Here is a 139546-nt window from a genome sequence, read left to right as displayed (position 1 = left end):
TCTCAGCTACTCGGGAGGCTGAGGCAGGAGAATCACTTGAACCCGGGAGGCAGAAGTTGCAGTGAGCCAAGTTCACACCACTGCACTCCAGCCTGGGTGACAGACTGAGACTTCATCTCAAAAAAAAAAAAAGTCAAAAATTAATAAAAACACAAAGCTTTCCATTTAATAAGCACTCAAAGCTCTTTACTGGTTTAAAGCAAACACAAGGCCTATTTTTCTAGAATCACCTGGCCTCTCTAGGCCTTGCAAATGAAACTGAATTTCTCACTTGATACTTGGCTATGACTTGCAATCATGAAAACCAAGAATTGTGTTATGTCACTGTGTATTGCTTGTTACCCGAATTCCACACTAGGCTGGGATCAAGGGTTGAATCTTTCATGATTTGCTCCATAACCTGTGAGTTTCTTTTCCTACACCAAACTAAGCTTTGTTCTAGAGTTCTGCAATTTACAGTTAGTAGACAAGAGTGGTTCTCAAAAATGTAGTCTCTGGACTAGCAGCACCAGCAGAACCTGAGAACTTTTTATAAGTGCAAATTCTCAGGCCCCACCCTGGACATGGTGAATCAGAAACTCTGGAGCAGGGCTCAGCAATCTGTGCTGCAGTCATCCCTCCAGGTGTTCAAGGACCTCTGGCATACAGCAGGTAGAAAAATGTATTTCCTTCTGTAGGTCAAAGCCAGGGATACCATATGTTCTGTCTTGATATGAAACAATGACATGCAATTAAAAGACATAAATCTCCTTCCTGCTCCCACCCTCCATCCAAGGTGTTTTATTTTCATGAGTTAAATAAGAAAACAAATGGCAATCAGAGATTCAGCCTAAAAGGTATGTTTACAAGTGTCACTTCTCATCCAGCCTGATCTCATACAATACCATTTACACCCTCTTACCTCTCAAGTTTTTTAAAAAGTGTCTTCACAATGTAAGTCTCAGGCACACTAGCAGTTCTATAATAAAATACCAAGTAGATCAGAATGTCCAAACTTACTAGAGAAGAAAAGTGGAATCACTGGCTGTATTTTCAAATTGCATTCAACAGGAAATGTAAGTTTTGAATTCTTTTCACCTTCACACTTCCAAGTTAACAGCATTAAATCAGAATACTCCATTCTTCCAAAGCCTCTAGCCAGGCAAAGTTTTACTGTATTACTTCTTGCTTTCAATGGATATAAAGCAGAGTCCTGCTAGGCACATTTTATATACCTGCAAAGATGCAGAACTAAACAGTTCCATCTGTTCAATATTACAACAAAAGTCCTGCAAACCTCGGATGGCGAGTGTAATACTTCAGCACTAGCACCAAAGCCTCAAATATAAAAAGATACCAAGATCGCCACTAGCAAACAAAATGAGCTCTCGGCCGGGAGCAGTAGTTCACGCCTGTAATCCCGACACTTTGGCAAGCCAAGGTGGGAGGATCACTTGAAGTCAGGAGTTCAAGACCAGCCTGGGCAGCATAGTGAATTCTCATCTCTACAAAAAATTTTAAAAATTAGCTGGGCGTGGTGGCACACACCTGTAGTCCTAGCTACTTGGGAGGCTGAGGTACGAAAATTGCTTCAGCTCAGGAGTACAAGGCTGTGGTAGCTATGATCATGCCACTGCACTCCAGCCTGGGTGACAGAGCAAGATCTCGATAATTATAGTCTGTCCTGCTCCTGTTTATGTTAAAATGCTTTCAATCAGCAGGATAAAAATTAAGTGAAATGTGACTTGGGAGCTTGGCCAGAAAATAGGCAATGGAGAAACAGGCACTTCCCACCAGAATAAAAATGGCCAATAAGCATATAAAAAAGATTCAAGGCCGGGGCTGTGGCTCACACCTGTAATCCCAGCACTTTAGGAGGCCAAGGTGGGTGGATCACCTGAGGTCAGGAGTTTGAGATGAGCCTGACCAACATGGCGAAATCCCATCTCTACTAAAAAATACAAAAATTAGCCAGGCATGGTGGTGAGCACCTGTAATCCCAGCTACTCAGGAAGCTGAGGCAGGAGAATCACTTGAACCCAGGAGGCAGAGGTTGCAGTTAGCCGAGATTGCACTGTTGCATGCCAGCCTGGGCCATACAGCAAGACTCCATCTCAAAAAAAAAAAAAAAATTTCAAAAGCACTAGAAACCAAAGAAATGTAATGAAAACAATGAGATTTTCTCCTTAAATATCAGCAAAGAGGACAAATGGAAGGGGGACACTGGAGCTCTGCCCTTGTTGGGAGTAGAAACTGAACCAATTTTTCTGCAGGATAATTTGAAAATTTCTATTAAAAATCTTAAAACTATTTTATGTTATTTTCCTCCAGAAATTCTCCTTCTGTGAATTCAGCCCCAAAATGCTTGCTTGCATCCATTAAAATATATATATAAGAAAATTTACTTCTGGAGTGGCAATGATTAACTTAATATACATCAAACTTTTAAAAAGATGACACCAAGGATATAGTTACTGCCATGGAAATATGCCCAAAACATAGTGACAAAAGACTATATATTATGATTCTACTTTTTAAAATGTTCATATGCATAAAAAAGTATGAAAAGCAACCAACCAGAATGCTTTCAGTGGCAAAATTAAAGACTTTTCTTCATATTTTGTCTTCCAAATTATTACTAAAAGAATGCAATTTACTTTATAATCGGGGGAAATATTATTTTCATTTATTTACATATAAATTTCTTTTCTTTTCCTTATTTTTTCTCACGGATGTATCACATGTACCCTAGAGAGCTTGAATCCCTACCTCTTGAGGTAAATCAGACCAGTTCTGTCTCTATCAACTTGCCTTTTTTGGACATTTCAAATCAATGGAATTATACAATATGTGGTCTCGTGTCTGGCTTTTTTACTTAGCTAATGTTTTTGAGGTTGGTCCATGACATATAACAGGTGTTGGTAGTTTGTTCCTTTCATTACTGAGTAGAAGTCCATTGATGGATATACCACATTTTGTCAGTAGAGAACATTTAAACTTTGCTTTCAACTTCCTATGGTCTAAATGAAACCCTTGGAACATAGGACTTACAGCGAAAGCTGCTGTGAATGTCAAAAGAACTGCTTATCAGAACCAGCTTTGTCATCAGGAGCCTGAACTGCTGCAGAAATTTTTGCCATTTTGCAACTTCCTTTTTACCAGCAACTTTTGTGCTACTACACATCAGGACTTTTGAAGCATCTGATACATCCATCTAATAAGTATGAGCATGTGTCTGAGTGGACAAGTAAAACCATCTATGCTACACTGCATATTTTTTCCTCCCCCAGACTGGACCAGGGAATCTCTCAACTTTCTAGAGTATCCTGTCTCCGTTGACAAAGCTGAACAGTATTAAAGATCCTGCTGCCTTCATTCGGCAGATTTGGAGGGGAAGCCCAACAGCAAGGGTGGAGAGGAAAAAGAGAGGGGAGTTTGTGGAACAGGAAGCCCCCCAGAGTCTGCGCATGGCTCCCAGCTGTTGAGGATGTTGTGGATGGGAAAGTGCCGATGGTGTCCCCAGGCAAGCCTAGCACCTCCATTGGGCCCAGAAGGTCTTGACTTCGGACCCTTATCCATGTTCCAAAAGTGTTTACAAGCTGTTTTTGCTTTTGTTATTTTCCTAAATAATCATTTCTTGGTAGTTAGTCATTAATCTTTCTTTGGGAGTGAGACAGAGTTTTAAAACTGAAGAACATAATTTTCATTAAAATATCAAAAATGGAAAAAAGTTACTTTGTAAACAATTTGCTATACAAACCAAATGGCAGCTGTTGAGAATCTCAATAACGTGTTAAATGCATTTGCTGCTGTTAGAAGAAACACAGTAAAAAAAAATTAAAATAAAGAAAAAAAAGCATTTGCTGGCAGTGGTACCATTTGCCCAAGGTTGGGTTGCTGTGTCATCATACTGTGGTGGGGGGTATATGTGGTGTATATGTGTGAAACTTTTCATCTCAGGATGGATTGTAGGGACCAGCCCCACAGGGTCAGTGGGTCTCTCCCTGTGTGCAGCGACGAGAGTGCAGAAATAAAGACACAAGACAAAGAGGTAAGAGAAAAGGCAGCTGGGCCCGGGGGACCACTACCACCAATGCGCAGAGACTGGTAGCAACCCCGAATGTCTGGCTGCGCTGTTATTTATTGGCTACAAGGCAGAAGGGGCAGGGTAAAGAATGTGAGTCACCTCCAATGATAGGTGAGGTCACGTGGGTCATGTGTCTACTGGACAGGAGGCCCTTCCCTGCCGGGCAGCCGAGGCAGAGAGGGAGAGGAGACAGACAGAAAGACAGCTTATGCCATTATTTCTGCATATCAGGGACTATGAATACTTTCACTAATTTGCTACTGCTATCTAGAAGGCAGAGCCAGGTGTACAGGATGGAACATGAAGGCGGACTAGGAGTGTGACCACTGAAGCCCAGCATCACAGGGAGACAGTTAGGCCTCCAGATAACTGCGGGCAAGCCTGACTAATGTCAGGCCCTCCACAAGAGGTGGAGGAGCAGAGTCTTCTCTAAACTCCCCTGGGGAAAGGGAGACCCCCCCCCCCACCCCGCCTTTCCAGGTCTGCTAAGTAGCGGATGTTTTCCCTTGACACTTACGTTACCGCTGGACCACAGTCCGCCTGGCAACAGGTGTCTTCCCAGATGCTGGCATCACCACTAGACCAAGGAGCCCTCTGGCGGCCCTGTCCGGGCATAACAGAAGGCTCGCACTCTTGTCTTCTGGTCACACCTCACTATGTCCCCTCAGCTCCTATCTCTGTATGGCCTGGTTTTTCCTAGGCTATGATTATAGAGCGAGGATTATTATAATATTGGAATAAAAAGTAATTGCTACAAACTAATGATTAATGATATTCATATATAATCATATCTAAAATCTATATCTGCTATAACTATTCTTGTTTTATATTTTATTATACTGGAACAGCTCGTGTCCTCTGTCTCTTGCCTCGGCACCTGGGTGGCTTCCCGCCCACAATGGATCATAATGTGAGCTGCAGTTTTCCTTCCAAATAGGGTTACAAAGTAGTAAAACATGGGCTTGGAAGTGACAGACCTGAGTGAATCAGCCAAGCTTAAAGAAAAACCCAATAAAATTAACTTTTAATAATCCTGAGGTTGGCTTTTGAAATAATAGATACAATGATTTACTCTAAGCATCTGGTTATGATTTTGAATCAGTAACACCTACTGTCTTGACCCTTTTCTTTTTTTTATGGAAACAGAGGTTTCACCCAGAAAACCCCAAAATAGTGACTTTTTTTTTCAAGACAGGGTGTCACTCTGTCACCCAGGCTGCAGTGGAGTAGTGGATCTCAGCTCACTGCAGCCTCGACCTCCCACCTCAGCCTCCCGAGTAGCTGGGACAACAGGCACCACCGTGCCTGGCTAATTCTTGTATTTTTTGTACGGATGGGGTTTTGCCATGTTGCCCAGGGTGGTCTCAAACTTCTAGGCTCCAGCCGTTCACCCACTTCAGCCTCCCAAAGTGCTGTGTCTACAGGTGCCAGCCACTGTGCCCAACCTGCAGTGACTTTTTAAAACATAAGTTCAAGCATCTCTTCTTAACTCCTTTAATTGGAGGTATCTCTTCTCTCATTCTCCTCATCTTTGGTGTTCCCCCAGAGTTCACTGCTGTCTGGATGTACAACATAGATTCAAAGTCAAGGCTGGGCTGGGTGCAGTGGCTCATGCCTATAATCGCAGCACTTTGGGAGTCCAAGGCAGGCAGATCCCTTGAGTTCAGGCAAGGTAAGGCAGAGACTGAGGCTGACCCCACATCCCCCTACTGCAGGGGAGGCACACAGGGATAGGCAAGGGTCTTAACCTAGAAAGCCCCAGCAGTTCCTGGGCCCATCAAGACACCATTGAGTCTTGGTGGTGGTGGAACCCAGGAATGGTCTTTGAACCCACCACCTGGAAGGGGAGCCAAGGATAGTCCTGGCCCAAAGGCTCCCCTACCTGCAGGCAGTGGGGACGCCCAGTGAGCGGACCCCAGGAGCCCAGACCATGAGCTTACCTGGCCAAAGACAGCAGCCAGCACCAAGACACCAAAGAGGGCGTGTAGAAAGATCATCACATAGGGGTTGACTGTGGCTGGCACCAGGTTCCTCTGTACTTCTGGAACACACAGGCCTCTCCTTCCTATCCCTGAAGTGCCCCTGCCCCCACCCCAGCACCCTGAAGACCAGCCTAATATGTGCATTTGTCCTGGGTCAGCCCCACTGTCCACGCAACTGCAATTTCTCACTAGAGAGCCAGGGCAGGGCAGGGTATAGGAGGGGTCCCTGGAAGATGCCCCCCAGAATGCCCTGATGCCTAAAATGTTCCCCAATGGGCCTTCTCAGGGAAGGAGGGTTAAGACAGCCTTGTTCTCTCCAGCTACCTCCATCACCACTGGAGCCCTTACAGGCATCACAGGAGAGAATTGGCTCACTGGAGCCAGGAACAGCATGGACACAGCCCTGGGGCTGAGGCTAAGTGGGCTCTGGGAGACCGCCACTCTCTCTTCAAGCTTTGGTCTCCTGGACCTCTACAAGCCAGGCTGTTTCAGGCTTTGCGTTAGGTCTTGCTCAGAGACAGAGTTCAAACACAGCTGGTGGAAACAGTGGGCTTTAGGGAGGTGGCACATACCTGGGGGTGGGGGCTGGGTAACAGGGAATGGAGGCCGTGGGGTTAGCGTGCCCTGTCTGGTGGTGACACAATGGGACCCGCACCACATGAAGACAGAGGGTCCACCTGGAAGAGTGGACCAGCCAGATGGCCACCAGGCTGGATGGCCACCACCAGAGCCTGCAGGACACCAGAAGGGGCTGGGAAGGGACAGAGGATAGCTGAGGGGCAGGGAATGTGGGTTCCTCCATACAGACACATGAGTCTTCCCTAAGTGGGTCTTCCCCATGGGGGTGAAGGGGCATTCAAGACACACCTCCAGCCCACCTCAAACCATCTCAGGAGGCCACCACCAACTCACACAGGCCAGTTGCATTGTCACAGTGACCCCAGAACAGCACAGCCCTGTCCTTCAGATAAACAAATGGAGAGAGTGATGCATACCACAGCCAGGAGCTGGGACTCAGACCCAGGTCCAGCTGCAGTGCTGCCTCGATGGCTCCACCTGCACCTCCTCCGGGACTCAGTTCCTGCTCACAAATGAACACTTGAGTATGGGTGAAATAGGTGCTATTATCTCTTCTGGCTGCTGGAGAAAGGGAAGCAAGGCACAGAGGACTTGCCCAAGGCCAACATATCATGGCTGGTTCAACCCCAGCTGTCTCAGCCAGCACATCCCCATGGCAGAGGCTTTACTGTGATCCAAGCCTTGAAGGTGGAACTCCTTCCAGTGTCCCACCCAGGGCACAGAGCATGCAGCCCCATGTTTGGGGAGGTGACAGTGTGGGGAGGTGACAGTGTGGGAAACAATCCGGCTAGGCCAAGGCCTCATACAGCCCAGGGTTCCCTAGGCCAGAAGAGCTCTGGAGCCCACCCCGACACCCACAGGAAACCTGGAATCCGCACCTGCAGGAGATCAGGAGAGGAGTTCGGCCTCCCATGCACCTGCAGCAAAGTGAGACAGGCACAGATGGACGCCCTGCTTCCAACCTGCGTCAGGTGGGCAGGAAGCAGATCTCCTGCCTGACCTTCCTCTCCTGCCTCCCCCAAGCAGAGGAGAAGGGGCAGCCACCCATCAGGCCATTGCCCAGATTGAAGCCGGTGAAGCCAGGTCCCAACAGGTAAGTGTGACACCTGACTATTCCAGGCCCGGCCCAAGGCAGTCCTGTCTCTGGTGAGGACCTGGTAGACAGATGTGATGTCCCCAAGTGGCTCTATAAACCTCTTGAGGATAATCAAGGAAATGAGCAAGACCTTCATGCTCAGACAAGAACCTGACAGGCACGAGGGGGACCAGGGGCAGGTAAAAGTCAGTTTGGGTTCAGGCCTGGCCCCTGGAAGGATGGTGGATGAAGGGCTAGCCATGGTGAAGGGGAATGGATGGCCACGGGCTGGGTGGTCAGGACTGTCAGCTCCTGCAGCCCCTGCAGAATGTCCACCCAGGCCTGGCTCTGCACTCAGCCTTCTGCCTGGAGCCACAGGTGCCTGGACACCGGCCTCAAGTAGGGATGGTGGTAGGAAAGGCACTTGTGGCCACATGTGGGCACATAAGCATGGGACAGAGGGGTATCATGCCCCAAAGAGACCACAGAGGCCAAGAACTTAAGCATATGTGACACCATCAATAAATCCCCTTGTCCTGGGTCACATCAATTAAGTCAGAGCCTACCCTGACCCTGAAGCTGCAGCTCAGTCTGGTTGAGACTCACAAAGAAATGTTAGTGCTGGGCAGGGGGCCTGGCCCATCCTGCGATGTCCAGCAAAGCTGTGGGCTGGACAAGAATCTCTGAAGATTAGTCCAGGACAAGGAGAGCTATGTCTGGGCAGGGAGTGGTGGCAATGCCCAGGGGGCAGGAGACCTGAGGACCTTTAGGTAGGGTGCCAAGTCAGGACGTGCAGAAGAGAAGGTGGCATGGCAGCATCCTGCCCGAGGCCAGGCTATAAACCTAGGGGCCACCCTGTCTAGCCTAAACCATGCTGCCACCCAGATGCTATCCTTCAAATGTGAGGCAGGGCTGGGAGAGCCTCCAGACCCCTCATCCCTTCCACCCCAAGCTGGTTCCCATCCCTCACCAGAAGGAAAGTGAACTCTTCTATGATGCACAGCCTGCCAGGTTCTCTATCTCCTGGGGGAAGGGGCTGCGGGGAGGGGGAGCTGCAGCTGGGTGGGAAAGAACCCAAGTCCCACTCTGTCCCTACCTGACAGGTGACCTCAGGCAAGATGCTTTCTCTGCCTGGGGCCAAGGAGAGTCACAGGGGAAGGGCCAGGTTAAGAGGGCTCCACCCTGGAGCCCAGAGCTACCCACAGAGAAAACCCCCCATCCTCCCAATTCTGCTTCCAGCTCAGGCTGCTGGGATAACATCCTCCCCATCAGAGAGGCTGTGGAGGGTAGAGGCTGACCCCTGCTCCTTCAGGCACCTCAGCGGGTTTGGGTCTGCTGACTCCATGATAAGGGAGTGGGTCCCTGGGATCACAAAGGTGAGGGGCAGCTTCTTGGGCTCCAGGTGCTCCAAGGTAGACCCTGCAGGGCACCAGAGCTAGAAGGGTGTTAGGGAGGTCAGGTGCAGTGGCTCAGGCCTGTAATCTCAACACTTTGAAAGGCTGAGGTGGGCGGATCATGAGGACAGGAGATCAAGACCATCCTGGCTAACACAGTGAAACCCCATCTCTACTAAAACTACAAAAAATTAGCCGGGCATGGTGGCATGCGTCTGTAGTCCCAGCTACTTGGGAGGCTGAGGCAGGAGAATCACTTGAACCCGAGAGGCAGAGGCTGAACAGTGCTAGGACCTGAGCTCTGCCTGGCCATGGTGACTTTGAGCCAGGTAACCCTAGATTAGTCTCAGTCTGTCACTGTGTCTCACGGGGGATGTCAGCATTACCTTTGGAGTCAAAGTAGGTAAGCCAGGGTAACCAGAGTTCCCAGCAGGGACCAAGACCAAAGGATGCAGGGGTCGGGCCTGTCCCAGAAGGTCAGGTTGGATGAGCGGCTCCATGAAGTTGGGGCAGCTCAGGGCCTGCCCTTCAGGTTACAGGCATCTGGATCCTGATCTAGACCCTCATATGCCATCCAGAGACCCAACCCTAGGGACCCTACCCAGGCTGGTAGCAGAGAGTCAATCCTTGTACTCACCCCACCAAAAGCTCTGAAATGAGGAGGCCTATGGGTGGGGGAAAGACTCTTCAGAAAAAGGTTCTCAGGGTCAGAGAAGGTTTGAGCTGGGCCTTAGGGCAGCCAGAGAGGTAGGTGACAGGTCCCCTCACAAAGCCTACCAGAGAATGCAGGAGGAACACAAGTGTAGTGGTGGGAATGTTCTGGAAGACAGCAGGAAGCCTCCCACTCACTGATGGGGCCGAGTGAGGTCAGGTCCACACACCAGGAGAAGCTGACATCCACACACTGGTACACTTTGTTTCTTGTTTTAGAGACAGGGTCTTGCTCTGTTGCCCAGGCTGGAGTGTGGTGGTGCAATCATAGCTCACTGCAGCCTTGATCTCCTGGGTTCATGCAATCTTCCCACCTCAGCCTCCTGAGGAGCTGGGACTACAGGTGCACACCACCATGCCTAATTTTATTTTTTCCAAGACAGGGTCTGACTATGTTGCCCAGGCTGGTCTCAAGCGATCTTTCCACCTCAGCCTCCCAAAACACTGAGACTACAGGGACAGGCCAGTGCTCCTGGCCATGCTGGTGCATTTTGGCTGCCAAGGTGCACAGGAGGTATGAGCTGGGGGGCAGAATCTGCTCCTGGACCTCTACCCAGGCCTGCACCCAGACTGACCCCTGGGCTGCAGGGAGCAGGTGTGGAGAGAATGCAGCAAGCAGAGCGGGCTAGCCAGTGATGGAGACCCAGGCTGGGACTAGGAGAGATAGGGCTCCAACCCTCAGCCTAGTGGCCCTGCCCAACCCCTTGGGGCCAAGATGACTTCCTAGGAGCCGGGCATGGAGGCCAGCATGCACCTGAACTGAGGACAGAAGACTCTGATGAGAGGGAGGGGGAGGCCTCTCACATAGTTTGGATACTTGTCCCATCCACATCTCATGTTGAAATGTGATCCCCAATGCTGGAGGTGGGGCCTATAGTGTGAGGTGTTTGGGTCATGGTGGGGGATCCCTCATGAATGGCTTAGTGCCCTCCCCATGGTAATGAGTGAGTTTTCTTATTTTTTATTTTTTATTTTTATTTTTTGAGGCAGAGTCTTGCTCATAGCCCAGGCTGGAGTGCAGTGGCATGATCTTGGCTCACTGCAACCTCCACCTCCCGGGTTCAAGTGATTCAATGAGGGAGTTTTCTATTAGTTCACAGGAGAGCTTGATGCCTCCTCTCTCTTGCTTCTTCTCTCACCACGCAACACGTCTCCTCCCTCTTTGCCTCCCACCAGAAGTAAAAGCTTCCTGAGGCTTCACTAGAAGCCTAGCAGATGCTTGTACAGCCTGCAGAACTGTGAGGCAAATAAACCTCTTTTATAAATTACCCCGTCTCAGTGCCAGGAGCGGTGGCTCACACCTGTAATCCCAATATTTTGGGAGGCCGAGGTGGGTGAATCACTTTGAGGTCAGGAGTTCAAGACCAGCCTGGCCAACCTGGTGAAACCCTGTCTACTAAAAATAGAAAATGAGGCGGCATGGTGGTGCATGCCCGTAATCCAAGCTACTTGGGAGGCTGAAGCATGAAAATTGCTTGAACTGGGAGGCAGAGGTTGCAATGAGTTGAGATCACACCATTGCACTCTAGCCTGGGCCACAACAGCAAAACTCCATCTCAAAACCCTGTCTCTACTAAAGATACAAAAAATTAGCCAGGCATGGTGGTGCATGGCTATAATTCCAGCTACTCAGGAGGCTGAGGCAGGAGAGTAGCCTGAACCCAGGAGGTGGAGGTTGCAGTGTCCTGAGATTGTGCCATTGTACTCCAGCCTGGGCGACAGAGCTAGACTTCATCTCAAAAATAAATAAATAAATAACCCAGTCTCAGGTATTCCTCTAGAGCAAGGCAAAGTGAACTAATACAGTGTCCACTGGACCTGACACTCAAGGAAGGGCTGGTCTTGACTCTGCCATTAACAGTCAGGCTATGACAGAGTTGTTCCCCTGCTCTGCCTCAGTTTGTCCTCTCTCAACTGAGCAGAGCAGGGATAATTGCTTCTCATATGGGCCACAGGACAAAACAAAGCCCTGAGTCCCACAGGAAGGTAAGTGGGCTATGTCCAAAGGAAGACAGACCTGGGGCAGTATTTTATGTCCCCGGAGTGGCAGAGGGACATGGAGAAGATGCCCCCTTTATGGGCAAAGGAGAAGGGAAGATAAGCAGAGAGGCGCCAGACACCTGCCTCACCCCCACCTCCCCCCCCACACACCAGGCCCATTCCCACTTAGCCCCCAACTCAGGCTGCACCATTCCACTTTGGTCAGCGTGACTTCCCGGCCAAGCTGACAGAAGCTGACAGCTTGGATTCATCAGAGACAGCACGTAGTGTAGGTGATGTGCAGGACGGAAGTGGAGAGGGGACACGGGAGCCGTGGTGTCAGGTCTGGGGCTGCCAACATGGTACCTGCCCTGGCCATGGGCAGACCATGCTGGTCCACCCTGCCAGATGTGGCCTCTAACACTAAGGTGTCTGAGTTCCAGGCCAGGACTGGAGCCAGACGCCCCTTGGGGACAGGGGACACAGTCCACATAGACATCACCTGTGCTTTGGGCAAAGCCAGCTGGACAAATGAATGAAAGGGGCCCTGCTGGAGGGTAGAACTGGGCCTGGACTACTCAGACCTGCCTCTGTGACAGGACGGTCCCATCCTTCCAGTAGACTCCTGAGCTGGAAGCCCACCCAGCCAGGGAGTGAGGAAGGGGTGGCCTGAGTCTCCCTTGAGTCTGTAGCCCCTCCCACCCAAGGGAGCTCCATAAGAAAAGATGCAGAAACACCACGTGCTCCTCCCAGCTGCTGGCTGCTTCCTCACATGGCCCCCAGGACCCTGGATGAGTCAAGATGGGACTGCCAGCAGCTGGGGGCAGGGGGAAAGCTGGGTCCCCAGGGTGGATGCCTAGCAGGAACATGCAGGTGTGGTGAGTGATGGGCCCTCAGGGCTGAGCCCCTTCTGCCCAGGGGACCTTGGTGACACACCGGCTGCTGAGCTCAGCCCAAGGAGTAAGGGCCTGGTGCCAAGTAGCCTCTCTGCTTGCGAAGACAGTCCTGGGATCGTTACCCCTCTGCCCAGGGCTCAAGTATCCAGGCTGGGGAAGGGCCAGCAGTCAGAAAGAAGGAGGCCATGGGTGTGGGTTCCCTAGCAGTCAGGGGCCTTGGTGGACCAAGCCCCTATGAGGGGGATGAGGGGGAAGGGAGACTGAACTGTACCCCCTACCCTGAGATCTGTGGTAGCAGGCTCCAGAAGGGGCCCCGGGGGGAGACCAGCATGACAGGAACCGCTACGATGCCTTTGGGCACCTACTGTGCAGGGCTGGGCCAGCCTGAGGCTGGCAGCAGAGGGGTGGGCCAGGCACCACAAGGAATGAAGCTTCGTTTGGTAGAGCTGTGACCCTCTTCATCCTCTCCTGAACCCAGCTGACCCTCGTCCTCAGACCTCTGCAGAACTTTGACCAAGTGGTGGTGGAGGAATTCTGGTGGGTCCGGGGTGGCCCTGGGTGACCCAGGGCTCAGGCCAGTGTTCTGGGGTTGAGGACAGGAGGCTGGAAGAGATGACCTCCCCTAGTCCCCCAAGGATGCCCAGCCCCCTGATGTCTGTGTTAATCCTCTCAGCAGGCGAGACCCACTGACCGCCAGAGTGGGTGCCACCTTCTTCAGGGTGGTGCCAGCCCAGGCCGTCGTGTGGGACTGTGCACGCCAGGGTCTGCACACCCTGTGGGAGGCAGAGGGCCTCTTGGTAGACACGGTCATCACCTCCTTCCCTCTGCAGGCCCGCCTCCCTCTGTCCCTCTGCCGCCTCCCTTGGGCTCGCTGCCTCCCCTCCTCATGGAGCCCTCCAAAGTGCTCCTAGTCCCAGCTCTCTGGTCCCGCAGCAACTTCTGGGCCCAGATTCTGTCTTCTCAGAAGTCTGGGAGGCAAAGCCCCACCAGGCCATAGCCTTCTTGCTCTGCTCTAGGCACTCCTAGCCCCAAAGCCTCCAGCCTGCTGGATGCCTTTATCTCCAGCTATGCCACGGCTCTCCTCATGCTGGGCCTCCTGCTCGTCACAGTTGCCCTTGTCCTGGTGAGTGTCTGGCTGGGCCAGGTCTCCTTCCTGAGTCACAGGCTGAGCCTTTGACGCCTTGAGTCTTTGAGCCAAGCTGAGGGGTGAGCAGGCCTCTTTACACCCTTGATTCCCCCACCCAAGCCCAGCATCTCCTCATCCTCCAGCTGGGGCCGCGGGATTTGGGGCCAGAGGGTTGAGCCTGATCCCAGTATCCCCGCCTTTCTTGTCAAAGTGCTAAACTTGAGGACGTGCCTTGGCTGCTGTCTTTCCCAGGAACTCACAGCCAGAGAGGGCCAGGCACCAGCCTGAGGTCACACAGCCATGGGCTTCTTCCTTCCTAGACCCCCAAGGATTGGACTTGCAGGGCTGGGACAGAGGTGGGGTAGGGGAAAGCAATGCCTTGTCAACCCACGCAGGGAGCCCCACTCTCATCCCCAAGGTGCATAAAGTTGAGGAACACCCCTGCTCCCATGTCCATGCTCACTCAGGGCCCTGCTCCAAGTGCTTGGCACTCACATCGGCCTCCCGCCCTCCATGCCACAGGGGTCGGTCTTGTTTACAGAAGGGGAAACAGTGGCCAAAAGCCTCCCCCAGCACACACAGCTAGACCACACAGAGGTCTTAGGTGCAGCTGAGGGCTCCACAGTCTCTGCTGTCCCTTCTGCCACTCGTGCTGCCAGAGACCACGCTTTGGAGAGGGAGGAATGAGAGTGAGCTGGGTGCTCACACGTGGGGCACAGGGGACTAAGGAAGGGTCAGCCAGGAGGAAAGGGCAAGGTCTGATCCTGTACGTACACATCACAGAGCCCACGGAGTCAGGAGACCCAGGGCCACGTCCCAGCTCTGCGGCTGCTTAGTATGTGACCATGGTTAAGTCATCTCCCTGGACTCTCCATGCCCTTTGTGTGCTGCATGCACCTTCTAGAATGAGCCCAGACCCTGGCTGGCCTCATACTTACTGCGTAGACTGCAGACCCCAAGTGCTTCTGCAAGGGGCTTTGCTTCTCCTCATAACAGTGGCACAGGCTGGCCGCGTGCTCTGGAGGTAGAATGGAGAAGCTCTGGAGGTAGCAGGTGGGGGCTGGGCTTGGGTTCCTGGCCCAGACAGGGCAGGGTACACCTCAGGGTCACAGGGCCCACACAGGGCAGGGTACACCTCAGGGTCACAGGGCCTGGCCTGCTCTCTAGCAGACCTTGGCCCACAGGCTGCCCAGCTACCCACCCACAACCCGTACCTTTAGGCAGCCCCAGCTGCTGCAGTTCACTGGCCAAGGATTCGCCATTGACACTGTGCTTGGCTGCACCGGAGAGCATGAAACAGCACTGCCACTGTGGCCTTCACATCGCCTGACTCTGAGGGATCCATGGGTGGGACAGGGGGTGTCACTGTGGCCCCAGCCACCTCCCAGTTGCCCTATTAACTTCAGCTCAAGGCCCCATGGCCTCCTGAGGCCTACAGGCACTGCTACTGCTCCACCAGGAGCTGGCAGAGGACAAGAAAGTGGGATTGTCAATGTCTTTCTTTCCCTCATGCTCCTCCACTAGGGAAGGCAGGTTAAGGATGCTGCTGGAGGGGGGGGCCCTCTGTACCAGGCACCAGGCCAAGGTCCCAGGGTTGCCTGGGGCTGTGGACTCAGTGGGGTACTCACCAAACTTAGCGTCAACTGTGAGCTTCAGGATCTTCTCATACTATGGTGAAAGGAGATCTTCAGGGGTGCCAGGCCCCTGCTCACCAGCCCCTCACCTACAGCCTGGATCCTGCAATAAGAATCAGACAGGCTGGAAAGAAGTATGGGAGGTGCCCAGAGAGGTTGTGAGGCTGGGTCACCCGTCTTCCTGGGCCTAGAACAGAGTTTCAGGGCAGTAGGGGTCATAAGGGCATGGGACAATGGGGTGCTGGGTCTTGTACTCATATCATTCCCCTATCCCAGCAGCTCTTTAGTACCTGGCTGCAGAGCAGCTGCAACTTCACAGAGGACTGGAAGGGAAGTCCTTACATCAGCCAGGCTGGCAAACCTCACCCCTCCTTCCTGGGGACTGGCTCAGAGCAGGCCAGCCACTGATCAAGGTCACAAAGCATGGTAGCACAGGCTGAGAGCACTGACGCCCTAACCCCAGAGAAACCTCACCATCGTCTACACCTACTATCCCCACCCCCAGCACCCCTCCTCCACCCAGACTAGACCCTGTGCACTCAATCATCTTGGCCAGCGTGCTGATCTCTGCCAGCACCCAGTCGGGACAGTCCAGATCACCACAGAACCGGAACCTCTGCAAGGGAGGGAGGCAGGTAATCAGGCTGGAGGGAAGGCTGAGGTGTGGCCAGGATCCGTGTGTCTCCCACACTGCTGCCCAGCAAGGACCCCTGGTCCCCATCATACATGGACACCCTCTGGCCACTTGTTCTCCCCTATCACCAGGCTGTTGAGTAAACTCTCTCCCTGACCCACCCTGCCACCAAACTCTGCTCTTTGGTCTACTCCAGGCATTCATCTGCTCAGCAAACATCAATTGAGCGCCTTTCTCTGTGCTAGCTCCCACTCTAAGTGCTGGGGGTACAGCAGGGGATAAAACAAAGTCCTGTGCCTCACACAGATGAGTGACCTCTCTCCCCTCTTCCCCATACCCACACAAGTCCAGCCACTCTGGCTTCCCTGCTGCTGCTTGGACACCAGCCTTGCTTCCGCCTCCATGCCTGCTGCACTCTCTATGTGGCTTGCTATCCTTTATTTCATTCCACTCTCTGCTCAAGTGACACCTCATCACACCAGCCCCTCTTTTTTTTTTTTTTTTTTTTTTAAAGATGGAGTCTCACTCTGTTGCCCAGGCTGGAGTGCAATGGCACAATCTTGGCTCACTGCAACCACCACATCCCAGCTTCAAGCAATTCTCCTGCCTCAGCCTCCCAAGTAGCTGAGACTACAGGCACGTGCCACCACACCCGGCTTTTTTGTATTTTTAGTAGAGACAGGGTTTCACCACGTTGGCCATGCTGGTCTCGAACTCCTGACCTCAGGTCATCGGCACACTTCGGCCTCTCAAAGTGCTGGGATTACAGGCGTGAGCCACTGCACCCAGCCAGGCCCGCCCTTCTTGATCATACTTCCTAAAATAGCCCCTCACACAAGGAAATTTTGGCGGCCGGTGGATATGTTCATTATCTTGATTGTGGTGCTCCAACAGCCACGAAGATTTGGTCTTTACTTATCCAGGCTCATCTTTCCCTAACCTGCAGATGATACTCTCCCAGCTATGGGAAATGCATTCATTCCTGGGGAGCCATGCTCTGTCTCACCTGAAGTGTCTGCACATGCTTGTTCCCTGTCTGAAGACACGAGCCTCCCACCTTTGCCTCCCAACCCCTGGTACACAAACTGTACTTCAGCCAGCCAGCTCCTGCCATCCGCCTTTAAGGTTGAAGGCATCCTCAGGGAGCCCCCTCAGCACTACACACAAGGCACAGTTAGGTCTCTGCCCCGGGAGGCTTAACTATGACTCCAATTCAAGCCTCCCATTTCCCCTTCCCTCAGCAGTTCAAGTCCTCCCAGTGCCTAGTACACTTCACGGTATAGACTAGGCGCTTAGAACGTGCGGATGGATGGATGGATAAGCCTCAACCCCAAAACTACTACTTTCTGGCTCTGGAAAGAGCAGAGGGGCTTCCTAAGAGTGTGGAAGAGTGATCCTGATTCTAAGCGCGTTCTTGTTTAAGTCCCACAGCAGGGCTGGGGAAGGGGGTGTCCTTGGGAGGTCGTCTTGGGGCTGGGGAAGACCAGAAAGGACTCCCAGCTCCAGACAAGCGCTAGTTCCTGCCCCGGGAGGCGGGGGCCCTTCCTTTCCACGGGGAAGCAGGGGGACTGTAAGCCGGCCGGCCTGCGCTGTCTCACCCGCCCCCCACCCCTGCCCCTGTCTCGGGAGCGGGAGAGCGGTGGACTTTCTCAGGCCCGCAGCCCTCACGCCCGCACACACTGTTTGCGGAGAGTCCAGGGCAGACAACCTCCACCCGTTTCCGGAGCCACTGGCGCCCCCTCATTCCCGCTCCAGCAGCCCACGCCTCGCTTCACTCCTGGTGCCTCATCATCGCGCCAGGAAGCCAGGGCCCGGGAATTTCTTTTTCCGGTCCCACCGGGTCAACTGAGTCCACGATCACTTGACTTGGACTAACGGCCTCTGGGAGGGCGGGGCCTGCTCGAGTGAGGCCGGGAGCGGACCGCAGCCCGCTGGAGGTGCCGGGGGCGAAATGTTGGCGTCTCCTCCTCTGTCTCCCGGAATCCTTCCCTGGAAAGAAACAGCGCCCACTGTCAGTTTAACTGAGGACCGAATTAAGGCATTAGGAAAGACAGTGGAAGTTATTTCATTTGTTTAACTTAAGGGGGCAGGATCCCGGGAGCCAGGGAGATTCAGGTCGTTGCCATGTTTTCCACTGTTAAGCGAATGGCATTATACACAGCTGCGGGCTGTGGCAAAAGACATTTTAAAAACTACTGAAATCTACTACACATACAGAAAATTGTACCTATTATAAATATAAAGCTTAATAAGTTTTCATCAACTGTACACCTCACATAACCAGCACCCAGATAAGGAAATAACCAGATAACTTCTTCAAGTGCATGGGTATTTTATTTCATTTTGATGAATCGTCTAGGTGCCTAACAAAAAGGGCTGTCATAATTAACATGCTCAGGAAAACTCCCTACAGCTTCAACATCAATAGATGCTTAATTTTTGCCAATCTGATGGGGAAAAAAATCGGTTGCTTAGATTTGCAGTGGTAGTCTACTTGCTGGTAGCTTTGAGCTAATGGGTTGTCTAGAACGACTAAGTTTCCGACATTGACTTGCAGAGGCAAAAACAAAAAGACAAAACAACAACAAAAATACATCAGAGAATAAACTAATAACCAAAGAAGAAACTGAAGACAGTCATCCCTTAGTAACTTCAGGATATTGGTTCCAGGACCCCAGAGATAGGAAAATTCACCGATGCTCAAGTCCCTGATATAATATGGCATAGTATTTGCATATAACCTATGCACATCCTTCCGTATACTTTAAATCATTTCTAGATTACTATAATACCTAATACAATGTAAGTGCTTTGTAAGTACCTGTTATAAAGTATTTATAACTTTTTGTTTTTTATTGTTTCACTTTTTCCGGAGGCCAAGGCCGGTGGATCGCTTGAGCCCAGGAGTTCTAGACCAGCTTGGGCAACATAGGGAAACCCTGGTCTCTACAAAAAATTAGCTGCTTCTGCTGGTGCACACGTGTCATCGCAGCTACCTAAGAGGCTGAGGTAGGAGGATCTCTTGAGCATGGGAGGTGGAGGCTGCAGTGAGCCATGATGTCGCCACTGTACTCCATCCGGCCTGAGCAACAGAAGGAGACCATCTCAGAAAAAAGAAAAAAAAAATGACTGGGTGCAGTGTCTCACACCTGTAATCCTAGCACTTTGGGAGGCTGAGGCAGGCAGATCATTTGAGGTCAGGAGTTGGAGACCAGCCTGGCCAACATGGCAAAACCGGTCTCTACTAAAAAAGATATATATATATTAGTTGGGCATGGTGGCGGGTGCCTGTAATCCCAGCTACTTGGGAGGCTGAGGCACAAGAATCGCTTGAACCCGGGAGGTGGAGGTTGCAGTGAGCCGAGACTGCACCGCTGCATTTCAGTCAGCTTGTGCAACAGGGTGAGACTCCATCTCAAAAAAAAAAAAAAAAAGTAAGAATGGTTCAACTTTTACTTCATCCTATCAATAGGTTAAAGAAGAGTAAAATGGACAGATTTGGAAAACCATTTTTTATTTAAAAAGAGAAAATTAGGAACAGATGAAAACTGTCTTTAGAGTATTTGAAAGAAACAGCAAATTTAACATCAGACAAAATATCTAAATTGAGAAATAAAGTTAAAAGGTGGATGGTGTGCCCTTTTAATGTCATACCGGAGCATTGTTTCATAGATACTTGTTTTACTATTAAAGATTGATTATTTAGAGCAGTGGTCCTCACACATTAGAGGGCATCATCATCACCTGCAGGGCTTGTGAAACTGGCTGCTGGGCCTCACACCAGAGTTTCTAACTCAGTAGGACTGAAGTGGGGACTGAGCATCGCATGTCTATATTCCCAGGTGATGCTGATGCTTCCAATTTGAGACCATGCTTTGAAAAGCACTAGTGTAGGGAAATATACTACAGAATATGTTATGAATATACTGGAGAATATGTATGTATGTTAACTTACAGATTTCTGTCCAGTAGAAAAGATAACTCCCAAAGATGACATTTTTATTTCCCAATATGATTTTTTTTAAGTCAGAATCTTGCTCTGTCGCCCAGGCTGGAGTGCAGTGGCATGATCTCGGCTCACTGCAGCCTCCACCTCCCAGGTTCAAGTGATTCTCCTGCCTCAGCCTCCCAAGTAGCTGGGACTACAAGCACCCAGCACTGCGCCTGGCTAATTTTTGTATTTTTAGTAGAGACAGGGTTTCACCATGTTGGCCAGGCTGGTCTTGAACTCCTGACGTCAGGTGATCCACCCACCTTGGCCTCCCAAAGTGCTGGGATTACAGGTGTGAGCCACCATGCCCAGCCTCCCTATAGGATATTAACAAGTTTTGTCTCCATCTCAGAATGCATTTCGGAATGCCCTTCCTGGAGCACTACAGACACTGTCTCTCAAAACACTCCTTTAACTAGCTTCACCGTGTTGCTGACTCCCTTGTAAATTAAAGAAAATATCTTATACATATTCCTTCATTATCTGTATGAAAGTCAAGCTTTTCACATTGTGAAAATTATACTTCAGGTTGGGTGAAGTGGCCCATGCCTGTAAGCCCAGCACTTCGGGAGGCCGAAGTGAGGGGATCACTTGAGGCCAGGAGTTTGACACCAGCCTGGCCAACATGTCGAACCCAGTGTGTACTCAAAAAAAAAAATCAAAATTAGCTGGGTGTGGTGGCACACACCTGTAGTTCCAGCTACTTGGGAGGTGGAGGCACAAGAATTGCTTGAACCCAGGAGGCGGAGGTTACCATGGGATGACATCGTGCCACTGCACTCCAGCCAGAGCCAGAGCAAGACTCTCTCTCAAAGGAAAAAAAAGAAAAAAGAAGATTATATTTTGATACAGTATGCTAATATAAAGGATATGATATGGTTTGGCTCTGTGTCCCCATCAGATCTCACCTTGAATTGCAATAATCCCCACGGGTCAAGGGTGGGACCAGGTGGAGATAATTGAATCATGAGGGCAGTTTCTCCCGTGCTGTTCTCGTGATAGTGAGTGAGTTCTCACGAGATCTGAAGGTTTTATTACAGGCTTTTCCCTTTGCTCGGCTCTCCTTCTCTCCTGCTGCCCTGTGAAGAGGTGTCTTCTGCCATAATTGTAAGTTTCCTGAGGCCTCCCCAGCCATGCAGAACTGTGAGTCAATTTAAACCTCTTTTCTTTATAAATTACCCAGTCTTGTGCATTTCTTCATAGCGGAGTGAGAATGGACTAATACAGTGTACTAATAACAGCCCAGACAGTAGTATACAGGTACTACTATACTTTGATGCTAGAGGTATTCCCATTAAGGTCAGGAGCAGTGTGTGCTATCATTAACATGATCTAACATTGTTCCAGAGGTTTTTAGGTCAGCAGTTCTCAACTGGAGATGATTTTGCCTCCCTGGGGGTATTTGACAATATCTGAAATCATTTTGGCTGTCACACTGAGGAGTTCTACTGGCATGTAGCAGGTGGAGGCTGGGGATGCTGCTAAACATCCTGTGAGGCACAAACAGCTCCATAACAGAATTATCCAGCCCAAAACATCAATAATGCTGCTGTTGAGAAACCCTAGTCTAGACAAATAAAACATGGGAAATCCATTAACATAAATGTGGGAAGATAATAAACTGGCATTTGCCAATGGCAGTCTAGCTAGGAGGTCCAAAAGAAGCACCTGAAGAACAGTTAGATTTTGCTGGGGCTGCATGATGGCTCATGCCTGTAACCCCAGTGCATTGTGAGGTCACATTGGAAGGATCTCTTGAGGCCAGAAGTTCAAGACTAGCCTGGGCAACATAGTGAGACCGCATCTCTACCAAAAATTTAAAAATCAGCCAGATGTGGGGGTGCACTCTGATAGTCCCAGCTTCTGAGGTGGGAGTATCACTCGAGCCTGGGAACTGGAGGCTACGGTGAGCTGTGATCAAGCCACTGTACTCAAAAAAAAAATTTTTTTGAGACAGTGTTTTTCTCTGTTGCATACGGGGTCTTGCTGTGTTGCCCAGGCTGGTCTCGAACTCCTGGCCTCAAGCAGTCTTCGTGCCTCAGCCTCCAAGTGTTGAGATTACGTGAGCCATTGCCCTTGGCCTTATGAAATAAAAATTAAAAAAGAAGTTACAGGATGTTATGTGGCCTGTTGAAAGATGTTGGAAAAGAGTTGTGCATGTGACCCAGCTGTAACCAGTTATAAAAGTATCAGGATTAAGAAATGTACTGTATCTGGGCTTTCCCAAGTTTAGGTTCCTGCTGAAAGAATGAGATGGATCTTTTCTTCCTCCACTCCTCACCTCCCTGCAAGAACCAGGACTGTGCATTTTGAAGGGCAGGCTCCTACCTCTGGCAGGGCACAGAGGGCATGCAGAGCCTTTCTGCATGTGTTTTTTGGGCACTCGGATAAAGACCCCCTGTCCAGGCCTTTGTTTAGGATATTTGGCCCGTGGAGGAATGAAGGTGGAATCACCTGGGAGTGGTAGAGGCTTCGACTGGAAGGAGGAGTGACCTGAACTCCAGGTTCTGGGCCTACACTTCGTTCCCGTGCAGCACCCTGTTAGTGGTGACTGGGGCCTGGAAGTCAGGGGCCCTGGTGGCCAGGAGGAGATGAGGAAGGTGAGGGGCATCTCTCCAGCACTGCCCCCCACCCCATCCCCAAATCAATGCCCTCTGACAGCTCAGACACAGCCCCAGACAGCAGCAGTGCAGGTCAGGAAGGGCAAATGCACTCAGCACGGATCTGCTCCATAGTCTCTGCCTCACTTCATCTCGGGTTAAGGGGAGTGAGTCCCCGCAGCACTCATGATATCCTGTCAGCTGAAAACATTCAGCTTGATTTAGAAAGGTAAGGTGGGACATCTCTTGGGTATGGCATGTGGAACAGTGCCATCCCTCTGTGGCAGCGAGTCAAGCAATAAATCAGAATGTGCAAAACCTGCGTCCCAGAATCACCGTTCCTGGAAGAAAAGCTTATATTGTCAAGATGCCTGCAACTAAATTAACCCAAACTTTCCACCCAGCCTCGAAAAACCAGTAGAACTTTGACATTAATATACTAACCCTCAGTTCTATACAGAAATGTGTAAGAATAGCCACATACTGTAACGTGCAGTCATTGAGAGAGAGGAGCCCATCAGAACAAATGGAACCAAGTCCAGAAAAATGTCTGTCTAGGTGCAAGATGCCAGCGTGTGTGTCAGCCAGGGAAGCAGACCAGGAGGAGATATTTATTAAGATTTTAAACCAGGCTCCGTCGCTCAGGCCTATAATTACAATACTTTGTGAGGCTGAGGTGGGAGGATCGCTTGAGCCCAGGAGTTTGAGGCTGCAGTAAGCTATGATCGTGCCACTGAATTGCAGCCTGAATGACAGAGCAAGACCCCATCTCAAAAAGAGTGCTCAGATGTGCCCTTACATGAAGCCACCTTGGGTACAGCTTCCAAGACTGGCAAGGCGTCACTCAGGACAAGGGGGCCCAGCCCTAGCTCAGCTTCCACCACCTGAGCGACACCTGGAGGAGGTGGCCACAGTGTCCTCAGTCCAGTCTCTTTTGGGTCTCAGATCCCCAGATCATCATGCCTTTTTTGCCCAAGCTCTGCCTCATTATGGCCTTCACTGACCGCAGCCTCTTCCACCTCCCCAAAGGGACCCCTGCTCATGCTTCCCGGCGCACAGGAGTGCCTGCTTCTCCAGGAAGCCCATCCTGCTGGCTCTGGGCTCTATGTAGGAAAGCTGCGCAGGCTGGATCCCACCACTGAGTTCAGTCTCGGGGGTCTCCACCCATGCTAGGCTTCCACTGATGGGACATAAGTGGCCAGGGGGGTTCTTTACATCCACACAAGAGCCCCATGGTGACCAGGAGTAGGGTTCTGAGAGGTTAAATGACTTGCCCAGGGCCCCAGAGCTGGCTAGAATTCCTGCACTGCCACATCCAAGGCCACGTTTGGGCCTCCCACTCAGGGGCCCGGACACCCCTCTGCATCTACCAGGCTGGGAAACACATGTCTGCTGCAGCTTCCTCCCAGTGACTTACAGCAGCTGCAGATTTCTGGGGGGACTTCTCCCACCACAGTAGGGAGCTGAGAACTCTTACAGAGCCCTGCGTTTTCTCTCTGTCCATCCCCTTCAGCTCTGAACTCATACTAGTTGCTCTGATGCAACAACAGGCCTTGGTGAGGGTGTTGGGGCTCTGGTCCGTAGCCCAGGCCTTCAGGAATCAGGTGATGTCTATCTGGAGAGGAGGTGCCTGCTGGAGAGACTGGGGGGAGCAAGCATGGCCCAGGGCCCTGGCCTCCTGCTAGGGCATCCCCCTCTTCCTTCCCACGGTCCCCTGAGAATCTGAAGGCATCCAGGGTAAAGTGCAGTGTTCAGCTGTGTCCTGGGGTCCAGGAAAGCCAAGGAGAAGTTGCTCCACCTGCTGTCCACCAGGCACCCTGGCAGAGAACAGCCTCAGCCCACCCCAGCCCAACACCAGATCCCAGGGACTGATCCACCTTTAAGAGGGCAGTATGAGACTGCCCCCATTGTGCCCAGAGAGTCCCCTCAGTCATGGGCTCTGACCAGGGTGCAGGTGGGCCCAGCAGGCTGGCCCAGTGTGGGTGTGGCTGTACATTGGTCCTCTGAAGAGCCTCAGGGGCTTGTAGCAGCTGGTGTATGTCTGGGCTTGGAAGTAGAGGATGTCCCCCAGCCACAGGGCAGGGGACATTTGTTTTGAATTCCAGTCTTCTGCAAGGACAGAGACCCCAGGCTCTGGGCACCCCAGCTCTGCCTGCCCTACCCACAGCCTACCACCATTTGGCCCAGGCAAGTCACCCCAGCTCCCACAGAGGGAGCCACCATCCCACCTCCTGATGTTTGCCCGCACCAGTCAAGTTCCATTCTGGAAAAACCCTCCGCGTCCTTGGGAAGGCACCTCCTCCTTGACTCCTTTCCAGAGCTATCATCCCCACTTTCATTTTCTACCTATCATTCAATGCAGAGACCAGCTTCTTCCCTGGGCCAGGGCTGCTCTGGAGGCAGGGAGGCTTTGGCCAGGCTGTGGGATGTAGCAGAGCACTGGGTATAGACCAGGCTCTCCAGGCACACCTGGGCAGAGAAGTCAGACCCACAGGTGAATGGCCCTCCTTCCGGCCCCACCCACCTCACAGGCAGAAAGAGGGAGGCTTCACAAGGAGGTTGAGGTAAACAGGGGAGCCCAGGTCACCTCTGTCTGATCTCCTGCCCTCCTGGGAGACAGCAAGAGGTTGGAGCTGGGAGGCGTCGAGAGCCCTGGCCCAGTCCTGGTTTCACTGATGAGGCTCAGGGAGGGGCTGGGTCAGCCTAAGTCACTGAGTCCATAAGGGACTCATGTAAGTCCATATGGTTCTGACCATAACCCAGGACCCTAGAGCTAGCCAAGGCCCCATCCCTTTCCCACGTATATCATCCTTTCCCCACGTAGGGGCATGAACTGGCTTCTGGTTTCTAAGGCTGAGGCCCAGCACACCTCTCCCTCCCCTTGCCTGCAGCTGTTGTCACACATCAAAAGTGAGTTTTCCCTGAGGGGCTGGAGGCACAGCTCCCTGGGCTGGACCAGGTGGCCAATCCAAACAAGACCCTGTGCATATCCACCAGCCAGGCCTTCTCACACCACGTAGCAGCTGAGGGCACCAGGATACCGTGGGGGATTCCAAAGACGAGCCCTCCTACAGGCTCCCACAGCAGCACTGCCGACCCCAGACTGCCGCAAGCCCTGTATCCATCCAGCCTTCAAGAACCTGGCCATTCACACATACCTGCCCCACTCCTCACACCTGGCTTTCCTGTGAAAAGTGGAACTGGTTCCACCTGGGCCAGCTGGAGAAGGGCCTCAGGAAATCACCATTTTGGGGACTTGTTCTAATCATTCATTCATTCACCAAATACCCACTGTCCACATTTCTGTACCAGGCCAGGGGTGATGCGTCAAGCAGAACACATGTCCCAAGGAGCTTTCCTCTCTTTAGAGACAGGCAGGCGGACTCTCAGACCATGAGGTGCCCTCTGGGCTAGGGGGTGCCCAGGGCTGGATGCAGGGGAGGGCCTCACCCACAGGAGATGCTCGTGGGTATGGACGTGGAGGCCACCACGGGGTAAGGGTGTGACCTGGGGCAGGTGCGAGGCTGCTCTATCTGGAAGGCTTCCTGACTCTGCCAACGATAGGCCGTGGCTGGATCAGGCTTCATGTCGATTTTTAATATATTTAATACATTTTGATTAACTAAACATTATTGTAATAAAAATTATGAGATATGGGAAAGTTAAAAACACAAAAAACCAGCAAACCCCTTCTCTCCCCAAATAACTGCTTCAACAGTATTTTCTGACTTTTTTTTCCCATGTATCTGCAACTATAAACATAAGCTGCACAAGATAGTATCCTTCCCCATATTCTGTTTTGGAGCTGGATTTTTCACTCAGCAGTGAATAGAGGCAGGCTTTAAACAGGCCAGGCATTGTGAGGGCCCTGGGAAAGGAGACTGACCATGTTGCTGGGTGACCTTGGGCAAGTCTCGCCCTCCCCAGAGCCTGGATTTTCTCAGTCCAGTGAAGGGCAGGAAGGGCTGTAGTAGGACTACATCAGCGCTTCCCAAACTCAGAACCACCACATGGAGCCATGTGAGCTGTCACTGCACAACCCCAGGGGCAGGAGCATTCTTGTCATAGTCTCTGTGAGTGGGGCTCCTGCCCAAAAGTGTGGTGTGCAAACCTGGGACCCACAAGAGGATTTTAGGCAATAAGCAGATGCATTTATTTTTACCATTACCTTCTATTTGTAGCAAAAGGCCAATTCTCACCGGGAGGGCTTGTTAAACCACAGATCACTGAACCCATGCCTCAGAGGTTCTGATCAGGAGGTCTGGGTGGTGCCTGAGAATCTGCATTTCTAACAAGTTCTCAGGTGATGGTGATGCTGATGCTGCTGGCTCAGGGACCATACTTTGAGAACCACTAACCACAAGTTTACTTTTATTCATTTATTTCAGGCAGGGTTTTGCTGTGTCACCCAGGCTGGAGTATAATGGTGCAATCACGGCTCATGGCAGCCTCAACCTCCCAGGCTCAAGCAATCCTCCTGCCTCATTCCCCAAGTAGCTGAAACAATAGGGGCACACCACCACACCTGGATGTTTTTGTATTTTTTGTAGAGATAGAGCTTCACCATGTTGCTCAGGCTGGTCGTGAACTCCTGGGCTTGAGCAATTCACCTGCCTTGGCCTCCTAAAGCAAAAGTTTCCTTTTTAAATACATTTATTTAGGTTTTAAAAATGAGTTGACTTGAAGCACAGGAATAGATCTTCAACACTAACCACTGAGGAAATGCAAATTAAAACCAAAGTAAGATATCACTGTATATCTATTAGAACAGCTCAAATCAAACATAGTGATAGTATCAAATATTGGCGAGGATGCAGACAAAACTAACTCACACATCACTGGTGGGAATATAAAATGATACAGACACTCTAGAAAATAGTTTGGCAGCTTCTTTAATTAAACATACACCTCAATATATGACCTAGCAATTACTTCTGGGCATTTGTACCAGAAAATAAAACTGATGTCTGCACAAAAACTCATAAATGATTGTTCATGGCAGATTTATTTGTAATAGCCCCAAACTGGAAACAACCAAATACTCCCCAATAGGTGAATGGTAAAGCAAACTGCTACATCCATTCTATGGCCTGACAGTTTTGGAGGGGCTTGCATCATTATATATAAATGGCTTCAAGTGTTTTAATTTCATCCACGATCAGACTTTATGCCAGTAGAGAGGTCTGTGCCTTATATTTCGCGTATCCTTCTGGGCCCCAGGAACTCTGCCTGTGCTTAACAAGTTTCAGGCTGGGCGCAGTGGCTCATGCCTGTAATCCCAGCACTTTGGGAGGCGGAGGTGGGCAGATCACCTGAGGTCAGGAGTTCAAGACCAGCCTGGCCAACATGGTGAAACCCTGTCTCTACTAAAAAAAAAAAAAAAAAGTGGCTGGGCGCGGTGGCTCACACCTGTAATCCCAGCACTTTGGGAGGCTGAGGCGGGCAGATCACAGGTCAGGAGAGCGAGACCATCCTGGCTAACATGGTGAAACCCCGTCTCTACTAAAAATACAAAAAAATTAGCCAGGTGTGGTGGAGGGCACCTGTAGTCCCAGCTACTTGGGAGGCTGAGGCAGGAGAATGGTGTGAACCCAGGAGGCAGAGTTTACAGTGAGCCGAGATCGCACCACTGCACTCCAGCCTGGGTGACAGAGCAAGACTCCATCTTAAAAAAAAAAAAAAAAAAGTAGCTTGGTGCTGTGGCAGGTGCCTGTAGTCCCAGCTACTCAGGAGGCTGAGGCAGGAGAATGGCTTGAACCTGGGAGGCGGAGTTTGCAGTGAGCCAAGATCACACCACTGCACTCCAACCTGGGTGACAGAGCGAGACTCCATCTCAAAAAAAAGTTTCAATAAACAACTAATTTATTTAATCTCTCTCCATCCTCTCCTTTCTTCTACCACTACTCTAGGATAATAGCCATTATACCTCTTAAGTGTAATTCATTTTTTTCCTTGTTTTTCTTTTTTTTTTTTTTTGGTTATTTAGTTTTTATTTCATAATCATAAACTCAACTCTGCAATCCAGCTAGACATGGAAGGGAACTGCAGCGAGAGCACAAAGATTCTAGGATACGGTGAGTAAATGGGGTGGAGGGTGCTGTCCTGAGCTACAGAAGGAACAGTCTCGTGGTTTAGATAAAACACAAGTCAAACTTATTAGAGTTGTCCACAGTCAGCAATGGTGATCTTCTTCCTGGTCTTGCCATTCCTGGACCCAAAGCGCTCCATGGCCTCCACAATATTCATACCTTCTTTCACCTTGCCAAACACCACACGCTTGCCATCTACCACTCAGTCTTGGCAGTGCAGATGAAAAACTAGGAACCATTTGTGTTCGATCCAGCCTTTGCCATGGACAAGATGCCAGGACCTGTATGCTTTAGGATGAAGTTCTCATCATCAAATTTCTCCCCATAGATGGACTTGCCACCAGTGCCATTATGGTGAGTGAAGTCACACCCTGACACATAAACTCTGATAATTCTGTCAAAGCAGGAAGCCTTGTAACCAAATCCTTTCTCTCCAGTGCTCAGAGCATGAAAGTTTTCTGCTGTCTTTGGAAACTTGTCTGCAAACAGCTCGAAGGAGACGTGGCCCAAGGGCTTGCCATCGACGGCGATGTCAAAGAACACAGTGGGGTTGACCATGGCTGATAGTAGAGGGCTCCCGATGGTGGCAGTGTCTGCAAAGCCTCCCTTGGTTTTCTTTTCTCAATACGCCTATTTAAAATTATTATTTTTAAATTATATCAGCAAGTCTGCTTATTTTAAAAAGTGAAATATATACATATATATAAGTAATACATTAATAACCTTCTTCCAATCCCTTCCATCCTCACCCCATAAATAAATAATGGTAACAGCTTGATGTACCTTGGTCCACATCCTTATGCTTGTACAGACCTATAAAAATTGGCATATTCATGTATAGTGTGTTTTATGATTGATAAAAAAATCACAAGCAGTGTGATTTTTTTTCATCTCTCTGTCTCAGTAAGTGAGACTCTGGATCAATATTTTTTAAAGCCACATCATATTCCAAGTTATTGGTAAAACCACAAACTATTCCGCTTGCTTATTCCTGAGTTCTAATGACACTGAGTGTATTTTCATAATATTATAAAACACATGTTTCTCTCCTGTGCATTGCATGTTCATATTCTTTGTTCCTTATATTTAAATTTCTAAACTGTCAGAACCTTATTTTTGTGAATGGAATGAGATAGGGATTTGGTTTTGTTTTCTTCTAGATTGATGGCCAGTTTATATTTAAAAAATTAACCTTTTCCCACTGAATTGAAATAGTACCCTGTCCATATTTTATGTTCTTATATATACTTACATTGATTTTGGGATCAATTTCTGATCCACAGATACATTTTTATTCATCTTTTAATGTTGTTTTGAATATAGTGACTTTATAATATAGGTTAATATTTGGTAGGGCAATTCTCCCTGTTTCTATTTTTTATTTTCATAGTTTTCTTGCCTATTCTTGGACACTTATTTATTTTTTCATTTGAACTTTACGTTCATTTCATGTAGTTTTTGTAAAATAACTTGCTATGGTTTGAATGATCGTGCCCTCCCCAAATTCCTGTGTTGAAATCTTAACCCCCAAGGTGACAGTATTAAAAGGTAGAGCTTTTGGGAGGTAACTAGGTCGTGAGGGCAGAGCTCCCATAAACAGGATTAGTCCCCTCAGAAAAGAGGCCCAAGGGAGCTTGTTTGTCCCTTCCCCCATTGAGGGCATAACGAGAAGGCACTGTAAATAAACAATGAAACAGGCTCTCACTGGACACTGACCTGCCTGTGCCTTGATCTTGGACTTCCCAGCCTTCAAAATTAGGAAAAGTCAGTTTATGTTGTTCAGTAGCTATCCAATCTATAGTATTTTGTTACAGCAGCCAAAATGGACCAAGACATAATTCACTGTGATTCTAATGGGAATTGCATCATAGTTATACATTAATTTTTCTAAGAATTAACATTAACACTATCCTTTCTGGAGTACTGGCATGTCTCTCCACTTGCTTAGATCTTGTTTTCTGTCTTTAAAAATGACTTCATATACAAACATTCTTAGCCATTATTGTTGTTGTTTCTGTTTTTTGTTTGTTTGTTTGTATTTTAGTAGAGACGGGGTTTCACCATGTTGCCCAGGCTGGTTTCAAACTCCTGAGCTCAGGCAATCTGCCCGCCTTGGCCTCCCAAAGTGCTAGGATTACAGGTGTGAGCCACTGCGCCCAGCCTATTGTTTTTAATTATGATTTTTATTTTTATTTATTTATTTTTTTTTTTTCTTGAGATGGAGTCTCGCTCTGTCACCCAGGCTGGAGTGTAGTGGCATGATCTCAGCTCACTGCAAGCTCCACCTCCCGGGTTCATGGCCATTCTCCTGCCTCAGCCTCCCGAGTAGCTAGGACTACAGGTGCCCACCACCATGCCTGGCTAATTTTTTTGTATTTTTAGTAGAGACGGGGTTTCACCATGTTAGCCAGGATGGTCTCAATCTCCTGACTTTGTGATCCACCTGCCTAGGCCTCCCAAAGTGCTGGGATTACAGGCATGAGCCACCGCGCCCAGCCGATTTTTTTTTTTTTTTTGAGATGGAGTCTTGCTCTGTCACCCAGGCTGCAGTGCAGTGGTACAATCTCGACTCACTGCAACCTCTGCCTCTCAAGTTCAAGCAATTCTCCTGCCTCAGCCTCCCAAGTAGCTGGGACTGTAGGTGCATGCCACCACACCTGGCTAATTTTTGTAGTTTCAGTAGAGACAGGTTTTACCACATTGGTCAAGCCGGTCTCGAACTTCTGACCTAAGGTGATCCACCCACCTCAGCCTCCCAAAGTGCTGGGATTGCAGGCATGAGCCACCGCGCCCATCCTTATCATGATTTTAGAGAAGATATTTAAAATTTAAAATTGTATTATTAAATATTTCAAATATACAGAGAAATATAAAAAAATAATATTACAGGCAACATGTACCCTCCTCTCATACTTACCAGATTTTAACATTTTGACATATAGAATGTGATGACATTCTTTCATCTTCCCCCTTTCTAGATATATGATTAGTGTCTAGAAGCCAGTGTGTATAATTTCCAGACATTTAAACATTTCTTAAATGTATTTTTGCATTTCTAAATAATAGATAATGGTTTTATATGTATTCCTAAGCAATATATAATGCTTTTATGTGTTATTTAAAAAATAAATTTATATCCATGACTAGTTATTCTTCATATTGAGAAAGGCTAATGATTTTTATGTACCGTATATCTTGATTTGAGATATCTTATTAAATTATTTGTTGTAGTATTTATCTTATTAAAATATTAGATTTTCTCTGTTCTCTATTATATACAAAAAATGCAATTTTACCTTTTTTGTACAATATACATACCAATTGTTTTCATTTTTTTCAGTTTAATTAACTAAACATTTTAAATAATGTTGACTAACATTGGGGAAAGCAGCATGTTTTTCTTATTCTTGATTTCAATGGAAATGACTTTAGAAATTCTAATATAATGCTTCTGTTAATTTTTATAAGCTTGTCATATTAAGCAAGACTTTTAACTTTTTTTTTTAGGATAATGTTTCACTGAATCCTCACAGTGACCTGAGGAGGCATGTATTAGTCCGTTTTCACACTGCTGATAAAAACATACCTGAGACTGAGGAGAAAAAGAGGTTTAATTGGACTTACAGCTCCACATGGCTGCGGAGGCCTCAGGATCATGGCAGGATGTGAAAGGCACTTCTTACATGGTGGTGGCAGGAGAAAATGAGAGAGAAGCAAAAGCTGAAACCCCAATAAACTCATCAGATCTCATGAGACTTATTCACTGTCATGAGAACAGCACAGGAAAGACCAGCCCCCATGATTCAATTACCTCTCCCTGGGTCCCTCCCACAATAAGTGGAATTCTGAGAGATACAATTCAAGTTGAGATTTGGATAGGGACACAGCCAAACCATAACAAGGCAGGAATTATTATTAACCCATCTTCCCCATCAGGAAACTGAGGCTGAAAGGAAGGGATTTGCCCAGAATCACACAGCTGGGAAATGAGCAAGCCAGGACTTGCCTCAGATGTGATGACCCCAAAGTCCAGGCATGCCCTTAACCCCCAGGGAGGGTGGGGCTTTGCCCATCTGCCCTCGCTGACTGCCCTGTCTTGCAGGAATATCTACAAGGATTTCTTTTTTCTTTTTGAGACGGAGTCTCACTCTGTCGCCCAGGCTGGAGTGCAGTGGCGCGATCTCGGCTCACTGCAACCTCCGCCTCCCAGGTTCACACCATTCTCCTGCCTCAGCCTCCCAAGTAGCTGGGACTACAGGCGTCAGCCACCACGCCCGGCTAATTTTTTGTATTTTTAGTAGAGATGGAGTTTCACCGTGTTAGCCAGAATGGTCTCAATCTCCTGACCTCATGATCTGCCTGCCTTGGCCTCCCAAAGTGCTGGGATTACAGGTGTCAGCCACCGAGCCTGGCCTCTACAAGGCTTATTGACAGCTGGAGCTGGCCTGTGAGACACAGGAAGAGGTGAACAGCTGGAAGTCCTACTTTCTGAGGGCTGGCGTGTACCTTGAGTGTGTTGGGGTGAGCGACAGGGCAAGGAGAGGAGGGTCAAGCTGCTGATACTAGGGGCCCTGGGGCACCATCCACAGTGATGCCAAGTCATGCCATGTTTCTGAGCCCTTGTTTGGCTCAGAAATAACCAAGAATCCTCCCCACTACCTACTCTGGGGTGAGATCAGAGTTAAGTCTTCTGGTCCTCCCATCCTTCTCCAGTGGCAGTTAGATCAGAGTTAAGTCTTCTGGTCCTCCCATCCTTCTCCAGTGGCAGTTCTGTGTCTCCGTCTCTGCCACAGATGGCATTTCCTGCATGCCCTTTTGATGATGGTGGTTTCCTGTGACTGCCTTCTCTTTTCTCCCCTGTTTCACTGTGGCAATGTCTAGAGGAGCCTTACAGTTGGGGTGCAGTGTCCCAGGTTCACTCAACCTCTCCCCTTTTCCTCTCTGTGTGTGTCTACTTTGGCTGTGCTCCCTGGTGCCAGCAGTGGTGGCAGTGTTGGTGTGTGGGCCTCCCAGGATAAGAAGAAAGTGAGTGTGACCCTCTCTTCCTTCCTGCCAGGCATCTGCAGGCTGGCACCAGCTCTGGCCAGGTCTTTAAACAAAGGATCTGCAGATGTTCTTTTCTCATTTCTGGTTTGGAAAACTGAGGCAAATTCTGGGCACTAGAGTCAGAACCAAGATGAGGCTGAATCAGGGGAGTCTGGGGTCCTAAGAGATACAGGGATGGGCAGAGACCTGAAACCCTTTAGAGCGTGTGGGGAGCTGGGTGTCTGTTTAGGCCAGTTGCTTCTCTCTGTGCATCAATGTGCCAGGTACCCTTGCAGGGGATGCCTGGAGCCTGGCTACATGGCCTGGCCACCCTGATGCCCTTGTGTTCTTCATGACAGGCCAGCAAGACCAAGGGGAATGGCTCCGACAGCTTCATGCTCTCCATGGACCACAGCTAGAGCGGCAAGTGGAGACCATTCAGAACCTGGTGGACTCGTACATGGTCATTGTCAACAAGAACATGCAGGACCTCACGCCCAAGACCATCAACCACCTCTTGATCAACAACGTGCATGCGCCGCCTCATGGGGGTAGGGAGCTCCTGTAGCACTGGGGACCCAGGTGGCCATGTTGGCCTTGGGGAGATGCCGACCAGCCTTATGGGACCAGCCTCAGAAAGGGGGAGGCACGGTTCAGACCAGAGTTGTCCAATAGAAATATAATGTGGGATTACAATGGCTCATGCCTGTAATCCCAGCACTTTGGGAGGCCAAGGTGGGAGCACGGCTTGAGCCCAGGAGTTCGAGACCAGCCTGGGCAACATAATGAGACCTCATCTCAACACAAAAATTTTAAAAAATAGCTGGGCTTGGTGGTGGCACGTGCATGTAGTCCTAGCTGCTCGACAGGCTGATGTTGGAGGATCACTTTGAGCCCAGGAGGTTGAGGCTTCAGTGAGCAGTGATCTCACCCACTGTACTCCAGCCTGGTGACAAAGCCAGATCCTATCTCCAAAAATCAAAAACTGAGTAGACAGGTGTCCTGGTGGCATGATAGGTCTTCAGTCCCTTTCCATAACTGTGACCTTGGACAGGTGACTTTTCCTCTGGACCTCAGTGTCCTCATCTGAGTGAGAAAAGGGCGGTGGGGAAGCGGATCTTCGAGTCTAAGCGCATCTGAGAAGCCACACTCCGGGCTTCAAGTCCAGCGCACAGTCCCAACAGGGCCCGGCGGGGCAGCCAAGGCGGCCAGGGCGGCACAAGCATCAATCAGGTCCCAGCCTTCTTCCCTCTTTGCCCACTCTCAGACCAAGGAGTTCATCTTCTCGGAGCTGCTGGCCAACTTGTACTCGCGAGGGGACCAGAACACGCTGATGGAGGAGTCCGCAGAGCAGGCACAGAGGCGCAAGGAGAGGTGGCGCATGCACCACGTGCTGAGGGAGGCGCCCAGCATCATCGGTGACATCAAGACGACCACCGTCAGCACGCCCACGGGGGCCCGTGGATGACTCCTGGCTGCAGGTGCAGAGCGTCCCGGCCGGACGCAGGTACAAGGGTCGGCCCCCACCGCCCCAAAGCCCCCCAGCCTGGGCCGCGGGAGAAGTGCCAGGCCAGGCAGGGTGCGCCCCCTCCCCAGGGTGGTGCCCACTTGAAGCGAGAGGCGGAGCTTAGAGAAGGCGGGCCTTGCCGTGGAGCGCTGGCTGCGGGGCGGGGTGGATCTGGGACGTTGGCGCCTCTGGCGGCGGGGCTTAAGCTCCGGTGACCGCTTCCGGCCGGCAGGGAGGGTCTTGCATGCATGGGCGTGGCTGGCACTGGGCTGGGGCGGGGCCTCAGGGTGGGCGGGGCCGCTCATCTCTCCTCTTTCTGTTCCTGGTTCCCTTTCGCCCGCAGGTCGCCCAAGTCCAGCCCCACGACGCAGTGCCGACTCCCCGCCGTGCCCCCAGCCCGGCCCGGGTCGCGGAGCCCTGCTCCTGGGCCTCTGCCTGCTGGGTCCACCCTGGGGGAAGCGCCCGTCGTACCCTCCAGACCGGGGACTTCCCCTGACCCCTTCGGCCCTCCCCCGGCAGGTGCCCTCGCGCCCCTCCCGGGGTCCCCATGTGAGTAGGGGCTGAATATGACGGGAGAGGCCGCCGGACGGGCATGGCCGGGAGGGAAATGGGGCTGGATTCTAGAGCATCGGATCTGGCCGCCAGAACCGGCCGTCTCCATCCCAGGCACTCCGACCGTGGGTACCGGAGCCCTGAGTGGCCGAGAGCTGGCGGAGCCTGCCCGCAAAGGAGCACTGAGTCCCGGAAGTGGTCGTTTTTGGGGAGGGGGCAGTGGGGCCCGTCCCACCTGCCCCTTTCTTTCAAGCACCTGCATGGCGCTTACCTCTATTTTCACTCTTCGCGGCCGCCCCACACGTTGCATTCCTCCTCCTTTCTTCTTCTCACTGTCCTCCATCCTCCATTCCATCCAACTCCTCTCCCAGCCCCTGGGGAGCCTACCTCAGGTCAGAGAGTCTGAACCCCGAGATGCTCTGGGTGTGTGGATTTCCTTCAGCTACGCTGATGTCCCCACTTCCAAGTCCTGACTCCTTTGAGCCATCCCAGGGGATGTCTGGCCACTGGCCCACAGGAGCAGAGGCCAGGCTGTGACTGTGTGAGCATCAAGGTGTGTGATGTGTGTGTGGGCTTGCACACGAGTGTGAGTGTAAGAATGGCACAAGGCCTGGACTAGGACAGGAGCCTGGGGGCCATGGGCAATCTGATTTTTTCCTCCACCCTCACTCCACCCCCACTGCAACCTACTGGGTCCAAACCAATGTAGTAGGGGTGGCTGCAGGGGCAGGGACGGGAGTGTCTGAAGCCTGCTTCACTCCCAAAGATTTCTAAGGAAAAGCGTTCTGCATCCTCTGGCTTGGCCTTATTGACCCATGGCCCTCTTTCAAGGACATTCACTCTGATTCCCAGTGTGCCCTGTTTCCACTGGCCACGTTCTCTAAGGAAGAACAATAGCATCTGTTTTTGTCTCCAAATGACTGTAGGGTAGGGCTGTGAGTCCAGCGCCCATAAACCAAAATGAGGCAGGGATTGGGGCTTGCCCTAAGATGCGCTGATGACCCACGGAGATGGGTAGGGGCAAGCAGCATAGCATTGGGCAAGAGCACTGGACTGGGAATCCAGAGATGCTGCTTCACCCTGGGGCTTTAGGCAAGTCCCTTTCCCTTCCAGAGCCTCAGCATCCTTTCTATCAAATGATGACTTTCTGCCTTTCTCCCAGGGTGGCCGTGGGGATCAAGGGAGACAGTGGCCATAGGGATGCTGTGTTAACTTCAGATGCAGCTGTAGGAGCACTTTGCTAACTGCCAACGTGAGTTCAGACTCTTCAGGGTATTTGGCATCCAGGTCTGTGGTGAGGTGTAACATATGGGATGTAAGGTTTGATGGCTGCTCAGACTCCAGTCTTGCTAACACATGCGAAATATTTGGCAAATCATGACCCTGCCTTGGGGAAAAGAGCAGGCTGGGAGAGCTTCTTCAAGGCAGCCTGGCTTCAACGCAGTCCGGGGCATGACTGAGATAGAACTATGTGGCGAGGAATTGAAGGGTATCTGGGTAAAGAGCTGCAGTGTGGGCAGTGTGGGCAGAGGTGTAGTGGGGGCCGCATCCAGGACAGCCACTGGCGAAAGCAGGGAACAGAGACGGAATGAGGAAGAGCTCTGTGGGGAGGGTGGGGCATAGGGTGGAGAACCTTCCAAGTTCGAAGGGTTTGACTTTTGGGGCTCAATGCTGCAGGCCGTAGGGAGCCATGGAAGGCTCTTAGGTGGGTCAGACTCTCTGACCTGAGGTAGAGAAATGACAGCTGGACATTAGTGAGCAAGCCCTGTCTCCATGAGCAGCACAGGTGGTCCTCTGAACACACCAGGCACAAGCGTGCAGGGAGCTGGTGCAAATGCCTCTGTGTGCAGGCGAGCTTCTGTGTTGTGACTCTGCCCACGTGTGTGGATCAGTGTGCTGAGTGGCTGCACACCCAGATCCGTGCTGCACGTGCTGGCCAGTGAGGGTGCTGGGCACTGCGAGGTGGCGGGGAAGGAGGCATGTTAGGGCACAGTCTCCAAAAGGCCTCTGCGAGTCCACATATGCTTCTGGAGGAAGGGGCCCTGCACACTGCAGACAGGCAGTGTGCTTCCATAAAAGGAGCACTCAGCTGGGAGTCAGGCAGGCTGGCCACTAATCCCAGCGCTGTGCGACCTCAGGCAGGCCCTACACCTCTCTGGACCTTGGTTTCCTTGTCTGTAAAATGGGGGAAGGCTAGAATGGCTGGTAAATGCTCAGCTCCGTGAGCCATCTGAACCTGCTTTGTTTCACCAATAAAGAATCACCCATAATGGGGGAGACTAGAGCTACTCTAAACCTAAAGCAGGATTAGATGGTACATGGAGCTGAGCATTTGCTATTTTAACTTTCTGTTTATGGATATATTTCATGTGTATATTTTCACATATATGTGTATATGTATGTGTCATGGATATATTTCATGTGTATATTTTCACATATATGTGTATATGTATGTGTCTGAGTGTATGTGCACATGTGTATGTGTGTACATGTGTGCAGGTATTTAACTAGTACATCAGACCCTGATTTCACAAATATGGCTAAAGACGAGGCTAAAACACACACTTAAATTTTAAAAGTAAGCTGATTTTTAAAAAACGCTAAGTAAAGAAGAGTTCCGGTGGCATCTGAATGTGGCAAAAGTCCTGATGAAAGGTGACAAATGGCTGCAGCCCTGGTCTGAGTGTCCCTATCCCCTTCCTGTCTAAGGGACAGTGGATTCGGGGCCCCGGCCTTCCTGGAGTGAGAGACGCACAGACTGGGCCCCGATCTCCCACCATGTCCTCACAGGCCCAAGACAGAATGCCATGCGGATTGGCAGGAGACCTCGCTGTGGGGTTCTTGGAGCCGACCCTCCAGGCCATGTAGGGTCCAGCCCTACGGGGCTTAGTGGGTGTTCTCCCCGTGTGCGGAGATGAGAGATTGTAATAAATAAAGACACAAGACAAAGAGATAAAGAGAAAACAGCTGGGCCCAGGGGACAACTACCATCAAGATGCGGAGACCAGTAGTGCCCCCAAACGGCTGGGCCCACTGCTATTTATTACATACAAGACAAGGGGGCAGGGTAAGGAGGGTGAATCTTCTAAGTGATTGACAAGGTGAAGGAAGTCACGTGATCACAGGACAGGGGGCCCTTCCCTCTTAGGTAGCCGAAGCAGAGAGAGAGAAGGCGGCATACGTCAGCATTTTCTTCTATGCACTCATAAGAAAGATCAAAGACTTTAAGACTTTCACTATTCCTTCTACCACTATCTACTACAAACTTCAAAGAGGAACCAGGAGTACGGGAGGAACATGAAAGTGGATAAGGAGCGTGACCATTGAAGCACAGCACCATAGGGAGGGGTTTAGGCCTCCGGATGACTGCGGGCAGGCCTGGATAATATCCAGCCTTCCACAAGAAGCTGGTGGAGCAGAGTGTTCCCTGACTCCTCCAAGGAAAGGAGACTCCCTTTTTCAGTCTGCTAAGTAATGGGTGCCTTCCCAGACACTGGCATTACCGCTTGACCAAGGAGCCCTCAAGCGGCCCTTATGCGGGCGTGACAGAAGGCTCACCTCTTGCCTTCTAGGTCACTTCTCACAATGTCCCTTCAGCACCTGACCCTATACCTGCCGGTTATTTCTAGGTTATATTAGTAATTAAAAGCTAATGATTAATAATGTTTATAGTAATGATAATTGTCCATGATCATCTCTATATCTAATTTGTATTATGACTATTCTTATTCTATTTTCTTTATTATACTGAAACAGTTTGTGCCTTCAGTCTCTTGCCTCGGCACCTGAGTAATCCTCCACCCACAGGGCCACAGGCCCAACAAGATCTCTGAGGCCACACAGCGTGTCCACACACGTGACCTCCAGGGTGATTCGGGCCAGGGCACAGGAATGGCCCAGGCAGAGGTAGCCTGGGCGTGGGCAGAGATGGCTCGGGCTGGGCCTGAGGCATCCAGGGGGCTCAGCATCGCATCTCCTCAGAGAGGCCATCTGAGACTGCTGGGCCCATGAAGAGGCTTCTCCCGGGTACCTACCTGTCCTGTCCAAGAGAGAACAGCCAGCCCCACAGCCCCAAATGTCTCTGTCCTCCAAGAGGCCGGATGTGAATCACAGGAATTTACAGCCCAGCCTGGCATGAGATTTATGAGTCTGCCTCCAGCCAGGGCTGGCGGGGAGTGGCCGCTGTCAGCCCCCCATTGCCACTGATGGATGAGGCTGTTTCCTGTAAGACAAACTCCCCTCTGTGGCAGGCAGTGCAGGGAGACACATCCAGGCCCTAGGGCCAACCCCATACCTGTCCCAGAGCCAGATCCCTCGTGCCCTCACAGTCCACGCCTCCCCTCGATCCCCAGCCGTACACAGTGATACGCAAGCAGGAGGTGCACTCAAGGGGCCCAGCTCTTAGCCAGAGCTCTGCCTCCCACACTGCCATCTGCACCCCCTCCCCATGACCTTTAAAACCTTTCCATCCCAAGGCCCAAATCTTGGGACCTGTCCAAGACGGGACATACCACACTCAAAGCCAAAATGGATCTCTGAGGTAGCCCAGAACACACACACACACACGTGCACACACACATGCATATATACACACACATGCATGCATGCACATACACAGTACACAGATGAGAAACCAGGGTCCAGAGAGGAATGGGCCTTGCCCGAAGTCACCCAGCAGCACAGTGGTGAAGCTGAGACCCCAGCCCACAAGCCCCCTGGACTGGTCATTCCAGTGTCCGGTCACAGTGGACTGTCATATGGCCACAGGGGTAGTTTTCACTTCCAAATGTGGGCACCTCTCCAGAGAACAGACAGACCTGGGTTTGAGTCCCTGCCCCACCACTCTGTGTGTAAAAGTCATAAACTCTGTGCCCGTTCCCTCACCTGAAAAATGGGGATCAAAATAACCCCAACTTACCAAGGTTCTTATGAGGTTCAAGTGAGAGGATGCAGGTAGAGCCGCAGGACAGAGTGGGCCCCTGGCACATGCTCCCCGAGTGGTGACAATGGTTCTCCACCATCTCTCGTGTCTCAAGGGGCCCCGCTGCCTGATTTGCTGCGGGCAGGAGGAGCAAGGAGAGTTCGAGTGTGGGACTGCAGGGCAGGAGTGACGCCACTTCCCACTGGAGGAGACCCTGGAAGTCTCCCTGGACGTGGTGGCATCAAGCAGAGGATGTAGAACTCTGTTTCTCTTGCTCTGAAGCTGACTGGGGGCTTCTTGAGTGCCACAGGGATGGAGGGAAGCATCCTACCCTGAAAGCCCAGCCCAAGCTTCTGCCCTGGATGACCTGAGGAGGAGTCCCTCCTTTCTCTGGGCATCAGCAAAATGGGGCCAGGGAGGACTAGACAACACTCCCTAGAGGCGCCTCTCTGCTCTGGCCCAGTTGCAAGCTGAAGAGGGTCCTCCAGACCCACCCTCTGCAGTATCCAATTATTGCCACTGGGCGGCAGCAGGGAGTAAATCTGCAGTCCGGCCTCCTTTCCCTGGCGGTCAGTCCCTCTCCCAGCACCCGGTGGTCTTTGCTCCTCCACCCGCCAGCCAACTCGCCAGAGAGCCAGAGCTGAGCGTCCTTCACATCCAGACATCTGATGCTCCCCTCAGCCCTGCAGAAAGCCAGCATGCTGGCTGCTTTTCAGATGGGGAAACTGATGGCCAAGAGGTGAGGACTTGCTCGAGGTCACGCAAGAGCCAAGTGTGCCCACAGCGGAAGCGGTGTGAAAGGAGACTGCGGTCACACGGACCTGGCTGGGATCCTGGTCCCCTCACCTCCGGCTGTGTGTCATCGGGCAGGTCACCCACCCTCTCTGAGCCTCAATTGATATAAGTGCTGAACACATGAAGCCACCGCTTTGTTTCCAAGAGTTTATGCCCCAAGAATGCAAAGACATGTCTGTCACTCACCTCAGCAGCCCCAGAGCCTGGCGCAGGGTGGGATTCGGAGAATAGCGCCTGCCTCCTGGGGCCTGCCTGGCACTCAGGAGACGCTGTGTCTCCTCAAACCGCACCCCCCGCCCCGGCCCCAGCCCTGGATCAGCCTCGCCTCGTTCCCCTCCCATCAGTCCTTCCTGCAGGACACCCACCCACCCGGCCTTGAGGGGGACTCCTGCTCACCTCCCCACCCCATCCCTCTCGGCCCCCTTTCTCTGTCCTGGCCTCTCCCTCATGTCCCTCTCTCCTGCCGAGCCCCCACTTGGCTCTATGCTGTTTATAAGACAACGATGACAGTTTTTATTTCTCTCTTTTATCTCCCTTCCTCCCCTGAAGGGAAACGTGCTTCCAATCTTCCAGGAAAAAATGAAGGCTCCGGATGAGAAAAAGCAAACAAAGGACAGTGGGACTGTGGGTGCCCCCCGCCCCCACCCCCACCACCGGCAGGCCCCACACGCAAACCACCGCCCGTGCCCACGCCCGTGCAGCCCTCCTCCGCCAGGCCCCAAGAACAGCTGTTACTTTGGGGGTAATTGAAAATGTCGATCATTATTCTAGAGGATAAGTAGGTCACAGGGACACAGGGAGCGAGCGAGCGATCGAGAGAGAGAGAGAGAGAGAGGAAACCTGGTCATGGGAGAGGATCTGGGGGAGAGAAAGGCCAGCTGGGAGGATGTGGGCGCGGAGAGGAAGAGGGAGCAGAGGGAATGGGAGGGCGGGCACCTCTCCACCAGTGAGCAGGGCCACGGACTCAGGGGGATATGTCCTCCCACCAGCCCCCCACCCCACCCCGAAAGGAGCTGGGTGGCAGGAGCTCCTGTTTAGTCCTCCCGTCCCTGAGCAGCCCCGAGGGTGGGCGTCTCTGAGTGCTGGGAGCAGGAGTGGGGACCTGGCTTGTCTTCATGGGGGTGCCCTCTCACGACCACATGCACAGCGCCCAGAGGCCAGGCCCCAGGCTGGAGGGCTGAGAGCAGCCAGCGGTCCCCTCTCCTGGGGGAATGCAGGGACTCTCCTGACCTCCCTCCCATCAGCCATCCCACTTCTCTCTGCATGTCGCGGCATCTCATCGTTTGTGGATTTACTTCTCCAGGGCAGTGGGGGGCGCCAGTGAGCCTGGGTGGGCGCGTATCTGTGCGTGAGATGAGATGCCTGGGAGAGAGGGATGGGGTGGGGTGTTAGAAGGCAGTGGTAGTACCAGGTGTGTGTGTGTAGAGTAAGGTGTGGGTCTGCACATTTGTGTGTGTGTCTTCCCCACATGTGTGCGGTAAGGGACGTGTGTGTGTGCACAGCCCCTACCTGTGTGCCTCCAGATGGTGTGTCCATGTGTCCCTGCAGGCAGGGCCCCTCTTCTGCTCCTGGCCCAGGGCCACCATCCCCCCAGGTCCTGGGAACCAGAGTGGCGATTGGCCTTGGGGCTCCCTCCAGCAACAATGGAACAACAGAGACCAGCCCCCACCCCAGCCAGTGTCCAGGAGGCTCGTGGGACTGCGATGTCACCACCAAGCCCTGGCTGAGGTAACCCAACACGGAGCCAGGCCTGTCTTGCCCCCTAGAGAGAAGGGAGGAACCTCAGGTGGGCCTCCTGCCAGGCACCGAACCTCATCCACCCTCCAACGTCTGCTCATGGAGGGAGACGGCGAGTTCCCACCCTCTCACTGACACAGCCTCAGACCTCCTGGAGGCCAGGGCTCCAGGTGAAGACCAAGTCTTCGTACCCCTGGACCCAGCCAGAGCCTGGCACAGGGCAGGAGCTTAGCAAATGTTTGTTGAATGAATGGATGGATGGATGAGGGCTTTGTGTGTGATCAAGTGCCAGGTTCTGGAGTCTAGTGACCTAAAGATACGGATTCAAGTCCTACAAGAATCAAACCAAGGCTTCCTGCAAGGTCAAGCGAGAACCCCCTGAGTTGTTCAGAAGGGGCCACGCAGCAGTCGGCCAGACCTGGGAGGCCGTGCCTGACCTTCTGCAGGTCACCTCTCTGAGGGCACTACCACAGGAAAGGCAATGTCAAGCGATGGGACTGCTTCATCCAAAGGTCAATCCCAAGCTAAATGACCCTGTCATTTTGCAGGCCGAGGCACAAGGGGGAGGCCCCTTTCATCTTCCCTGGAGTTGGCATCCCTTTGATGGCGGGGCCATCTCTCATCTGAACATCTTCACCCCCCAGATATTCCTTCTGAACCCTCCATCCTCCTTCTCCCCTTCTCTTGGGACCATAAACCCACCCCAAGAGTGAGTCCTAGCTCCAGGGCCAGCTCCCAATCCTGCCCCTGTCTGGTGGCAGCTGGGGCCAGGCTGAAGGTCTGTCCTAGACTGAGCCATAAAGGCAAAAATAACACTTAGTCCTAATAGAAGTAAAGCACCTCACCCTAGAGGAGCCCTGGTCCTGGTCACACACAGAACCTAGACCTTTATTTAGAGATGGGCCATTAATTTGTCACGTGGGCTAGGCATGGTGGCTCAGACCTGTAATCCCACTTTGGGAGGCCCAAGCAGGAGGATCACTTGAGGCCATGAGTTTGAGACCAGCCTGGGCAACATAGCAAGACCAGTCTCTACCAAAAAATTTAAAAATTAACCAGGTTTGGTGGCATGTGCCTGTAGTCCCAGCTACTGCAGTGAACCAAGATTGTGCCACTGCACTCCAGCCTGGGCAATGGAGCAAGATCCTGTCACAAAAAAAATTATCACGTGGGCAAAGTTATTTCCAGGCTCTGAGCGCCAGCTTCCTCATCTTTCCAACAGAGGGCCTTCGCCTGGGCTAAGTGTTAAATCAGAAAACCCCTATTCAGAGGTTGGCCTGCAGTTCCCTGACCTGGTAACACTGGGGAGCATTGGCTGCTGTCACCTGCCAGCTCCCACCCCCACCCAACACTTACAGACCAAGCATCACTAATTTTTGCAGCTGCCGTGATAAATGGCACTGTCGGCAAAATGACATCTTTCTAATCTGCCACAAGACAGATGGGTCCCCGAGCTCCCGCAGCCTCCCGAGAGCCAGCCCAGGCCAGCCTTGTTGAGAGGACGGGCAGACGCAAAGCCCAGGGCCTGGGGGCGGGTGGGATGGAGAGAGGACCTCAGGGCCCAGAGTCAAGGACATCCCTAGTGGGGTTTACCACAGGCTCTTTTCTAAATATTTAGTTGTATGTGCGCTTTTAAAAATATTCCAAAGAATATTATATCCTCTGTTCCTTTCTGACCAAAGTTAGGTCTTCAATTCAATTTTCTTTTCTTTTCTTTCTTTTTTTTTTTGGGTCTTGCTGTATCGCCCAAGCTGGAGTGCAGTGGCACAATCACAGCTCACTGTAGCCTCGACCTCCTGGGCTCAAGCGATCCCCCCACCTCAGCCTCCTGAGTAGCTGGGACTATAGGCGCCCACTACCATGCCTGGCTAATCTTTGTATTTTTTTGTAGACACAGGATCTCACCATGTTGTCCAGGCTGGTCTTGAACTCCTGACCTCAAACGATCTGCTTGCCTTGGCCTCCCAAAGTGCTGGGATTTCAGGCGTGGGCCACTGCACCCAGCCTCAATTTTCACTTTAAATTAAAACCTGGAAATTGTTCAGGTTTACAAGGATGAGCCATTAGACACTGGTTCTGAGGCGGTGCTCTCTTCCCGTCACCCTCTGCTCTGCGGAACAGCGTGCCTCTGCCTGAGCCATTGGGTCTGGGGGCTCTTCTCACCCCCCTCCTCCCTCCCACTCCCTCCATGCTCCCACCCTCCCTCCCAGCCCCTACGCTGACCTCAGCCGCATCCCCTCCATGCCTCAGGCTGGCCTCGCGCTGCCAGGTCAAGGTAGAACTCCCCTCACACCTTGCTGTGTCCAGGAGTAGAGGTGAATTGGGGCTCTGGATGCCAAGAACAGAGGAAGGACAAATGCCAGCCCGAGACCCTCACCTCCTCAAGACCAACAGGAGCTGGTGCCTGTCCGCCCAGCAGCAGCAAAGCCAGAGCGGGTGCCAGCCAGGGTGGGTGGGCACAGGCCTGGGCTTGAAGATTGAGACAACGCTGCCCCCTCCTGGCTAATTCATGGCTGCTCCTCTGACAGGCACTGCCAGACTAAGCTGTTGAGGTTGGGGACATAGTGACTCCCCAAAAACAGCATGTGACAAGCTGACCTTCCCTGCAGTCTGCCCGGCTGAGAGCTGCCTCCCACTCTGCCCATCCTGTCCGAGCTTCTCCCAAAGCATCTTCTGGCCCTCACACCTTCAGGGCAAAGCCTGAGGCCCCTCCCAGCTGCCCACGATGTGGCCCCAGGTAGCAGCCCCGCCCCCTGCACCCCAGACCCATGCTGCTGTGTGCCTCCCCAGTTCCCTGTCACTGCACCTGCATGCTTTGCTCTCACCTTGACCTCCACCTTCACCCTCCCCAGCAGTTTCTTCTTGTCCTCTTAGGTCCCTCCCCGAGGAAACTCCTCTCCCGACTCCCAACCAGAGGGACCCCGCTTCTCTGCCTGCACCCCCACCTGCCCTGCCCCTGTCTCAGGGACTGCCCACTGTCAGCACAGTCTCACAGTTCTGGAACTTGGGGGAACCTGGACCTCTTCCAGGCCTACCCTATGCACTGTCTAAAGGGCAATCCTGAGTCCAGAGAGGGGCAGGAGCTGCACAAGGCCACACAGCCTGTTAGTGGCAGTTAGGACTGGAACGCAGCTCTCCCGAGTCTCGGCCAGGGGCTCCTTGGAGGACAGACACATGGCTTCCCCACCCGGTGAACCAGAATGGAACCAGTCCCTGTCTGTATCATTCCTTCTAGAGTCCCCAGCCCCTCACCCAGAGCAGGACCCACAGGAAGCAACTGTGAGTAGAAAAGGAAAAAACAAATACATGAAAATATATCTCTAATGCCTTCTGTGTGCCGGACACTCAGCAGGCACCGGCTCTGCTACTAGAAATCTTGGTCAAATTGCTCAATTTGGTGTAGAAAAATAATTTCTGGGGATGAGGGGCAGTAAGTGCCCCAAGAGGGGCCTCAGTCACGAATGTCGATGACCAGTGGACACAGGTAGAGTGAGTGCTTGATGCCCATGGTGAAAGCAGGGATGTGGGGCTTGTGCACAGTGACCTGCTGGACCTCGTGGGTGCCGGGGCCAGGCCGTGGCGTGAGGTCCAGAGGGTAGGTGAAGCGCTTGGCCATGCTGTAAGTAGGGCTGCGGTTCTGATAGATGGATGGCTCAGGTCGGGCGTACGTGGTAGGTCCAGGGCCTCCTGCCACATCCTCCTTGTAGAACCAGTTCTTGTCCCTGGAGGCCAGACTGTAGCAGGGAGCAGCTCGGCTGACAGGGGTGTTGGGCCCCAGCAAGAGTGGCATCTGGTACTGGTTGGGAGCCGGGTTGGGGTCCATCACTCTGTATGGGCGCCGGTAGCCAAACGTGTACTGGGGAGCCCTACGTTCCCCCGGTGGGTGGATCTTCTCAAAGTAGTACTGGCAGGATGCAAGGGTGGGGTTCAGGCCTGAAAGGGAGTGGCGGGAAGGGAGGGCTCTCAGAGCAGGGAACAGACCTCATTCTCTGCTAGCCAACTGATGGTCCTGGTTATCCACTGTGACCTCAGGCTGACCACCTCAGAAGCAGGGCAGGGACATCCAAGTGGTCACTTAGGCCGGACGCGGTGGCCCACACCTGCAATCCCAGCACTTTGGGAGGCTAAGGCAGGCAGATCACAAGATCAGGAGTTCGAGACCAGCCTGACCAACATGGTGAAACCCCATCTCTACTAAAAATACAAAAATGAGCTGGGCGTGGGGGCGTGCACCTGTAATCCCAGCTATTCAGGAGGCTGAGGCAGGAGAATCACTCGAACCCGGGAGGTGGAGGTTGCAGTGAGCCAAGATCACGCCACTGCACTCCAGCCTGGGCAACAGAGCGAGACTCAATTTAAAATAAATAAATAAATAAATAAATAAATAAATAAATAAAAAAGATGGTCACTTAGGCCATCCTGACATCAGATGGCAACACAGTGGTCATCTTGTAAAAAACTATAATGTCATCATAACATCCCCCTTGGATTACCCCCAGATGCTACAGTGTCAGCAACCAGACATTATCACTCTGACAGCGACACAGAAACATCCTGAGATCACTACAGTCTGTGAGCTCGTTCGCATGACGATATTGCACCCACAACAGGAGCTCCATGTCATCAAAACTTCAAGACATGGTGATGTCAGCATTGCAATGTCGGTGTCTTGCAGGGAGATACTGGCATCCAGACATTCCCAAGGAGGAAGTCTTGACCCTTTGCCCCTGCCCAGGTCCTAAGGGTGCACCCCACCCCCCAACCTCCCAACCCCCAACATCTGTCCATAACCCCATCTTACGCAGGTTGGAGATACGCTCCTCCATGGGGACCTGCGGGCAGCTGGACATTCCAAACCGAGTTATTTTGGGATCCAAGAGATAGCAAGGCCCAGGGCTGCTGTGGCACACCATCCCTGCAGGGCAACCAAGGAGAGGGCCTGGTCAGCCCCAAAGGCTGCCCCACTGAGCACCTGGCCTGCCTCCAGGCAAGATCTCCCTCCTACTTCAGATTCTGTGGCTCCTGGGTGTTTGGGGACCCTTGATTTCCTCACCTGTAAAATGGGACTTTTAACACATGACCTGGTATTTTCAAGAACTTGCTCAGAGGAACAGTAAAATAACAGCTGCCCAGCAGCTTGGGCAGCCACCCACCCAATCAGGGGTTGGGGCCAACGGGGAGTAATAGCCCTGTGGCTGCTGTTGACTTTCAGAAAAGGCCCAGCCAGGCCAGGGGCTTCCCCTGCTGAGGTGGGTGTTCTCCCCAGGGAAAGGCCTGGCAGGCGCCCCAGATCTCAGACCCCCGGGTGCACGCCACCACACCCTGCCCAGCAGCCTAAGTCATCTGTGGCCTCTGCTCCTGCCCTTCCAGTGGGTTCTAGGCCACCTGGGGAGCTCTGGGGGCCACCACTTCCCCACTGGCCTCCTAGCTGTTCCTGCCTGGTCACAATGGCAAGTGACCCTAGCAGAGCATGGCGACCGGAGCTGAAGGGCCCCAGCCAAATGCCAGAAAAAGGAGACTCTGCTGTGCCAGCTGGACAGGGCCAGGATCCCCTACAGGCTTCCTTGGGAGAGGCGACTAGGGGATGCCCATGGAGATGCCCCACCCTCAATCCCTGCTGGCTTCCTCTGGACCCAGGGGGCCCCTTGAGTATCTCAGATTCCCAGTGGCTACAGAGAATGGCTCCATGTCTCTCCCCTCAACCTCCAACAACAGCTCCAACCCCAGGGGGATGACTGGGATGGCGACTCTCACCCTTCTCTGAGTGCCGGCTATGCAGGGTATAAGCTGGTGCCTTGAACATGGAGATGTCATGATCTATGTAGCCCGTGCAGGATGGCCGGATGTACTTGGCGGGCCCCGGACCTGTAAGGATGGACAGGACAGCCCTCAGCCTGGGCCCACTGGGTCAGAGGCAGGGGAAGCCCCAATACAGCACACCATGGGAACATTGGGGGTCTTTGTCCTTGCTGCTATAGCACTGCCATAAGCCCAGCATCCATCCAGCTGCTTCGTTTGGGGGAAGGCAGTATTTCCAAATAAAATGCAGTTTCCCTTGGACAGACAATGCGTAATAAGAATCTAATAGTTACAGTTAATTGAGAACTTATTCTGCTCCAGGTTCTCCACTAGGCATCTGATGTGGATTATTTCCGTTAAGCCTCCGAACAATGCTGTAAGGTAAATGCTCTTGTTTTTCCCATTTTACAGAATATTGAGGCTTAGAAATATCTACCCACATACCACAAACTAGTAGTGTGAAGATTCTAAGACAATCATCCAGTAGAACCCAAACCTTTAATCCCTGCACTAAACTACTACCACTTAGAGCACTAGTCAGTCATTACCAACATAGTAAGAATTAGGGTCTGCTGTCCCTTGAGAGTAAAATTGAAGGGAAGCGAGGAAAGCTAAAGCTAGGACAAAGGCTCCTAGTCTTTTTCCAAAGCGGGCCTCACTGCAAGCCCCATGCTCCCCTCCTCCCCCACCCACTTGGACAATCCCAGCAGCCAACACTGCCCGTGAGGGTCACTTGGAGGCTCAGGTCTTCTGTAAGGCTTCAAGGAAGCTGGAAGGGGCTTTGCAGGAGGCAAGCTGGAAGGAGTCCTGGAGAGAGGGGAGGGGGCCCAAGCCCAGGGTGGGGATGGCTCTCACCTTTGATCTTGGCCATGATGACAGGGGTCTGCTTGACCTCCTGCCGCGAGGGCAATGGCTCCTTTTCTGGGTGCTGTGCAAAGTACACAGAGCTCCTGGTCCCCTTGGGCAGTTTCATGGCTGGGGCTGGGGAGGGAGCAGCAGCAACTACAGCAGGGTCTAAACAGCAGGCAAGGGGCTAGAGTAGCCCTGCCTGAGACCCCCCACCCCCGCACCGCAGACACGGAGGAAGCTGGGAAGGAAGACAGTTCTCCGGCTTGAGCAGCTAAGGCTGTCTGGGGCACAGCCAGCACAGGCCCCAGCAGGCTGGAGCTGGAGAAGACGTCACGGCAGAACTTGGACTGTGAAACTCGGAGTGTTTATTTCCCCTGGTTGCCATGGCACCTGAACTGTGGCGTGGAAATTCTATGCTGGGAGCTTAGTTATGGAACCCTGACTATCCCACTGTCCCCCACCACCAACCAGGCCAAGTGGCCTGGGGGTCCCCAGGACCCTGGGCCAGGGAAGGGAAAGGGAGAGATGGTGTTACATATCAGCCAGCGCTTCACTCCCAGTGGGTGCCCTAAGGTTGGGGAAAGGAATGGAAAGGGTGGATGGGTCAAGGGTGAAGGGTTTGTGCAGCACACACAGCCCCCTGGGGGCTCTCTACCCACTGCCTGTCTCACCTATGTCCCAGGCTCTGGACATGCCCGCCCTTCTTTCAAGTCTGTTTTTCCCCTGGCAAAATAACAAGTCAACTATCACTAAGGTGTGACTGTCTGAGAGCTCCTCCCCAGAATCCTAAAGATACCAGGGCGTGGTATCTTTAGAGATCCATGTCTAGCTCAATGGATACAAAAAGGAGTGGGAAGCAAATAAAGGAGGACAGAGGGGTGGTGCTGAGCCCTCAAGGGGCTACTTCCTGTGCCTGTGACCAAGAGCACTCCCTTGGCAGGGGAGCAGTTGCAGTTGGAGGGCGGTATGAGAGGACACATGGAAGGGGAGGGAAGGCAGTCAGCCCCATCGGATGGATGGATGAGCCCCAGGCCTGAACACATGCTGGGAACCTCTTCATTCCTAAGAACCCAGGAGGCTTTTGGGGGCCTGGGGCCTGTCACCTCCACTGGTTCATAACAGACTGGGGATTTGACCTGAACCGGGTCAGTGGTGTCCATCTCAGGAACCAGATGACTGCTGGCTTTAGACAGGGTGTCTGTCACCACCCCAGTATACAGTTAAGAAAACTGAGGCCCGGAAAGGAACAAGGACTTGCCCAAAGTCTCCTATTACATCAAAATAGCAGAGATGGAACCAGGACACAAAACCCAGGGCTCTCCTTGGATCATATTCTCTGATTGAATAGAAACCAAGCCATGCTCTGAACACATTCCAGCCAGCAGGCACAGCGAGGGCTCAGAGCAGCAGGCAGGACAGGCATGCAGGGTGTCCAGAAGCCCCTGAGGGACCACAGGCCTCAGAACAGAGGACGGGGGCCCAGTCCCCCCAGCACCCCAGCAGCAGACCCTCTGTGTGCCCCCGCATGTCCAAGGGGCAAGTGAATCTCTGATTTCTGGGTAAGGGAGGGCTGAGCCAGGCTGGGGGTGACCCAGCCTCAGTGGCCTCTGGCCAGGGCCAATGCTATGTCCTCAGCCCCATCCGCGTCAGCTTTTCCTGTAGGAAGCTGCGAGCCCTAATGGTCCCCCGTGCTGAGAGGGGCCGGATCTGGGGCTGGGACCCCCACCTTCCTGGTGAGCGGACGGTCTCCAAGTATTTCAGGCCCGGGGAGCCTCCTGCCTCCCTCCTTCACTGCTTCTGCCCCATCATCCTGGTGCACAGCTCTTCAGGAAACTAGGCTACCCCGCACCCCAACAGGTCACAAGCCACTCCAATTTGTCCCAAACGCTCCCTTTCCTCCAGCTCTGATGGAGACCCAGCTCACCCCTGGAGGAGGCCCTCGGCCCTCTCCGAAGCTGGCTGCTCCGACATTCACATCCCTCGTGCCTCAGAGTCCACAGTGGTGTGAGTCTCTGGCTGCCTTGGTCCCCAGACTGTGCCCTCCCCATCAAATGCCCCATTCCTCTGGCGCCCTGGCATCCAGGTGTGTCCCCTTTCAGCTCCTCAGGGCTGCCCTGGGTCCCTACTCATAAACCTAGCAGCGGTGGCTCGAGGCCACCTCCACCCCACCCCAACTCCTGCCATTACCCTGATAGCTCAGGCCTCCCCAGGGACCACCACCAATGCCCTGGCCTCCCCGTTCCCAGACCTCCTCATGTGCAAACACCTCCACTCCATTCCCTCACAGGCCGGTCCCCCACTGCAATCCTGGGCTTCCCACCACCTCACGCAGCACTGACCGCCATTCTCCCTGGGAGGCCATCCCCTGCCTCCCATCGCTGAGACCCCAGTGCTGACCCTGCACTCCCTGCACTTCTGCCTCATCCTTCAGGCCCCTCCAGCTTTCACCACCCTCCTCGTCCAGCCCCTTTCCTGGAACATCCCAGCCCGGCGTCCCCCAGGTCTGCGTTGTCCATCTGCATCAGGCAGCTAAAGCTGCCAGGACAGTCTCATGGCCAGAAACTTGGACCTGCCCTCCTCGCCACCTGCCACCCACACCCACCTCTGGGCAGCCTGCCCTCCCCCTCTTCCCCACCCCCAGGGATCATCCCCTGCGTGGCTCACCCTCCTCTGTTTGCCTGGCCATCCTTCCAGCCCCCCCCCATCCACCTGCCCCATCAGGTTGGGCTCTGACAAGTACCCCCCCATCACAGCCTCAGAACTGCCGTGTCTTTTGTCATCGGCTCCCACTTCCCACCTGGGACACTGTGGATTGTACCCCTCTCCTTGGACTTGTGCCTCTCATCTGGCTCCCTCCTGTCACACTCTAGATATCCTAAGTCCCCTCTATCTATTCAAACTGTCCCCCAAGCCCACATGCTTCTCCGTCACTGCCTGTCCCTCTCTGCCCAGCCCACAGACCACCTTCCCCACAGAGGTGTTTTCCAGTTGTCTCCTTTCTCACCTCCCTCTCACACTTGATTTAGCCTGAGTTGGCTCCAGGCCCACTGCTCCACCCAAAAGAGGCTTAACTTGACGCCCGCCGCCTGCAGGTGGCAGCTGCTTCCAAGGGACACTCTTCATCCTCTAATGCACGGCTTCTCGGTGGCACTGGCCACAAATGCCAGCCCCACCTCCCTCATGCTGCCCCTCCTGCCGGCTCCAGGACGCCCTCTTGCTTTCCTTCAGTCTCTCGGCTGCCCCTGCACCGGCTTTCTTCCTGGCTTCCTTCCTTCCTCAACCTGACCTTTCAATGTTGGCGTATGCTTATTCATTGCAAAGGGGAAACAGTAACTTTACAGAAGAGAGGCCTGGCAGGCATCACCTCAACCAAGTGATACGAGTCAACGTCCCAATGATTGCACAATAGATGTGTGCCTCCTGGTTTTGTTTGTTTTTTTTGTGGGGGATTTTTGGGGGAGACACAGTCTTTTGCTCTGTCACCCAGGCTAGAGTGCAGTGGCGTAATCTCAGCTCACTATGACCTCTGCCTCCTGGGTTCAAGCAATTCTCCTGCCTCAGCCTCCTGAATAGCTGGGATTATGGGAGCCTGCTACCATGCCTAGCTAATTTTTGTATTTTTAGGAGAGGCAGGGTTTCACCATGTTGGCCAGGCTGGTCTCGAACTCCTGACCTCAAGTAATCTGCCCTCCTTGGCCTCCCAAAACGCTGGGATTGCAGGTGTGAGCCACCGCGCCCAGCCAGTTATGTGTCTCTTGATAGGCTGCGTGAGAAGGGCACGGTATCACTTCCCAGACATTCCCACCACAATACAGAACCTGAATCTAATCATGAGGAAAACAGACGAACTCAAACCAAAATTCACCTAAAAGAACTGGCCTGTACTTGTCAAAAATGGCAACATCGTGGAAGACAATGAAACACTGAAGAACCATGCCAGATGAATAGACACTCAGAAGAAAGCCGGGGTTTTCTTTTGCTATAAAGGATATTTTTGGGAAAATTGGCAAAGCTGGGGAGAAAAAAGTCTACGGCTTAGTTCAAAGTATTGTACCAATGTTAATTTCCCGGTTTTGATCACTGCAGTCCAGTTATGAAAGAGAAGGTCCTGTTCTAGGAAGTACTCACTGCTTGAGCCCAGGAGATCGAGACCAGCCTGGGCAACACAGTGGGACCCTGTCACTACCAAAAAAGAAAAAAAAAAAAAATAGCCAGGCACGGTAGTGTCTGCCTGTAATCCCATCTACTCAAGCAGGAAGCTCCCTTGAGTCCAGAAGTTTGATGGTGTGGTGAGCTCTGATGGCACCACTGCACTCCAGCCTGGGCAGCAGAGCGAAACCCTGCCTCATTAAAAAAAAAAAAAAAAAAAAAAATTAAAAAAGAGGAAAAACTCACTGAAATATTTAGGAATAAAGGAGCATTATGTCTGCAACTTACTTTCAAATGGTTCAGAAAAATAGAGAGATGGCCGGGTGTGGTGGCTCATGCTTGTAATCCCAGCACTTTGGGAGGCCGAGGCGGGCAAATTACAAGGTCAGGAGATAGAGACCATCGTGGCTAACACAGTGAAACGCCGTCTCTACTAAAAATACAAAAAAATTAGCTGGGCTTGGTGGCATGTGCCTGTGGTCCCAGCTACTCGGGAAGCTGAGGCAGGAGAATCGCTTGAACCTGGGAGGTAGAGGTTGCAGCGAGCTGAGATTGCACCACTGCACTGCAGCCTGGAAACAGAGTGAGACTCCATCTAAAAAAAAAAAAAAAAAAAAAAAGACAGAGAGAAAAGAATTTAAAATGTGGTAAACAATTAACATTTGGGAAATCTAGGTGGAGTATGTGGGAAACATTTGTAATCATCTTGTCACTTTTATCTAAGTCTGAAATTATGTCAAAATAAACATTTTAAGGAAGAGACATTGGTGTCTCAGGGCTCAGTGCTGGGTCTTCTCTCATTTTGCACCACACTCCTCTCTCCCCGGCAGTCTCATCTCCTCTGGTTGCTTTAATTCCTTTATCGATACCCCAGCAATCCTGAAGTATAACTTCCCCTAGCTAGACCTTCTTAGGAGCATTAGGCTCACATATACAGCCGCCTGCACAGTGTCACCTGGGTTTCTCACAAGCACCTCAAAATCAACATGCCCCAAGATTTCCTTATGAGATACCCACCCGGTCCCTGTCCATCTCAATCCATGATACCACCACCCACCCTTCTAAGTGCCCAAGCCAGAAACCTGGGCTTGTCCTGGACACCTCCCTCATCCCGACTCCCACATCCAACCAATCGCCAAGTCACTTTGGGGAGCCTGTAAGTTCCCCAAAACCAGGGTCCTGTTTATTCACCTGTGTCCCCAGCCCTCAGCATCAGCATAGTGCCTGACATATGATCTGTGCTTAAGAAATATTTGTTGAATGAATGAATTTGTTGATCAAGGAATGTCACTTCTTTTCATGGAAGCAGAGTGCTGCTTTCTGAGCCCCAGGCACATGCCGGGTCTGACTCACTGGACTGCCATCTACGGTGTGCTGGCTTCTATCAGTAATCTCTTGCTGCATAACAAATTACTTTCAAAATCTAATTGCTTGAAACAGCAACCTTCTTCTGTTGCACACAGTTGCTGTGGGTCAGGAGTTTAAAAGTGACTTTGCTGGGTGGTTTTGGCTCCAGGTGTCTCAGGAGGTGGCAGTCAAGGTGTCAGTAGAGGTCAGGCACGGTGGCTCATGCCTGTAATCCCAGCACTTTGGGAGGCCGAGGCGGGTGGATCACTTGAGGTTAGTAGTTCAAGACCACCCTGACCAATATGATGAAACCCCGTCTCTACTAAAAATACAAAAATTCGCTGGACATGGTGGTGCGTGCCTGTAATCCCAGCTACTTGGGAGGGTGAGGGACGAGAATCACTTGAACCCGGGAGGCAGAGGTTGCAGTGAACCAAGATCACACCACTGCACTCCAGCCTGGGCAACAAAGCTAGATTCCATCTTAAAAAAAAAAAAAAAAGTGGAGATTGTATTAATCTTAAGGTTTGATTAGGGTTGGCAGATCCACTTCCAAGATGGCTCATTCACATGAGTGGTGAGTTGGTACTGGCTGCTGGCAAGAGGCCTCAGCTCCTCTCCACATTGGCACCTCCACAGTCTACTTAATTATCCTCAGATCATGGTGGCGTGGCTGCAATCAGAAGAGAGCAAGGGAAAAGCTGCCATATCTTTTCTGACCTCATCTTGGATGTCACTTCATCATTTCTGCAACACCCTATTGGCTGCATAGGGTGGCTGTATTCACCATGAGAGGGAACTACCCAAGGGCATGAATGCCAGAAGGTGAGGCTCACCGAGGGCCATCTTGGAGCCTGGATACCACAAGGCTTTTCACTGTGCAAGGACAAGAGCCAATGGGGCCAGTAGGGGCTGAACTCCAAGCTGTGTATTCTTGTGTAGGGTGGCGTCCCCACTAAAGCTCCACACAGGCTAACAGCAGCCCCGCCAGCTTGCTCCAGCTGTCTCTTGGTTGTCAGTCTTGCCTCTCCTCCAAGGGACTCGGGGGAGTCACAGACGGCAGGACACTGGCATAAAAATCATCATAACCACCAGGCACTTCAGAGTTTATAAAGCTCCGGCGCTTCTGTTGGAAGCCATCATCCAAGCACCTCGGTGGCTGTACGGATTTTATAGATGAGGAAAGGGGGACAGAAAGGCGAAGTGACTTGTCTGGGGCCACATAAAAAAAGGCTTGGCAGGACCAGGCTCCTGGCTCCTGACCCCACCTTCTTTCCACTGCCCTGCCCAGTGGCCAGCTCAGACCCACATCCCCTGACATCTACTGCAAGCCTTATTCCCAGCCCTAAGCAGGTATTTCTCACCCTCCTTCTGGGAGCCCCAACCCAGCCCCCGAGCAAATATATTCACAAATTTTTCATCCAGGTGGGGACTGTCCACTCTCCTTCCAAGAGGCTCTGTCTGCAGGCAGCCGGCTGTCCACTGGGGCAGCACAGCAAGGGTTAACAGCAGGAACTAATATTTAGAAACAGCACAATCCCAGAGGAGTCAGCTGTGGCCAGCTGGTCACAACCACTGAAGCCACCAGCCTTTGTGAGTGTGGTATGGAAGACAAGTGCCTGCTCCTGGAGAGCAAAGGCTCTGAGAGGGTCCTTCACTGCCCCCGGCCCTTGTCTTCCCAGCACGGCTTGTGTGTGGCTCAGAGGCCAGGGCAAAGCCCTCCACTGGCCTCCCTTCCACAGCTGGCTCCTGAGGGTGGCAAACATAACTTTTCAGCTCCCGAACTGTGTAATTGTTGGGACTGGCTGCTCCCTCCCCTCCTGAGCCTGGCTGCCTGTACTTGGAGGAGCCCTATGTGTGCCTCTGCCAGAAGCAGGATCAGGACCATTCCTAACAGAGGCCCCAGGTCAAAGGCCCAGGCCCAGGGCCCGCTGGCATGGAGCTCTTGGCCACAAAACTGCAAGGCCACTGAGCCAGCACCTAAAGCCTGCGCCCTGTTGCACAGTAGTGGCCTAGGTTCTGTGACATTCATGGCAGAGGGCCAATTCCCTGAGGGCGGGCCCTGGGCAGCAGGAGCACACCCCTGCTTAGGCACCGCCCCATCTAGGGCACAGGCACACACCATTTCCCAGCAAGCTGGCTTTGGCCACAGGCTCCTTGGGTGGGGCTCAGGCAACGAGGGTGCAAAACACCCTGGCCAAGGATGGGGCCAAACCACAGCCACTGCCCAGAGCGGGGACTCTTAGTCCAAGAAGCACTGGAGGTAGGAGTGACCAGCGGCGCCTGGCCAGCACGCTTGGCTGAACTCTGCTGGCAGGGAGGTGGGTATTACTGGGCCCTCTGTTGTCTTGTTCTCCAAGAACAATTGGAGAAATGGAGGCAGCACATACCACAGGTCACTGTAGCTTCAGAGAAGTTTGAATCTTCTTTCACCCCTGGGTGGGAACACCCTTCTTCCTTCTTATAAGTGTGTTCCAAGCCTCCTTCTTTCCTCATCCCTCCCACCTGTGCCCTGTCCCATGCTTGGCTGGGGAGGAATGGACGCACACCTCCCGACCCAGCTAAGCAGGCCCCAGGTGAAACTAGGAGAGCTACGGAGATCAGGACTCCAGGGAATCTTTTGAAAGAGAAGTCAACGTGCACGAAGGAGAGCTAGGAGGGCTTGTTGGAGGAAGGTGAGGTGTGGCCAGGGAGGTAAAGGCAGTCAAGGATGGCCACCAAGGACTCCTGGCCAAGCAAAGTCATGGCAAAGGTTGGAGGGCAGAAGGGAGAAGGTTTGAGCCAGACCTGAGGATGCCAGAGAGGCCCAGGTCAGCTCTGTTCAGCACTGAGGCTTCAGGGCCTCGGGGGCGTTTGCTGAGGAGCTGGAGAGGGGACAGTTGAGGAGCAGGCACTGCTGGTCCAGCAGCCTTTGTTCCAAGACAGTGGGAGGTGGTCAGGGGTCAGTTCCAAAGGCACACAGTGGCCTCGACTTTCTGCCAGTCTGCCTGGCATGGTGCTGCTCGGCATTGGTCCGGAGTTCCCGCCCTAGGTTACAGCTGAGCAAAGGCCAGGCCTGTGTGCGCTGGAGCCGCAGCATCCCTTTTTCACTGAGAGCCTCAGTTTCCTCATCTGGAAGCAGGGACACTGTCGGCCCACACATATGCTTCCCAAAGTTGTCAAGAGACCAGGTGAATGTTTTTTGTAAAAAAGCCCCAGCAGAGATGCGCCAGCCGGGTTATTACCGCTGTGCTGGTTGCCATTATTTTCCAGGCCTGTGTTTCTCTGCCCAGCTAGCAACAAGGCAGGGGGAGGCTCCTAACTAATCCAGACTTGAATCTCAGCTGTGGGTGGGAGCGCCTCGTCTGGAGGCTCCACAGACATCTGTGTAGGTGGGGAGCAGGGAAGATGGGGAGGGGGAAGGGTGGGGGAGATGGGGCCAGCGGAGATCTTCACCCAAATTTTTGATTCATAGAGCAAAAAGCCTTCTGTCTTCTTTTTTCATTCCTGAAAAGAAAGCTCTTTTCCTCCAAACGTAGTCTTCCAAGCAGACCCCCCCACCCCCAGCCCCATAGCTGGTCAGTAATTAGCCCCTAATGAGGACCAGGTGTCCTACTGACTTGAGGAGAAGGAAAAACAAGGGACAGCCGGGCGTGGTGGCTCACGCCTGTAATCCCAGCACTTTGGGAGGCTGAGGCGGGCAGATCACGAGGTCAGGAGTTCAAGACCAGCCTGGTCAACATGGTGAAACCCCCATCTCTACTAAAAATACAAAAATTAGCCAGGCATGGTGGTGCACACCTGCAATCCCAGCTACTCAGGAGGCTGAGGCAGGAGAATCGCTTGAACCCGGGAGGCAGAGGTTGCAGTGAGCCGAGCTTGCGCCATTACACTCCAGCCTGGGCAACAGAGCAAGAATCTGTCTCAAAAAATAAAAAAAAAAACAACAAGGGACAAATTATGGAATCAATGCCTTTACCGCCACTGAGGCCAGCCTAGCACAGCCTCCATCCCAGGCCTCCTAGGGCACCTGGATGGAAGCTCTTAGGTTTGCCAAAATCCCTACAGAACAGCAGCAATTGGTTTCTTAGTCAACTACAGCAGGCATTTATTGCACACCTACTGTATGCAGCAGTCTCTGGAGGAGAAAGTTCAAGCTTTACAACAAGGGAGGTGATATGTGTAAAGCTGTATGTAAACCATGAATCACAGGGAATGTGCAGGATGACAGAGACAGAAGAGAAAGGATAAGCATTTATTGAGCACCTACTGTACGCCAGGCCCTGGGCTAGGGACTTGAGGTACATTAAAGCATTTAATCCTCATTAACCCAATTTTACAAATGAGGAAACTGCCACAGAGAGGTGAGGGGACTTGTTCAAGGTTTGACAACCAAGTAAGGGAGCTGGGATTTGAACCCAGGTCTCTCTGGTTTCAAGACCAATACTCATAACCCTCACACCAACCAGGCACCATCACACCTGAGCACTGCACTTAGGGTCAAAGACCTGGCCCCACCTCTCAGCAGCTATGTAGACTAGCTCCAGTCCCTTAATCTCTCTCAGCCTCAGTTTCTTCATCTGCAAAACAGGCCTCAGTTTCGTTGCAAAGTATGAAGTGCTGTACACATTGTGGGGCTGTTACTGGTCAAAGGGAAGAGCTGGGAAGAGGGTGCAAGGTGGGGTTGGGCTGGAGATGGGCTGGAGCAGACAGATGGAGGGACCTGGATAGAGGAAGTAAACCAAGGCCCGATAACATTGGGACTGGACAGAGAACAGGCAGAGCCTCTAGGCACCGGAAGCTACGGTAACATTGCCCTTTCTCCTCCTGTTTGGGACTAGGCTGATGTTGCTGCCTGGAAGGGAGCCAGCAGAAGGGCCCCAGCCTGAAGCTGTTAAGTAGGAGCTAAATCCAGGGCCAGATTTCCAGGAGACAGCCTCGGGAAGTTGAAACACCTGGATTCAGGGGTCAGGAGGCCTGGGCTTCTGGCCCCAAACGGCCAGGGACCTGCTTTCCACCTGGAGTCTTGTAAGAGCCACTTTCAGCTTGAGCTGCACTTTCGTCCTCCATGAAATGGGGGAGGGGATGCTCCTCACCCACCTTGCAAGGTTATTTTGAGGCAAATGTCATGGCGGGACTGAGAATTCTTCTGCCCTGCGAGGAAATCCAGACATTTCTCCTTTACAGACAGGGAGACTGAGGTGAGGCCCTTCCAGGCAGAGAAGGTCACTGTTGCAGCCATGGGCAGTGCCCCACAGGACCTCGGGCGGTGCCTCTGGAGTCTGGAGAAGTTCCCAGGGGGCCTCCGAGGCAAAGCAGCCCAAAAGCCGCCTGTGAGGGTGGCGGGTGTCTGTCCTTCCTCCTAAGGCTGGAGTGTGCCTGTGGAGGGGTCTCCTGAACTCCCGCAAAGGCAGAAAGGAGGGAAGTAGGGGTTGGGCCAGCTCATGCCTCCTCCCTGAGGGGGTCTCCCGGGCTCGGCTCTTGGGGCCAGAGTTCAGGGTGTCTGGGCCTCTCTATGACTTTGTTCCAAGTCTTTAGGGTGGGGCTGGGGTCTGGCCCAGCTCTAAGGGCCCCCTCACCCCTGCCCCAGAGAGGAGCAGCCCCGCACGGGCCCTTTAAGAAGGTTGAGGGTGGGGGCAGGTGGGGGAGTCCAAGCCTGAAACCCGAGCGGGCGCGCGGGTCTGCGCCTGCCCCGCCCCCGGAGTTAAGTGCGCGGACACCCGCAGCCGGCCCGCGCCCAGGAGCAGAGCCGCGCTCGCTCCACTCAGCTCCCAGCTCCCAGGACTCCGCTGGCTCCTCGCAAGTCCTGCCGCCCAGCCCGCCGGGATGCAGTCCGGGCCGCGGCCACCACTTCCAGCCCCCTCCCTGGCCTTGGCTTTGACCCTGACTATGTTGGCCAGACTTGCATCCGCGGGTGAGTGAGGGGCCTGAGACCCCGACCCAGCCTGGCGGAACTGGAGGGGTTCCTCCGGGAGGGAAAAGGGACAGGAGGGGCCAGAAGTGGCCCCCAGATCGGGAGTCAAGCAGGCTGCGCTTCTCCTACCACTGGCTGGGGTCGCCAGGGGTTCAATCCTGGGGTGGACACGGGACCCCACTATCTCAGGTTATGGGGTTTCTAGCTAGCCAAGGCTGTCCAGTTAGGGGCGGGGGCAGGCGCCCCAGGCATGGATTGCCTAGGGCGTGGCTTTGCCCGTTTGGATTGTCTGAGACACCAGTGGGGCCACCCCAATGCTGGCCGGGCTTTGTTTGCAGGCAAGTTTGGGGTGAGTACGTTGGGGTCCAAAGGGACCCGGCGACAGTGAGAAGTGGGTCCTCCAGCTTCAGATGCCCTGGGTCAGGAACGGGGAGTGCTACAAGGCAGGAAACGAGGAAGGAGCCACCCTGCCCTCCCCTGTGAAGAGCCCCCCCACACCCTTCCAGCTGCCCCCCAGCTCTGCCCCTTCTCCCCTCCCCTTGCTTCCTTGCAGATCCGTCTGTCTGTCCACCACCTCCCCTCTTCCTTCTCTCCTCCTCTCCCTCCTCCTGTTGGTGACAGGCAGGACCCCCCACCCACTACCCACTCTCAGCCTCGTAGAGGCAGAGCTGGTGCCCCTCAGCGGGGCTTGTCCTACAGATAGCCCTGGACCACCCCCTGCCACACCTCCTCATCCCAGCACCGATGCCTGACCCAGCAGAGGCTGAATGGAAGTTCGCTTTCCGAAGTGCTGGGATATATCCCCTCTCTGTCCCAATGCCAGAAACCCCAACATGACAGCATTCTTCCTTCAGCAAAGGCAGCTCTAGTTACGCAGTAAGAACTGTGGCCTTGGGGCCCATCCATCATCACTACCCACGTGTGATTCAGTGCTTCAGCTACACCTTCGAGATCATTCCCAAGAGCAACATAGAGCCAAGGCAGGGCCTGAGCCTCCTTCACAAGAGCCCAGGCCACACCCTTCTCTCCTTCAGATGGAGAAGCCAGCTCTAAAAGAGGGCATCACATGGTTCCCAGAAGGGAAGTGAGTCAAGGGAGGACCCCCACGGGGTGAATCAGGGCTGGATCCCCAGGCTCCCTGTTCCTGCAGGGACCGGATCCCCTAAGATCTCAGGGCCTGAGGGATGGGCTGGGCCGCCAGGGAGATGAGAAGGGAGCATCCAAGGTGACCAGGGCGGTCAGCTCATCCAGGCCCCAGCCTCCAGCCAAGGAGGGATTCTAGTACTCCCACCTCCTTGGGCTTCACCTGAGAGCCATTCTCAAATACCTTCTTAGCCCTGACAGCATGCAGGCATGGTGCTCCGCTCTCAGGGGCACAGGAAATTGAGAGGCTGAACCGAGACTCATTCAGGAGGCAGAAAGGCAAATTAAATCTCAAACAGCAAAGATCTGGATGAAAAGTATGGAGGGGAGAAAAGCAGGGGCAAGCTGGGGCAGGACACAGGGTGGTCCTCGAACCAATTCTTGGTGGACGGGAAGGGAGTCAGTCCTGCAGGCAGAGGCGCTGACTCAGAGGCACCGAGGTGGGCATAAGCAGAGGGGTGTTGAGACAGGAAGGCCAGCAGCCTGGCTGGGAGGCATATTTCGAGCACAGGCCAGGGAGAACCACTGGGCTGGGGCACAGAAGCCTTAAATGGCAAAATGAAGCCCACGGCCTTATGCCCTGTTGGCAAAGGAGACGCCACAAGGGTTTTAGGGCAAGAGAGCAGGATGGTACTGTGGGGTTTTATAAAGTTACACCATCCCGTGCCTTTAGGAGGACTCGGAAATGAGGAGGGGGTGGGAGAGCTCCCGTCCAGCAACCCATCTCTGTCACCACTCCTGGTCTAGCTCCCTGCCCTAATTTCTGCACTAGGGGCAGTGCCTGCCTGAGGAAGGCATCCCTCCCACCCCTCCCGGATGCCCCTGACTGCAAAGGCCCTCGTCCTCCCGTATCCAAATGAGGCATGCTGGGAGGCTCTCCCTCCACTCATCAACATTTGAGGCATCCGGGTCAGGGGGCCTGGCAGTCAGCACCCTAGAGGCGATCTGGGCCAATCTTCCACTTGTATAAAGAGGGAAACTGAGGCCCCAGAGAGGAAGAAAAGTACTCTGAGTTCCACCAAGAACCCCAGCAGCCCAGGAAGAGCCCCCAGCCCTGCTTCAAAGGTGCTCCCAGCCTGTGTGGGGGCCTAGGCTTGGGCCACTGTGACAGTGTGGGTGACAGATGTGGTGTCCAGCTCCTTCTGAGCTGTATGGGAGGCCCCAGCAGAGAGCCAAGCATCGGGGGAGATTGGATTTGAGCTGATACTGGAAGGACAGGCAGAGAAGGAAGGAGGTGACAATCTAGTCGGGGGAGATTGGATTTGAGCTGATACTGGAAGGACAGGCAGAGAAGGAAGGAGGTGACAATCTAGTCGGGGGAGATTGGATTTGAGCTGATACTGGAAGGACAGGCAGAGAAGGAAGGAGGTGACATTCTAGTCGGGGGAGATTGGATTTGAGCTGATACTGGAAGGACAGGCAGAGAAGGAAGGAGGTGACAATCTAGTCGGGGGAGATTGGATTTGAGCTGATACTGGAAGGACAGGCAGAGAAGGAAGGAGGTGACAATCTAGTCGGGGGAGATTGGATTTGAGCTGATACTGGAAGGACAGGCAGAGAAGGAAGGAGGTGACAATCTAGTCGGGGGAGATTGGATTTGAGCTGATACTGGAAGGACAGGCAGAGAAGGAAGGAGGTGACAATCTAGTCGGGGGAGATTGGATTTGAGCTGATACTGGAAGGACAGGCAGAGAAGGAAGGAGGTGACAATCTAGTCGGGGGAGATTGGATTTGAGCTGATACTGGAAGGACAGGCAGAGAAGGAAGGAGGTGACAATCTAGTCGGGGGAGATTGGATTTGAGCTGATACTGGAAGGACAGGCAGAGAAGGAAGGAGGTGACAATCTAGTCGGGGGTCACAGTGAACACAGGGCAGGCAGGGGTGGTGGCTCCCACACCTCTTCGCTGGCATCGCTGACTTTGAAAGGCGGAATGTGAGGGGTTGAAGTGGGACCCAGGTGGGGGAGTACCTGGCAGGGAGGGCTTGTGTGTTACCTGGGTGGGGACTCAGAACTGATGGGGGTATCTTAGCCAGCAGGACTGCAGGGACACCAGGTACAAGAAATTGAAGCAGGGTAGATCCTGCTGCCTCTGAGGATGGTTTGGGGGGACCGATGGTGCTTGGGACAGGCACTGAGCCTTGTGTGCACCTTGTGTGCCACCCCAGGCCTCCGGAGCAGGGCAGGGCCCAGGGGCCAGCGCCCTTGGCCCAGCCCACCCGGACTCGAGAAAAACTATTCTAGAGCCAAGTGTAACGGAGCCTCCCTCCTTACGCCTGCCCGCCCAGGCAAGACAAGAAGGGCCTTTTAGTGCTGCCCGCCTGGGGGGCCTGGGGTGGGCCATGCCAGGTGGGCCAGGCGGCTGTCGATGACGGCAGGAGGGGAGTGGGGTGCGTGTGGAGCTCGCGGAGGAAGTGTATAGGCTGTGTCTGGGAACTGGGCGTGCTGCCCAGGAGGGGCGGGCAGGGGAGGGGGAGTTGGAAATAGCCCTGACATCCACACTTACTGGCGCACACAGATGTGGGCACATACACTTGCACATGGCCACTCTCACAGACCTGGACGAGGTGGCCGGGACCAGGAGCCCCGGACAGAGGCTACTGCCTCTGTCTCCAAGTTCCCTATCTTAAAGACCTGGGCCAGTGGCGCTTGTGGGGAAGGAAGTGAGCACAGGATGGGGATGGGGTGCCACCTGAGGTGTGTCTTCTATTCCAGGCCAGGGGCAAATGAACAAGGGGCCTGTGGGCCTGGGACTGAGGCCTGTTCCCTCCCTGGTCCCTCTGCTCCTTCACTACCTTTCCCCCTGACTCCCGCCCCATCCAGCTCTCCTCTTGCCTCCAACATGCCCTCCGCCCCAGCGTATGTCAGTTCAATAGAGCCTTCCAGAGTTAAGACTCTTCCTCCAGCTGCAGGCTTAGAGCAGGTTTCAGATTTACTGTATTACCATTCCTACTGAGTTTGTATGAGGAATTTTTGAATGAACTGAATTTGTATGAAAAATTTTGTACTTGGCTCCTCCGTGGGGCAAGGGTTCCTAGCTCTCTCCGCTTCTCAGGAGGGTCCGTAACTCCAAACAGGAGAGGACAGAGCTGTCTTATTGCTGCACTCTTACCTCCAGGGACACCCCATAGTGTGCACTAACCATGTTTAGTCTGGCAGCCCCATAGCAGCCCTGCAGGTCAGGAAACAGTCACTGCAGCCTCAACCTCCCAGGCTCAAGCGATCTCCCCACCTCAGCCTCCTGAGTAGCTGGGACTTCAGGCATGTGCCACCACACCAGAGTAATTATTTTTTGTAGAGACGAGGTCTCACTATGTTGCCCAGGCCGGTCTCGAACTCCTGGGCTCAAGCAAGCCTCCCACCTGGGCCTCCCAAAGTGCTGGGATTACAGGTGTGAGCCACCATACCTGTCCAACATTCCCATTTTACAGATGACGAAACTGAGGCTCAGAGAAAAGCAGGGACTGCCTCAGGTCTCTCTTTGGGCACACAGGCTATGGTGTTCTCACTCACCCCAACAGCAGCGAGCTTCCCCACATCAGGCCAGGGGGACAGCCACCCACCAGTGGGCTCAGGCCCCAGCAGGGGAAAGAGAGAGGTCTGCAGGGACAGACAGCTCCCTGAGGACTCCAGATGTTTGTTCCTGTCTCCCCATCCCCCACCAGCCAGCATTCTCTCCCTCTCCAAACCCTCCCCACTTTCTCACAGCCTAAGCAAATCCCCTTCAAAAAACCCTCTCCCCCCAAAGCTAGGGTTGCCAATGAAGCCACGTTTGTCTCTGATGTAGGGTGATAGCTGTAGGGCTGCCGTCAAGGTGGCCTGGTGGCAGGGGTGGGCCTCGTCAGGGACAGTGCCTGTCCTGTTGAGCATTCCTGCCTCTCGCTCAGCTCCTTCCCAGGCCCAGGCCGGCTCTGCCAGCCCTGGCATGCGTTAGCCAGGCCTCCAGCCGTCGCTCCTGCTTCAACACTTCAGTGTGTGGCTCTCCCTCGGCCTAAGGTTGAGGTGTGTCAGTGATGCTGCCTCCCTTCCCGGAACTTACTGCAGAAACCCCTGACCCCAGACCTGCCCCCCATGGATCCTGGGGAAACCCGGCCTCAGAGAGAGGCGCCTGCTTGTTCAGATCACACAGTGAGTCCTCAGCAGATTAGGGAGAGGGCTCCCTACTCTTAGGCCCTGGTTTGGGGGGTAGCTTCACCCTCAGGACCAGCAGCTCCCCGGGAGCGCACATCCCACTTGCTTTGCTCAGGGCTCTTCCCCATTGTAGGGCTCACAGCCTGGCCCCCAGAGGGGTGTAGACATCACTGAGCCAACCAGGGATTTTCCAACTGTGCTCCAGGCGCACCCCAGGGCTCTCCAGCTGAGCCGGCCCGGAGGCAGCTGAGCTTGGGAATATGGGACACCTGCCCCACCCCGATTCACGCAGAGCCGCTCCACAAACCTGTTTATAGATTGGGTTCCATGAAGATTGGTACTAAGGGCCCTTGGAAGATGTCCTTCCCCAAGTCTGGGAGCCTGGAGGCTGGGAGCAGAAGGCGGTCCCAGTTTCCTCACAGCAGGCCTGGGGCTGTGTGGCCTCTCCTGCCCCAGCTTCCCACTCCTGCCAGCTGCCTGCTGGCCCTCACTCCACACTGGCTGAGTGTCCCTTATCTGAAACGTTGGGGACCTGAAGTGTTTCAGATTTCAGAATTTTTTGGCTTTTGGAATATTTGTTATATATAGTGAGATATTTTGAAGATGGGACCCAAGTCTAAACATGAAATTGATTTATGTTTCATATACACCTTATACACATAAGCTGAAGGTAACATTATAGATTTTTTTAAATAATTTTGTGCCTGAGAGAAATTTATGTTAAGTTCTTATGCATGGAGGCCAGGCGCGGTGGCTCACGCCTGTAATCCCAGCACTTTGGGAGGCTGAGGCAGGCAGGTCACCTGAACTCAGGAGTTCGAGACCAGCCTGGCCAACATGGTGAAACCCTGTCTCTACTAAAAATACAAAAATTAGCTGGGCATGCTGGCGACACCTGTAATCCCAGCTACTCAGGAGACTGAGGCATGAGAATCGCTTGAACCTGGGAGGCAGATGTTGCAGTGAGCTAAGATTGCGTCACTGCACTCCAGCCTGGGTGACAGAGTGAGTGAGGGTTCATCTAAAAAAAAAAAAAAAAAAAAGTTCTTATGTGTGAGATTTTCCACTGGTGGTATCCTATTGGCACTCAAAAAATTTTGGATTTAGGGGCATTTGGATTTTGAATTTTCAGATTAGGGATGCTCAACTGTGCTGTGCTATGTCCTTCTCTCCCCAAATATATCATCCTCCCTGGTCAAGGTGATCCTGTGTCCCACGGACTGGATGATCAGATAGAACTAGGCCATCAGATAATAATCCACAACCGCTGGTACCCTTCCACTTCTGCTCAAGCTGCTCCATGCAACAGGCCTTCCCTTTTCCCCCATCCTCCAAGGCTCAGCTCTGGTATCACCACCCCCAGGAGCCTGTTCTAACCACAGATTGCTCTGAGACCCATGACCTGGACGGCCCCTCTCCTGGGGCCCTGCCCTCCATCTCTGTGGGGTTACAGGCCTTTCTTCCCCTACCCTCACCTGGCCTCTGTCCCTGGTTCATGACCTTCTTCAGCCTGACACCCAGTAAGTGCACATGCGTGTGTGCGCACACACACACTCACACACATACACATTCACATACACATACATACACTCACACATACACACGCACATATTCACACACATACATACACTCACACATACACACTCACACACACTCACACGCAGTGTTGCTCAGTAGGCAAGGAGAGTGTCCTGCCCCGAGCCAGCAGCCCCAGGGAAAACCCCCAAAATCAGGACACAGTGCCTCGTTCCCCCGCTAGGGCAGGCCCTCTGGCCTGGGCCAATCCACTCTCTGGGGAGACAGAGGGGGCTGGGGAGAGGAGACCAACTTCCGTTCCCACCTAAGAGCAGCCCCTTCCCCCACCCACATTTCAGGAAGGGGCAGCTATAAATACCAGTGGGACCAGGACACTGATTCCCATGACACCCACTTCTCCCTGCCCCTTCCCTGTGCACAGTGGCTGGGGCCAGACCAGCTCTCCTGCAGCTGGAGGTCAGCCAGGCAGGCCTGAGGCCTAGCCACACACACACACACACACACACACACACACACAGACACATACGCACACAGGCACACACAGACACAGATACAGACATACAGTACACAGACACACACATGCACACAGACACAGACACACACACAGACACACACACAGACATATACACACAGGCACAGACACACACATACGCACACAGACATAGATACACACACACACACTTTTACTTCCCACCCTGGTCAAGGAGGAGCAAATCACCCTTTTTGGGAGCCTGCGAGCAGCTGAGAGGGAGCCCCTCCCCTGCTCCTCAGCCCTGACTCAGGCCCCACCTCTCCCTCCTCTGAGTCCTGAGCTGTGGGAACCCACACAGGGAAGCGGGAGGCCAGGCACACAGTGGTGAAACACGGCATTAGAGAGCTCAGGTTGAATTCTAGCCCTGACACTCCATGCGTGACCTTGGGCAAGTGACTCTGTCTTTCTGAGCCTCAGTTTTCTCCTCTCTAAAATGTGGATAAATAATTTCGACCTCTTACGTGTTGTGAGGATTAAGCAAGACTTTGCCTGGAATCAATGCTCGGTGGACGTCTGCTCCTGAGGCTGCAGTCACTCTGCTATTAGCATCTTCTTCCCAGGGTGGAGTGGCCTGGTGACATGGGGACTTCTGCTTAGGAGTCTTTCAGGAAGATTCCGAGGCAAAGGCTTAGAGGAAGTGGCCCCGTGAGTCTGTGTGGGACCAAGTGACGTGGAAAAGGAGAGGTGGGCTCTGGAGAGGTTATCAGCCAGCGGCTGCCTGCCAGCCCAGGACCCTTCAGAAGGTGGGAGGGGGTGGGGGTCTGCATCTGTCTGGCTAACTGGGCTGAGGCCCACACCCCTCTCCCAGTGCTAGAAGAAGCGGGGACAGCCCCTCCCTGGCCCTCCCCAGGGCCTGTTTCTCCCAAGCCTAACAGCCCCTAGGATGGGGCTCACTGGGCCAGAGCACAGCAAGAACCCCTTGTCCCCAGAGCAGGTGGGTGGGGAGAAGAGAATGAGCAGGCACCAGGACCTTTTATGGGATGGGGGACCCTAGAAGCCTGTCTTTTCCCTGCTCTCTACCAACCCCTTGAGAGTCCCTCTCTGGAGGTGGGGGCTGGAGGCCAGGGCCCAGGGACGTGGGACAGCTCACCTGCCAGGGTCACCATGGGGCTGTTACCACCACTCATGATATAAGCAGTGGTGGCTGCATCATGAGGAGCAGAAATCCGGACTGAGGGAGGGGACAGCCCTCTCCGCTCTGGGCTACCAGGACCCCTCAGGGGTATGGGTGTATGTGTGAGCTCAGAGTAGGGGGAGGTGTGGGGAGGTGACTGCAGAGTGGGGTGCGCAGCTCGGGGCAGGGACACTGGAGGGACCCCGGACAAGGGCCGGCCCGTGCCTGAGCCCTCAGGCCAAGATCCCATTATGCAGGCCCCCACTGCCTTCACCCATGTAGAGGTGACTCTTCTCCACAGACCCTGGACAGGGCCCCCCACCCACATGTGCTAACAGAATCCAAGTGGCTGCCCCTGGCCGAGGTTCCATCTCTGGGCATCTGGGGCCCATGTGCTTCTGGCCACCCATCTGGAGCCTGGCTGAGCCCCTCCAGGGGTGGGTATTCAGACGGGGGCTGTCCCTCCAACCGTGGACAGCCCTGGGGCCAGGGAGATATTGTAGAGACCTGAGCCAGCTGGCTGATGGTGCCATAGCCCTTGGGCTACCTGGCCCTGCTGTGTGGCCTTGGGGAGACTCCTGGCCCTATCTGGGCCTCTGGGTGGAATCTTCAGTCTCCTAGGTTGGCTCTAAATTCTGAGCTTGAGCCTCTTGGGAACAGGACAGGGGGCTCTGCCTCTATCTAGAGAGAGCCAGCTGCTTGTCCTGGGCCAAGCAACAAGGCAGGCTAGGCCTAGAATGGGGCTGAGAAGCAGCCCAGCCTGCCAGGACTCCTTGGCATTGGAAAGCCACTTTTCTAAGTTGGCATGGAGCCCTGGGGCTCCCCCCGGGATGAGAGCAGCAGCTCCTCTCCACCCCCGGTTCCCATCTTCCACCCCCTGGCCCCAGCCCCGCCCTGCCAAAAATAAACCCAGACCACCCCATCTTGTACCAGCCAGACCCACCCAGCCCCTCCAGAGCCAATTGAGTCACCACTCAGAGCTACTCCTTTTTTAACTGTCTGAGTCACTGCTTGTGGCTCCATGACACATGCCCCAGGCTACAGTTACCCCACAGCCCCCTACAAGCGCAGCCAAGGGAGGGGTCTGCATAGAGGCTGGCAGCAGGTGTGAGTCCAGGCCATAGCCTTAGCTTGTGAGCCCTCCAGGCCTAGGGAACTCACTCCATAGCAAGCCAGAGACCAGACCTGTCCCTCAAGGTCCTGGCCGTGCCCAAGACAGCCCTTAGGGATCTTGGTGACAAGGTCAATCTGGGCTCTGTCCCACCACATCGTGTTGCCTCCAACAGGCCTGGGCCTTCCCCATGGAGACTGCCGGGAATGGAGGGTCTCCAACCCCTAGACCCTGGAGGCTGGGGGTGGGCGAGGCCACAGAGACGCCTGCTTCCTCCCTCCTCACCGGCTCCACTCGGACGCTGACCACGCTGCCTGGAGCACCATGAAGACTTTCTATGGGACGGAAGCCACACTTCAGTCTCCCCTCACGGCTTCTGTCTGCCCCTGCTCAGGGTCAACCGGGCTGCAGAGCACCCCCCATCTCTCAGTCCATCCCCCCATCCTGCTCTCTCCATCTCTCTGTCCCTTCCCACCCCTGGCTCTGGTTCCTCCATCTCTTTCTGTCTGTCTTTCTTACCCTGTCTCTCTGTCTGTCTGCCCATCTCTCCAGTCCTGCTCTGTTCTCCTTCCCTTCTCCTTTACCCGGTTCCGTGGCAGTCAGAAGTGCTCCCTGCCGCCAGCACCCCACCCCTCCCCAGGGCCCTCTCTGCCTTCTCAGTAGACATAACAGACCCTCACCTCCTCCCATTCCCACAAGGGACTCTGGGCCCCAGGGACCAATGCTGAGAAATGTTCCACCCTCCTCAGCAGGTCCTCCCCTGCCCCAAAGTGCAGGCTACATCCTGTCCCAGGGAGTGTCAGGATCCCACAGGCACTTCCTTGGGGGTTGAGAAAGGCGGGCAGGGGGGCCTGGGAATGGCCCCACCTCCCAGTCCATGCCAGAGCAGGGGCCTGTAAGCCTCAAACCCCATCCGTCTCCTGTCTGTGGCTGTGGCCTCTGGCTATAAATAGGGGCTCGGATTCTATTTTCTTTAAAAACAAGCACCAGACTCTGTCACCACAGGCCCAGAAAAGCAGTTTCTGGCTGGGGCAGTCCCTCGAGCCCTCCCAGGCCATTGTGTCCAGTCCCCTGCCTCTGAGCCCTGGGTCCCTGGAGGACAGAGGAGGCCTGGAAAGGAGACTGGAGGTAAGACAAGGTGGGGAGGGCTGGGGCGAGCTCCCAGAGGCAGCCCCTCCCACTGGGCCCATGGCCCTCATTCCCTGGTGGGCCCCTCCCTCCTTTCCTCCCACCTCCTGTCCCCAAGCAAGGTCAGTCTTGTCCCCAAGGCTCACAGTGTAAATGGAGAGAGGTGACAACAGCACAGCCCCCTGGGCCGCAGCGAGTGTCTTTGCACCCCAAGGACAAAGAAGGTGCTTTGGGCTTTTTTCCTGAAAGAGCATGAGGACACTTCACAGGCGGACAGGAGAGAAGAGCTGGCCCGGCAGCAGGCCCAGCCTGAGCAAAGGCAGCAGTCGGGCCCTGCTAGGTGTGCGCGGAGTCAGTGCAGGGTCTAGTGAGGTGGAGGCGTGGAGTGTCCTTGGAAGACAGCAGGAGACCCTGCAGGCAGAGTCGAGGGCACCCTGGCCTTCAGTGCCACCCGGGGGTGGGGGCCACCAAAGGCAAGGGAGGCTGAGGGAGCGGCTTTCAGTTTGGGTTAACCGGGGCTGCTATTAGCAAAGGGAGGCAGGAGATTGATTAAGCCAGACCAAGGACGGTGGCCAGCCGCCTTATGGATGGACCAGGGAGCAAGAGAGGGAGATGAATTTGAAGGAGAATTTGGGGGCTGGATGGATGGAACCTGAGTATTAATCAGCAGTGGCTGTGGGGAGGGAGCAGGAGGAGAGTTCAGCACAACCCTCAGATGTCTACTCAGCAACAGGTGGACAGTCGGGCCTTCACGGGGCTGGCGAGCTGGCTGTAGGGGAGAGGACACTGAGTCCTCCTTGCTTTGGGTGGGGTTGGGCTTGGGGGTTCCTATGGGTGTTCCTGGCTTGGACATCTGAGGTACACTGGCAGTGGGCCCAGAGCCCTGGAGAGTTGGTGCCAGTGAGAGAGACGTGGTGCATTAGCAGAGGCTGGGCCTGAGGCCGGGAGAGAAAAGGAGGGCCAGAGGGAGTGTGGTGGCGGTGGCCACAGCTCCGGGGGGGCCCACAGGCTGCAGGCTTCCAGGCAGTTGGCAGGTGGGGGTGCTAGGCAGGAACCTATTCCAGGAGGAGCCAGGCCTGCCCAGGAAGAGAGGTCTCAGTCTCGGGATCTCTGATGGACCTGGGTAGCCCAGAGGTTTGCTAGCAAGCACACTGAGGTTTCCTGGTACACCCCCCGGCAACGCCCTCCCACTGGATCACCGCCAGTGCCGGGGCTTGCTGTGGTAGGACAGCTCTGCCTGATAGAAAACCCCTCACGCGGGCCAAACGCCACCTCATTTGATCCTTTCATTCCCTTAGATGCTGATGTCACCTCCCTCATCACAGGTCCATGGGCCTCCTGGCTGCACAGACGCCCTGGGCAGGTGATGTGGGCCCTGGTCCTGTCCTCAAGAGCTTCCAGTCTGGCCAGACCTGTGGCCATTTAGGCCAGAGATGGCTCTACTGTACCCACGGTAGTGGCCACACCTCTTGCCAGTCTGCTGGGCTGGTCAGAGGCCAGATGTGTGTCGGTCCCTCTATCCAGGTCCCCTTTCACAGATGGGGACACTGAGGCCAGGGAAAGCATGGCTCTGAGCCTTGTGTGTGTGCTGGGGGTGTGAGCCCTGACCCAGGCATCTGCCCTGGATGTGGACTTCTGTCTGTGGGGTGAGCCCACCCTCTGCCCTGTATTCAGGCAGGGGAACTGAGGAGGAGGCACACAAGCTACTGTGCACAAGTTGTGCCACCAGATTTCAGGTCCAGGCAGCCGTCCAGACCCACAGTCACCATTTCCTCTGTTTTTCCCCCATCCCAACTCACACACTCACTATCTCCAGACCCAGCCCGCCAGGCTGGGGAAGCCCCGAGACGCCGCCCCAACAGCCCTGTCTTCGGCAGTTTCTGCTGCCAGAGCAGAGGGGAGACTCAGAGATGAGCCATGGGCTGCCTGGTCCTGGACACCGCCCAGGAGTCTGGCCCTCAGCCTCCTGGGGGCAGCTCCCACCCAGACCCCCTGCCTCTCCGCCCTCCTCCCAGACCTCCAAGCCCCCAGTGGGCAGGGCTGGCACTTATCACTGGCTTCTGGACCTAGTCATCCCCCGCCAGCCCCTGCAGAAGGGCCCTCCCTATTCGGCCAGCCCCAGAGCCACAGAGGCGGGGCTGCCAAACCGCCCAAGGAGAGCAGATGCTTCCCTCCCCTCCTCGCTGCCCCCTCCACCCGGCCCTGACAGAAGAGCCCCAGGGACAAGAAGGGAAAGAGTGTGTCTTCCCCAGGCTGGGGTCCAGCTCTCACACCCTCCTCCCACTGGGGCCATTGGCAGATGCTCCACTTCCGATTCACAGGGAGCAAGCAAACCCACCACGCCTCTCTGGGCGCACACACGGTGCATGTGCCCTGCTGACACCCACAGCCCCTAGCTCTGGAGCCACACCCGCAGGAGCTTAAGTCCCAGCCCTGCCGCTGCTCCACAGGCTAGCACGGAGGACTGCCCTCTCTGAGCCTCAGTTTCCTCACCTGTAACATGGGAGATGCCTCCCAGGAGCCTCCTGGGCCTGGGGGGCTGCGCAGCACCAAGTGAGGGTCCTTCACTCTTCTCTTCCCTGCCAGAAACCCCACCCCAGCCTGGGTCCACTGAGTGAGGGTCCCAGGTCCGCTAGGGCCAGGAAAGTGGGGGAAAGGAGGGTACGGAAGGAGCCTGGAAACCCACCCATCTCCCTGTACAAGAGGGAAAATTATAAGGCAGGGAAAAGCCTCTTGGAACCGCTCCCCACCGCAGCCACCCCACCCTCCTCGCCTGAGGCCTGGGGAGCAGCAAGGCTCCCACAAAGACACCATTGAGGCCCCGCTTCCTCCTCTCCCGGCCCAGCCCTCCCACTTCCTCCTCCCCCGGCCCAGCCCTCCCGCCTGGGTGGACTCTGGGCTGCTTCTTCCCTCAAAACCTCTCATTTCCCCTCCTGCTTCCTCTGTGCTCCACAAGGCCCCAGGGTTGGGACATGTGGCTGGGAGCCCAGGGCGCAGCCCCTATCAGCCTCTGTGGACCAAGCTCAGCTTCTCCCACCCCACCTGCCCCTGCTTCCACTCATCTTCCAGATGGGTTCCCTCAACTGGAAATGTTCCCCAACACATGCCCCTCTACATGGGTGACTCAAAGCGCTTGGTTAGAGGATGGTAGCTGAGGCTAGTGACCAGGGTCAGGGCCCAGCCAATAGCTGAGGAAACTGTTTTCCTCCCTGGTCTCCTTGGCCTTGCAAGAGACCGGAAAGGCAACTAAACAGAAGGTCAGCTGACCTGAGTGTGCGTCTCTTGGCTGAAGAGTTCTTGGTGCTGCCCTGACCCCGACAGAGGTCTCTGCAGCATTTAGACGTGGAGGCAGTCACCTGAGCAGGTGCCTAGCACTCCAGCGCCCCACTGGGATAAAGCAGTGTCTCCTGAGAGGATGGCTGCTGTTGTAAGCTCCATGGGATTTGGAACTAACCTACTGTTGTCCGCGTTTCAGTAGCTCACGGGACAGGAGAGGAGCAGGCAGTCCTTGGGCCGCGGGGATGGCCCTGGGTGGTGGAATCCCAGTCTCGAAGCAGCCAGGAAGAGTGGCTAAAGAGCAGTGAGCCCTGAGGGGTCTGCAGGTGTGTGAGCGTCTCCCAGGCAGCCCACCCTGGCCAGTGATGAGCCATCTAGCCTGGGCCCTGGAGACCCCAGTGTCATCACTGGGCAGGTCGTTCCCCTTAGTCTGACCTTAAGTCTCCCCTGTAACTTACCCCCTTGTTACCCTCAGAGTAACAGGGTTGGGGGAAGGTGATAGCTCAGTGTGGGTGGCTGAGCCTTGGGGGTTCTGCTGGGAGGAGGTTTGAGAGGGGCCCACCCCTGAGTAGGCACACCAGACAGCTTCTCCCTTGCCTGAGGAGCCCAGGGAGACCAATGTGCTGGGGAGGGGACCCCCAGTTATGGCTCAGTATCCAGGGCCCACAGCGGGACCAGACCAGAGGCCCAGCGCACGCCCTCCTCGCCTGCCTTGCCGCCACACACGTGTGTACACGTGACACTGACCCACACTCCCGCACACACTCGCCCATGCCCTGCCTGCTGGGTTGGAAGTAGATTGTCGGAAGTAAAATCGAGGAGTCCCTTGGAGGTGCAAGGGGAGGGGAACTGACCTGAGGTCTAGAGGGCCAGGTGAACTCAGGGAGGGTCCGCTGCTGGGGAAGCGCACCTGGCCCGTCCATGCTCTCACACAGCCGGCATTCAGCCCCCAGGTGGGCCACGACCCCACCCCCGCCCCGCCACATACACACCCATGAGGGGAGACAGGGAGCCCTTCATCCTGGCCTTGGCCCTCCCAGAGCACCCCATCCCACAGCCCCCTCAGACTCCCTCACCCCTGCCTGCCTAGACCTGGAGCCAGGATCTCCCCCCATGGTGCCAAACCCCGAGGGGCGATGATGGAGAAGTCCGGCTTCGTCTTGGAGCAGGGCCCTCCCTCCCCAACAGGCTGGCTGGCCGTCCCCTCCTCACTCCTGTGCACAGCAGCAGGCTTGCTGCCAATGTCCTGCCTTCTCTGTCTCCCTCCAGTTTTCCTCCTCCATCCCCTTCCTCGGCCCTTGGTCTATATGTGAATCCAGTCTTTATGGAGGAGGACATCTTGATTTCTCCTTCTCAGTTTTAATAACTTTCTCCCATGTTAGCTATCTTCTTCCATTCCCATCACTGTATTGCTGTATTTGTGACTGAGTGAATGAATGAATGGGTCTCCCTTACGCATTCCACCTCTCACCTCCTGCTCTGTTTCTGTGGCACTGGGTGTCCCTCCCTCACATACAGATGTCCAGGTCTCCTGTCCTCACCCTCAACTACGGGCCCAGGCACTCCTCACGGGCCAGCAGCTCTGGGCTCCCAGACTTTCTCCCTTATAAAGTCAGGCGGCAGCAGACACCCAGGAATGCTGCTGCTCCCATGACGCAGCCTGGCTGTGGGGCTGCCCCCAGGCAACCGGGAACATGGCGGGAGTAGGGCACACAGGGATCTGTTGCCAGAGAGTAGGGTACAGTGGGGGTGCCTGGGTGGGTAGGGCTCACACAGGTGGTGCTGGGACCTGCTGGATCTCTTTCTGCTTCTCTTTGTCAAATCGCTTCTCCTCTGGAGCTTCAGTTTGTCTGTCTGGAAGGTGGAAGCTGAGCGCCCTGCAGCAGGCTTGAGCTACAGAGAACGCTGACGCTGTGGGACTCAGCACCCATGGAGGGTGGGGCCCCGGGCCGGGGCCCTCCAGACTGTCCTAGAGCAAAGGGTGATGTGCCCAGGGACAGCCAGGATGGGGCAGAGGGAAGAGGGAGCCAAAGAGCTAGGGGGAGATCAGGCGGAGCAGAGGCAGAGCCTGGCGGCAGGGATGGCCGGAGGCGAAGGAGAGATGGGGCAGATACAGGGACAGAGGCAGCCTTCTGAGGACTCAGAAGGAACAGAGCCCACAGCAGCCCTCAGCCTGGAAGAGGCATCTGTGCCTGAGACCCAGCCCTGGCCTGGCTGGGGAAGGTGGGGCCCTGGCCAGGAGAGGCGGGACTGATGGGCAGAGATGCTCCCCTCACAGCGACCCCTTGTCCCCGGAGCTCGGTGTCAGACAGAGGGCTGGGTGTCAGGGTGGAAGCCTCAGGGACGCATCCACGCTCCTCCTAGCAGTGCCTCCAGGGAGCCCGGAGATGCCAGCGCAGCCTTTGCTTTGACAGAGGGGGCTTACTGGGGACCTTGACTGAGGTTTCCTCTAGCCCCTAAGAAGGGACTTGGCAGGGAAGGACACAGGCTTTTTCTCTGCCCCCAGGCCTAGGTCTCAGGAAGAAGGATGGAGCCACCCCACCCTCAGGCCCAGACAGCAGTGCCCTGTTTATGGGGAGGAAGGGTGGGAAGCCTGAGGACATACCCACCTTTAGCAAACCTCTCTATGGGCGCTGAGCAGGAGGGGCAGGAACCCTCCAAGAACACACAGCCCCTTTCATGGAGCCAGGCCCAGCCAAGTAATGGCAGGCGGGCACCGAAGGGCAGGACAGGCCCGGGCACAATCATTGCTCTGTCCTGGCAGCTCCCGGCCCACACACGCACACACACACACAAATACACAGCCTTACGCAAACCCAAAGCACACCCCCAGCAGCCACCCACACACTTGCGCACACATAAATACACATCTATTAATATACAGCCCTGGACGCTCACCGACGCGCCTTCCAGAGAGAGAAGCCCATACACGCAGCACTCTTCCTGCCCCTCCCACGGGCCCCCAGACCTGTGGGGCATCCTGCTCCTCTCATGCCCAAGGTTTGGCACCTCCAGGCACCCCATGCCATTAACCTTCCCCACATCCATATGGACAGCAAACTCCTAGATCAGGGAGGGACCCCCAGGACTAATTCCCACAGTCAGGAGGGGGAAGGGGTGGGAGGGACTGTGCCCATTTTACAGAATGGTGACACTGAGGCCTGAAGTGGGCCCCTTCTCCTGGCTCAGAGGGCAGCCCACGGGGCTGCTACAGGTCTGGTCTGCTGTTTTGATGAATCATGGGTCCTCTTGACCCAGGAGAATCAATGGCAGGTCTGATCCAGCCTGTGCCAATGTCTCCCCACAACCTCCTCCATCCCCCCGCCCCAGTCAGGCAGCCGAGCCTAGCTTGACCCATTCTACTTTTCCCTCTACTTCTCTTCCTTCAAGTTAGCCAGAGGCTTTAGGGGGTGATGGAGCAGAAACCCTCCTAGCCCCACCCAAAGGGGACCTGTGTACTTCCTGCCAGTCTCATTTGGCCTTGCTGCTGTCCTCTGAGACTGCCTATTCCTCCCTCTCTGTGACTGTACACCACCGTCACCTCCTCCAGGAAGTCCTTTGGATTGACTCCTAGCTTATTACATCTTAATTCTGCACACCCTCTCCATTTGAAGCCCCTCTTCAACTGCCCCCCCTCCACCACCTCCAAGACAGGGATTCTGAGTTCTTGCAACTGAAGCCCCTCAGAGAGTGTAAGAGGGGCAGAAAAAAGGAGACCAGGAGGTGGAGGGAGTGGCGCTGTCAGAGTTTCCAAAGCCCTGGCCAGCAAGGCCTCAGAGGCCTCTGTTGGGATGGGGGGCTGCCTGGCCACGCGCTCCAGCAGCACAAGACAGCCTGTGTGAGCCCCTCCCGCTCAGCCCCACAGGAAGCAGCAGGGCCCAGCCCCTCAATGGACCCATTCAGACCCCAGTGCTCTGGAAAGTACCTCTACTTCCTGCCACCCTCCCACTCTGGCCAAACAGGCTCTACTCTCTTCTGCTGGGAGGGGGCTGCAGGCAGGTGGTTCAGTGGTTAGGGCCAACCATCTAGTTCAGTTCCTGCCTGGCCCAGAGCCCTGATGTTGACCATGCCTTGGCGGGTCTACATATACCTTTAGTGCAAGGGTGGGTAGGGGCAGGGACATGTGCCCCCTTCCCTGTGGGTGCTGGATAGGTAAATGTTGAGCAATGGGCTTTCTTGGGGAGGGGGAACCCTGATTTGCAGTGTTTGCCTCTTTTCCTGGTATAAATATTCTCACTGTGGGCAGTATCACCTGGCTCTCAAAATTCCTGAAAATTCACAGTAGACTCCTGGCAGCTGCTGTGAGCCACTCCAGCGGGTGACAGCGGTGGTTCCATCCTGCAGGGCCATGTGCCCCCACCCCTTGTGCTACGGCCTCCCTCACTTTAGTGTGCTGTGTTTTGCTCTTAGGAATCAATGTCTTTGCAGATAAGGCACCCCAGTAGGTGGCCGCCACCTGCAGCTCCCTGGTCTGTCCCTTGCTGGCGCCAAGCTCTGCTGAACCTGCTGGGCCGCCCCCGCGCAGATGGTCTGCAGGGCTCGCTTGATTCCCTTAGCTTCCCAGACAAGGTGCTGGTATTGCCAGCAGTGCTGGCAGGAGGAGATAACCAGAGGGGATTTAACTCAGCCCAAGGGGTTCTTACGGGATCTTTCTTGGACATCTCTCCCAGTGGGGCTGGCTGCCCTTAGGGCGTACAAGTCTCCGACTCCTCCAATGGCTGAAGCTGCTTACTCAGGCGGATGGCAGCTGGCTCAGGCTGGCCAGGGACCAGCGCATGGGGCTGATGCCGGATTATCCCTATCAAGGCCGTCAGCCTGTGCTCGCTCTCGGGGTTTGAGGGAAACCCAACAGGAATGAATCACCATTTTTAACCCGTGTTTGTCTACCCCCCAGCCCTGGACATCTGCAGCCAAAGTCAAAATTATATTTGGCTCTTATCACCACAGAAGGCATGGACCAGAAATTGTGGCAGCGGGTTGGAAGTCAGGGAGGCTAGTCTGGGGAAACTGACTAGAGGAAGCAGCAATTCAAAAGAGGAGGAGTCCCGGTATGGGACAGAACGGGCCCTGCATAGGAACCACTAACCCCAGGCAAGCCCAGACATGGCCTTCTGCCTGAGGAGGCCCTCTTTGGCCTGCCCAGCAGACCCTCAGCCCCTCCCAGGCCCTGTCTTCAGCCTCAGCCTGCGTGGTGGCCTGGGGAAGTTGGGAACTCAGCTGTTCTCATCCCTGGTTCCTTGGCCACGGTGGAAACAATGGAGCCGGATCTGACTGCTCATCAGGGACTGTGAATAGCTCTCCAGCAGGAAGCAATAGCAAGGGTAATGGAGGAAGTGTGGGCCCACTTTGGTTTGACACTGCACATGGTCTCCATCTGGCCTCAGAGCCTTTGCTCCTTGGCAGACTCAGGCCAATAAGCTCCCACCCCCACCCTCAATGGCAGCTGGAAGAATGGCCTGAGAGAGAAGCGGGGATAGGTGAGCCGTGCTGACACCACCCCCAGATCCCAGTCATGGCCCCAGCCAACCCATGGAGGCGGGGCATGGCACGGCAGGCGCTGCACAGGAGCCCAAGCACAAGGGCACTTAGGAGAAGGAATCTGAGCAGGGATCAGTCTGGACTGGGGGTGATTCTCCAGAAACTCCATTCCTTGGGGCTGTGACCACCAAGCCAGGTGATCAGGCCAGTTGCGGTTCCTTTTGGGCTGTGTCCGGGAGCCGGACCCACGAGGGAGGCTCCTCTGGGGCCCAGGGGAGGTGAGTCAGAGCTGGCGGAGGCCTCTGGCTCCAGGAACCTCCAAGGAGGAGACCTGAGTTGCAGGGAATTTCTGGGTCTGACCTCCTGCAAATTCAAGGTCTGGGCTGGACACAAGGTGAGCCTGTGCCTTCTGGTGCCAGGACCAAGAAGATGCTGGGACCCGGGCAGTGCTCAGAGGCAGCACCATACAGCAGAACCATGAGGGTGCGCCAGCATGGACCCCTTTCTGCAACCCACCCGTCCCTCTTTGCGGCACCTCGCCTCCTCCAGGCAAGTGTCTGAGCCTTGACCACAACTCCCTCTCACACAGCTTCCTTCTTCGGTGAGAACCACCTGGAGGTGCCTGTGGCCACGGCTCTGACCGACATAGACCTACAGCTGCGGTTCTCCACGTCCCAGCCCGAAGCCCTCCTTCTCCTGGCAGCAGGCCCAGCTGACCACCTCCTGCTGCAGCTCTACTCTGGACGCCTGCAGGTGAGTGACGTCCCCCTGAGATCTGGGCGGGATTCGGGGTGGGATTCCTTCTCTAGCTTTGAGTGAACCCCAGCTGGCTGTGTGACCTTGTGTAAGTCACTTTTATCTCAGGGTCTTAAGTTCTCCACTATGGGATGGGCAGCAGCAGCCCAGAAATGGTAAATCCTTCATGAACTGGCTCTGCCCACCGGCTCCCTCCAACCATGTTTCCCGCCACAACCCCTCGCTGGCCCTTTGTGCTCAGACCGCACTGAACTGCTTTCAGTTCCTGGCCATCGTACAGTCGCTTGCTGCCAGGCTCTTGATGCACACTCCTTCTGCCAGGTGCGTGTCTCTCCCATTCCCTGCACATGCCTAACTCCAGCCTCTCCTTGAAGTCTCAGTGTGGGCATCCCCTCCTCCTGGGCTAGGCCCTTTTCTGGGCCCCCGCAACCCCTGTTCATCCCTGTGGCACTGGACCAATTTCTCTGCAGCACCACGGTCTGTCCACGACAGTAACAGCACCAGTACTGCCTCAGCTTCCTCATTTTTCCATTTCATCCTTCAAGACACCACAAGCTTTGTTAGCAAGGAGTCTTGTGGCTTTCTTGAGTCTTCCCCCGTGCCATGAAGAGTTTAAGAACCCAGGGTCTTATTCCAAATTCGTGCCAGGCTGTGTGCAGTGGCTCATGCCTATAATCCCGCCACTTTGGGAGGCCAAGGTGAGAAGATCACTTGAGCCTAGGAGTTCAAGGCTGGCCTGAGCTACACAATGAGACCCCATCTCTATTTTTAAAAGAAAAAAAAGGCTGGACGCGGTGGCTCACGCCTGTAATCCCAGCACTTTGGGAGGCCGAGGCAGGTGGATCACCTGAGGTCAGGAGTTCGAGACCAGCCTGGCCAACATGGTGAAACCGTGTCTCTAATAAAAATACAAAAAAATTAGCCGGGCATGGTGGCACATGCCTGTAATCCCAGCTACTCAGGAGACTGAGGCAGGAGAATCACTTGAACCCAGGAGGAGGAGGTTGCAGTGAGCCGAGACCGCACCATTGCACTTCAGCCTGGGCAACAAGAACCAAACTCCGTCTCAAAAAAAAAAAAAAAAAAAAAACAAATTTGGGGCAGCCATCTCCTTCCACACCCCATGGGGAGAGGACTAGGGCTTGGTCAGTCTGCTGCTTTCACTGTTAAACACCGGTGTGGTGCAGGCTGGTGCTGATGGCTGTCCAGTTCTGTAGGTACAATGATGCCACACCCCTACAGAGATGCTCCATACCAGCACTCCAAAATTATAGTTCTTAGTGCCTTGGTTCTGCAGTTACCATACTCTGCCACCTCCCATTCTACCGTCTGGGAGCACTGTACCAGAGCCATTTCTGCTGTCAATGTCATGGAGACAGAACTATGTCCTTCATCTCTCCCCAAGATCTCCTTCCACCCCAGGTCAGGGAGCTTTTTTTCAGAACACAGAGTATTTAAATTTTAATTTAAAAATTAGCCTATCCCTGAACAGTGAGCCTGGCTGCCTTCAATGACCCCAAGAAGCTTTGCCCTGTTGAAGGGGACTGATCAAGGGATTCCCAGTTACCTATTATTCCAGCGTTGAAATCCAGATTCCAAGACAATATTTCTGACACCTCTCACTCAAGGAAAGAGGGGAAGAATTTAAAAATACAGGTTGGATTTCTAGGAGAGCATCTTGCTGTATGTCAGTTCCTTGTGGGCGAGGACCACATCTGATTCACATCAGGGTCCCCAGAGCCCATCCAGCCCTGGCCCAGAGTTTCCTTTGGTGAATGTTTGGAGGATGAATAAAGAGATGGCAGGACGGCAAGAGGAGTGGCACCAGAGGCCCTTGTCCTAGGTTTTCCGCTCTGGGGCCCCAAGTGTGGGGAACCCACTATGCTTTTTTTTGTTTGTTTTTGTTTTTGTTTTTTGAGACAGAGTTTCGCTCTTGCTGCCCAGGCTGGAGTGCAATGGCATGATCTCAGCTCACCGCAACCTCCACCTCCTGAGTTCAAGCAATTCTCCTGCCACAGCCTCCAAAGTAGCTGGGATTACAGGCATGTGCCACCATGCCCAGCTAATTTTGTATTTTTAGTAGAGACAGGGTTTCTCCATGTTGGCCAGGCTGGTCTCAAACTCCCAACCTCAGATGATCCGCCTGCCTTGGCCTCCCAAAGTGCTAGGATTACAGGCGTGAGCCACCGCGCCACCACTGCAACCACGCCTGGCTCTACGCTTTTATAAGGGAAATGATGGATTCAAAGTGCTGTCCCCCATCTCCCACTCCCCATCTCTCTTCAGGTCAGACTTGTTCTGGGCCAGGAGGAGCTGAGGCTGCAGACCCCAGCAGAGACGCTGCTGAGTGACTCCATCCCCCACACTATGGTGCTGACTGTCGTAGAGGGCTGGGCCACATTGTCAGTCGATGGGTTTCTGAACGCCTCCTCTGCAGTCCCAGGAGCCCCCCTAGAGGTCCCCTATGGGCTCTTTGTTGGGGGCACTGGGACCCTTGGCCTGCCCTACCTGAGGGGAACCAGCCGACCCCTGAGGGGTTGCCTCCATGTGGCCACCCTCAATGGCCGCAGCCTCCTCCGGCCTCTGACCCCCGATGTGCATGAGGGCTGTGCTGAAGAGTTTTCTGCCGGTGATGATGTGGCCCTGGGCTTCTCTGGGCCGCACTCTCTGGCTGCCTTTCCTGCCTGGGGCACTCAGGACGAAGGAACCCTAGAGTTTACACTCACTACACAGAGCCGGCAGGCACCCTTGGCCTTCCAGGCAGGGGGCCGGCGTGGGGACTTCATCTATGTGGACCTATTTGAGGGCCACCTGCGGGCCGTGGTGGAGAAGGGCCAGGGTACCGTATTGCTCCACAACAGTGTGCCTGTGGCCGACGGGCAGCCCCATGAGGTCAGTGTCCACATCAATGCTCACCAGCTGGAAATCTCCGTGGACCAGTACCCTACGCATACTTCGAACCGAGGAGTCCTCAGCTACCTGGAGCCACGGGGCAGTCTCCTTCTCGGGGGGCTGGATGCAGAGGCCTCTCGTCACCTCCGGGAACACCGCCTGGGCCTGACACCAGAGGCCACCAATGCCTCCCTGCTGGGCTGCATGGAAGACCTCAGTGTCAATGGCCAGAGGCGGGGGCTGCGGGAAGCTTTGCTGACGCGCAACATGGCGGCTGGCTGCAGGCTGGAGGAGGAGGAGTATGAGGACGATGCCTATGGCCATTATGAAGCTTTCTCCACCCTGGCCCCCGAGGCTTGGCCAGCCATGGAGCTGCCTGAGCCATGCGTGCCTGAGCCAGGGCTGCCTCCTGTCTTTGCCAATTTCACCCAGCTGCTGACTATCAGCCCACTGGTGGTGGCTGAGGGGGGCACAGCCTGGCTTGAGTGGCGGCATGTGCAGCCCACACTGGACCTGATGGAGGCTGAGCTGCGCAAATCCCAGGTGCTGTTCAGCGTGACCCGAGGGGCACGCCACGGCGAGCTCAAGCTGGACATCCTGGGAGCCCAGGCACGAAAAATGTTCACCCTCCTGGATGTGGTGAACCGCAAGGCCCGCTTCATCCACGATGGCTCTGAGGACACCTCTGACCAGCTGATGCTGGAGGTGTCAGTGACAGCTCGGGTGTCCATGCCCTCATGCCTGCAGAGGGGCCAAACTTACCTCCTGCCCATCCAGGTCAACCCTGTCAATGACCCACCCCACATCATCTTTCCACATGGCAGCCTCATGGTGATCCTGGAACACACACAGAAGCCGCTGGGGCCCGAGATTTTCCAGGCCTATGACCCAGACTCTGCCTGTGAAGGCCTCACCTTCCAGGTCCTTGGCACCTCCTCTGGCCTCCCCGTGGAGCGCCGAGACCAGCCTGGGGAGCCGGCGACCGAGTTCTCCTGCCGGGAGTTGGAGGCCGGCAGCCTAGTCTATGTCCACCGCGGTGGCCCTGCACAGGACTTGACATTCCGGGTCAGTGATGGACTGCAGGCCAGCCCCCCGGCCACGCTGAAGGTGGTGGCCATTCGGCCGGCCATACAGATCCACCGCAGCACAGGGCTGTGCCTGGCCCAAGGCTCTGCCAAGCCCATCTTGCCCGCCAACCTGTCGGTGGAGACCAATGCCGTGGGGCAGGATGTGAGCGTGCTGTTCCGCGTCACTGGAGCCCTGCAGTTCGGGGAGCTGCAGAAGCAGGGAGCAGGTGGGGTGGAGGGTGCTGAGTGGTGGGCCACACAGGCGTTCCACCAGCGGGATGTGGAGCAGGGCCGTGTGAGGTACCTGAGCACTGACCCACAACACCACGCTGAGGACACCGTGGAGAACCTGGCCCTGGAGGTGCAGGTGGGCCAGGAGATCCTGAGCAATCTGTCCTTCCCAGTGACCATCCAGAGAGCCACCGTGTGGATGCTGCGGCTGGAGCCACTGCACACTCAGAACACCCATCAGGAGGCCCTCACCACAGCCCATCTGGAGGCCACCCTGGAGGAGGCAGGCCCAAGCCCCCCAACCTTCCATTATGAGGTGGTTCAGGCCCCCAGGAAAGGCAACCTTCAACTACAGGGCACGAGGCTGTCAGATGGCCAGGGCTTCACCCAGGATGACGTACAGGCTGGCCGGGTGACCTATGGGGCCACAGCACGTGCCTCAGAGGCAGTCGAGGACACCTTCCGTTTCCGTGTCACAGCTCCACCATATTTCTCCCCGCTCTATACCTTCCCCATCCACATTGGTGGTGACCCAGATGCGCCCATCCTCACCAATGTCCTCCTCGTGGTGCCTGAGGGTGGTGAGGGTGTCCTCTCTGCTGACCACCTCTTTGTCAAGAGTCTCAACAGTGCCAGCTACCTCTATGAGGTCATGGAGCGGCCCCGCCATGGGAGGTTGGCTTGGCGTGGGACACAGGACAAGACCACTATGGTGACATCCTTCACCAATGAAGACCTGTTGCGTGGCCGGCTGGTCTACCAGCATGATGACTCCGAGACCACAGAAGATGATATCCCATTTGTTGCTACCCGCCAGGGTGAGAGCAGTGGTGACATGGCCTGGGAGGAGGTACGGGGTGTCTTCCGAGTGGCCATCCAGCCTGTGAATGACCACGCCCCCGTGCAGACCATCAGCCGGATCTTCCATGTGGCCCGGGGTGGGCGGCGGCTGCTGACTACAGACGACGTGGCCTTCAGCGATGCTGACTCGGGCTTTGCTGACACCCAGCTGGTGCTGACCCGCAAGGACCTCCTCTTTGGCAGTATCGTGGCCGTAGATGAGCCCACGCGGCCCATCTACCGCTTCACCCAGGAGGACCTCAGGAAGAGGCGAGTACTGTTCGTGCACTCAGGGGCCGACCGTGGCTGGATCCAGCTGCAGGTGTCCGACGGGCAACACCAGGCCACTTCGCTGCTGGAGGTGCAGGCCTCGGAGCCCTACCTCCGTGTGGCCAACGGCTCCAGCCTTGTGGTCCCTCAAGGAGGCCAGGGCACCATCGACACAGCCGTGCTCCACCTGGACACCAACCTCGACATCCGCAGTGGGGATGAGGTCCACTACCATGTCACAGCCGGCCCTCGCTGGGGACAGCTACTCCGGGCCGGTCAGCCAGCCATAGCCTTCTCCCAGCAGGACCTGCTGGATGGGGCCGTTCTCTATAGCCACAATGGCAGCCTCAGCCCCCGCGACACCCTGGCCTTCTCCGTGGAAGCGGGGCCAGTGCACACGGATGCCACCCTACAAGTGACCATTGCCCTAGAGGGCCCACTGGCCCCACTGAAGCTAGTCCGGCACAAGAAGATCTACGTCTTCCAAGGAGAGGCAGCTGAGATCAGAAGGGACCAGCTGGAGGTGAGGAGCTGGAGGTGGTTAGCGGGGGTGTGGACCAGGTAGAGGGCCTTCCTCCCAGCCTCCATGCCAGGTACACATGTGACTTGGGCTGTGGCTGTGGTGGCCCCAGGTTACATGTGTGCACGTGCCTCAGATGTGCTCCTGTATATGTTGTGCTCCCAAGAGTTTCTGGGGAGCTTGCTGTACACCCATCCTCCTGGGAGTTGTGTGTGCCTCCAGAGGTTGTGTCCACTCGTGCCCATGACGTGGCTGATCATGCAGATTCCTGGACCCCACCCAGCCCTACGGAATCTCTGACGTGGAGCCCGAGAATCTGCATTGCAGTCAGTTGCCTGGGAGGGCATCACGGGTCCTGAGCTTTGTGGATTGCTGGCCATGGAGGCAGGCCGCTACTCCTCAGACCCTCATGTCCCCCGCTCTTTTCTCAGAGCCCAGACCTGCGTGGCTTCTGCCCCCCCAGGAACCCCACAGAGCAGCCACGGGCCCTCCAGCAGGCTCACTGACTTGCCCTGTGACCTCAGGCCAGTCCTTGCCCGCTCTCGGCCTTACTCTCCTACACTGCTCATTTCGGAGACCCTTCTGGTCTGCATGTCTGGAGCTTGGGGCCGACAGCAAACCAGCAGATCTGGAGTCAGGAAGGCCTCGCGGGAGGAGGCAGCGTTTGGGCCGGGCTCTGAAGAGCACAGGCCGTCGGGGGCAGAGAATGGGGAGTGGTATTCCAGGCAGAAGGAACATTCCGGGCAAATGCATAGAACAAGAATGTGAGTTTGGGGGTGGTTTGGCCTCTTGTGGCTGGCCCATCAGGTGAGGGAGCCCTTGTGGCCTTTGGGGCGTGAGCTCTGTAGGGCTTGGGCTGAAGGCGGCTGTGCCTCCAGGAAGGCGGGGGGGAGGGGGGGAGGGGCGCCCTCTGATGGTCCCGGGTGGTAATAGCATGGGCTGGGGAGGACGCTGCCTGCAAACCAGCTGCAGGCCTGAACAGATCCTGAACAGGGGGGCCTGTGTGTGTGCGTGTGCACACGCGCATGTGTACATGTGTGACTGCATCAGCATATGATGAACTCGTGTGTCTGTGTCACTGAGTCTAGGGATATGTGATTACACACCTCCCCGAGGGAGTGCATCTCAAGCTGGGTGACCGACCCCCTGCAACTGTGTGTGGGGTGGGTATTAACATGTGACCAGCAGCCAGGGCAACCCAGTGAAACCCCATCTGTACACAAAAAGTTTAAAAATTAGCCAGGCATGGTGGCACGTGCCTGCGGTCCCAGCTACTTGGGAGGCTGAGGTGGGAGGATCCCTTGAGCCTGGGAGGTTGAGGCTTCAGGGAACTGTGATCGCACCACTGCACTCCAGCCTGGACGACAGAGTGAGACCCTGTCTCAAAAAACAACAAATGTGACCAGCTGCATGTCTGGCTGCTGTGCGTGTGAACCCACGTGTGTGTTTGTGTGTCTAAATGAGCAGTGGTATCTAGAGGAGTAAGTGGGGCAAGATCAAGCCTGTTGTGGCTGCTTAGGGCCACAATGGACCCCTCTGAGACCCCCTCTGTGGCCCCCTGTGAGTCCTCGTGACCTCTGTTAACCAGGCAGCCCAGGAGGCAGTGCCGCCGGCAGACATCATATTCTCAGTGAAGAGCCCACCGAGTGCCGGCCAACTGGTGATGGTGTCGCGTGGCGCCTTGGCAGATGAGCCACCCAGCCTGGACCCCGTGCAGAGCTTCTCCCAGGAGGCAGTGGACACAGGCAGAGTCCTGTACCTGCACTCCCGTCCTGAGGCCTGGAGCGATGCCTTCTCGCTGGATGTGGCCTCAGGCCTGGGTGCTCCCCTCGAGGGCATCCGTGTGGAGCTGGAGGTGCTGCCCACTGCCATCCCACTGGAGGCGCAAAACTTCAGCGTCCCTGAGGGTGGCAGCTTCACCCTGGCCCCTCCACTGCTCCGCATCACCGGGCCCTACTTCCCCACTCTCCCGGGCCTCGGCCTGCAGGTGCTGGAGCCACCCCGACATGGAGCCCTGCAGAAGGAGGACGGACCTCAAGCCAGGACCCTCAGCACCTTCTCCTGGAGAGAGGTATGGCTGTGAGAGAGGCCCAGGGGCTGCAGCCCAGCTCTAGGGGCAGAGTGGAGGGAGCCCCGGGGACTCCTAGTCTGGGGGTTATACACAGAGAGGAGACGGGGAGTCACATTTCAGAAGCACCTATGCTTTAAATACCATATCTCTTTCCTTCCTCACAACTCCTCGGAGCCAGAACTTATGGTCCCCATTTTCCACCAATGGAAAATGAAGCCCTAAAAGAGTCAGTCTCCTCCTGGACCCAAAGGCAGGGCATGAAGGGTGCTGCTGGGGCCTGACTGCCAGCCCTGGGCCTGCCCCTAGGTGGAAGAGCAGCTGATCCGCTACGTGCACGACGGGAGCGAGACACTGACAGACAGTTTTGTCCTGATGGCTAACGCCTCCGAGATGGACCGCCAGAGCCATCCGGTGGCCTTCACTGTCACTGTCCTGCCTGTCAATGACCAACCCCCCATCCTCACCACAAACACAGGCCTGCAGGTAAGAGCATCCCTGGGACCACCCCCCATGTCTGCTTCGAGAAAGAGGCCAGCGTCCCCTACTTCCTGGCACAGAGCTCCCCCTCTCTGATCCTCAGTTTCCTCCTCTGCAAAATGGGGACACTGCCGCATGCCTCACGGGGTTGTTGGAAGGGGAGATGTGAGATGGTGCTGAAATAGAACACAGGTGGGTGGGAGGTTTTGTTATTGGACGTTTGCAAGGGCGGTAGGCAGACTTCTGAGCGGCCACGGGTGGCTCTGCTGTTCCTTCCTCAGTGGTTCAGGACCAGAACACCTGCCAGAATCACTTACAAGCCCTTAAGGGCAGGCCTCAGGGCAGAAGCTGTTCAGTTTCCCACCTTCACCCAGCAAGTGAAGGCTACGGCTTGGGTCCCCAAACTCCTGCACAAGGCTGTTCCATGCCCAGCAGGACAGTGCAGGGAAGGGCCTGGTGAACTTCACTCAGGCAGAGGTAAGGGCCCCACTCTGCAGGTAGAAGTTGAGGCCCAGACATGGGATGGAACTTCTCCATGGTTGCAAAAGTAGTTCTGGTGGAACAGAAAGGGCACGGCTTTACTAAGCCCACATGGCAGGGCTTTGAATGCCAGCTTCTGGGGTGCGTCCTTCCCGTCAGCAGGAACCACTGAAGTTTCCACAGGAGGGCTGACTTGGGCTGTCTCTGACATGGGGCGCCGAGGGAACTTTGGTGGTCTAGGATGTGCCCGTAGGGGGCGGCCTCATGGTGCGGAGGCCGGACACAGCACCCTAGAACCACAGGCCAGGATGGCTGTGTGGCAGCATGGCCACCAGGTGGTGCCATCTACCTGTGTTTGCTCTGGGAGCACAGTGCTGGGGTCCTGCCCCGCAACATTATGGCCCCTCCTGCCAGGGCTGGGCCTGAGGGCTCCCTGGGGCCGGGGGAGGAAGCCCAGGAATGCCAGAAGGCTCTGTTTTCTGGGCATGTGAGTCCCACTGCAGCTCTGCCCGCAAGTAATTGACCCAGCAAGACTGGTACCAGGACCTCAGGAACAGGCACCTGCTCTGCGTGCAAGTGGGAGGCCTGAAAAGGGGTCCCCTTCGCCCAACATGAGGAGGGCCCCTAAGTGCTCTAGAAGCACCTGGGCCCATCCCACGCTGATTCTGTGCTGCAGAACAGTGACAACCATCAGCACCCCACTCTCCGCACCACCCACCCCTCCCTCAGCTGGAAGGAAGGCCCGTTTCTAAAATCACCATTCCCACCTGTGCCCAGCCCTGGCCAGGCACACACAGAGGCTCTGAAAGGAGACCCCTGCCCCACCAGTGAGGCAGATTAAGGAGCACTGTTGGTCAGCGTTGGGGGTTTCTGGGAGTGAGAACTTGGTGAGGGTAAGAGCTGGGGCCTTCCTGGGTAGGGGACGCAAGCTGGCCTTGAGGGACACGCAGGACTAGGGTAGATGGAGAGCAGGGAGACTGGGCCTGGAGGGTGACCTTCCCTGGGGCCTTCCCTGGGGTGACAGGGAAGGTGAATGTTGGGGGGCCCTTTGTGCAGAGGAGCCAGAGCGGCGCCAGCCTTGATGCCACCTGAGGGCCTGAGCCGCAGCAGGATTGGAGCCCTGGTGGCAGCCCAGGGCCGGGGAGGAAGCAGTGGGTGAGTGTGGCAAGGCAGAACCTTCACAGGCCTGTGTCCCCAGATGTGGGAGGGGGCCACTGCGCCCATCCCCGCGGAAGCTCTGAGGAGTACGGACGGTGACTCTGGGTCCGAGGATCTGGTCTACACCATCGAGCAGTCCAGCAACGGGCGGGTAGTGCTGCGGGAGGCACCGGGCACCGAGGTGCGCAGCTTCACACAGGCCCAGCTGGACGGCGGGCTCGTGCTGTTCTCACACAGAGGTGGGTGCTGAGGGCCGGGCCTCGGGTTCCTGCTGCCCACAGGGGTGCCCTGAGATGGGGAGCCAGCTCAGGCCAGCCAGACCCAATGCCCGACATCCCCAGGAACCCTGGATGGAGGCTTCCGTTTCCGCCTCTCTGATGGCGAGCACACTTCCTCCGGACACTTCTTCCGAGTGACGGCCCAGAAGCAAGTGCTCCTCTCGCTGGAGGGCAGCCGGACACTGACTGTCTGCCCAGGTGGGTGTGCTGATTGTGGGCATTCCTGGGTGCCAGGAGCTGGGGCAGAGCTGAGGGTGGCCTGGCTCCCAGTCAAAATCTGACAGCCCCTTTTGCCTCTGGCAGGGTCCGTCCAGCCACTCAGCAGTCAGACCCTCAGAGCCAGCTCCAGCGCAGGCACTGACCCCCAGCTCCTGCTCTACCATGTGGTGCAGGGCCCCCAGCTAGGCCGGCTGTTCCACGCCCAGCAGGACAGCACAGGGGAGGCCCTGGTGAACTTCACTCAGGCAGAGGTAAGGGCCCAACTTTGCAGCCACCACTCAGATGCCACCAGCCTCAGGTGGCCGCTATGCCATGGACATCATGTGGACATGGGTGCCAGCTCCAGCATCGCTGGCAGCAGACGTTTCTGGGCCTGCCATTGTCCAGGTGCTAGTGTCCTGCCCTCAAGGAGCCGCCAGGCTGGCAGGGCAATTTCATGTTCCCAGAAGGAGGGAGAAGGATGCAGAAAGTCGGGGATACAGGGCCCTAGAGCAGGGCTGGGGTCTTGGGGTATAGCTTCCAGAAGGAAGCTACAGCCAGACCCGAGGGTCTGGAGAAGGGGGCACCATGTGGGGGCACTAGTGGCACCCCAGTAGCTGATGAGGGGCAGTGCTTGGTGGGGGATGGAGTTGGATGTGAAGCAGCGGCTGGGCCTGTGGGCAGAGGTGTGAGCCTGGGGCTCAGGTCAAGTGCCAGCCAGAGGCAGAGTGGATCCTAGGGGCAGATGAGCTGATGAAAGGCAGCTGAGTCGGCCAAGAGGGTGAAGCCGCTGTTCATCCATCCTGGTGGCTTCAGAGACCACCAGGAAGAACTAGAGCTCTCAGCCACGGGTAGCAGCAGACTTTCTGTGATAACTGTGCCATGGGGGCCAGCCCAGTCATCGCTTAAATGAACACCTCTCCCCAAAGGCAGAACAGGAGTTGTTCCATAGCAGGGCAGAGCGGGGCAGACTCTTCCATGGGCCGTCCCAGGCAGGCGGCACATGTGATGCTCCCACCAGGAGGCTGCATGGGCATCTGGACCCAGCACATGATGACAGTGAATTCTGGGTAGGGAGCGGTCTTGTGGGGTGCAGAGCTGACTCTGTCACTCAGGAGCCACAGCATATGGTACTGCCCCAAGTACCTCCAGAGGGATGGTCCCCCTGCCAGCCTTCAAAAAATGGCAGAGCCCACCCCAGCCCCCTTTCCTAGCTCCCTTGCTGGGCGGAGACCTCCTGAGCCTGGCACTCTCCCTCCTGAGAGGCATAGATGTATTCAGCAAGTGCAAAGCCAAAGTCCCTGCCCAGCAAGTGGCTCAGATGGGGAGCCTTTTGGGCATCTGGAAGGAGGTGGCTTTGACAGGTGGAATAAAGTTTCTTGGGCTTCTCACATCAACACCTTCCAGTCCTGGGTTCTGTATTTCCCTGGAGCCCCACTCCTGCTATGGCCACCCCCGCCCCCAAAAAGATATATGTCAGGCTGGTGTCTCAGTTGCTGGGAGCCTTCGTCAAGAATGCCCAGGAATGGGGAGGGCACGGGACCAGGCCATCAGCAACCCTCTCACACTCTATAGTCCCACGTTTCTCAGAGCTTCCCCGTGCCCCAGCAATATGAAGGACTAGATTGAATGGGCACCAGGGGGCCAGGCTGGCAGTGCCACCCAAGAAAGCGGGGAGGAGGCTACGTGGGCTACCTGGCCCACTCTGGGAGGAGGGCAGGACTGGGTATTGTCTTGACAGCAGCCCTGTCCCACAACACTGAACTGGGCAGGGAAGGGGTCAGGTGTCCCCATTTTTCAGATAAGGAAACAGGCTCATGGAGGGCAGGTAACTTTATTCAGAGCACATGGCGAGTAAGAGGCAAAACTGCCTGCGAGTCCAGGATTTCCTTCACTGGAGGACACTGCTTGCTCTCCAGAACTCAAGACCCTGTGTTTTGTCTCACTCCCACCCACAGAGCTCCTGTACCCAGGCATCAGCTCCCACTCCCACTCCTGGGGGCTCCATTTCCTTCCTACCCACCATTCAGCCTGGGCCAGAAGTTGCCACTGGCAGCTCTTTAGTCCTAGGCCAGATCTGGCCCACAGATGTGTTTATTTGGCCTGCACAAAGCAGCTAATACTTTGAAGTTAATTGTCAACATATAAATTTTGGGAAATTAAACAAAAAACTTGATTCCCATTTTCTTAAAAGGCCTGTGTTCCCTCTTACAGCGAAAGCAGAGGAGCAGCCGCTTCCTTTAGAACAGGTGCTAGCCCTTATTTAGATAGCTCGGCTCTCCTTCAGACTGGGCTCAGCTGCCCTTTAGCCCAGGCTCTGCTCCCCTTAGACCAGGCCCTGTCATACCGCAGACCAGGCCCTGCCCCCACCTCAGACTGGGCCCTGCCTCCCCTTAGCCCAGCCCTGCTCTCCCTTAGCCCAGGCCCTGCCCCATCTTAGACGGGGCCCTGCCCCTGCTTAGCCCAGGCCCTGCTCCCCCTTACTCCGGGTTCTGCTCCTAGAGTCTTCACAGGTTAAGACCCTGTTAAGTTTCCATGTTACTATTGTGCAAGTCGTGTTTTTCTCTGAGAAGAAAATAGTTCCCAGTGTTTCCTAAAAGGGGAAAATAAGGCCGGGCGCGGTGGCTCAAGGCTGTAATCCCAGCACTTTGGGAGGCTGAGGTGGGTGGATCACGAGGTCAGGAGATCGAAACCATCCTGGCTAACATGGTGAAACCCCATCTCTACTAAAATACAAAAAAATGAGCTGGGCGTGGTGGCGTGCATTTATAGTCCCAGCTACTCAGGAGGCTAAGGCAGGGGAATCGCTTGAACCTGGGAGGTGGAGGTTACAGTGAGCCGAGATTGTGCCACTGCACTCCAGCCTGGCGACAGAGCAAGACTCCGTCTCAAAAAAAAGGTGGGGCGGGGAACAAAAGATAGGCCAAAAGAACACATTTTGATTGGAGGTGGAGGAAACCTTTTTTCTTCCTGGAGTGAAGAATATTCTTTGGTGTTGAACTGTAGGCAGCACCATAGAACAGCAGGTGTGGCTGGAGTGGAGGTTGCAGGGGTGATGTGGTCACAGCCAGGCCTTAGTGGTCAGATGGGGAGACACTGCACTATGTGAGCCAAAGAGCCCCATAATCTTCCCTTTCAAAAGGCTCACTCTGGCTGCTGTGTTAAGAACAAAATGTAATGGGCAGGGGACTGCAGCTGGGACACAGGAAGCTGTTACGATAATCCAGGTGAGAGAAGAGGTGGTTTGAGGGAAAGAGGATGCAAGGGTGGTTCCAAGGGTTTGGCCTGAGTCCTTGAAAACGGAGCTATAGTCTCTGAAGCAGGATGACTGTAGGAGGTGGGGGTGGATCGGGAGTGTAGCCGGGGCAGGTTGAGTTTGAGATGTCTACTAGATATCCGCAGAGGCGGCTGGAAACATGAGTCTGGGTTCAGGGGAGAGCAGGCTAGGCTGGAGCTACAAATAAGGGGGTCTCAGCACAGCTGGCATTTGAGGCCAGGAGACTGAACAAGGACCCATGGAGAGTGCCTGTAGACAGAAAAGAGCCTGGAGACCTGGCCATAAGATGTTGGGGAGAAGAGCAGGAACAGCCAGGAGAGTCTGTGAGGTAGGAGGAACCCCAGAGTGAAGTATCCCGGAACCCGTGGCTCTCTTGGAGGAAGGGCTGCTTGGCCGCACCAGTGCCGCTGAGCAGTTAAGAGGAGGCTGAGAGCCGACCGCTGGATCCAACCACACAGAGGCCTCTGGTGTCCTTGGCAAAAGGAGATGTGGTGATGCGGGAGCAAAATCCTGGGTAGAGAGACCCAAGAATGCCTGGGGGAGAGTGTGGACTATGCTTTTTGAAGTTTTGCTGCAAAGAGAAGCAAAGGGGCAGGGGTGAAGTTGGTGGAAAATGTGAAGTCAAGAATAGTTTTTTCTGGCCAGGTGCAGTGTCTCCTGCCTGTAATCCCAGCACTTTGGGAGGCCGAGGCAAGCAGATCGCTTGAGCCCAGGAGTTCAAGACCAGCCTGGGCAACATAGTGAGACCCTGTCTCAACAAACAATAAAAAAAATTAGCTGGGTGTGGTGGCATGTGCCTGCAGTTCCCACTACTTGGGAAGCTGAGGTGGGAGGATCGCTTGAGCCCTGGAGGTCGAGGCTGCAGTGAGCCATGATCACGCCGCTGCAGTGAGCCATGATCACCCCACTGCAGTCCAGTCTGGGCAACAGAGCAAGACCCTGTCTCAAAATAATAATAATAATTAATTAATTAAATAGCTTTAATGTAAATGAGACAAAAGAATAGCATAGTTGCATAATGAAGGGAATGATGCATCTAGGGGGAAACTGACACCATAGGAGAAAGCCAAAGGACAGTAGAAGTGGTGTCTTCAGAAGGCAAGAGGGGATAGGATCCTGTGCACAAGAGGAAGTACTCGCTTTAGAGAGCAGCACAAACAGATCATTGCATTCCCCAGAGGTCAGAGAAATTAGGCGATTTCCCCAGGGTGGCGGAGCTGGGGTTTGAGCCCAGGCTCCAGCTCCAGAGCCCAGCTCTGCACTGCATTGCCTGATGTGACCCAGTGAGTTAGTGAGGGAGACAGCGGGTCACACGCACAGACCTGGGCACACCCAGGAGAGCCCAGAGTGGGGCCTGAGGAGACAGAAGTGCTCAGTGTCTGGACAACACGGGCTGGACCTGCCTCTCACCCCACGATGGTGTCTCCCCTAGGTCTACGCTGGGAATATTCTGTATGAGCATGAGATGCCCGCCGAGCCCTTTTGGGAGGCCCATGATACCCTAGAGCTCCAGCTGTCCTCGCCGCCTGCCCGGGACGTGGCTGCCACCCTTGCTGTGGCTGTGTCTTTTGAGGCTGCCTGTCCCCAGCGCCCCAGCCACCTCTGGAAGAACAAAGGTGAACAGCATGATGAGTTGGCAAGATTGCGGGGAGGGACAATGGGAGAGGCCCAGGAGGAGGGGACACAAGGCCAGGGTCAGCAGCTCCTGTCTCAGCCCCCAGGACCTGGGAAGTCACAGGGAGGGTGAGTGGGGAAGCTTTGACATCAGAGCAGGGACATAGTCCTTGTCCTCCTGGGAACCCTGAGCCCCACCCTGGAGGACCTGGCTTGACAGTTGGGGGGAGGCACATCCTTGCCCTGGGGCACCCCCAGGTGAGGGTCCATCGTTCTTCCCTCAGTGGGCTGGACCCTCATAGCCTGTGTCCCACCCTCAGGTCTCTGGGTCCCCGAGGGCCAGCGGGCCAGGATCACCGTGGCTGCCCTGGATGCCTCCAATCTCTTGGCCAGCGTTCCATCACCCCAGCGCCCAGAGCATGATGTGCTCTTCCAGGTCACACAGTTCCCCAGCCGGGGCCAGCTGTTGGTGTCCGAGGAGCCCCTCCACGCTGGGCAGCCCCACTTCTTGCAGTCCCAGCTGGCTGCAGGGCAGCTAGTGTATGCCCACGGTGGTGGGGGCACCCAGCAGGATGGCTTCCACTTTCGTGCCCACCTCCAGGGGCCAGCAGGGGCCTCCGTGACTGGACCCCAAACCTCAGAGGCCTTTGCCATCACGGTGCGGGATGTAAATGAGCGGCCCCCTCGGCCACAGGCCTCTGTCCCACTCCGGCTCACCCGAGGCTCTCGCGCCCCCATCTCCCGGGCCCAGCTGAGCGTGGTGGATCCAGACTCAGCTCCTGGGGAGATTGAGTATGAGGTCCAGCGGGCACCCCACAACGGCTTCCTCAGCCTGGTGGGTGGTGGCCCAGGGCCCGTGACCCGCTTCACGCAAGCCGATGTGGATTCGGGGCGGCTGGCCTTCGTGGCCAACGGGAGCAGCGTGGCAGGCATCTTCCAGCTGAGCATGTCTGATGGGGCCAGCCCACCCCTGCCCATGTCCCTAGCCGTGGACATCCTACCATCCGCCATCGAGGTGCAGCTGCAGGCACCCCTGGAGGTGCCCCAAGCTTTGGGGCGCTCCTCACTGAGCCAGCAGCAGCTCCGGGTGGTTTCAGATCGGGAGGAGCCAGAGGCAGCATACCGCCTCATCCAGGGACCCCAGTATGGGCATCTCCTGGTGGGCGGGCGGCCTGCCTCGGCCTTCAGCCAACTCCAGGTAGACCAGGGCGAGGTGGTCTTTGCCTTCACCAACTTCTCCTCCTCTCGTGACCACTTCAGAGTCCTGGCACTGGCGAGGGGCGTCAATGCATCAGCCGTAGTGAACGTCACTGTGAGGGCTCTGCTGCATGTATGGGCAGGTGGGCCATGGCCCCAGGGTGCCACCCTGCGCCTGGACCCCACCGTCCTAGATGCTGGCGAGCTGGCCAACCGCACAGGCAGTGTGCCCCACTTCCGCCTCCTGGATGGACCCCGGCATGGCCGCGTGGTCCGCATGCCCCGAGCCAGGACGGAGCCCGGGGGCAGCCAGCTGGTGGAGCAGTTCACTCAGCAGGACCTTGAAGACGGGAGGCTGGGGCTGGAGGTGGGCAGGCCAGAGGGGAGGGCCCCTGGCCCCGCAGGCGACAGTCTGACTCTGGAGCTGTGGGCACAGGGTGTCCCGCCTGCTGTGGCCTCCCTGGACTTTGCGACTGAGCCTTACAATGCTGCCCGGCCCTACAGCGTGGCCCTGCTCAGTGTCCCCGAGGCTGCCCGGACGGAAGCAGGGAAGCCAGAGAGCAGCACCCCCACAGGCGAGCCAGGCCCCATGGCATCCAGCCCTGAGCCTGCTGTGGCCAAGGGAGGCTTCCTGAGCTTCCTTGAGGCCAACATGTTCAGCGTCATCATCCCTGTGTGCCTGGTACTTCTGCTCCTGGCGCTCATCTTGCCCCTGCTCTTCTACCTCCGAAAACGCAACAAGACGGGCAAGCATGACGTCCAGGTCCTGACTGCCAAGCCCCGCAACGGCCTGGCTGGTGACACCGAGACCTTTCGCAAGGTGGAGCCAGGCCAGGCCATCCCACTCACAGCTGTGCCTGGCCAGGGGCCCCCTCCAGGAGGCCAGCCTGACCCAGAGCTGCTGCAGTTCTGCCGGACACCCAACCCTGCCCTTAAGAATGGCCAGTACTGGGTGTGAGGCCTGGCCTGGGCCCAGATGCTGATCGGGCCAGGACAGGCTTGCCCATGTCCCGGGCCCCATTGCTTCCATGCCCGGTGCTGTCTGAGTATCCCCAGAGCAAGAGAGACCTGGAGACACCAGGGGTGGAGGGTCCTGGGAGATAGTCCCAGGGGTCCTGGACAGAGTGGAGTCAAGAGCTGGAACCTCCCTCGGCTCACTCCGAGCCTGGAGAACTGCAGGGGCCAAGGTGGAGGCAGGCTTAAGTTCAGTCCTCCTGCCCTGGAGCTGGTTTGGGCTGTCAAAACCAGGGTAACCTCCTACATGGGTCATGACTCTGGGTCCTGGGTCTGTGACCTTGGGTAAGTCGCGCCTGACCCAGGCTGCTAAGAGGGCAAGGAGAAGGAAGTACCCTGGGGAGGGAAAGGACAGAGGAGGGGATTCCTGGCTTTTCCACTCCAACCCAGGCCACCCTTTGTCTCTGCCCCAGAGTTGAGAAAAAAACTTCCTCCCCTGGTTTTTTAGGGAGATGGTATCCTCTGGAGTAGAGGGCAAGAGGAGAGAGTGCCTCCAGTCTAGAAGGCATAAGCCAATAGGATAATATATTCAGGGTGCAGGGTGGGTAGGTTGCTCTGGGGATGGGTTTATTTAAGGGAGATTGCAAGGAAGCTATTTAACATGGTGCTGAGCTAGCCAGGACTGACGGAGCCCCTGGGGGTGTGGGATGGAGGAGGGTCTGCAGCCAGTTCATTCCCAGGGCCCCATCTTGATGGGCCAACGGCTAAACATGCATGTGTCAGCGGCTTTGGAGCAGGCTAGTCTGGGGCTCATGGAGGGTCTCAGGCCGAGGCCACTGCAGTGCCAGTGCCCCCCTGAGGACTAGGGCAGGCAGCTGGGGGCACTTGGTTCCATGGAGCCTGGATAAACAGTGCTTTGGAGGTTCTGGACAGCTGTGTGGTGTTTGTGTCTTAACTATGCACCGGGCCCTTGTCTGCGTCGGCTTGCAAACAGAGGGCCCCTGGGGTCGGCCCTCCGGCCTGGCCTCAGCCAGTGGGATGGACAGGGCCAGGCAGGCCTCTGAACTTCCACCTCCTGGGGCCTCCCAGACCTCCTGTGCCCCCACCTGTGTGGGCAGGTGGGCCAGTCTTCGGGTGATGGGACCAAACCCCTTCAGTTCAGTAGAGAAAGGCTAGGTCCTCACAAAGAGCTGCAAGACAAAAATTAAAATAAATGCTCCCCACCCTAGATTTATTAGCCTGAGTTTCCACCTCCACACCCCTGTTCTTCCCCAGCCACCTCTCAAGGGGTTGCAGCAGCAAAGTGAAGGGAGTGGGGGGACTTGGGGATCCTAAGGCTGGGACATGGTACCAAGGGGGAGGGGGAGGAGAACCACCACAGGTGCCTCCTAGAAACTTTTACAAGGAAGGCTTCTGCTGGTCTCCACCCTCCCAACAGGAGAACCAAGGGTGCTGCTTCTCAAAGCCAGAGGAAGCAGCAAGGATTCAGAAAAGCCAGGCATCCCCGCACGTGGCCTGAGAGGCCAGCATTGGGTTACAGAGGGGTTCTGAGGCTGCAGCATCTCCAGAAGGCCCTCTCTGAGTTGCTGAGTCACCATGCTCTAGACCTCTCTTGAGGGTATCGCAGGGTTGGGGGCAATGGAGACAGATTCTAGGTCCCAGGGGATATGCCTGGCCCTGAGAGTAGACTGAAGAAAGGAAGAGAAATGTGAGAGGCCTCTGAGCGCAGCCAGGGCCAGCGGGTGGAGAGCCCTGGCCAGCCTCTGGCAGCTGACCTGCATCTGGGGACCAGAGTCACCTCTTCCCTGCGTCCCAACATCTGAAACATTTGAACCAGGAATGAGAGCAAGAGAGAAGGCTCCTCCCCACCCTGCCCCTGGACCACCCCTCCTATGACGCCTCTCGCGTCTCAGCGTCCAGCCTCCTAGGTCCTCCTCCACTCTGAGAGGCTTCGGGTAGGAGGCCGGGTACATCCTGCTGTTAGGGCCCCCAGAGGACCCAGGGGAGACTAAGAGTCAGGGAGGGGAAGAGGGCTGTCACACAGCAAGGCACTTCTTGCCACACTGAAAAGCAGGACTCCCCAGGGAGGGTGACCAGGGCCCCAGAGATCCCTCTGCACCCTGAGCTCACCGTGCTCAGGGCTCGGCATGAGCTCGCTCAGTTCCTTCTACAAGCCTGGTCTCTCCGGCGCCCCAGGCCAGCCTGAGGCAGGGGCCTGGCCAAGGGTGTCTCCACACCACATCCCCTCCCAGGAGCTCGGGCTGGAGCCTCAGGGCCCTGATATCTGGAGCAAGTCTCTACCCAGGGTGACCAGTTTCCCTGGAAGTGTAAGCTGAGAAGAGGGTGACAGACCCAGCAGGCAGGATCTGGCCTGGTCTCCAATTTCCCCCAGAAGACTGAGGACACACTCTGTTCACACAGCCTGGCCCGGCCTGCCCTGCCCCCAGGGAGCTGGCACCAGCTGACATGGTTCCAGCTCCTCTGAGCCCATGCAGGACAGTGGGCTGGCACCCAGGGCACTGTGCCAGCAGCTCTGCTAGGACCTGGGAGAGGGTCTTTCATGGGCACACCAGAGCTGAGAACCCAACCTAAACGTGGGACCTTGGTTTATGTAAATCCCTTGCCCAAGGGCTTAAGGGGCTTGTCTCCACTTTACAAAGTAACTCACCATCCCCCTCCTTTAAGGAGCCAGTTCCTCCCAGGCGCTGGAGATAACAGCCAACCCGTGTGCAAGTGTTCAGGAATGTCTGGGAGCTCCTGACCCTCTCCACACAAACACACATACACAAATGCATAATGTGCTTTTGTGCACGCCATTGTGTATATGAACACAGGCTCATGCATGACCTTCAGACACACAGAGATAAATACCTACCTACCTAAGACACACACATACACGGGGGCACACACAAATTTCAGAAGTATATGCTCCTCACCTGGGGCCCCCCACAGTCCCAGCTAGCCTAGTTGAGCAAAGGAGTCAGGATTTTCTGCCCATTAAGGCACTCAAGCTGACATCAGCAGAATTGCAAAGTTAGCCTATGGGTGGGGGAAGGGGACAGGGTAGGAGTTGCCAGAGGGGCCCAGATTCCCAGGACCCCAGCTTAGAAACCCTGCCCACCACCCTAAGTGGCTTAGTCTCTCAGGCGCTAGAGAAGGGGCTCCCTCTGAGCCCTTCTCTGCATCCTAGAAGCCAGTCCTTTAAGCGAGTTGCTCTGGCAGCCAGGGAGCCCACTGAGCTGGCACACTCATCCCCCAATAGGAAGCCAGAGAAGTGCTTCTGCCACCCCACACCGACCTCCCCTGACCAATGAGAACTGCCAGTGCTGCTGGCATCTTCCTCCAGGCCCTGAAGATTCCAGATCTCAAAGAGGTGGAGGTTCTTCCTGGGCAGAGCTCCAGACATCTCTGGTTGGAGCTCCCATTCCTGGTCGTAACATGTCAGGAAGCCCTGGTAAGTAGGTGGAACCAAGATAGAGAATCAGACCCGCTGGGCTTCTCTACACAGCTCCACTCCAACCCTAGGGCCTCTCATAGGTAACGCCATCCCTGTGGAGTGACCGCTAAGATTGGTCAGGCAACAGCAAGAGTATTTTGTGCCAAAAATGCAGTGGAAGATGTAGATAGGAATCCAATCAGCCCTTCCTGAAGAGCCACAGGCATGCCATTGAATAACTACCTAACCCTGACATGTGCCTTCACCCAGCGGTGTGAGCAGGCCAGTGAGACGAAGCCCAGAGTGGGAGGGCTTGCTGCCTCTGTCTGCTTCCTCCTCTCCGTAGAGAAGGCTGGTCCTTTCCATGGAAGGCCCAGCCACATGGCAGCTAAAGCTGGGCATGTTCAGCTACATCCTGGTTACATTTCTATTCTCAGTGTAATGAATTACAGTATTTAACTGATGGCTACTAGCCTCACAAAGGGGGTTAGCTCCTTGGAGGGCCCTCTGTGGCCACCAAGATAATTGGTGGGTTGTGTTGTGTTCCTTCACGTTCCAGATGTCCTGTGAGCCCCTAGAGACAGAAGCAGCCCTGGATTAAATTGCCCAGTTGCCAAGAAGGACTTTTTTCCCAAACACAGCCTCAGCAGGGGACTAGGGTAGTTCCCCTGCCTGCCAACCTGAGATCTGCACTCTGTTAGTCCAGAGCCTGGAGCTAATCCCAAGGCTTCCTTCTGATGCCTTGTGAGGTTGCAAAGGGCCCAAGAGACACAGTCTCTGGGTCTTGCAGACTCAAATTCAATGAGTTGCCTAAGTCTTTGCTGCTCAAAGTGGAGTCCATGAACTGGCAGCACTGGCATTACCTGGGAGCTCGTTGGAAATGAAGACTCTCAGGCCCTACCCCAGAGTGGCTGAATCAGACTGTGTTTTAACAAGGTCCCTGGTGATTAGAAGACACATGACACGGTGTAAGTCCTGACTGAAGTCTTCCCCTCACCCTTTAATTAGGGGACACTAAAATGGGAGAGGCAGGGCCCAGACGGAGATCACACAGTGAGCTAGTGGCTGAGCTGGAAGAGGGGTCAGACCTCAAGCCCTGTCCGAGGGTTTTCTATTCCACTTCAGCTCTCACTCTTGCAAAGTCCCCACATCCACTGCAGGTTTGGAGGGATGGGTTCTGACATGGGTTCCTTCCCCAGGGGACTCCACTGAGGACAAGAGAGGGAAGCAGAGGAGGGTAAGACCAGCAGCCAGATCTGATCCAATGGGGAGGCTCTGCAGGAAACAGCCTACTCCCATCCTCACCTCCCAAAGATGGGGCCCTGGGAAGTGCAGTGGCCCCACCACCCCACCTTCTGTAATCTGGCTGCTCCTTCCCTTCCTGTCCCTTCCCTGCCCATCTGGTCTCACCTGTCAGGGGAAGAGATGAAGGGAAGTGTCCGGCCAATGTCACCAGTCAGTGCCTGTGTCATGCACAGGGCCTCCCCCGTGGAGGAGCAGGGCAGCCAGCAGGAGAGGGGAAAGAAGCCACCTGTCACACTGCCAGCCACGTCTGGTCAGAAGGAGGGCACGGGACACCCAGAGCTCTCTGTCCCACAGAGGTGCTACACTGTCTCTCCTGTCCACAGAAGGAATGCTGGTCTATGGCCCCCAGCCTGTGGGCTATCCTGGTGCTGGGAGTGCCTTTGGGACCCCCACCAACTCCACTCCCCTCCTGGGTTGTTGAGCCAAAGCCCAGGTGAAGGCCCCAGACCCCCACACCCTGCAGTAGGCATCGTTCAATTCTATACACTCCACTAAGGCAGTGTGTAGCCTGGCCTAGCCACTGCTGTGCCCATGCTAGGTACACAGTAGATGTCCAGCAAACATCTACTGCCAGAACACAGCACCTCCTTCCCTCAGACATGCCCTCAAGCCAAGAGGCCTCTGACCACCCATCCCACCCAGACCTCTCCTGGGTTCCCACTCTGGCTCCCCTGCTCCCCTCACCCCCAGGGTTGCTGGCTGGGCTCTCGATGGCTGCTCTGGCCCCAGATCTCTGCTAGGGCCCAGGCTGACCTGGCCCCAGGCCCTTAGTTTCTGTGGGGTGGATTTAATCTTTCCCTCCCAGACACTTCAGAGCTCACTGCACACCTCCTTCAGACTCACCCGTGGCTCCCTCCCACCCACACACCTGAGGTCTATCTGCCTGAACGTGTTCTGCCCATAGGGTCTATCTCAGAACCCTATGGGCAGAACACGTTCACCAAATCACACGTGGGAGCTCACCACAGATAGAAGCAAAGTTAAGTGGGGCAGGAGGAGGAGATGACCCCAAACCCCCTTACACTCAGCCTCCCCCTGCCCAATAGCCCTCCTGAGAACATCCAGGCTCATGGGGCGCTGTGCCAGCCGGGCTAACCACTCACAGGGCTCACCTGATCCCAGCCTTCAGGGGCAAGGGGAAGAGCAGAGCCACAGATGCCCTCACCTCTCCCCCACCCAGACGACCCTGCATTCAATCAGGGGGCCCAGAGAAGGGGTGTGACTCACCCATAGTCACAAAGCAATTCACCGGCAGAGCTAGGCCTCCTAGAGGCTTGAAACACTTCCAGATGCCAAAGATATGTCTCTCAGCAGTGGGATGCCCAGCACCTGGAGAGGCATTGGGGCCAGGCAATGGGCCAGGGATGCCAGATATGCTGGCCAGGGCAGAGACCTTCAAGAACCAGACTGCAGCAGGGGAGCCTTGTTGAGTCTTGTTGGGGAAGGTGGCGCCTGGGCTGGGATGACCTAAAGAGCTGCTGGGCAGGCAGGCAGGTGGGCGAGGCTGGCAGAGCCTGAGCGCTCCTGGAAGTCAGTGACTCAGGTAGAAAGGCCCCTTCTGAGTCAGCCCTGCTAAAAGGTTGCCTTGTTAGTGCTGCACCTGGACAAGCGACTGGGGCAAGGCCCAGGGACCCCACGAAGGTTCGAGGCCCCAGGACCTCTGCACCCTAATCTGCCCTGAGAAGCTCAGAGTCTGGGGGCAGAACACATGAACTGAAGGAAGGAGGGCAGAGGCAGTGACTGTCCACTTGGTGAGCTTGTACAAGTCCACCCACCTGTTCTAACTCAAGAAGGGACCACTGGTTCGAGAGAGTATTGAGCCAGGCCTGGGAGCTCAGTGCCTGCTTTCTGCCTAGAAGCCCTCCTCCCATCCCTTCCAGCATTCATGCTATGTGTCTGGCCAGAGGGCCCCAGCCCAGCTTCTGCCCTCTGCCTCAGTGAAGATCTACCAAAACAGTGTATCTGACTAAGGTTTCTTTCCAAAGGGTCAGTGTTAAGGCAAAGCTCTTAGAACAGCCCCTCACACACAGTAAATGCTCAATAAATGTTGGCCTTTTTTTGTTGTTGTTGTTCTTTTTTTGTTGTTTTTTGTTTGTTTGTTTTGTTTTGTTTTGAGACAGAGTCTCGCTCTGTCGCCCAGGCAGGCATGCAGTGGCACGATCTTGGCTCACTGCAAGTTCCGCCTCCGGGGTTCACGCCATTCTCCTGCCTCAGCCTCCCGAGTAGCTGGGACTACAGGCGTCCGCCACCACGCCCAGCTAATTTTTTTTTCTGTTTTTTGGTAGAGACGGGGTTTCGCCATGTTAGCCAGGATGGTCTCGATCTCCTGACCTCGTGATCCACCCACCTCGGCCTCCCAAAGGGCTGGGATTACAGGCGTGAGACACTGTGCCCGGCCTTTTTTTTTTTTTTTTTTTTAAATACAGAGTCTTGCTCTGCTGCCCAGGCTGGAGTGCAGTGGCGTGATCTCAGCTCACTGCAACCTCCGCTTCCCAGGTTCAAGCGATTCTCGTGCCTCAGCCTACCAAGTAGCTGGGACTACAGGCACACACCACCATGCCTGGCTAATTTTTGTATTTTTAGTAGAGGCACGGTTTCACCATGTTGGCCAGGCTGGTCTCGAACTCCTGACCTCAAGTGATCTGCCCACCTCCACTTTCCAAAGTGCTGGGATTACAGGTGTGAGCCACCGTGCCGGGCCGACCATTCTTATTATTGGTGCTGTTATGATGGTTCCTCCTATTGAATGGTCTGGCATGTTGTAGGTGCTTGACAAATGGTAGAAGCTGACATTATTGTTATTATCACAATTTATGGCAGCTTTCTCAGTGCCCGACACATAGTAGGTGCCGAACAAATGCTCAGTCCTTCTTGTGGATGGCCGAATGCATGTGTTCCCCATCTGGCAAAGACAGACGCAGGGACATTCTTCACTGGGCTGTGGCAGGGAGTGAAGTGAGGTGTGCAGCAAGGGATCCAGTTCTGGGTGGGAGCAGCTGGCAGCGCCACTCTGCCCTTCCTTCCTGCACACCCACCTCACTGATTCGGAAGGCTCTCCCTGAGGTTGGCCTACATGGTGGGGAGGTCTTGGCCTCAGGGATCCAAGAGGGAGGAGCCCCAAAGAACCTGACTGCCCAGGTGGAAGGGGCAGGCCCCTCCTGGAACACAGGGGCTGTCTGGGCTGGGCCCTGAAGAAGGAGGAGAGCTGAGCCTAAGGCAGGGTGGGAGGTGGGAAAGACAATGCAGAGCCAGAGGACGCGGACCCTGGCCTCCAGGGGAAGAAGGGGCACTGGAGAGCAGGCTGAGAAGCCACTATGGAGCTCCTGGCCCGACAGCGAAGAGCCCCTGGAATGAACCCGGTGCCGGGCTGAGAGCGAGGTCTTACGCCACTGCCCGCCTTCCAGGGTCAGCCCTTTAAGATGCAGAACTTGCAGGGGGGACAGGGGGCACTGCTGGGGCACTGGACCAAATGTCTACACCCAGTTGTCCCCAGCTTAAATGGCCTCACTTGCCCAATTACCCAGCAGTCACCCTAGGAGCCTTCAGAGCTGGCCAGGATGGGCCACCACCACGCTTCATACACACAAACTCCACACCCCACCCAGCTGATGCTGGCCCGACTGGCTGGGTTTCAATGCCAGGGAGGAAAGAGGCTGCCTGCTCTACTGGTGGGGACAGCACGGCGCCCTGCTAGTAAGGAAGGTCAAGAAGGGGCTCTCTGGGTCCTCCAGAGGGCTGAGCAGACTGGTGCACACCCCTCTTCCACCCCTTCACACCCCATCCCTTGCTGAGAAAGAGGGAAATACTTCCCAGAACGAGTCATTGGGTCCCCAGGGGTGTGGGAAATGACATCAGGGAGTAGGCATGCATTTAGCCATCAGCTGCTGTGGCAACATACACATGCACACGTATCCACAGGACTGCCACATGCAACCGCGCACAAAGGCATGTGCAGACACTCACTGACACGGTGGTGGACATGTGCAAACCAGCACCTACACACAGGCCCTCCCCAGAGACCTGCAGACACAGCCATGCAGACCTCCTCAGTCACCTACTGGGAGCCAGGCACTGTGCCCGGAGCTGGAGATACAGCAGTGAGCAAGACAGACAGACACCAACTCCCCAGAAAGCTGCTTTCTACTGCGGGAGACAGACCAGAAACAGCTACATTTAAAATATAACCTTTGAACTGAAGTATCCACACATGAGACTGTGTGATGCTGGAGTCCACTGGAAGGCAAAGGGTGTAGGGGAGTAAAATAGGGACCCAGTGTTGAGAATTGTTGGAGCCAACAGGTGGGCATGTGGGGTTCTGTTATATTCGTTTCTCTACTTTTGTGTATGTTTGAAACTTTTTTTTTTTTCTCTGAGACAGAGTCCCACTCCTTTGCCCGGGCTGGAGTGAAGTGGTGCAGTCTTGGCTCACTGTAACCTCCGCCTCCCAGGCTCAAGCGATTCCCCTGCCTCAGCCTATTGAGTAAGTGGGATTACAGGTATGCACCACCACGCTCAGCTAATTTTTGTATTTTTAGTAGAGATGGGGTTTTGTAATGTTGGCTAGGCTGGTCTCAAACTCCTGACCTCAGGTGATCTGCCCACTTCAGCCTCCCAAAGTGGTGGGCGTGAGCCACCCTGCCAGGCCTGTATTTGCTTGGGAGACTGAGGCAGGAGAATCGCTTGAGCCCAAGAGGCAGAGGTTGCAGTGAACCGAGATCACGCCAATGCACTCCAGCGTGGGTGACAAAAATAAATAAATAAGAGTTAAATACATACACATTTATAATTGGCAGCTGGTAATAAGTAAAATGAAGAAAAAATAAGGCAGGGTAAGGAAACAGAGGGACGAGGAAGTTTCATTAGATTTCAGGGTCAGGGAAGGCTTCTCCAAGGAGGTGACATTTATGCAGAGATCTGAATTAATTGAGGTGAGAACCACATGTTTATCTGGGAGGAAGAACATGCGAGACAGAGGAGACAGCAAATGCAAAGGCCCTGAGGTCTGAGCAAACGCAGAAGAGGAAACCAGCAGACCAATGAGTCTGGAGTTCCATGACCGAAGTGCAGAGGGGTCTGAGGCAAGACCAGGAAGGAGCCTTATGGGTTGTGCTAGGAGTTTGGAAACTTTCCTAAGTATGGCAGGAAGCCCTGAGGTTGAGAGACATGATTTGATTTAGAATATGGTTTTAAGGCTGGGCGTGGTGCACACACCTGTAATCCGAGCACTTTGGGAGGCCGAGGCGGGTGAATCACTTGAGGTCAGGAGTTCAAAACTAGCCTGGCCAACATGGTAAAACCCCATCTCTACTAAAAATACAAAAAAAAATTAGCCAGGCAAGGTGGTGAACGCCTGTAATCCCAGCTACTCGGGAGGCTGAGGCAGAAGAATCACTTGAACCCAGGAGGCAGAGATTGCAGTGAGCCAAGATCGAACCATTGCACTCCAGCCTGGGCAACACGTGAGACATCATCTTTAAAAAAAAAAAAAAAAAAAAGAATATGGTTTTAAGAGTTCACTCTGAGCTGTGCATAGTGGCTTATGCCTATAATCCCAGCTATGCAGGAGCCTGAGGCAGGAGAATCACTTGAGGCCAGGAGTTTGAGACCAGACTGGACAATATAGCAAGACCCTGTCTCTAAAAAAAAAAAATACATATTTTTATATATGTGTATGTGCACGTGTGTGTATATGTGTACATATATACATACACATTCACATGTTTTTGTAAAAGATCACTCTGGCCCCTGTTAGACCATTACGGAGCAGGGGAGGCAGCAGAAGGGCAGCTTGGAGGCTGCCGCAATAGTCCAGGTAAGCCTAGTGGTTTGGACCCAGGTGGTGAGAGCATTACATTTGGGGTCTCTTTTGAGGGGCTAACAAGGCTGTGCTTGTGGATGGGATGTGGAATGAGAGAAAGAGAGGAGCCAGGCATGAGCCCAAGGTGGGCCTGAGGTTCAGGGTGAGAGGAATTGTCTTTTCCAGGCTGACAAACACAGGGAAAAGCTCGTGTGGCTGAATGACTATAGGTACCAAGCGCCACCACAGGGACATACACGCAGGTAGGTACAGGTGCACACACTGACAGGCACCTGCAACCACACAGGTGGGTCCACACACTCCGGGTACCAGATGCAGGCAGAGACTTCATCACCCCACCTCTGCCTGCCCCACCTGACGCCCCAGCCCAGCCCCAGGGCCAGAGCCCTTTTTGGCTCAGCACTCACAAGCCCCGCCGTCTCGACATTTTCCTGCCAGTTCTCACTGCCCCCATATTGTCTCCTAGAGTAAGGAGGCTCCTGACTGAGTTCTTCTCAGAGACCAGAGTCCTGCTCCTGCCCCCAGCTCGCTGCCCATGGCCTCACCTGTCTAGCCCCCTCCTCCACAGCCAGAACCTGACCCCATGCCCCTGCCTCGGGCCTTTCAGAAAATTCTCTCTCCACAAATATTTGCTCAACACTCTCTGTGGGCCAAGCCCTCTGCCCTTTCACCCACTGACTTGAAGGAACACAGCCACCTCCACCCAATACCCGCCACCTGCCTCCCACGGCCACCTGCCCCTCTCCCTCCCCATTCCCTACGATTCCCAGCACCCTTGTATTCACACTGCAGCAGGACAGTGGCCCCTGCCATGCCTAGCCCCTCAGCCTTCAAAAGGCAGCCTGGTGCGGGGGGAAGGGCACGGCTCCAAGCGCAGGCAGACCTCAGCCCAGGCCTGCCATGGGGCAGCTGCGCACTCTCACAGTGACTCAATGCCTCTGAGCCACCGTCTGCTGGAAAATGTTGACAATAGGAGTTCCTACCTTCCAAACAGTCATGGTACCAGCACAGAGGACTGAAAAAATGGTAGCTCTTGTGCACTCAGGCCCACCCGACCTGGCTGACCTGTGTTGCTTTGAGGATGCAGCTGGCCTGAGGCAGTGACAGCATCCACACTCGTGAACTCGTGGCCATGTGTAATCGTGATAACCATCGCTTGAGTGATGTTGGAGGAAACTGAGACTGAATGATGACCTTACCTGAGGTCACCCAGTGAATCTGTTTATGGGAGGCATTGGGTATGAGACTGGGTCTCTTAACCTTGGGCTGTGCTATCCTGTATATGTTGGTATATGTAACTATTAGTGGCCCAGTGGACCCCTCCTGCCCTGGATGACAAGTACCATGACAGCCAGGGACCCCAAGGAATCTGCTCCCTATGGAGGCAGTGTGGCAACACAGGCCAAAGTTAAAGGTGTGGGGGTGGTTGGGGGCCTGGTTCCAGGCCCAGCTCTGCCATCTACCCACTGTGTGGCTTTAAAGGGCTTCCCCAGTCAGTTTTCCAACCTATGAAGTGAGGGTACCAATATTCTTAGCACTTTCTCCCCCCAGGGCTGCTCCAGCTCTACTCATGCTGATGACCCCAGCTGCTCCTCAGTGGCGCTGGCTGTGCAGGCACTGCCCAGATGATGTGTTCTGCTCACGTCACCCTCCTAACAGCCATCTGGAACTCCCCTCTCAGTGGAGAAACAGAAGCATGAAGCAGTTAAGAAACATCCCTACAGCAAGGCCGCACTGGGCAGGATCTGCACTTGGCTCAGCCACTCTGCAGTCCTGCCTCTGGGTGGTAGAGGGAAAGGAGTGGGGTTGGGGTAGGGGCTGCTGCTATCTGGGGGCAGCAGGGCTATATGGAGGAGCCTCATACTCCCTTGCTCCAACCCCAGAGCACTCCTGCCAAATGGCAGCAAGGGGTGCGGGTCAGCCCAGAAGAGGCTCCAGGTGCCTCCAGGCTTCAGCCAGCCTCCAACACCCAGCCCTGGCACTGGCCACCTGCCTCTCAGCACAGGTGGCCCAGGCCTGGGTACTGTTTCACACCAGCCTTGGCTACTCCAGCACCTCCCTTGCTGGAGCCCATTTCCTGGTGTGTAAAATGATGGCAATAATCTCTTGCACATGGGTGGTTGTGAAATAACGACCATCCAGTGCCCATCACGGTGCTGCCTGCACTGGGGGATGGTAGAATCCCCAGAGGCTGGGAGATTCCGAAGCAGTGGGACTCATACCCCCTTCCCAGGTAGAACCCCAAGAAAGGAGCCAGATCCCAGAAGAAACAGGGTGGCATGGGGTGTCTAAGCGGCACCCCAGAGCTCCCTGTGCTTGACTGCGAAGTGGGAGCTGTGGAATGATGACCACAGGCCCCAGAGGGGGCCACAGGCCACAGAAAGGACCTCTATCAGCCCCTTAGTACAGGGCAATGGAAGGAGCCCTGAGTGCCCAAGAGCAGAGAAGGAGCCAGACACACAGAGCCTCAGGATGGGCATCAAGGGAACATGCAGGGGAAAGGCAGGAGGCAGGGCAAGATGATCGGAGGGCCCAATGCTGACCAGGACCATGGCGGGCACCGCAGGCCCAATGGCAGCATCCGGGGCCAGGAGTTCTGCAAGAAGCAACCCGTAACAATGTGTGCCGCTGGGTGGGCAGGGCGGGGAGGAGGGAAGAGAGCAGAGCACCAACAGAAAGGGGCAAAATCAAAATTAATACAGTTTAATTAAGTATCTACAAGACAGGACACAAGTCATAAACTGAACCCTTTAATGTGGAATGCAGGTAAATATTAATATGTATGATAGAGTGTGGGATTCAGCCTTTAAAATGCAAAGCTCCCTAAGGTCTTCAAATGTGCCACCCCCAAAAGTTCTACACATCCCTGGGGAAAGAAAGGGTCCCCAAATTGATTTGAGATTACACTTCTACCATGTGGGGAACGGGGGAGGAAAAGAGAAATTCAGGTCAGATATAAAAAAAAATTAAATTATGTTCCTCACTCATGTTCCTTTGTAAACGGAGCTCCTGAGTCACTGCAGCTGTCACCGCGCAGTGCCATCTTCAGACCCTTCAGCCCTCAGGGCTGGTGGGACTCACCCTACCCTCTCACCCTTCACATTTCAGCCGTTGGGTTCACCAGCCTCCTATTCCTTCATTCCTCTAGAGGGGAAATCTGCCTCCCCTTCTTCCTTTGGCCCTAAATGAGTTCATCGATGTGACTCTAAGGAGTGATGGCAGGGAGCTGGGTTCGAGTCCAGCCCCGCCAGAGATTCCCTGTGTGAACCTAGGCAGGTCCCATCTTCCCTCTGGCCAAGTCTCAGTCTCTTCGTTGTGAAAGGGAATAAATGCTGCCTACCGGGGCTGCTGAGCAGACCCAGGCCACAGCTATGTGAGCACTACTTCTTAAACAGACTGCACTGCACTGGGGTTTGACTAACAAAACAAAACAAAACCAAAAGAAAAAAAAAGTTTGTGTTCAACTATGTTGAACAGAGCTGGGTTTCACAATCAGCCCTTCTGAGCTATGTCTAGGGGTGGTGAGGTTTGATTTTTCCCCATGGTCTTCCTGCCAGGGCTCACCGTCTTCTCCTGCCCCAGCCAGTGGAGAGGGGAACCAGAGCCGAACTAGTGGGGAAGCAGGTTGGGGTGGGTGGGGGAGCTGAGCAGGCTTGGCTCCTGGAGGCCTGAGTCAGCGGGCAGGCGGGCAGGGCGGGCTGGGTCCTCACATGCTTGGGGAGGAGATGGTGCAGGAATGTTCCTCCCGCCCAGGCCCAGGCCCTGCCCACCGCATCCTGGCTCCAGCTCCCATGGCCACTGCAGCTCAGCTCTAGCTTGAGACGGGAGCTGCCTGGAGCTCTGCTGGATCGGTTCAGCCAGGGGCCTTCAGAGGCAGCCTGGCCCAGAGGATTGGCCCAGGGGAGGGCAGGGCCAGGAAACAGAGTCTGCCCAGAGCCAGGCTCTGGCCCCTGCCCTGCTGGGTGATAAGGCCAGCCACCACTGCTCCCTGGGCCTCAGGTGCCCATCTGTTCAATAAGGAGCTGAACTTGGTGGTATCCAGTCATCCCAAGTGCATCCCTAGACCTCTCAGGCTGTGTGCCTGAATGTGGTGCTTGTGACTGGCTCTACTCCCCCTTGGAGACACCCCCTCCAGGGGTGGTATCTCCAAGCAAAGCTCTCCTTAATCTCTGATGAGGTGGAGACCCTGGGAGGTCACGCAGGTGCAGTCCAGGCACAGAGATGCTTGTGACACCTTTGCTCTGTGCAAGCATGGCTTTGTGGCGGTGTGTGCCTGAGTATGTGTCACTGTGTGAGGCTATGACCATGTGCACAGGACTGTGGCATGGCTGTGTGTGACAAAGTAGCCACTGGTGCTTTGAATGGATGGCAAGGCATGTGTGGCTGTGGCTGTGAATGTGTAACAGCGTGTGGCAGTATGACTGTGTGAGCACACAGGCATGCTTATGTGGCCTATGTGTCTATGGGCAGGTGTGTGACTGCGTGTGCTTGTTGTGAGACTGAGCGATTACATCTGTGAGTCTGTGAGTGTGTAGACACGTGGAAGACATATGGCTCTGTCATCTGGGAGGGGTGGTGCAGAGCAGGGGCCGATGGGGCCACCTGCCTCTCCCAGGCCTGGCTCTGCTCCAGCCAGTGGCGCAGCCATGGCACAGTGGTTCATAGCCCTCCTGTGTCCAGCGGGTGACGAGATGCAGGATCTGAGGTCCGCCTCCATCCCCAGCCCCCATCTGTGGCCACAAAGCGGATTCCTTTTCCTGTACTGGGCCAAGACTGGTGACCAGGGGATCCCCTACCCCGGGTGCTGGTAGCTGCCCAGGGCAGAAAGAGAAGCCTTGTTTTCCACCCCCTCAGAGCAAAGCAAGGGAGGAAACAAGGCAGCTGGGTCCAGCCGAGTCGGGAACATCTGCCTGGCATGTGATGAGGCAGGAACCTGCCGTCACCAGGATGCCCCCAACACTGGTCCCCCAATCTCCTGCTGAAAGGGGCTTAGCTACCCTAGAACAGCCCCAAGTTCCCCCAATACCCCCACCCCCATAGAGGCAGAAAGAAAAGAGAGAGGAGGGCCAGGACAGCCTCCCTCCCTACCACACACACACCTGCCCCAGCCCAGAGACCTCAGGATACCAGGAGCAGGCCTGGCATTACCCCAAGACTCTACTTCCTGATGCTTCTCCTAGATCCAAGTCCCTCCTGAGAAAAGTATCAGACTGATGGCCTCACCCTGAGGATGGAAGGCCTGGGAGGTGGTCTCCTCTCAAGGAAGGCACACAGAGGACAACACTGTTCCCAGAGCAGGAAGCATGAGCAGGGGACTTTCCAGGCACCATGGGTTACGAGGAGCATTCCCACCAGCCTTGCCCCAGCCTGGCCCAGCCCCCACTGCTCAGAGCCCCCTCTGCAGATGGCTACATGGAGGGCAGAGCTGAGAAGAGGTTAAGGGCGGGAAGTTCCTTGGATGGGTTAGAAAATGGGGCAGGGTGGAGAGAGGGGAAAATTCCTCAGAAAGTCCCAAATCTGACCTAATGTTGACCAAGGGCCAGGGGGACCCATTCCAGAAGTTCCTCTGAGGACGCTATGCCCTGAACAGGGAGTCCTGCCCGCCCCTTCCCGCACCGCACCTGCTGGCCCTTCTCCATCTTCCTGCACAAGCTCCCTGGTCCCTGGCCTAGCCAACCTTCCCTGACGGCCTTGACCCTGGAAGCCCTCCCTCCACCAAGTCCCCATTGCCTCCAAAGGACAGCCAAGTCTCAACCAGTACTCTCCACTCCTCTGTGGATGAACAGATCCAAGAGCAAGGTCTGCTCATCCTGACCAGGGCAACCTCAAGGGCATAGCCAGCGTCCTCTTCAGTTTCCAATGTGGGAGCCTCTGCAGGGCTGGGTACCCAGGACGGCTTGGGGAAGAGACACAGCTTCTGAGTCCCCCACTTCCCTCCCCTGGACTAGGGCTTTTCAAGGGCAAGGCCAGGGCATGGCTCCTTGGGGAGAGGAGCCACCATCTATTAAATTGTCCTAGGGCACAGCGTCCTGTCCCTTCCTCATACAACCCTCAGCTCCAGATCACAAGGCAGTACAGCCAGTCCCCTGGGAGGCACTCCACCTGTTTTAGAGACAAGAGTGCATTCTAGGGAGGGATGGATCCACCCGGGGGTCCACAGCCGCCTCTAACTCCTCCTGCCTGCTGGCACCTTCCACCAGCACAGCCCTCCCCCGAACTTTTGAGGTTCTGTGGTAAATTTGTGCCCACGATGACCTCAGAATCTCACCCAATGGCTCTCAGGAGCAATTAGGGCTCTATCCTTCTCCTGCCCTCCGCCTTTCTGGGATCCAAACAGAAAAAGTCATGCTTGTGTTATCTTAATTGTAAAAGGTTTATCAAGAAAAAAGATTCAAGCAGCAGCATCCAGGAGGAGACCATGACCCCCCCGGGGGCAAGGAGGGCAGTGGTGACACAGGTCAGCACCCCACAACAAGCTGCTGGACCACACCCTGACCCGGGCAGGGAGGAGGCAGAAACCCCTCGGGGATGTAAACATAGGTCAGAGACAGCACAACCTGACTGGGAGCAGGGGCCCACATTCCAGTGAGGCAGGCAGAGGGCAGGTGGGCATGGAATCCCTCGCATGGGTGGGCAGGCAGGCCCCTGTCTTTTTCCTCTTAGGTTTCCCATTGTGCAACAAGAAGGATGTGGGGAAGACAGTGCCACGGAGCCCAAGGACCCTGGGATCCTGGGTTTGGACCTGCTTCGAGTGTGGGGAGTTATTGCTGGTGAACTCAAATATACAGTCACTTTTGAGAGTCTTCTCCAGGAAGGTGTCACCAGGGATCTGGGGCCCAGGGCTTATACCTCAGCACCTTGAGCCCGAGGAGGGGAGGATGCTGCAATGGTCCCCTACCTGAGATAAGCTGAGGGCCCAAAAGTGGAGGGGAGTCAGAGGCCTACAGGAGGGAGATGGCCTGTAGCCCCCTCCTGCAGGGGACAGGGTGATGTACGGACAGCCAGCAACATGGGAGCAAGGGAGATCCCTTCCTACCACACAGGCCAGAATCCCCATGGAAAGCGCACCTAACTTGCTTGGAAAGTAAGGGAGAGAAGAGGGAGATGTTTACATGCCTCCATAACTTTGCCCATGCTGTTCCTCTCCCCTGAAAGTCCTTCTCCCCCATGTACTGCCTGGCAGGCCCTTGTCATTCTTCAAAACACTGCCCGAATGTTGCCTACTCTATGGAGTCTCCCCTGACCAGTGGAACGCTGTGGTCCCTTCTATGAGCTTCCAGAAATCCCTCACTTAACCATCAGTCATACTGCATTGACTCTGTCTGTGTCTGACCCTGACCTTCACTGAGGACTCCTGAAGAGCAGGCATGTCACAGCCCTGGGTGCCCAGCGTCTGACCCAGGGGTGCAGCAGGCCTCGGCGTCTGCTGAATGGATAAGGCAGCAGTGGCCAGGTGAGCAAGCAAAATAGGCTCTAGGGGAGGCTGAGACCCTGGCCTGACCTTCACTGACTGACTGGCAGCCCAGGCCTTGGCCTCGAGGGCTCCTGACTCCATTCTCACCCCTGCTGTGCCCCACTTCTAAGGAGTGGGGAATTTCCCAGGGGTACCCATGACTCCTTGAAAGCTCCTTCTCCCAGGAGGCAGGACAGGCCGCTTATCTCCCCCACTGCTGACCCCTCCCCCAGCCACTGCTGGTATAGGGAGGTCGGGAAAGTGGGGTACACTGCAGTGACCAGGCCCAGGGGAAGGAGGGGGCCCAGGCACATGCGGTCAGAGGTTGTCATACATGCGCAGGGTCTTCTCCAGCTGCTGGCCCACCCGCTGGTAGAAGAGGATCTGCTGGCGCAGGTAGTTCTGCATCATGTGCTTGAAGTCGAGCTCACGGCGCTGGTGGAAGTGGTTCATCTCGGCCTGCAGGGCGAAACCCACCACGCGGCAGCGCCTGCGAATGCCATCTGCCTCGTCCTGCGCCATGCGGCCCTCGTCACTCATGCGTTGGCTCTCCTTCACCTTGGCGAAGGCGCCTGGCATAGGCAGAGCAGAGGACAGCGTGTGAGGGCTCTGATCTCCATGTGCTCCCTGTACCCTTCAGGGCAGACAGCACCCTCATCAGCTCAACTTGGACCTCACTCCTGAGCCCCAGACCCACATTCCAGCCACCTGGGTGTCTCTGCCAGGACATTACCCAAGCCGTCACCCTCAGCACCTCCTAAACCAAGCACATCATCTTCCCTCCAAATTTGCAGCGCCACCAGTAGCCCACATGTGACCAGTCACAGCCCTGCTTGATGGACTATGAAGTCAATGAGGATAGAGCCTGTCCTCAACCTCTCTGTGTCCCTGGTACCCAGAACAAGGCCTGGCCCACAGCAGATCCTGATATAGGCCTGCTGAACTGATTCAACCCTGTCCCTCACTGGACTGCTACAACACCCCAGGGACTGCTACAACACCCCCCCCGCCACGTCTCCCTGCCCTCCGCCCCAGCCTCTGACAGGTTCTCTGCAGCATCTAAAGAGGTCTCCCAAGCTGGGCACCTTTCCTGGCTCTCCACTACCTACAGATCAAGGTCCACACCAATCTGCCTGGCCTGGGGGGCCCTCACATCTGGGAGTTGGCCCCTGCACGCGTTCCACACTGACCCCCATGTTCATCAAACTCATCTGGCTCTTTCCTACCTTCCTACCTCTGCCCCCTGGATTCCTATTCATAATTCATGGCCCCGATCAGGTGCCACTTCTACACTGGAGCCTCTCCCAGGTCCCCTGACAGAATGCCTCCCCCATGTCACCTGTGCCCTGGCTCCCCACCCCCACCCCCATCACACTGCTGATTCTAAAACAACTCTTCAAAGGCCACCTGGTGTATCTCCCAGACATGCACGCCCTGTTCTCTCCTCATCCCAGCCCCCAGGGAACTCGAGGAGGTTGTATAATAACCAGGTGACAGATGGGGGGTGGAGAGGAACCTGGGCAGAGGACCCAATTTAGAAGAATCTGAATGAATGAACAAGCAGTTGGTGAATGAATTTCAGTTCTGAATTAAAAGGGACTTGACTAATTCTGCCTTTAAGCCAGTGGGGACAGTTGCTGGGAAGAGAAGGAAGTTTGCCTGTGCCTGGCACTCAGTCGCCGAGGGCTGCAGAGAATCCACCATACAAAGAAGATTAGGAGCGGGGAAGGGTTGGCATAGAGGACAGCACACCCCTGAGCACTTCAAACGCACCCACTACACACAGATAGCATGCTCAATATCCACGCTTTCCCACTTCTCCTTTAAGGAGGGCTCTTGAGGGCCATCTAGATGATATTCTCTTCACTCCCTGGCTCCAATTGTCCAGTGCATTCTAAATGCATTCATTGAGCACTTACTGTATATCAGACCCAGGGCTCTACATGCTGGGAATAACTCTGGATGCCTTTAGAAGGGGCAACATCCATGTTAGTTGACAAGTGCATGGCTAATCGGCTAATAGTAGCATTTCAGGCAAATAGACTCAAGTTCAGTGTCTCCAGGGCTGCTCACACAGCACCCAAAAGTAATCTGCAGTCTCCAGCTCCCAGCCCACTCAGTCCTTCTGCCATCTTCCCTGGACCACCTCCTACACCATCTCAACAGCCCAGCCCTGGGCAGCAGAAGGGGGATCACCCCAAGGCCCAGGATAGGACCCAGTAAGAGACTTCAGAGCTGGAAAGGCCCAAAAGATCAGGTGTCCAACCCTCAATTCCACCTCCACCCTACTACTGTACAGAGGCCAAGGCCCTGAGGGGCAGGAACTTGCCCAGGACTCCCAGCCTCTTTCCTGCCTGGTCCTGCACAGCTGGGGGTTGGACACCACTTCTGTTGCAGGGAACCCATGCCAGGTCCTTCAGGCATATGTGTGGGGCCCCCAGACATTGGACACACGGATTCAAGAAGGTCCCAAGGAGTAGGAAGAACCGTAAGAAGAAAGGTAGAAAACAGCAGGATGAAGAAACTGGAGTTAAACTTCCACAGAAGGAACCCAGCTAAAGGGGAGATACTGAACTAGCCTGGATTCCACCTGCCTGAGAAAGTTGGCACAGTGGAAGTGCATCTATAGATTTTTCCTGTCCATGGCCTTGGAGGAAGGAAAGGCCTCTTTTGCTGATGAGGAGCCCAAAGAGTAAGAATGAACCCATTGCAATGGTTAGGTATCCGCAGACAGGCAGGAGGCCAGGGATGGGGAGCAAAGGCCACAGAGGTCGGGGGGAAACAGAGGCCCCACCCTGTTCTCCGTTACCCCTCCACCCTGTGACTCAGCTCTGGGGCCAGGACCAGCTAATGCTAATGCACCCCACCCCACAGGCTGGGAGTCAGGGCTCAGGCCTGTCCAGCATCCCCACTACATTCTACTTAAGACTTAACCTGAGAGCTGAGGATCCAGGGGGACCTCCTGCCTCAGCACTCCTCTTACAGGCTGGGTCCCAAAAATGCAGAAAGGAGGGTTGGAGCCCACCAGCTGCAGAGTCCCAGGGATATTCCCTAAGCTCCCACCTCAATCCATCTTGCCCCTGCCTCTTGGAGACAGTTAACATCCACCCCAGGTTGGGGGCAGAAGGGAGCAGGAGGTCTGAGTCCTAGTCCTAGCTGTGTCCTCTCCAGCAAGCCACTGCTCTTGCCTGGGCTCCAGGTCTCCCCACTGCCCAGTGGGACAGGTTGCACTAGATGTGATGCTGTTGACAACCTCTCACACAGTACAGTGCTTTAAGGAGTTTCCACATCTGTAAAATGGGATAATAATAGTACCCGCCCTATAGTATAGTTGAGGCTTAACTGAACTAATATGTACACAGTACAAAGGAGCGCACCTGAGATAGAATAAGAGCTCCAGATGCTACATGCTATGGCTTGAAAACTGCTTTTCTTTTCTTTTTTTTTTTTTTTGAGATGGAGTCTTGTTCTGTTGCCCAGGCTGGAGTGCAGTGGCTTGATCTCGGCTCACTGCAACCTCCACCTCCTGGGTTCAAGCAATTCTCCTGCCTCAGCCTCCCAAGTAGCTGGGATTACAGGCACCCACCACCATGCCTGGCTATTTTTTTGTATTTTTAGTAGAGACAGGGTTTCACTATGTTAGCCCGGCTGGTCTCGAACTCCTGTGATCCGCCCACTTCGGCCTCCCAAAGTGCTGAGATTACAGGATGAGCGGTAGAGGGAAGGCTAGATGATGGCTCAGAATCCAGAGGCTGAACCCACCTGTCCCCGAGGCAAGAACTTGTCCCTACAGTGGCCACTTTGCCTTGGCCACGCTGTCCCTGTGGCCCCTCCATGGAAGCTCTGTGGTCCTGGGCCTATCTCTAGCCCATGGGACCAGTGAAGGAGCACCCAAGCCTTCCTCCCTCCTCTTTCCCCTTCTGGTTCAGCTCTCCATCCCTGGGGATCCCCTCCTCCATCTGGAGGGCACAGTGGAAACAGCCTGGGCTGCGGAGCCAGACACACTGGGCTCCAGCTCCTGCTCTGAGGCTCATCTGCATCGCTGCACCTCGTCTGTAAAACGGAGGTGACCACATCGCCCTCCTGACCTGTCATGAGCCTTAGGACCAACCCCGCTCTTGCTGGCTGTCAAGTTGGGGGGCCATATGTCCCAGCTTGCCCTGGACAGTCACTTTCCCCTTGTTGTCCCGGGATCACTATTGCTAGGGCCCCCTTTCATGCCCCAAACTGCCCTGGTTAATTATATGGTTACCCTTCTCTTAGGAGACCCCTGGCTTGGGCTACAGGGACTAGGCCCATGGGAAGACCAGGCTCCTCTCAGCTCCAGCCAGGGTTTATGTCCCATTTTATTTCATTTTATTATTTTTTTTGAAAAGCATACAAATTTGTTTAATGTAAGTTTCATATGACATGGAGCCCTCCTAAGGAAATGAAGACCCTCGGGTCCCATTTTACTCACCTAGAGACTGAGGGGAGAAATCTCTCCCAAAGTCATGTCAGATGCAAAGTTTGTCCAAATCCTGGTCTCCTGACTCCCACCTAGGCCTCCACTGTCCTTCCTCCCACACACTCACCACCCATTCAGATGTCCAGACAGGCTGGACAGAATCCTGGGGGCCCTTGACCCAACTGTTCTTCTCTTTTCTTTGAGAAGGGCTCCACCCCTAAGGCCAGCATAGGACCCCCTCCTTATCACTCCCATTGGGCTGTGGTCCCCAAAGCCTGTCCAGTTCTGCCTCAGTATCCCCTCCCTAACTTGCCCCACACCACAGGCCTGGGAGGAGCAGTGCAGAGCCCAGAACTTAGAGTAAGCCAGAGAGGGCTTGGCCCATTGGGAGGGGTCCTCCCGGGGAAGGAAGGCAGTGGACTGGCCTCTGCTTCAGGTCAAATGCATCAGCACAGAGGACAGTGGCCTCTGACTCTTAGAAACACCTCAAGTAGAAACTCAGAAATGGCCTATCTCAGCTCTGTCTCTCTGCCCAGGGTCAGAAAGGCTGGTCTGGATTCCCCCGCAGCCTGGGAGGCCCTGGTGTCCTTCCTGGGTGTGGGGCTGCCCTAATGCCCTCAGCTCTGCTCTGGGTGGGGGGTCCCCAGCCACTGCATGGGAGCATCTGTTTAATCATTGTGTTCCCCCTCCTGCTGCATGCACAGGAACAAGCCATCTAAGGAGCTGGTTGAACCAGCCTTCCCACTTCTGCTCAGGAAGACACCTGCCCTAGTGGGCTGCCAGCAGGCCTGGCCACCTCCCATGCCCTACTCCTGCCCCAGTGCTCAGAGCCAGAGCTAAGGTGTCATTCTGCTTCTGAGCCAGACCCTCCCCAGGAGTCCCTTCCCACCCACTCCCTTGAAGGCCTGATGGCCTTCCCTTGTTTTACAGATCAGGAAACTAAGGCCCGGGGGGGCAAAGGCACTCCCCAGGGACGCACAGCAATCTAGCGGCAGAGCCAAGACTAGCACTCAGGTTTGTGTTTCTTGGAGTTCAGAGGAGGAGGAAGAAAGGTAGAGATGAGAAAAAAAAAAAAAAAAAAAAAAAAACCAGAAAGAAAGGAAGAGGAAGAGGATATAGTGAGGGGAGAAAGGAGGCTGGGAGCTGGAGAAGTTATAGAAGTCAACCTCTTGGTAAAGGAAAGCAAGGCCAGCTTACCCCAGGCCCTCCCTGGTGGTGGTGGGTGACATGTTTCCTGTTCCCCAGGCTCAGTCCAGAGGTCTGCCTCCTGGCCCCACCCAGAGTCAAACTCCCCACCAAGCCAGGCCTGACCTCAGGGCCCAGGGGCCAGGGAGCCAGCTCCACGCCCTGCAGACGAGTTACCAAGCAGCCCCAGGGAGGATCACACCTCTCTCCTGACATCTGCCCTCCCAGCTGTGCCCAGGACTCAGACACCTGCTGGGGCAGCCACTGGCTCTCTCCTTAGGCAAGAAGAGAAGCCAGGCTTGGGAAGCAGGAGTTGGATAGGCCATGTGGACAGTGGCCTGGACCCCTGATTCCGCACCCCTGGCCCAGCCAGAGTGCCCCTGTGTGACCCAGGATGAGTCATTTCCCTGGCAGTTCCTTGACAGCTCCAGCAGTAACAGGCAGAGGCCCATCCTGTCCCTCCCCCACAGAGGGGGTCATGAGAACTGAAAACATGGCTAGGCTTGGGAAGTGGCCAACATGGACGTGTCCTTGGGGAGGTGGCAGGAGGAAGGGACAGTCCCAGCCGGGCCACAAGCTGTGCAACCACTCTTCTGTGGACACTAGCTCCTTCATCTGCAAAATGGGGACAGGGATCTTCCTGCACACAGACAAGATGCTCATAGAGAGAATACACAGTGGTGAGAGTAGTTTCCAAAACTGCAAAGGTGGGGAGGTGAACTTGCAAGGGGCAGAAGACAGGCCCCCACTCTGAGCTCTTGTTATCTGGGTTGGGTCTGTGTCTCCCAAGGGCCTACCGGCTCCTCAAGGGCAAGGCCTGGGGCCTGGTCATCTATGTGTTCTCAGAACCCAGCATGACACCATGCATGATGGGTAAACGAGATGCAAACAGAGAAAATGAATGAACTGACAAGAAGGTAAATATCAAGCTCCATGAGGACAGAGACCAGGCCTGTGCACAACAATATCCCTGCACCTAGAAGCACATTTGCCACAGACACAGAGTTGATATTCAACACATTTGTTTGTTTGTTTGTTTGTTTGTTTTAGAGACAGGGTCTCACTCTGTCACCCAGGCTGGAGTGCAGTGGCACAATCAGGCTCACTATAGCCTCAACCTCCTGGGCCCAAGTGATCCTCCTACTTCAACCTCCCAAAGTGCTGAGATTACAAGCGTGAGCCACCATGCCCAGCCCAACACATTTGTTAAATGAATGATTGAGACAGAGAAATAAAGACAAGTTGCTCCATTCTATCCAGGCCATCCCCATCTCCCCAGGGCCCAGCAGAGAGCCAGACTCAGGATGAGTTTCCTGCCTGCACTGGGCCTTACCTTTTTGTAGGTGGATGATGTCAGGGAAGTTGGAGAGCAGGCCCTGGTAGAGAGACAGTGTGTCCAGCATCTGGAAGAGGTCATTCTTGGGCTGCTCAGCAAACATCTCCCCGATGGCTTCATAGGTACGGCCCGTGTGAGAAATGGCACTGTTGAGGGCCTCAGAGCAAAAGGGGGGGTCCATCTGGAAGGAATGACTGATGGCCTGGAAGGCGCTGCCCAGCTTCTGGAATTCCTTGCGGAAGCCCCCCACATGTTTACGCACCAGCTCTGATGCCACAGTGCTGAGCTGCAGGACGCTGTCATCCATCTTCTTACTGAAGGCCTTGAAAGTGTCCACGCGATCTTCCACGTCCTGCAGGTCCTGGTGCTCGGTGGGGATCTGGAAGGTGAGCAGGAAGCTGGCACCCACCATCTCATCCTTCTCTGCCCGGCGTTTGCCCATCTTCCACTGCTTGTCATCCAGGCAGCTGAGGAAATGCTGGAAGCCTTCATACTGGGACAGCACAGGATGGCTGGTCATGTGGTCCATCCAGAGGATGAGTCTCCGCTTCCGCTTTTCAATGAAGTCCTCCTCGAAGCGGCCAGTGGCCTGCTTCTCAGGCAGGTGGGGCACCGAGATGACAGTGAACTTGTGTAGCAAGCGGTTATAGAGCCAGTCAAAGTGTTTGTAGCGCCGGTAGACGGGTGAGGCAGCATGGGTGGGTGTGAGCTTGTAGGAGATGTAGCTTTTGATGCCCTTGAACTTGGTCTGTTTTGTGGGGTCCTCCACAGAGCAGGCAAATGGGTGGGGGTTGGCCTTCCACTGGGGGCCACGAGGGCCCATTTCAATGGAGTATGTCTCAGCGATCTTGGCCATCATGGGCACATCACCCAGGATGAAGGCCTCCACTCCAGAACGCACAAAGCATGAGAAACGGTTGAGGTTACGGCCCACAACACTGCCTCGCTTGGCAGATGCCAGGCTGTCCTGCCGCTCCAGTGGTGGCTTGGGCCGGAAGGCCATGTGCTGGCTGGGGTAGGCACCAGGGTAGGAGAGGTTGAGGGGAGGGTGCCCGTTGGTGCCCAGCCCACCAGCCCGTGGCTCCTCCACCACTGTGCATCCGTCGTCCCAGTCATCCCAGTCATCATCATCATCCTCCTCGAAGCTACCCTGGTTTGAGAGGAAGCCACTGCCCCCACCACTCCTAGCTGGGCTGGCCACACTGGGGCTATTGTACAAGCTCACCTGGGCCCCTGGAGAGCCTGCAGGGCTGCTGGAGTAGTCAGCATGGTTGGTGCTGATGCCAGAACGGAGGATCTCCACGTAAGAGGCAGGAAAGAGCCCTGTCTCCCCACGGCTGTTCTGGCCCTGCAGCCAGCCATCCAGTGAGGTCTCGCTAAAGATGACCAGGTCCTCATCCTGCTGGATGCTGATTTCCTCCTTGTTCTCACTGTGAAAGTCATAGAGGGCTCGGCCTTTCAGTGCCATGGCTGGGCTGGGTGGTATAGAAAGATGGGAAGGAGAGGGTCCTGCCCAGACCGGGGATGCTCACAAGGCAGTCCAAGAATGCACTCACAGCTGAATGGCGCTTACACAGTTCAATCTCTCAGGTCCTAAGGTGGGGTCTCAGCACCCACAGATGCTGTCCAGTCTCCCGCTCTTCAAAGCAATGTCCATGGCCCAGAAACTGCCCTATCAGGTCTCCGGGCATATGCTTGTGAGCAGGGAGGGCTCATGTCCACAGTCTCCTCCTCCCTTAGCAGCCTCTGGGGGGTTAGAGGGGAGTCTCTCCTAACTCCTACTCCCAGAAGAAAAGTCAAGTGACCTGGAGAAATCTGCCCTGCGAGGGGAAAAATTCGACACTTTCCACTGGAACAACGTTCTAAAATAGAAGAGACTCACTCTGAAACCACCATTCCAGAAACCCGGGCAGGGCTCGGCCGTCCCTCTGGCTCCCAGATTCTTTTGGCGGCTCTCGCTTTGGGAGGCTCTCACATTCCTCTGCAGATCTGCCCCTTCCTCCTTCTTCCTCTTGCTCCTGGGCCACTGGGTTTTCAAAAATCCGGAAAATCCAAGAGGGGCAAGGAGAAAAGCAGCAGCCGCCTGAATCGAGTCCAAGGGTGGATGTGTCCGGCTTCACAACGAGCCAGGCCGGGAAAACAAGGACTGAGGCTTACACAACAGGCCGCCAACTCTTCGACCCCGGCGGCGCAGCCGGAGCCCCCGCCGGCTCGGGCGCCCTCTCCCCGCCCCAGAAGTGGCCAGCCCCAACCCCGGAGGAAGGAGGGGGCGCGACGAGGCTGTCGGGCGACTTCTGGCCACTCGCTGAGTGGTCTCTTTTGTTTGCCTAATTCCTCAGCAGTTTCTGAGCCTGACGCTGACCCTGCTCTGAATCCCAGGAAGCCCGTCCAAAGGTAACCCCAGCAGAAACCGGTTCCTCACCCGGGACTTACGACCCCCGATCACCACCCTCGCGTGCACGCACACACTCAACAGTTTGGAGTTTGGAGAGTGAGCTCCGGCGAGCGGATGGCGCGGCCAGCCGTCTGTCCGTCCGTCCTCCTCTCCGCCCCGCGGGGCCCGGCCAGTTGGGGGCGCGGGCTGCGCCCCTAGCCTGCCTTCCCCGGCGCTCTCAGACCCTCCGCTCCGCCAGCGAGAAGGCAGCTCCAAAACAAAAAGGCGATTCCGGGAGGTGGCGTCCTGAGGAAGGAGAGGATCGCCAAAGGGGAGGTGAGGGGTGGGGAGAGGGAGGAGGGAGGGGGAAGCAGGCTGAAGAATCGGGCAAACTCCGCTGCACTTCCGTGCGTCCCGGCGGGGCACTGACGGCCAGCTCCGCCCTCCCGCGGGCCCGGGGCGCTGCAGCCGAGCCCCCGCCTACTCCTCCGCGCGGCTTCCCAGCTGGCCAGCGCCCTTGCTCGCTGGCGCTCAGTCCGGGAGGCGAGAGGGAGGAAACGACCCGGGAACGAGGGGGCCCGAGAGCCTCCGGGGCTGGTCCCTGGGACCGCCACCTCCCCTCCTCTCCCTCCGCCTGTCCGCCCTCGCCGGGAGACACCTCACGCCCCCGTGGTTGGAGCGCCCGGCGGGGGAGCTTGCCAGCTGCCGCTGCCTCGCTTCCTGGACTCCGTCATCCTCCTGCCTTTTCCGTGACGCAAATGGAGTAAAACTCCGAAAGTTTGCAAAGCGTGGGGCTGCAAGGAGCACCGCGCCAGAGCCAGGATCGGGAGATCGGGGGGGGGGGGGTGCGTGGAAAGCCGCGCCAGCTGGGGTTGGGGAGCAGAGTCACGGACTCGCCTTCCCACCTTCCCATTCCTCACTCCTGCTCCGCAGGGACGGGTCGTGGCGCAGCTCAGAGATTGTTTTCCGGAGGAGCAGAAACGGCCTGCGCGTTCCAGGCTTCTGACCTAAGATACCGAGAGCTGCGGGTGCAGCACCCTAGCCAGACAGGGCGACCCTGCCCTGGGCGACCAGCTTGGAAGGAGGGAAAGACACTACCCTACATCTGCAGCGACAGGGAACAAGTCTAGGTGCCACCCGGTTCCGTGTTGCTTAGTAGGGCAGCGGGGACTGGATGTTCTGTCCTAGCCAGCGGCAGCAAGGAGAGAAGTGGTCAGGTAGAGAATCTTCGAGAAGAGGCAAGTGGCATCTGACCCTCGGTCAGCATATCTGGAACAGTTTGGGCATTGACTCTGCTAAGCACTGTGCTGGGCACTGTGGAGTACACCACAAGGCAGTCGGGGTTCCTATCCTGGGGGGCTTACAGTCCACCCTCTCTTGTCTTTAAATCAATCCATTCTGTCTCAGTCATTCATTCAGCCAAGTCATGCACTCAAGAAACATTAACTGAGTACCTACTCCGCACCAGGCACCTGAGCTACAAAGACAAATAAGACATTATCCTTATTTTCCAAAAGCTCAGATGTGTTGTGACAAGTAGACAAATGCTCCCTGCCCAGTGTGACTAGTTAGTGCCATGAAAAGTGCACATGAGGGTACCTACCCCAGCCTAGGTAGAGCAAGGATCAAGGAAAGCTTCCTGAAGGAGGAGGTGCCTAAGATGAGGCAAAGGCTTCAGGAGGACTCCCTTTCCTGGCTATACCCTGGAGTCTTGTCTACCCTGTCTAGCTAGATCTTCCCTTCATTCTCTCCCTACTCACTTATTGCAGATTAACTGGTACAAGGTATTTCTGCTAAAGATGGATACCTTTGGCTGTTTTGAGGGACATGGTTCCCAGACCTCTGGCTCCAAAACCCAGTTTCACTGGTTCAGTGAGTGGATCCGACTCCCTTTGCAGGTCTGGCATTTGACCAGAATAAAGGCCTATGTACAAACCCCAGAAGGCTAGGTATTAATTTGCACAGAGAAATAAAACTGTCAAGCAGAACTGAATTTCTGCATCAATAGGTCAAGGCAGTTTGGGCTACCCCTTGGGAAGCCCAGTTAACCAGAAAGTTAGCTCAGTGAGTCTGGAACCCCCAAGAGGGGAAAAGGTATGACGAGTCTCTCAGTCAAGTAACCTTAAAACCTTGTTTCCTGTCATGGGGCAGCCTTCATTCTAAAGACAGGTCGTCCTAGCATCTCTAAGACAGAATATACGTTTTCCCCACGTGCTTTTAGGACCCCCCTTCCCTGTGATCTATCTTCTGTCCACATAGCCTTTCTCCAAACTAAGTTTAACAATAGCATCAGGGCCGGGTGCAGTGGCTCACACCTGTAATCCCAGCACTTTGGGAGGCCAAGGCAGGTGGATCACTTGAGCTCAGGAGTTCGAGACCAGCTTGGCCAACATGGCGAAACCCTATCTCTACTAAAAATACAAAAAATTAGCTGGGCGTGATGGCGCATGCCTGTAATCCCAGCTACTCAGGAGGCTGAGGTAGAAGAACTGCTTGAACCCGGGAGGCAGAGGTTGCAGTGAGCCGAGATTGTGCCACTGCACTCTAGCCTGGCGACAGAGCAAGACTTCCATCTCAAAAAAAAAAAAAAAAAAAAATATAGCATCAGCCAGGTGAGGTGGCCAGGAGTCAGAGGCTGCAGTGAGCCAAGATGGTGCCATTGTATATGTCATTATACTCCAGCCTGGGGAACAGATCAAGACCCTGTCTCACAAAAAAAAAAAAAAGAAAAAAAAAGCATCTACTTCCTTAGTGCTTGCTGAGTGCTGGACACTACAGTAAACGCTTTACCTTTATTAGTTTACTTAATACAGTTGGGATTTCTGTTCACCCAATAGGGTCCCCCTCCAGCCCAACCTCCCCGAGGCGTCCTCAGCCACCACCCTTGACAGCCTTTAGTTGGTTCCCAAACACTCAGTCACACATTTACAGACCAGCCATTTTGGATTTACTCCCACATGTGTTCCAGGTGGGTTTTTTGTAACTCTCAGGAGCCACCCTTATTTCCAGGTTCTTGGGAGGAACTCACTCTTCAGCCTCACTGAGATTTCCAGAACCTGTATCTTCCCATTCCCTCCCCTCCAGGGACCTTCTTCAGTCCTAGGGGAAACAGGCCATGTTAGCAGTCTCAGGAAACTGCACTAACCCTTGTGATCTCCCTATACCCTGCCCATTCCTATGGAAACAGTCCCTTTAGTCAAGTCTCACATTATTCTTTTTTTCTTTTCTGTTTTTTTTTTTCTTTTTTTTTTTTGAGACAGGGTCTCACTCTGTTGCCCAGGCTGGAATACAGTGGCACAATCACAGCTCACCGCAGCTTCAACCTCCCTGGGCTCAGGTGATCCTCGCACCTCAGCCTCCCAAGTAGCTGAAACTACAGGCACCTGCCACCACACCCAGCCAACTTTTGTATTTTTGTATAGGGGGCTTTTCACTATGTTGCCCAGGCTGATCTCAAACTCCTGGGCTCAAGCAGTCCTTCTGCCTCGACCTCTCAAAGTGCTGGGATTACAAGCGTAAGCCACCACCCCCAGCCTCTCACGTTATTCTCACGGGGGTGTGTTCTGTCTTTCCTGCTGGGACCCTGATTCTTACACAGGAAACAGCATCCATCCCTCATCCAGGCATCCAATTTTCATCCTTTAGGAAAGGAAACAGCAAGGGAGAAGAACTGTGCTCTGTGCTCAGTGGTTTTCAGGCTGACTCTGCTGGTGGCAGCCTGCAGGACACACTGGACTATTACTGTAGGAATGCAGACAAAAGATGATGAGGGCCTGACATAGGGCAGGGAGCACTTTTGGAGGTAGAATAGACTGGGAAAGCAACCAATAAGCTGCAGCTATTGAGTGAAGTATCAACCCACATGTTAAAAAAGAATTTTTTTTGAGGCCGGGCATGGTGGCTTATGCCTGTAATCCCAGCACTTTGGGAGGCTGAGGTGGGCGGATCACGAGGTCAAGAGGTCGAGACCATCCTGGGCAACATGGTGAAACCCCGTCTCTATTAAAAATACAAAAATTAGCTAGGCATGGTGGCGTGTGCCTGTAGTCTCAGCTACTCAGGAGGCTGAGGCAGGAGAATCGCTTGAACCCGGGAAGCAAAGGTTGCAGTGAGCCGAGATTGCGCCTGCCACTGCACTCCAGCCTAGTGACGGAGCAAGACTCCATCTCAAAATTTTTTTTGACTCCACTTTCCCCACCAGCTATTGCCCCATTCCTCTGCTCACCTTTGCAGCAAAATTCCTTGAAATAGCTATCTATACTAAGTGCTTCCAATTTTTTTTCTCCTGTTCTCTCTTTAAATCCCTCTAGCCAATCTTTTACTCCCACACTCCACTGAACTATTCTTGTCAAGGTCATCAATAGCCTTGGTGTTGCTGGACCCTAATGGTTATTTTCAGTCCTTCTCTTATTTAGCCTTTTGGTAGCATTTGACCTGGTTGATCACTTCTTCCTCCTGGATACACTTTCTTCATTTGCATTGGAAAGAACATACTCTCCTGGTATTCCTTCTACCTCACTGGTTCATCCTCTTCTTTCCAATAATTCTTTTTTTTTTTTTCTTTTTTGAGACAGAGTCTTGCTCTGTCGCCCAGGCTGGAGTACAGTGGTGCCATCTCGGCTCACTGCAACCTCCGCCTCCCAGGTTCAAGCAATTCTCCTGCCTCAGCCTCCCAAGTAGCTGGGATTACAGGTGCCCACCACCACGCCTGGCTAATTTTTTGTATTTTTAGTAGAGATGGGATTTCACCGTGTTAACCAGGCTGGTCTCGATCTCCTGACCTCGTGATCCGCCTGCCTCAGCCTCCCAAAGTGCTGGGATTACAGGCGTGAGTCACAGCGCCCAGCAAGCCTCCAATAATTCTTAACATTAGAGTAACCACAGTAGAGTTGTCCTCTTGTCTTTTGTATCCATAGGCACTCCTTTGATGATCTCATCCAGCCTAATGACTTCAAATATCACTCATTCTAGTAATGCCCAATTTTTTAAATCTCCAGCCCTTTTTAAAAAAACTCCTAACTCATGTATCTATTTCTCCTTGACATCTCCCCTCAGAAGTCTAATGGATGCCTCCAACCCAAAATGTCCAAAATTGAATTTCTGAGCCGGGCATGGTGGCTTATGCTTGTAATCCCAGCACTTTGGGAGCCTGAGGTAGCAGGATCGCTTGAGCCCAGGAGTTCAAGACCAGCCATGACAACATAGTGAGACCCCATCTCTATAAAAAATTTAAAAATTAGCAGCCGGGTGCAGTGGCTCACATCTATAATCCCAGCACTCTGGAAGGCCCGGCATTTTTGGGTGGATCACCTGAGGTCAGAAGTTCGAGACCAGCCTAGCCAACATGGCAAAACCCCGTCTCTACTAACAATACAAAAATTAGCCAGGCGTGGTGGCAGGCGCCTGTAATCCCAGCTACTTGAGAGGCTGAGGCAGGGATAATCGCTTGAACCTGGGAGGCGGAGGTTGCAGTGAGCTGACATCGCGCCATTGCACTCCAGCCTGGGCAAGACTCTGTCTCAAATAATAATAATAAAATAAAAAATAAAAATTAGCTGGGCATGGTGGCATGTGCCTGTAGTCCCAGCTATTCAAGAGGATTGCTTGAGGCTGGAAGGTTGAGGCTGCAGTGAGCCCTGGTCGTACCACTGCACTCCAGCCTGGGCAACAGTGTGAGACCCTATCTCAAAAACAAAAACAAACAAAAAACATAAGTGTCAATCCTTTGCTCAAAACCCCGAAGTATCTGCCTCTCAACATAAAAGCCAAAGTCTTTTCAAGGGACTACAAGCTCTTTAATCTCTTCCTCTCCTCTTTGCCCACTCTGCTCCAGCCAAGATAGCTTTCTTACTCTTCTGACATGCCAGGCACATTCCTGCCTTAAGGCATTTCCACTGTTTCCTCTTCCTGAAATGTTCTCCCGCTAGATATCCACACATGGCTTAACCCCTATAAAATATCATCTTCTCAATAAGACCTACTCTGGGGCCGGGTGCAGTGTCTCATGCCTGTAATCCCAGCACTTTGGGAGGCCAAGGTGGGTGGATCACAAGGTCAGGAGATGGAGACCATCCTGGCTAACATGGTGAAACCCCGTCTCTACTAAAAATACAAAAAAATAGCCAGGTGTGGTGGCAGGTGCCTGTAGTCCCAGCTACTCAGGAGGCTGAGGCAGGAGAATAGCTTGAACCCAGGAGGCAGAGGTTGCAGTAAGCCAAGATCACACCACTGCACTCCAGCCTGGGCGACAGAGCAAGACTCCATCTCCAAAAAAAAAAAAAAACAATTAGATTAAAAAAAGCAAACGATCTGTATTAGCTTTCTGTTTGTTTTAGAGACAGGATCTTGTTCTGTTGCCCAAGCTGGAGTGCAGTGGTGTGATCATGGCTCACTGCATCCTTGAACTTCCGGCTTCAAGGGATCCTCCCCCCTCTTACCCTGAAACCTCCACCAGTAGCTGGGACTATAGGTGCTGCCACGATGCCTGGCTAATTTTTTTTTTGTCCATAGGGACTGAGTCTTACTATGTTGCCCAGGCTGGTCTTGAACTCCTGGCCTCCAGTGATCCTCCCACCTTGGCCTCCCAGTGTTGGGATTACAGGCATGAGCCACCATGCCTAGCCTGGTGATGTTTTCTTAAACTGGCTAAGTTCATGAGTATTTATTATACTTTATAATTTACATATTATGTATATTATTTTCCAGATATCGAATATTATATATATATATATTTTTTGAGACAGGGTCTGGCTCTGTTGTGCAAGCTGGGGTGCAGTGGCACCATTGTAGCTCACTGCAGCCTACAAGTCCTGGGCTCAAATGATCCTTCCCCCTAAGCCTTCCAGGCAGTCAGGACTACAGGCATGCACCACCATGCCTGGCTAATTCTTGTGGCACCATTGTAGCTCACTGCAGCCTACAAGTCCTGGGCTCAAATGATCCTTCCCCCTCACCCTCCAAGGTAGTCAAGACTACAGGCGCGCACCACCGTGCCTGGCTAATTCTTTAAGATTTTTTACAGAGGCGGGATCTCGCTTCTTTTTGCTTTATTCTTTTTTTTTTTTTTTTTTTTGCCTAGGTTGGTCTTGAACTCCTGGCCTCAAATGATCCTCCCACCTCAGCCTCCCAAAATGCTGGAATTACAGGCATGTGCCACCGCGCCCGACCCCCAAATATTGTATTGTAAAAGACAATGAAAAGCATACAAAACAAAAATGATCAGTGAGAAGCTAGGTGGCGTCAAATGCCTGGACAAAAAGGGGTTAGGTCTGCAGCGCTACACTCAGATGTAACTTACAGATGCAACTAGCGGAAACAGCATTAAATTTGTTAACTCAGTGCTTGGTGGCCAGAAATTCATGTCGGGATAATTCATTTGAGCACAGACTAAAGGGTTTGGACTTGTACTTACAGTCCAAGTTTCTCAAACTTGCTGGGTTTTATGAATCATCTGACACTTTAGTTAATAATATGGATTTCCAGGCGGCTCCCTTATAGATCCCTTTTCTGTGGGCCTAGGAAGCAGCCAAGCAATCAGTATTTCATGGATTCGGTGCCACCCATCTCAACTTGACAGTGAGAGATCGCTCTGCCTGCCAGGTGAAGGACCTGACGTTGGCGGGCGGCGGGGACTACCAGGTCAGCCCCAGGACAGCCGGCTCCGGCAAGCTCCCCCACGGCATGGCAGGAGCCCAGTGGAAGTTAGCACAGTAAACCCAATCAACAAGCCGCAGTCACCCATCTTCCCCAGAAATGGCCTCTTCAGCTCTTGCGGGGGAGACTCTGAAAGTCCCCAAAGGACAGAAGTCTAGGAGGAAATGATTGCCGCAGAAAGGGATACAGTCTTGGCTACTAAGAAGCGCGCGGAGCCGCCTAGGCACTCGCTCCCAACCACCCCCACTCCGATGCTTCTACCCCCTCCCTCGCAAACGCGAAGAAAAGAAGAAACGCGAGATCCCAGTGCAGAGGCGTGGTCCCACCCTGGCCAATGGGAAGTGAGGGCGTGACTTTAAGCCTTTCTTTCATTGGCCCAGGGTCCCAGGCCGTCCAGGTCTTAGTGCGCCGCGGCGGAAATCGCGCGGGCGCCAGAACGCGCTCTCAGCTTCGTGTCCTGCCGCTGCGGCTGCCGCCATCATGGTGCGGAAGCTTAAATTCCACGAGCAGAAGCTGCTGAAGCAGGTGGACTTTCTGAACTGGGAGGTCACCGACAACAACCTGCACGAGCTGCGCGTTCTGCGGCGTTACCGGCTGCAGCGGCGGGAGGACTACACGCGCTACAACCAGCTGAGCCGTGCCGTGCGTGAGCTGGCGCGGCGCCTGCGCGACCTGCCCGAACGCGACCAGTTCCGCGTGCGCGCTTCGGCCGCGCTGCTGGACAAGCTGTATGCTCTCGGCTTGGTGCCCACGCGCGGTTCGCTGGAGCTCTGCGACTTCGTCACGGCCTCGTCCTTCTGCCGCCGCCGCCTTCCCACCGTGCTCCTCAAGCTGCGCATGGCGCAGCACCTTCAGGCTGCCGTGGCCTTTGTGGAGCAAGGGCACGTACGCGTGGGCCCTGACGTGGTTACCGACCCCGCCTTCCTTGTCACGCGCAGCATGGAGGACTTTGTCACTTGGGTGGACTCGTCCAAGATCAAGCGGCACGTGCTGGAGTACAATGAGGAGCGCGATGACTTCGATCTGGAAGCCTAGCGGATCTCCCACTTTGCATGGCTGTCTTTTACAGATGGGAAAACTGAGGCCTGGTGCTGGAGATTCTATGAGGGTGCTCTCCTCAAGCGTATCAGACGGTCGGTCGTAGGTTCAGTGGCAGGCCATGCATAGAGCCACTGGAGGTGCGTCCTTGTTTTCCAGGAAATGTTCTTATAACTTGGACTATTGATTATTAATTGACTGTGCCTTGGGAAACAGTGGGAAGTAACTTGGTGCTGCACTGGGGTATTGTTGGCTTCTTGTGTTGGAAACTTTGTAATGTAAAAGGAAAAACTGGAAATCCCCACGCCCTGTTTCCCTTTACCGTCTTGTAGTTGGACTGGTTCAATTCGTTTAACTCGAATTCTTGCTCCTGGCCGTGGTTAAGCTGTGTACAGATGATGGAGAGTTGGGCCTCAAGTTTTTATAAACTGAGCGAGACTAGTGTTCAGGATCTCCTCCCTTGTTTAAATGTCAATAAATGCCCCAACTGCTTTGTAAGTGCAACTTTTTAATCTGTCTGGTTTTCTTTTTTTCTCTAGAGACGGAGTCTTGCTCTGCCACCCAGGCTGGAGTGCAGTGGCGCGATCTCGGCTCACTGCAACCTCCGCCTCCCGGGTTCAAACAATTTTCCTGCCTAAGCCTCCCGAGTAGCTAGGAGTATAGGCGCCCGCCACCGCGCCCGGCTAATTTTTGTTTTTAGTAGAGTCATGGTTTCACCATGTTGGCCAGGCTGGTCTGGAACTCCTGAACTCGTGATCCGCCCGCCTCGGCCTCCCAAAGTGCTGGGATTACAGGCATGAGCAAACTGCGCCCAGCCTCTGGTTTTCTTACATAGAGTCATGTTTATACGTCCCAAGAGCCCAGAGAAGAATAGAGTCAGCAGCGAGTGACCGGCCTGTGGATGAGATCTGCAACAGGGCCACAGGATTGGGCAAATTTGTCACTTTACCAGTCCCTTCCTTGGAATGAGTGTTTTGGCAGAGCTCTTCCTCACATAACTTCCGGTTGATATTCCAGCCCCAGGAAATACCGTATTAGAGGACTGGGATGTTTGCTTGCGTAAGGAAATAATCACTCTGTAGCTTAGCCATCTAGCGGTTAGAAGTGGCCCAGGAGGTTCTTGGAAATTTACATGATAGCAGTGATAGAGAATTAGAAGGGAGACTACCAAGTTTTACTCAAGATTTCTTTATTCTTTTTTCTTTTTGTTTTTTTTTCACACAAGGCCCAAGCTGGAGTGCAGTGGAGCTGTCACAGCTCACTGCAGCCTCGATCTCCTGGGCTCAAGCAGTCCTCCCACCTCAGCCTCCCCAGTAGCTGGGATTATAGGCATGTACCACCACACCTGGCTAGTTTTTAATTTTTGTAGACACAGGGTTTTGGCATGTTACCCAGGCTGATCTCGAACTCCTAAGTTCAAGCAATCCTGCCTCAGCCTCCCAAAGTGCTGGGATTACAGGTGTGAGCCACCGTGCCTGGCCAAGCCTTCTAAAAGGAGAATAAATAGGATGCCGAGATCAGTGGATTGGTTTTTAGTGGTGCCTTGTTTGCTTCCCCAGGTGTGAGGCAGCATTAGGTGAAGAAATGATGTAGAGAAGGGGACTTATTATATCATGGGATCATATAATACCAAGTACTTCTACTATATGTCAGCTCCATTTTTAAGTGCACCACCTATATTAGCCCATTTCAACCTCTCAGCAATCCTATAAAGTGGAGAATCCGATTCTCTACTTTTCAGATGAGGGAACTGAGGCAGAGATGGGTCAAATTACCAAAGATTACGTAGCCAGTAAGCAATGGACTGGGACTGTGTCAGTGTCAGCACACCCAGCCCTTGATGTGTGTCAGAGTTTAGAAAGAGTCTCTGAACTTGAATTTACAAACCAGCAGGGAAAAGCAGCAGCACTAGGCAATGTGATCGGTCTCCACAGGATGCTGGATAAAGGTGTGAGGAGGGAGCAAGCATTGAACTGGGAAGGCTTTAAGGAAAAGGTGATACTCAAGTTAGGAAGGGAACTAACTCTCATCTAGGCCCTGCTAGTTCTAGGCTGCCGTTTACTCTTACCAACAACTCCGCAAGGTAGGTGGTGGTATCTGTAACTTCAGTTTGGGAAACAATTGGAATAGCAACTTGTCCAAGGCTAGGTTTCAAGTCCAGTCTCAGGTGACTCCAGAGGCCATGTTTGTTTCAGTGCTGTCCCTTTAGAAGTGGAAGGAGAGAGAATCCTGCTCTCCAGCTCTGGTGGCTGGGCATAGTCTGCCCATTTGGAGGAACATCCTCAGGGCTCCCAAGATTGTGGATCTCATGGAGGAAAAACAAAGTGGCTCTACAAGGCAGGACCCCTGTGGCCCTTCAGGTCCCACCAGACCCCACAAGGCATGGCAGATAGATCAGCCCCTTTGGAGTAACTGGAGCCTGCACCCAAGGCCCAAGCAGATAAAAACCTCAAAATTCAGGCCAGGTGTGGTGGCTCATGCCTGCAATCCCAGCACTCTGGGAGGCTGAGGTGGGCAGATCACTTGAGGCCAGGAGTTCAAGACCAGCCTGTCCAACATGGTGAAACCCCATCTCTAGCAAAAATATAAAAATTAGTCAGGCGTGATGGCACATGTTTGTAAACCCAGCTACTTGGGCTAGGTTTACAAAGCTGAGGCTGAGGCAGAAGAATAGCTTGAACCTGGGAGGCAGAGGTTGCAGTGAGCCGAGATCATGCCACTGCACTCCAGCCTGGGCGACAGAGTGAGACTCCATCTCTAAATAAGTAAATAAATAAACAAGAATAAAAGCTTTAGATTTAAGGAAAAAAATCTGCTAGGCATGGCGGCTCACGCCTGTAATCCCAGCACCTCGGGAAGCTGAGGTGGGCAGATCACCTGAGTTCAGGAGTTGGAGATCAGCCTGGCCCATGTGGCGAAACCCCATTTGTACTAAAAATACAAAAATTAGGCGGGCATGGTAGTAGCCACCTGTAATCCCAGTTACTCAGGAGGCTGAGGCACAAGAATTTCTTGAACCCAGGAGGCGGAAGTTGCAGTGAGCCAAGATCGCACCACTGCACTCCAGCCTAGGGGACAGAGTGAGACTCTGTCTGAAAAAAGAAAAAATAAAAGAAAAAAATGTAAGACAGTGATTCAGAAAGCAAGCTCTGGAGCCAAATAGCTTAGTCTGAATCCCGACCCCTATGCTTAGCTAGCTGTGTAACATTGATTGTTTTACGGAGTCTCTCTGTGCCTCCATTTTCCTCATCATAAAAATGTGGTAATACTGGAGGGGGGTGTGGAATTACTGTTTAATGGTACAGAGTTTCTGTTTTGGGTGATGATAATGTTTTGAAGGCTGGGCGTGGTGGCTCACCCCTGTAATCCTAGCGCTTTGGGAGGCCGATGCAGGTGGATTGCTTGAGCCCAGGAGTTCAAGACCTGGGCAACATGGCCAAAAAAAAAAAAAAAAAAAAACACAAAAATTAGTTGGGTGTGGTGATGTGTGCCTATAGTCCCAGCTACTTGGGAGGCTGAGGTGGGAGGGTCACCTAGCCCAGGGAGGTTGAGGGTGCAGTGAACCATGATCACACTCCAGCCTGGGTGACAGGACAGAGTGAGACCCAGTCTCAAAAAAAAAAAAAGTTTTGGAAAAACTTTCACAATGTAGCACGACACATTTCACATTCACGATGTAGTACAATGTCGTATATAGTACAATAGTGGTGACTGTTGTACTACATTGCGAGTGTAATTAATACCACTGAATTAACACTTAAAAATGGCTACAATGGCAAATTCTATGTTATGTATATTTTACCACATTTTTTAATGTGAAAAGCGGGGGTAAAAAATTGTACTGACATTAAAAATGAGGAGAGGAGGTCGGTGCGGTGGCACACGCCTGCAATCCCAGCACTTTGGGAGACCGAGGCAGGCAGATCACGTGAGGTCAGGAGTTCGAGACTAGCCTGGCCAACATGGTGAAACCCCGTCTCTACTAAAAATATGGGCGTGGTGCTGCACGCTTGTAATCCCAGCTACTCGGGAGGCTGAGGCAGGAAAATTCCTTGAACCCAGGAGGCAGAGGTTGCAGTGAGCCGAGATCGTGCCACTGCAAACCAGCCTGGGCAACAGAGCAAGACTCTGTCTCAAAAAAATAAAAAATAAAATAAATAAATAATCACTCAGCTAGCTAATAATGGCTACCCCGGCAGTGCTAACTACGCCCCAGGCTTTGTGCTGTCTCATGTAATCCTCACAACAACCTTATGGGCACTATTATTATAGCCATTTTATCACTGACAGAACTAAAGCTCAAAGACAATAGCTTACCTGAGTCACAGAGTTAGTGATGGAGGCAGGTTTGCACCTAGTTCCCGCTGGCTCCAGGTTCCACAATTTTAGCCACTCAGTTACACCGGGACTGAGCCTACTATGGCTTGGAGCAGTGGTTCTCA

General features: G+C 54.6%; 4 protein-coding genes and 2 pseudogenes across 6 annotated transcripts; 3 read left to right on the top strand and 3 right to left on the bottom strand.

The window, feature by feature from the left end:
• Positions 1-28711: 28711 nt before the first annotated feature.
• LOC129013619 (peptidyl-prolyl cis-trans isomerase A-like) lies at positions 28712-29354 on the bottom strand (annotated as a pseudogene).
• A 3035-nt stretch (positions 29355-32389) lies between these two features.
• Positions 32390-40381, top strand: LOC129013867 (dynamin-1-like; annotated as a pseudogene).
• Positions 40382-46588: 6207 nt separating this feature from the next.
• On the bottom strand, positions 46589-50311 carry CIMAP1C (ciliary microtubule associated protein 1C). The gene is made up of 4 exons (XM_054450061.1): positions 49949-50311; positions 49049-49159; positions 48096-48209; positions 46589-47227 (listed from the first exon to the last, which is right to left on the bottom strand). The coding sequence occupies exons 1-4, from the start codon at positions 50064-50066 to the stop codon at positions 46746-46748; spliced, it is 825 nt and encodes a 274-aa protein (XP_054306036.1). The 5' UTR covers positions 50067-50311; the 3' UTR covers positions 46589-46745.
• A 10825-nt stretch (positions 50312-61136) lies between these two features.
• Positions 61137-99989, top strand: CSPG4 (chondroitin sulfate proteoglycan 4). Its single transcript, XM_054450023.2, has 10 exons — positions 61137-61331; positions 81369-81532; positions 83822-87358; positions 88944-89426; positions 89733-89909; positions 91582-91780; positions 91883-92017; positions 92123-92289; positions 96727-96910; positions 97229-99989. The coding sequence occupies exons 1-10, from the start codon at positions 61244-61246 to the stop codon at positions 99061-99063; spliced, it is 6969 nt and encodes a 2322-aa protein (XP_054305998.1). The 5' UTR covers positions 61137-61243; the 3' UTR covers positions 99064-99989.
• Positions 99990-115972: 15983 nt separating this feature from the next.
• On the bottom strand, positions 115973-126716 carry SNX33 (sorting nexin 33). Its single transcript, XM_054450044.2, has 2 exons — positions 124037-126716; positions 115973-117643 (listed from the first exon to the last, which is right to left on the bottom strand). The coding sequence occupies exons 1-2, from the start codon at positions 125505-125507 to the stop codon at positions 117390-117392; spliced, it is 1725 nt and encodes a 574-aa protein (XP_054306019.1). The 5' UTR covers positions 125508-126716; the 3' UTR covers positions 115973-117389.
• On the top strand, positions 125769-135608 carry IMP3 (IMP U3 small nucleolar ribonucleoprotein 3). 3 transcript variants are annotated; one of them, XR_010123986.1, is made up of 2 exons: positions 125769-126749; positions 127347-128353. XR_010123986.1 is itself a non-coding variant. In XM_063652799.1 (2 exons), the coding sequence occupies exon 2, from the start codon at positions 134547-134549 to the stop codon at positions 135099-135101; it is 555 nt and encodes a 184-aa protein (XP_063508869.1). In that variant the 5' UTR covers positions 125820-126749; positions 133932-134546; the 3' UTR covers positions 135102-135608. The 3 variants fall into 3 exon arrangements, 2 of the variants coding, with proteins under 2 accessions (XP_063508869.1, XP_054306040.1); XM_063652799.1 differs by lacking the exon at positions 127347-128353 and adding an exon at positions 133932-135608 and having other exon boundaries at positions 125820-126749; XM_054450065.2 differs by lacking the exon at positions 127347-128353 and adding an exon at positions 133492-135608 and having other exon boundaries at positions 125820-126749.
• The last annotated feature ends 3938 nt before the right edge of the window (positions 135609-139546 follow it).

Source organism: Pongo pygmaeus, chromosome 16, assembly GCF_028885625.2.
Source record: "Pongo pygmaeus isolate AG05252 chromosome 16, NHGRI_mPonPyg2-v2.0_pri, whole genome shotgun sequence".
Taxonomy (NCBI): Eukaryota; Metazoa; Chordata; class Mammalia; order Primates; family Hominidae; genus Pongo; species Pongo pygmaeus.
Note: the sequence above shows the minus strand (reverse complement) of the source record. Positions and strands in the feature narration are given on the sequence as shown.

Bases quoted from the DNA above. Each gene is read 5' to 3' on its own strand.
- CIMAP1C (XM_054450061.1), bottom strand. From the start codon at position 50,066: ATGAAACTGCCCAAGGGGACCAGGAGCTCTGTGTACTTTGCACAGCAC. The intron at 48,210-49,048 runs GTGAGAGTCGCC...GTTGCCCTGCAG, and splicing joins TAGCCGGCACTCAGAGAAGG to GGATGGTGTGCCACAGCAGC. The intron at 47,228-48,095 runs GTAAGATGGGGT...ACTCCCTTTCAG, and splicing joins GGAGCGTATCTCCAACCTGC to GCCTGAACCCCACCCTTGCA.
- CSPG4 (XM_054450023.2), top strand. From the start codon at position 61,244: ATGCAGTCCGGGCCGCGGCCACCACTTCCAGCCCCCTCCCTGGCCTTG. The intron at 89,910-91,581 runs GTAAGAGCATCC...CTGTGTCCCCAG, and splicing joins CCACAAACACAGGCCTGCAG to ATGTGGGAGGGGGCCACTGC. The intron at 92,290-96,726 runs GTAAGGGCCCAA...TGTCTCCCCTAG, and splicing joins TGAACTTCACTCAGGCAGAG to GTCTACGCTGGGAATATTCT.
- SNX33 (XM_054450044.2), bottom strand. From the start codon at position 125,507: ATGGCACTGAAAGGCCGAGCCCTCTATGACTTTCACAGTGAGAACAAG. The intron at 117,644-124,036 runs GTAAGGCCCAGT...TGCCTATGCCAG, and splicing joins CATCATCCACCTACAAAAAG to GCGCCTTCGCCAAGGTGAAG.
- IMP3 (XM_063652799.1), top strand. From the start codon at position 134,547: ATGGTGCGGAAGCTTAAATTCCACGAGCAGAAGCTGCTGAAGCAGGTG.